General features: G+C 45.8%; 1 protein-coding gene across 1 annotated transcript; it reads right to left on the bottom strand.

Annotated features, from left to right (window-relative positions):
* Positions 1-10397: 10397 nt before the first annotated feature.
* On the bottom strand, positions 10398-77318 carry BLMH (bleomycin hydrolase). Its single transcript, XM_073670784.1, has 12 exons — positions 77159-77318; positions 74529-74726; positions 68949-69058; positions 66783-66924; positions 65967-66055; positions 61639-61731; positions 53179-53334; positions 45735-45893; positions 45003-45070; positions 32953-33070; positions 23801-23870; positions 10398-11650 (listed from the first exon to the last, which is right to left on the bottom strand). The coding sequence occupies exons 1-12, from the start codon at positions 77166-77168 to the stop codon at positions 11502-11504; spliced, it is 1362 nt and encodes a 453-aa protein (XP_073526885.1). The 5' UTR covers positions 77169-77318; the 3' UTR covers positions 10398-11501.
* Positions 77319-131656: the final 54338 nt, after the last annotated feature.

The raw sequence follows: 131656 nt of genomic DNA, 5'->3' as shown, positions 1-131656 counted from the left end.
TTCGAACACTTCCGCCAGGTGTTTCAGGTGGTCCTCATACGTCTTGGAATATACGATGACATCGTCCAGGTACAACAGGACCGTCTCGAAGTTTCTGTGGCCCAGACAACACTCCATTAGTCGTTGGAAGGTTCCTGGTGCGTTGCAGAGTCCGAACGGCATGCAGGTGAACTCGCTAAGTCCCATCGGGGTGGTGAATGCGGTCTTCTCCCGGTCCGCCTCTGCTACAGGAACCTGCCAGTACCCGCTAGTGAGATCCAAGGTAGAGAAGAAGTTAGCAGATCTTAAAGCAGCCAATGACTCCTCTATCCTTGGTAAGGGGTACGCATCCTTGTGTGTGATATGGTTGATTTTCCGGTAATCTACACACATTCTCATGGTGTTGTCTTTTTTTCTGACTAAGACTAGTGGAGCTGCCCAGGGGCTACAGCTATCCCTGATCACCCCAGCCTCCTTCATGTCTCTAAGCATCCCCTTGGCGTGTTGGTAGTGGGCAGGGGGTACGGGTCGATACCTCTCTTTTATAGGAGGATGGTCTCCCGTGGGAATGTGGTGTTCTACCCCCTTGACTCGCCCGAAGTCTAACGGGTGTTTACTGAACACTCTCTCGTACTCTTGAACCACCCGATAGACTCCTTGTTTCTGGTGTGCGGGAGTGGAGTCAGTACCCAGATGTAGTTGCTGACACCAGTCCTCCATGTTTTTCTTAGAGCCGTTACCTTCCTCCGGGTGAGATGGAGGCAAGGGTTCCACAGATTGTATAGAATTTTGGTTAATGGTATATAATTTGGCTAGCGTGGCATACCGGGGCAGGTACACTTCCCTCTCCCCGATATTTATTATGCGAACGGGCACCCTCCCATGGCGTACATCAACCACCCCCCGTGCTGTCAAAATGGTGGGCCTACTGTCCGAGTAAACTGGTTCTACCATTGCCTGGTAATCCCTACCTCTCAGACCAATAGCTGCCCGGCACCAAATCATCATTTCACTTTTTGGGGGCATGGCAATAGGAAAAGGGTCACACATTCTTACGCTACCAATCTCACCGCCGGAGAGTTCCACCTGTTGCCGTCGCATCAGCGCCCGGATCTCTTTCTGGAGCACCCGCTGCTCGCCGGAGCTGGCGTTCTTGGCAACCTGCTGTAAAAGGAAAATCACCTCTGCAAGACAATTTTCAATTACATTAGTTCCTAGAGTTATTTTTGGGTGACTCTCATGTTTGTCAATATCTACAATGATCAGTCCCTGTGCTGCCAGTTCGACTCTACCGATTTTGATGGTCACCTCTTTAAATCCGATCTGTGGCACGGGCTGGCCATTGCTGGCGATGATACTCAAGTCGTCGTCAGGGTAGCGGGTAATATCCGAGTCATTCCAGTACTGCTTAAAGAGCACGTACGGGATAGTGGTGACCTGTGACCCGGTGTCCAGTAGGGCACTCATGGGAATGCCATCCAGTACCACAGGCAAGACTGGACATCCTCCCACATATCTGTCGCGCCAGTTCGATGGGCCTGGTGATCTTTTTCCTGGGGGTTGGCCCTCTACCCCAGGTTGTGCCCGTTTAAAGAACAGTACCTTGCCATATGTCCGGGTTGATTGCAGCGGCGGCAGATGGGTCGTCCGTCCTCGCTGTATCGGTCACTGGGTCTTCCTCTGGCCGGTGGGGTCCTCCTTGGTCGACGCCACGGGATGTCCTCCGGTCCGGATGCCAGCTGGATCTTCCCTGGGGTGGAAGCCTGTAAAGACTGCACAGTTCGGGTTAGCGCAGCAACGCTCTTAGCTAGCTCTTGGACCTGATGGTGTAGGTCTGGAGCCGGGTCATTGTCCAAAGCCTGCGCATCAGCTCCCACAGGCCCTGCCGACAAAGGCGCCGCCTCCTGGTGGTAAGTGATAGCAGGGCGCCTGTGGGTCACAACGCCACCCGGTGCCGGTTCTCGGAGCACCCGGATGGCTCTGTCCTTGAACTGTGCAAAGCCCAGATGGGGATCCTGTAAGGCCATTGCCCGCAACTGGGTTCGGTGGGTATTACAATATAGTCCCTCTATAAACTGTTCGGTCAACAGCCTGTCCTCGTTTCCCACTCCATCAGGGTCGGTCTGCTTAATGGCCCTCAGGGCCTCTTGTAGGTTTAGTGCATAGTCCCTTATACTCTCATGCGCTCGCTGCTTGCACCCGTAGAATCTAAGCTTAATCTCGGCTGAGGTGCGGGTATCAAAGGTGTCCTTCAGCCGGGTTAGTATCCCTGCGACAGTCTTCCTCCCAGGTGGCCAGGATTTTACTTCCCTTTTGGCTGCCCCGGTTAGTTGGGCCACCAGGATGCTCACTTTTTGCTCTTCTGTGAGGGGGTACACCTGGAAGAGGCAATCCAGCTTTTCTCTAAAGTCATGCAGGGTATGTGACTCCCCTGAGTACTGGGGTAGCCAAGCTGCTCCCGGGATATAGGGCATGGTGAAGGGCATAACTGCAGCAGCGGTAGCGCTGGCGGGGGTTGAGGCAGTGAAGCTCTCCTCCGTATCCGACATCTTCCTCCCCCCTAGTGGACCGTGGCCTACCTTGCGATGATCCTCTTCCGTAGGCCGCGGCTCCGCAGTGGATGGTTGAGGACCTTCCGTCGCGCTCCTGTGACGTCGGTGTCTGCTGGGCTCCTTCCAGGACCTTACGCAACGTTCGGACGTGAGGCGGGGCTTCGGTTCTCGCGCGCTTTCGGAGTCCACGCCCCTCTTCTTCCCGCGCGGCGTCCTCAAGATGGCGTCCAATGGCGGGAAAACTCCACGGATGGCGGGAAGAAGGCAGAAGATGGCGCCGGATGGCGGGAAACTTTACCGATGGCGGGAAGAAGGCTGAAGATGGCGCCGGATGGCGGGAATCTTCACCACAGGTAAGTTTGAAAAGTCTCTTTTTCAGGCACGCAGTACCCGGTGGTTGCGGGCACGAAATCCTGCCGACTACGCCAAAGTTGACGCGCCCCTGGGCCTGCTGTGTCGCGCAGCGTCTCGCGCACGGGGGCTTACCCGGAACCGGATCAGATGAGGGTTGTAGTCTCCGAGTGGCGGGGACCCGGTCCGTGCCCAGGGAGTCAACTCAGTGTGTGGCAGTCTTGATAGATGTTATTTGAGTGTCGACTACGCCACCCGTTGATTTGCAGCTATGGAGCTGCCGCTGCAGGGCAGACCGCTGAGGCCGGTGTAGAATTGTGCAGCGTGATAGTATAACCCCCAACGGGAGGGGTATGGCCTCAGGGCAGCCGACGTGGAAGATGAGGGTAGCAGGAACCACTCAGAGACGGTGCGGTGTAATTCAGGGTCTTTACTGGTAACAACGATAGACCCTCCCGGAGTACTTGCTAGCGAACGGGGCCTGGTCAGTCCTTGAGCAGATGGGATCTCCCCTGGCCAGGCGGAGTTGTAGGCCTCCCAAACTGGCTGTACTCTTCTGGCTACCTTGCTAGAAGCGGGTATAAGTAGCCCACGTCCCTGAGTGTACCGTGTGGTGCTCACCCGTATGGCCGGTGACTCGGGGCCTTCTAATGGCTTCCGCTCCACGATGGCGGCGCTGGTCCCACGCGTGTGACCGTGCCTTCGGGTTTCTGGGCCTGAGGACCTGAAATCCCCTGCCGGTCGGCTTCTGCTGCAGGGTAAGAGTTAGTCCCCACAGCCTCGGACGCCGGGCCCGGTAAGAAAGCTTCTCAGTCAGGGCGAGCTCTGCAGCTGCCAGCCCCTGACTTGTAGTAGTATTGCTCCCACTGAGCTTCTGCTGTTTCTTCCTGTGACTGTTTCTTGTCTCTACTCTCCTTGACTGACTGACCCTGCTTCAGCCCCGGGTTTATATAGGGGAAGGTCTTCCCCTCCCAAGACTGGGCAGGAGGTGTGGCATGCACAGGATCCCTGGCCAAGAGACCTCCCACCTGCTCTCAGACATAACATTGCTTGTTACTGTGGAAACCAGACCCCTGGGGTGCCACACATGTGTCTGCACAAACGGTTAGAAACCGACTCCATGAGGGTGGTATGAGGACCCGATGTCCACAGATGGGGGTTGTGCTCACAGCCCAACACCGTGCAGGACGCTTGGCATTTGCCACAGAACACCAGGATTGGCAAAGTTGCCACTGGCGCCCTGTGCTCTTCACAGATGAAAGCAGGTTCACACTGAGCACATGTGACAGATGTGACAGAGTCTGGAGACGGCGTGGAGAGCAATCTGCTGCCTACAACATCCTTCAGCATGACCGGTTTGGCAGTGGGTCAGTAATGGTGTGGGGTGGCATTTCTTTGGAGGGCTGCACAGCCCTCCATGTGCTCGCCAGAGGTAGCCTGACTGCCATTAGGTACCGAGATGAGATCCTCAGACCCCTTGTGAGACCATATGCTGGTGCGGTTGGCCCTGGGTTCCTCCTAATGCAGGACAATGCCAGACCTCATGTGGCTGGAGTGTGTCAGCAGTTCCTGCAAGATGAAGGCATTGAAGCTATGGACTGGCCCGCCCGTTCCCCAGACCTGAATCCGATTGAGCACATCTGGGACATCATGTCTCGCTCCATCCACCAACGTCACGTTGCACCACAGACTGTCCAGGAGTTAGCGGATGCTTTAGTCCAGGTCTGGGAGGAGATCCCACAGGAGACCATCCGCAACCTCATCAGGAGCATGCCCAGGCGTTGTAGGGAGGTCATACAGGCACGTGGAGGCCACACACAATACTGAGCCTCATTTTGACTTGTTTTAAGGACATTACATCAAAGTTGGATCAGCCTGTAGGGTGTTTTTCCACTTTAATTTTGGGGGTGACTCCAAATCCAGGCCTTCATTGGTTAATAAATTTGATTTCCATTGATGATTTTTGTGTGATTTTGTTGTCAGCACATTCAACTTTGTACAGAACAAAGTATTCAATGAGAATATTTCATTCATTCAGATCTAGGATGAATTATTTGAGTGTTCCCTTTATTTTTTTGAGCAGTGTATTTCCGCAAGTGTGGAAGGTAGGTAACTGTCCGTTTCGGTAGCTTCCTAGCTATATGACATATGTGATTCTTGTGCCAAATAATTTTTTTTTTCATAGTACATAAGTAGATGTTTAAATTTTGTTGATTACTAAAAATGGTATAATATTGTTTAACTAAGAGGTTCTACCTTAAGTTCCTAAATAAAGAAAAAATTCTTCTTTAAAGGGAACTGCGCATGATCAGAAGTGAAGAAGACTGAAAGACTCTCTGAAATAGATATGCGTACACCCGGCTTCAGAGGATCAATGCATTGAGGGAAAGAAGCCGCGTGCATGCGCGAGGTATAGCACTGGCATTGATGCCAGCTCTTGTAAGTCATGTTATCACGCCCACAGGGGTGTGAAAACATGCTAAGTGGGCCGACGAGTCTGGGGACACTTACGCCCCATTGACTAGTAGTCAAAGGCCTCATTTACATATCATAAATGGACATTAAAAATACTTTTTTTCTAAAGATCTGTTTATGTGTGTAATGTAATAAAGGGACTGTTAGCAAGGTGTTTATATATGTAGACCCAACTGCTGGTGATATGGAGGACCTGACAGGTTCCCTTTAATTTAGATTTATTTTTCTATATGAAAACTGGGGAACCCACGCGACTAATAATGTATTTTGGTGCAACTAACTGAAGTTAATGATGTGACACCCAAGCCCTTCATAGTTCTGGTAATACTGAGCCCAACTTACAGCAATATAGGGATCCGACTGTCTAACGAAACCCAGTTTGTTTGTATGATTTTTTAGAGGGGTGAAGACACCTGTATCACCGTAGTTAGTCTAAAAGGCATTTTGGTTGTGACAGATGCTCCTAAACCAGTACAGGTGATGCTAAAAGTGGTTTTCATCGGCGGCTATATAAAATTGTCACCGTCGTATAATGTTGAGGAACACCATCTGAAAAATCTCATGGTCTTGATATAAAATTCAATTCTCTGTTTCAGGTCAGGCATTTTTGGGGATAAGTTTCATTTCATTCAATGCTTAATGTGACAAGATGCCTTACAATGGATCCAAACTTCTGACCGCGATCAGATCCAGTAGCCAATTGTAAAACACCACAAGCGCCTTCTGGATTTCCCTCCTTAATTCTTGCACAACAGACACTCGGCATGGCTTCAAGTGAAGAGATTTGAGTATACGTTGACTTGATGTTCTGCTGACGTACATCTAATGTGTAATATTTGTGTAGCTTTCCTTTGGTTTCTCTTTGATGTCTCCAATGACGATGGGAGACAAAACGTGGTTATCTATTGCATTGGTGGCCACAGATCCTGCGTCACTTCCACATCAAACCACATATAATGCTTTTTGTTTGAACAAGATCGGGAAACTGAGCAGAACAGTCGTGAATTTCTGTGAATGAGCCACAGGCCTCCATATTATACAGAACAAACCACATAAAGGGATAAAAAAAAAAGTTGCGTTACAGCTCCAGAAAATTTTTTTGGGCAGTTTTTCATATGAAAAGTTAGTTTACTTGACAAATGCTAAAAACAGCATTGAACTAGGCATAAATTCAAGGAGAAAAAGCAACACTCAAACTAAGACCGCAGTGTGCGGCTGAAACGCGTCGCTTTTTCTCCTTGAAATTATGCCTAGTGCCATGCTGTTTTCAGCATTTGTCAAATAAACTAACTTTTTATATGAAAAACTGCCCAAATTTTTTTTTCTGGAGCTGGAATGCAACTACTAACTGATTCTGACAGGTGAGCTGACTTTTTCTTATATTCCACATAAAGGGATGTTTCTTGCATTCACGGCAGGGCTGGGTCTGTTGGTGCAGCACCCATCTGGTCTGATGCCACATGTAGGTCACGCTACGTGGTGAACACTTTATGGTCTTCGATAATGAAAGTGTAAATGGTGAAACTTGCTGCACTTCTCCACGTAAAGTATATCGTAATCATTTTCAAGTGAAAATTGTCATTTATGTTTCTAATCTGGTTATGAGATGGTAATTCTATATCTGTTATATAGTCCAACCAGTTAAAACCAGACTTGCTTTTAATTAGAGGAACATATGGTTTTTCTGTGTATGATACATTATCATGGTGTCTGCTATCTAGCAGCAGATGTCGAGTCTCAGATTGCATAGCACTGATCTGGAGTTAGAGAGTGAGGCCCCATTATAAGATGATGGACACATTACTAGGTGGTTAATGGAAACTAAACAATGAATCTGTTAACCCCTAGGCAACATCTGTGAATATACAATGTTATAGCCAAGAAGTAAGCACGGTTTGTTTGCTGAATATGGAAGGGAGTTGAGATCCACCTGCTTTGTGCCATCCTCAGTGCTGCGCTTGCAAGCTGTATAGCCGAGAGCTTGCAAATGCTGCACTCCTTGCCTAGGAGACCAGCTTTCCAGACACACTGCGGAGGTGGCCAGCAACCTAATCAACAAGTAGTAAATGCTAAAATTCTAATCTCTTGTTTCTTGAGAACGTACATGACTTTTAATGAAAATTTATTTTTTTTCTTTTACAAGCCCTTTGCAGGGATGAGACACCCCTTTAAAAAGTATCATTTTAGAGGGTCTGTATTTTTTTTTCTTTTTTTTTTAATTCATGTACAGACTTTGCTAGGAGAAAAATGTGGAATGCAAACTAACAAAGCATTGGATTTGCAAAACTGTTCCTTACTGAAGTGAAGGCAAGATATATTTTGCTGGAGAGTATCAAACTTTACATTTCTCACCTGTCCCAAATCTGACTATGTCCTTTCCATCCTGTTGCAGTCAGTATAGTAGTTTGCCTATATTTGGCATGTGAGATAGGACTGCACATTTTAAGCAAGATTCTACGAATTGTAAAGCCCTCGTACCCCTTAGATGGATGGCATCGCCTGTTCTCAAACAGATCAAAATGATCATAACATCAAATAATCTGACTGCAGAGTTCTTAATCCTGGCGGTGTGGTGTGCACGGTCAGGATTCACAGGTATTGCTGGTGTGAGCAGACTGCTTGTACAGTCATGTGTTGGCACCCTTGAAATTGTTCCAGAAAATGAAGTATTTCTCCTGGAAAATTATTGCAATTAAACATGTGTATAACTAAATGTGTATTTACTTTGTGTGTATTGGAACATCACAAAAAAACTGAGGGAAAAAAAGGCAAATTGGACATAGTTTCACACAAAACCCCAGAAATGGGCCGGGCAAAATTGTTGGCACTCTCAACTTAATATTTTGTTGTAGACCCTTTGGAATGAATAACTGTAATCAATCGCTTCCTATAATCATCAACAAGCTTCTTACACCTCTCAACTGGAATTTTGGACCACCCTTCTTTTGCAAACTGCTCCAGTTCTCTCATATTTGAAGGCGCCTTCTCCCAACAGTAATTTTAAGATCTCTCCACAGATGTTCAATGGGATTTAGATCCAGACTCATTGCTGGCCACTTCAGAACTCTCTACCGCTTTGTTTCCCTCTATTTCTAGGTGGTACTTGAAGTATTTTTGGTGCCATTGTCCTGCTGGAAGATTCATGGCCTAAGACACAAACCCAGCTTTCTGACACTGGGCACTACATTGCGACCCAAAATTCTTTGGTAATCTTCAGATTTCATGATGCCTTGCAACAGTCAAGCAAAAGGTAATCAAAGGTTGATCATTGTGGTTTGGTTCTGATGAAGAGGTTTGAAAACCTTGAAACGCGTTGACACAAATCGCATTTATGCTTCACCTTTGTGTGTGATTGTACCTTTGAACCTCGGGCAGCGTGGATTCTGAACCACTGTATTCCTTATTCATTGCATTGCACACAGTCAAGGCACCCAGTGCCAGAGGCAGCATAACAACTCCAAAACATCTTTGAATCTCCACCATATTTGACTGTCGGTACTGTGTTCTTTTCTTTGTAGGCCTTATTCTGTTTTCAGTAAACAGTAGAATGATGTGCTTTACCAAAAAGCTCTATCTTGGTTTCATCTGTCCACAAGGCTGCTTCTCAGAAGGATTTTGACACACGTACATTTTGGGAAACTGCAGTCTATCTTTTTTATATCTCTATGTCAGTATTGGGGTCCTCCAGGGTCTCCTGCTGTACCATTTAATTTCATTCAAATGTCGATGGCTGGTTTGCTCTGACACTGATGCACCCAGAGCCTGCAGGACCGCTTGAATTTCTTTGGAACTTGATTGGAGCTGCTTATCCACCATCCGAACTATCCTGCGTTGCAACTTTTCATCAATTGTTCTCTGCCATTCACATCCAGGGAAATTAGCTACGGTGCCATGGGTTGTAAATTTCTTGATTATGTTGTGCACCGTGGACAAAGGAACATCAAGATCTCTGGAGATGGGCTTATAACCTTAAGATTGTTGATATTTTTCAACAATTTTGGTTCTCAAGTCTATAGATAGTTTTCCGCTCCTCTTTCTGTTCTCCATGGTTAGTGTGGCACACACAGACACACAATGCAAAGATTGAGTTATCTTTTATCCTTTTTATCTGGTTTCAGGTGTGATTTTCATATTGCCTACACTTGTTACTTGCCACAGGTGAGTTTGAATGAGTATCACATGCTTGAAACAAAGATGTTTACCCACAATTTTGGAAAAATGCCAACAATTTTGACTGGCTTATTTTTGGGGTTTTGTGTGAAATTATGTCCAATTTACTTTTTTTTCTTTGTGTTGTTCCAATACACACAAAAAAAATAAAAGTGTATAACAAAACATGTGTAATTTCAATAATTTTCTCGGAGAAATACTTTATTTTCTGGAACAATTTCAAGGGTGGCAACACTTTTGGCCATGACTGCATGTGATTTCCATACTTCCGCTTACATTGTGACTAGACGTGCTTGTCCTCTCATAGGTACTTTTATTATGGCAATACTTGCGTTCACTTAACCACCTGATCCCATCACCAATACCAGAGAATCCTAGCATTGTGCACACTGCACATACTTTAATTACCGCAGAATTTCATCGTAAGCTTGAACAACCCCTTTGACGCCTCCGACAATCGATTGTCAGGGGCTCCTATATATATTAGTCTGTTGGACCGAACCTGTCATTAGCATTGGATTCGGACAAGACTAGTCTAAAATTCTTGCTTCAAAGGATTCTAGATGCCGAATTCCATTGTGTAATCTAAGGTGTCGAGATAATAACTGATTATCAGAACAGATTATGGAAATTAGCCTCTGTTGAAGTGGAGGAAAGTTGGTGTAATCTGGTGCCACGGACTAGAGGTGGCTACCCTTTCTTTTTCCTAGAGGAGAGGTAATTTGCATTCCTGTTTCTTACAGAGTGCTGCTTGGCTGTAAGTCTTCTTCAGTTGGCGCTCTGTAGAAGGAGTAACAGTAGCACCACCTACACCTACACAACAACATATCTTGACAGGTTGCATTATTGAGACACGGCTAGTAGCAGAACTAAATCATTATACAAAATTTATTAAAAATCAACAACAAAAAATGGCTGGTCTGGGTTTCATGGTATTTATTAAAAAAGCACCATCTAAAATCAGAGAGAAAAAGATAAAAAAAAGAAAGAAAAAGTATTTTAAAAATCCACAAATGCTTTAGAGCTCCTGCTTGTCTGCCTGTACATCAATGTTATACACTTTAATGGACATATTAACCTTTTATCGACTAGCGGTGTACATTGTTTGGATGATCCGAGTCCTCCAGAATGAGACCCATTCTTGGTTACTGCTTCCTGCTCTGGGTAACAGATGTAGGTCCCAAAAAAAAAAAGTTTTCTATTTCCCAGACTAGATGCTATATTTAATGAATCTGCTCAATCCTGCACTAAAGTTGTAAAACGGATTTTATTTCATACAGAGAAACCGCTCGGTGCTGAATGCGGCACCTCTAAAATAAAAATCTTAACTAAAACATAAGAAAAATGATTACACAAGACATTTCACAACATGAGCGAGGACCATTAAGTCATTGCTGAACCGCAAACTCGAATCCACACAATTGGATGAATCCATGGCACAAACATATGTATAAAAGGCTTTCCATGGGCCACATGTATTAATTTACGATTGATTTATAATCCATTTGTGATCGATTCCTGCCGATTTATCTACACAGTTTCCAATAGTCACGGAGCTCTAGTTGTCTTCTACACATTTGTGTACCTGGTCAGACTGCCACCCTATATTCTTATATAACTGTTCTGGAAGGAAAAAGTTTAAAATATTAATTTTCAGCATTTCTGATGTCCACAGTATTTGTCACCAACAATTACAGAAGATTTTGATTGTAACAATCTTTAGGATTTGCTGAAAGAATAGAAAACTAAAAGGAGAAGTTGATATAGCAATGAGTGAGCTAAAAAGAGGTGTTCTTCCTGAGCGGTGGGTTTGATTGAGGTACAGCAGATTTGTTGCCTTTGATGCCTTTTCTTTTTTTGTTCTTGGTTAATCATGCAATGTTTGGTTGAATGTGGTGGTCCAGTGCTAAACAGAGGATATTTTGTCTTAATAGTGAAAGGAAATCAATAGGAATAGTTGGAATCCCTTCTTCTTTATGCCAAAGCACCCATAGGGTCCCAGGCTGGTAGAACCACTGGGTCCTGTTTCAGCACCTCCAAAACTTCCTCAGATACATGTTTCTTGTCCACAACAACTTCGTAGATATACTCCGAGAACCACTCATCAGTCATGATGAGGTAACCTAGGCAAGAGCAGAAGAATCTTAATTATTAATCAGTTATAAGTCGCCCAAGACCCAGCTGGAACTTATTTTATGTATATTCTGATGTACAATACAAAATTATATTCTGGTACCGTGTTAGCCAGAAAAATCGATGTAAATACTTTTACGTCCAAAAATGACACAAGTATTCTCGGAGTGATACCTTTATTGGCCAACGAGAAAAAATATATATACAGTACAGACCAAAAGTTTGGACACACCTTCTCATTTAAAGATTTTTCTGTATTTTCTTGACTATGAAAATTGTACATTCACACTGAAGGCATCAAAACTATGAATTAACACATGTGGAATTATATACTTAACAAAAAAGTGAGAAACAACTGAAAATGTCTTATATTCTAGGTTCTTCAAAGTAGCCACCTTTCGCTTTGATTACTGCTTTGCACACTCTTGGCATTCTCTTGATGAGCTTCAAGAGGTAGTCACCGGAAATGGTTTTCACTTCACAGGTGTGCCTTGTCAGGTTTAATAAGTGGGATTTCTTGCCTTATAAATGTGGTTGGGACCATCAGTTGTGTTGTGCAGAAGTCTGGTGGATACACAGCTGATAGTCCTACTGAATAGACTTCGAATTTGTATTATGGCAAGAAAAAAGCAGCTAAGTAAAGAAAAACGAGTGGCCATCATTAATTTAAGAAATGAAGGTCAGTCAGTCCGAAAAATTTTGAAAACTTTGAATGTGTCCCCAAGTGCAGTTGCAAAAAACATCAAGCGCTACAAAGAAACTGTCTCACATGAGGACCGCCCCAGGAAAGGAAGACCAAGAGTCACCTCTGCTTCTGAGGATAAGTTTATCCGAGTCACCAGCCTCAGAAATCGCAGGTTAACAGCACCTCAGATTAGAGACCAGGTCAATGCCACACAGTGTTCTAGCAGCAGACACATCTCTTCAACAACTGTTAAGAGGAGACTTTGTGCAGCAGGCCTTCATGGTAAAATAGCTGCTAGGAAACCACTGCTAATGACAGGCAACAAGCAGAAGAGACTTGTTTGGGCTAAAGAACACAAGGAATGGACATTAGACCAGTGGAAATCTGTGCTTTGGTCTGATGAGTCCAAATTTGAGATCTTTGGATCCAACCACCGTGTCTTTGGGTGACGCAGAAAAGGTGAACGGATGGACTCTACATGCCTGGTTCCCACCGTGAAGCATGAAGGAGGAGGTGTGATGGTGTGGGGGTGCTTTGCTGGTGACACTGTTGGGGATTTATTCAAAATTGAAGGCATACTGAACCAGCATGGCTACCACAGCATATTGCAGCGGCATACTATTCCATCCGGTTTGCGTTTAGTTGGACCATCATTTATTTTTCAACAGGACAATGACCCCAAACACACCTCCAGGCTGTGTAAGGGGTATTTGACCAAGGAGGAGAGTGATGGGGTGCTATGCCAGATGACCTGGCCTCCACAGTCACCAGACCTGAACCCAATTGAGATGGTTTGGGGTGAGCTGGACCGCAGAGTGAAGGCAAAAGGGCCAACAAGTGCTAAGCATCTCTGGGAACTCCTTCAAGATTGTTGGAAGACCATTTCCGGTGACTACCTCTTGAAGCTCATCAAGAGAATGCCAAGAGTGTGCAAAGCAGTCATCAAAGCAAAAGGTGGCTACTTTGAAGAACCTAGAATATAAGACATATTTTCAGTTGTTTCACACTTTTTTGTTAAGTATATAATTCCACATGTGTTAATTCATAGTTTTGATGCCTTCAGTGTGAATGTACAATTTTCATCGTCAAGAAAATACAGAAAAATCTTTAAATGAGAAGGTGTGTCCAAACTTTTTGTCTGTACTGTATATATATGCAAGCTTTCAGAGCACAGAGGCTCCTTCTTCAGGCAATATTACAAATGAATTGATAAGACAAAAGGCACAACATTTAAGAGATGTTACAGGAAGAGATTTGTTCATTAGGTGTAAGGGGTGATGCATTTTGGACATAAAAGTATTTAGATCGATGCTATATTCTAAAATTGTATACACATTATGTAATTTTACTTACAAGACCTGTCATTTGCTAAAAATTGAGGTATATGCCTTGAAAAAATTCTTGAGCTTCCCCGATTCTTTTTTTTTTCCAACTTCAACTGCATCACTCCATAGCAGAGATATTCACATTTGTTTCGTCTAGAGCGCAGTATGTGAGATCTCTGTTATGCCGTCCAACAGGGTGTTTCTTCAGTCTTGTGGGGCTGCCAATCACAGCTCGGCAGCTGATCTAAACAGTCTCAGATGCAGCCAGGCAAGGGTTGGCAGCATCTGGGAGGAAGTAGTGATAGTTCACTTCTCCATAGAAGACAAAAGAAACACCCAATGGGATTGCAAAGGAAAGATTTCTCATAGTGCGTGCCAGAAGAAACTAAAAAGTGAATATCTCTGCAATGGAATGACGCAGTGCAAAATGGAAAAAAGTGAAAGAATCAGGGGAGCTCAGATTTTTACAAGGTATTTAATTCCATTTTGTTTTTAACAAGTGATGGGTTCTCTTTTTAAAGGGTTGTTTTCATATATCCTTTTCAGGAGCACACCACTCCCCAGCTTTCTGCCTGCCAGGAGTATGTAAGGGAAAGCAGTGTTGACCTAAATGACTAACATACTTTGAATGAGTAGCATTGTCCCGCCGCTGGCCTACACTGTGCACTCTGCCATGCAGCATGGAAAAAGCACAAAGGACACTGAAGCTGACCAGCTTCTGAGCAGTGCTTGCAAACTCCATAGCAAAGAGCTTGCAAGTACACACTATTGGCCTAGGGAACCAGCCACCACTAATAATCTGGAGAGATGGGCAATAACTTAGGAAATGAGTAGTAATTTTTTGTTTTTACAAGCACTTTGCAATTTTACTCATATCGGATTATGAGAACCTCTTTAAAATGTATATATACATATACACACACACATACACACACATACATACACTGCTCAAAAAAATAAAGGGAACACTCAAATAACACATCCTAGATCTGAATGAATGAAATATTCTCATTGAATACGTTGTTCTGTACAAAGTTGAATGTGCTGACAACAAAAATCACACAAAAATCATCAATGGAAATCAAATTTATTAACCAATGGAGGCCTGGACTTGGAGGGGGCCGTAGGAGGGCAACAACCCAGCAGCAGGACCGTTACCTTCTCCTTTGTGCAAGGAGGAACAGGAGAAGCACTGCCAGAGCCCTGCAAAATGACCTCCAGCAGGCCACAAATGTGTATATGTCTGCACAAACGGTTGGAAACAGACTCCATGAGGGTGGTATAAGGGTCCGACGTCCACAGATGGGGGTTGTGCTCACAGCCCAACACTGTGCAGGACGCTTGGTATTTGCCACAGAACACCAGGATTGGCAAAGTCGCCACTGGCGCCCTGTGCTCTTCACAGATGAAAGCAGGTTCACACTGAGCACATGTGACAGACGTGACAGAGTCTGGAGACGCCGTGGAGAGCGATCTGCTGCCTGCAACATCCTTCAGCATGATCGGTTTGGCAGTGGGTCAGTAATGGTGTGGGGTGGCATTTCTTTGGAGGGCTGCACAGCCCTCCATGTGCTCGCCAGAGGTAGTCTGACTGCCATTAGGTACCGAGATGAGATCCTCAGACACCTTGTGAGACCATATGCTGGTGTGGTTGGCCCTGGGTTCCTCCTAATGCAGGACAATGCCAGACCTCATGTGGCTGGAGAGTGTCAGCAGTTCCTGCAAGATGAAGGCATTGAAGCTATGGACTGGCTGCCCGTTCCCCAGACCTGAATCCGATTGAGCACATCTGGGACATCATGCCTCACTCCATCCACCAACGTCACGTTGCACCACAGACTGTCCAGGAGTTGGCGGATGCTTTAGTCCAGGTCTGGGAGGAGATCCCACAGGAGACCACACACACACACACACACACACACACACACACACACACACACCTTAAGCATCCATGGTTACGGCCACTGATATAGTAACAGTTAATTAGCTAACTGCTAGTGGCCATAACCATGGATACCTAAGGTCCTGCAATGCCTGCGCATGAGGAAAGAGACATAGCAAAACTGAAAAAACTATATTACATTTCTAATTGGTGGTATTTTCTAATATTATTATTACTATTATTATTACACCTACTACATATTGGGATAGGATCTTGGAGATGGGAATACCCCTTTAAGCCTTGAACCCATCTGTGGTGGTACTGGGACCTTGATCTGGGGACTATACACTATAGCAGAGATTTAATTATTTAAACACATGGGTTTCTGGAGATCTAAACACTCTTGAACTTACAAGTCATGCAGGATCAGAGAAATGTGACATCAATTTTCTGCAGTTACAAAGTAAAATAAGTTCTTCAAGGTCTGCCACAATCAGAAGGGATACGTTTCTCTGATAATCAGAATACAAGTAATTAAGCTTAGCTGAATTTGTAGCTTACACTTCCTTTCAAATCCCACCCAAATTCCTGCAATTATGCAGAAAGCAAAATGTTTGGAATGTGACCGCCTTCCAGGGATTGTTAAAGGATTAAAGATTACAACCACTGTTGACTACTCAATGCTTAACCAGTTTTGTGGTCACTTTATTCTAATTGACCACTTGTACCAGTGGCCCTACAGCTGTTGAAAATGAAATTTCCCATCTCATCCCAACAAGGTTATGCCTAGAGTTGTAGTATTGTACACATCTGGAAAACTAATTTACAGAAACATAATTAATTACCCTAATTCGGTGAGTGTAGAAACCCAACCCAATTCAGAAAAGTTCAATAGTGCCTGTACTGAACAATCAGCGTTCCTAGGTACATCACAACAATCAATAATGGTGGCCACCGCTATATACAACAGAAATGTTATTTCACGACAACTTTATGAAAGTGAAATGCAATACAGGGATGTTTGGAATTGTCAAATGTTCTTCGTATAAACTGGGGTGTCTCTCATTTGCGTATTCACCCAAACTGATTCCCATATTGCCCGTGTTTATACGAGGACAGATGATATACACTGCTCAAAAAAATAAAGAGAACACTCAAATAACACATCCTAGATCTGAATGAATGAAATATTCTCATTGAATACTCTGTTCTGTACAAAGTTGAATGTGCTGACAACAAAATCACACAAAAATCAATGGAAATCAAATTTATTAACCAATGGAGGCCTGGATTTGGAGTCACCCCCAAAATTAAAGTGGAAAAAGACCCTACAGGCTGATCCAACTTTGATGTAATATCCTTAAAACAAGTCAAAATGAGGCTCAGTATTGTGTGTGGCGTCCACATGCCTGTATGACCTCCCTACAACGCCTGGGCATGCTCCTGATGAGGTTGCGGATGGTCAACTGTGGGATCTCCTTGATTGGATTCAGGTCTGGGGAACAGGCGGGCCAGTCCATAGCTTCAATACCTTCATCTTGCAGGAACTGCTGACACACTCCAGCCACATGAGGTCTGGCATTGTCCTGCATTAGGAGGAACCCAGGGCCAACCGCACCAGCATATGGTCTCACAAGGGGTCTGAGGATCTCATCTTGGTACCTAATGGCAGTCAGGCTACCTGTGGCGAGCACATGGAGGGCTGTGCGGCCCTCCAAAGAAATGCCACCCCACACCATTACTGACCCACTGCCAAACCGGTCATACTGAAGGATGTTGCAGGCAGCTGATCGCTCTCCACGGCGCCTCCAGACTCTGTCACGTCTGTCACACGTGCTCAGTGTGAACCTGCTTTCATCTGTGAAGAGCACAGGGCGCCAGTGGCGACTTTGCCAATTCTGGTGTTCTGTGGCTAATGCCAAGCGTCCTGCACGGTGTTGGGCTGTAAGCAAAACCCCCATCTGTGGACGTCGGGCCCTCATACCACCCTCATGGAGTCGGTTTCTAACCGTTTGTGCAGACACATGCACATTTGTGGCCTGCTGGAGGTCATTTTGCAGGGCTCTGGCAGTGCTCCTCCTGTTCCTCCTTGCACAAAGGCGGAGGTAGCGGTCCTGCCGCTGGGTTGTTGTCCTCCTATGGCCCCCTCCACGTCTCCTGGTGTACTGGCCTGTCTCCTGGTAGTGCCTCCAGCCTCTGGATACTACTCTGCCAATAATTTCCATCTATTGTCTATTCCATTTGCACAACAGCATGTGAAATTGATTGTCAATCAGTGTTGCTTCCTAAGTGGACAGTTTGATTTCACAGAAGTTTGATTTACTTGGAGTTATATTCTGTTTAAGTGTTCCCTTTATATTTTTTTGAGCAGTGTATATTAGTAGAATTACTGACATCGCTTGGGTCTATTTGGTTTAACTGTTTGTGTGTGGTTAAAATATGAAGCCAACATATCAGAGTTGTCATGCGCAGAAACTTTAAAGTCTCTAGTGGCGCTCTGAAAAGATCTCAATTTTTGCTTTTGTAATCACTCAAATAAGTTGATAATGGTAAGGCCTATAGAGCTGAAACATGGTGTAAAACCTTCCGAAGCACTTGATTTACCCATGTGCCAAATTTGGTGCACCTGTTTGATTGACACCCCTTCTTTCTGTATTTCCTTTCTATTACCTTTTTATTAGAAAACCAATAAAAATGTATTTGATTAGAAAAAGAATAGTTCAACAGTTCCGATAAAAGAAACAGATCAGTACATTTTTATATGTGAAATTTGTGGAATGGCTTTATAAATGCTGGTCACACAATAAAAAATATCCTTTTTTTATACTCATCTGATGAGTCATGAGAAATCTAGAGTAGTAGCCATATGCAAAATAGGGCTGTAAGTGCTTTGAAGGCATGTTAATGCACTTGGCTTACTTCTGGGCCCTCCTCCAATGCACCTCAGTCTGATTTGCACATGGCTTGTACACTCGATTTCTCATGACCGGAACATCGGATCTCTAAAAATAAGGCACCATATTTATTAGGGTACATGCGCTTATGTCAAGAAGTGGCAAGGGACAATGGGCACCCGATCCCTCGAACTAGGTGCACCCTAGACTATCCCTGTCCTCCAGATGGTGGAGACGCCAGGGTCTCGTAACTTGCTATACTCCTATTTTAACCCTTATAATGTTCCCGCCCCCACCCAGGGAGGTGTGGGACCAAAGTGTATTGGAAAACACTAACCAGACAGACAGGGGTAAACAGACAGGGATAAAAGAAAACTACAATCATGCAAATACACTCACAAAACAACAGAGTAGGAATCAGGGGAGGAATAGGAGGGAGAAACTAAATAGGAGAAGATAAGGATTAACACGGAAACAAACTCCACGCAGATATCTCCTGGAAAACTCTCCAACCGCCTACTCCAAACACTGAACTTTCTCCTTCAACTCCAAACCAGAAAGTGGAAAAACTGGCAATTCCCAAGTGTCAGTGGCAAGCATATACACTGACGAGCAAAAGGGTAACAATGTTTTGAACTTTTGACTTTCAGGCTCCATATCTCACTATCCACTCCTGCTTCTAAAGTGAGACTATCATCATTTTATAGACAATCATCTTGACTATCTCATACATAAATTTGGCTTGCAACTATTTTGCATATGATTAGTTGTGCAGATTCTTGTCATATCACTGCATGGTTACTGTTTTGCTCCTAAAAATCTAAATTTACATTTTTATTATTTTGTTAGTATTTTGTAAATCTACCTTTGGCTTTCAATACTGCTGAATCCTTCTGGGCATGTTCTTGATCAGATTCAAGCATGTCTCGACCAAACTCTGATCCCAGGTCTCTTCTACATTTCCCAAAGTTGGTTCATACTGGTCGACTCACTTGGGTATGTATACAGTTTTTTTTTCAACTCTACCCACAAGTGTTCGATTGGGTTGAGGTCTGGGGACTGTGGGAGCCAATCCAACACCTCTACTTCATTGTCATTGAACAATTTCTTCGGCAATCTCGATGAGTGCTTCAGATCGTTGTCTTTCTGGAATACTATGTCGTCCTTTTCATACCCATAGCAATTGAGTGTACAAAAGTAACTCGTCTTGTAGGATACTCACATATAGCTCCGCATTGAGACCACCATCGATCCTGGTCAAGTATCCGATGCCTTTGGCTATGAATCAACCCCATATCATCAGTCTTCCTCCACCAAACTTGACAGTTCCTTCAATTTCTCAATCCGTTAGCCCCTTTTCCCCCTGGTTTCTTCCAGACCCATTTGCACCCATCAGAGTTTAGTCTATTGACTTTTGTCTCATCGCTGCAAATCACCAGTTTCCAATCTTCTATTGTCCACTTTTCATATTTGTTTGTAAATTCAAGTTGATGCCTCTTATGATGATATTGAAGTCGAGGCTCTTTCAACTTTTTTCGGGCCACAATTCCAGACTTGTGTAATATGTGTCACACGGTGATTGCATGGACGTCTGTGATCTCACTATTACGAATTATATGAGACACCTCCATTGCTGTGTTTGTTGCACCAGAGCTGATAGACCTTGTGATAAGCTGACTTGTTGACTCCGATTTTTTGACTGGACGTCCACCTTTTTGCTTTTGAATGGGTGGATGTACTTCATTTTGTCTTATTCCAACTGTCATGGCGCTCACATGATACAGTTTGGCAATTTTCTTGGCTGAGAGACTGCTTTTGATGAGCTGGATGATGAGGTTTCTTTTTCTTGGAAAATATTCTTCATGGCTGCTCCTTGATTCGAACCACTGACCTTTCAGTTGGGAAATAACCTAATAACACACTGAGATATTAGAGAATGTGAGAGTAGGTTGTAATTTGTAGTATACAGGAAGAAAAAGATTTTTCCACCACCAGGAGCAAAACAGTAACAAAGAAGTGACCTGACAAGAATCTGCATAACTAATCCTATGCAAAATAGTTGCAAGTCAAATTTATTTATGAGATAACCAAAATGATTGTCTATAAAATGATGGTAGTCTCATGTTCGAAGCAGTAGTGGATGGTGAGATATGGAGCCTGAAAGTCAAAAGTTCAAAACGTTGTTACACTTTTGCTCCTCATTGTATACCAGAGGGGAGTGGCCAACAGAGAACAGCTGAGGCAATTCAGGATGGAGAGCTCCAGGAGATAAACAGAGTTGATTAATCACAGCACAATGAGGCTGCGTGCACACGATGCGTTTTTCATGCGTTTATGCTGCGGAATTTCCACAGCGGAAAAGCATCAAAACCGCATGGTAATCCGCACCCCATGGTCCCCAATAGCATTCCGCAATGTCAATGCACATGCTGCAGATTTTTCCGCAGCGTTTCTGCAGCGCTCATAAATCCGCAGCATGTTCATTAATTTTGCGGAAGCGCAGCGGAAGCGCCGCCATTAACTTGCATTGAGACGCATAGAATCCGTGTCTGTACATTTGTACAAGCGGATAATATGTGTTTCAATGTGCGGATGATACCCAAGTCTGGAGGAGAGGAGACTCTCATCCAGACCTGGGTACCATTGTACCTGTAAAAAAAAAGAGTAAAATAAAAAATAAAGTTTATATTCACCTGTCCGGCGGCCCCTGCAGCGCTTACCTTCCAGGACCTGAGATGACGTCGCGGTCATGTGACCGCAGGCTGTCTCGCGAGATGCCGGCAAGCCAAGATGGAACCAGGAAGGAGCACGACAGCATCGGAGGTTAAGTATAGCTTTATTTTTTTTTATTTTTACGGTCACACTGTATAAATCCATGCCGTTTGCATGGATTTATACAGTGTGACCTAGTTGTCAAGCACTTTCCAAGTGATGCTATGGCCTGGAAAGTGCTTGTCAGTCCGCATGCGGAAACAAATGCGTTAACGCATGTGAATCCGCATGTATTCTGCAGGAAAAACGCATGCACAATCAGCATGCGTTTTTTCTGCCAGAGAGATGCAGAAATGCTGCAGAAATTTTCTGCTTCATTTCTGCATCGTGGGCACATAGTCTGACAGTGCAAGGAAAACCTGCACTGTTATTAGAACTGCTTCACCTTCCTATTCAGAGCAAGAGTTTGTGTAACCAGAGGCCGCAATCTTCTGGCCCCTCTCTGTCGCGGCATCCCCGTGACAGCATATAAAGCCATACCATATTTAAAAATTGTGCTGACATGTTCTCTTCAAAGGAATATGGTCACCATGAAAATGAAATCCAATCTACAGAGAGCAAAAGGAGCAGAGTTGATTGAAATGTAGTTTTGTGAGAAAAAGTATAACCTGTGTTTTAATCATTTAAATTTCTGGGATTTTCCAGTTGGTGGTCCTATCTGCATTTTCATTGTGACAGGTTCCATTTAAAGTAATATCGAAAAGTGAGAGCTGGTGCCTGATTTAAAGGGGTTTAAAATGCAGAGAGTAAGAATTAGAAAGTAAGTTTGTTTTCTTTTTAGAACTTTCAATATAACTTGAAAATCACATTTTAAATAAATGCTGCATGAACTTATTGTAACATACCCTGAAACACTTTCTAGTTATCAGCATTACCATTGCTGTTTACAAGGAGGTCTATTTTGAGTTGGGATTTCCTCCAATTCCCTTATCTTGTTTCTGTAAGAGGGGCTGCTTGCAAAAACATGGTCACCCAACTGAACAAAACTTCCGCAAGTTGATAGCCTCCCATTTCCAGGTGGAGATTTCCAGAAATCACTACATTTTTCCTCCGATATGAAACTACACAGCAAGTTAATTCTCTAATCCATTGTTGCTCTACCAGAAATGTGTTTTATAAACTTGATTAATAGTTTCTGCTTACACTGACTTTGGAGGAAAGGAACTAAGGCTAGATCAGACCATGGTGCAGACATTTGTTATCATAAATGAGAAGGTAGCAGGTACACACTAAATGGACATGAGCCAGCTAGCAAATTGCTATTGCTGCTACTACCAATGTATAAGGCAGAGACCATGTATTGAAGGTATAATGAATCTAGCTGGAAAATGAAGGTTTCCTTTACAACAAATGTCCTTCAATAAGTGACTATTTCAAGCAGAGGTAAATTTATAATCTTGCAATGTCACACTGGCCACAAGGACTATTTTAGATGATTTCCTACCGGAAGAGTTTTCAGCAGGCTCTTTATCATCAGAGGCAGGATTAAAATGACAGGTAACAGCCTCTACCCAGTTCTACACAAAATCCACCAATCAAAGTTCATTTTAATTTAATGCAATAGTGACAATTATAGAGAGACTTCCCTTGTCTTGTAGACCTAAAGCAGGAATAAGTTGTTATCTAATATATAGCATTTGCTGGCAATGCTACAGAGAAACCTTTGGCTCTGTATGGGAGTATCCAATAATAAGCTATGGAATCTTTTAATCTCTGTGGCGCTTTACAAAGGTCCATTCCAGACAGTCTGTGCTGCAACCCCGGAACCTTTACTAATTAATAATGTCGTTTGCCATTGCAAGGATTTGGGGATTTAGCTGTGATTAAAACTTATCCAGGCGGTTCTTAAGTAAAAAAAAATCTACACGCAGTTTCAATTTACTCTTTCTCCCCAGACACAAGTTTTGTCTCCATGATCTGCTATTCATTACATACCTATCAGGATCCTGGGTATGTAAAAATACATCAGATCTAGCAGAATGTACAGGCAGCCAAAATGTCAAAGCAATCATATTTCATACATATATACTTTTACATAAGGGACAGAATGAAAATAAACATAGGCTATCACACACTGTTAGACTAAATAACCACAAGAGGAGAACCGGTGGCACTCGTCTAGATGTGTATAAACAAAGCTTGACCCCTTTTGTCATCCAGGAGTTTGGTTAACCTTTCATGTACTTTCCACTACTTTTGGGCCAATTTTTGACCCACTTGATGTCCGGGTGTTTATACTAAAATTTGTAAAGTGATGGTTAAAATGTAATATGTGGCTGCGCTACGCGGTTTGCATAGACGTGCAATGATGCCCAAGTAGCCAGCTATGGCAGTAAGACGTTTGCTACATCTGTAAATCTTGTACAGGTACTTGACCTAATAATAAAGTGCAAATAACCAACAAAGGCTCGGTTTCCCTCTCCAAAAGTCTAAAACTAGATGTAAGGTCTGCCTCACTGTTATGTAAACCCTTGCTATCATCATTCTCTGCTGAGTACGTAAGGTCCCATACAATGCATCAAAATATCCTCATAACACGGCTAAACCTACCCATTATAACAGCAGATCAAGGCCAGACTTACCTTTATTTCCACGATCATCTCCCCAGGAGTTTTCGACTCGCCATTTTTCAAATTCTCCTTCTTGACCATCCTGGAGATATTAAAAGCATTGTTCAATGTTAATGAGGTAGCTGGAAATAATATAAGAAAAGGGCAAATCTTCGAAAAACTCTATACTTGATCAAAAGCAACCAAGAGTTTTGGATACTAAAGCAATTGCACTAGATTTTTTTGTTACGGACATGTGTCACATACATTAAGTGTTCATCACTACTTTAAACCAAATCAAATTTTTCAATTGTGTTGGAAATTGGCCTACATCTTTTCCGGCAGATGATGGCCGTGTCATTCAGCTATCATCCTATCATCTGCCTCTTAACCGGAAGTGGAGAGGACCTCTGTCCGAGTTGTTAGCCTGTTAAATGCTGTTGTCAATCTGACTGCAGCACTTAGTGTGCACTGGTCTAACCGCCCATCAATGTCTTCACGATCGCCAATGAATTGCCTGTCAGGGCTGGCATTCATACGAGACTATGATTTTTCCTGTATACAGTAATTCTGTGGTATTGCTGTTTAAAGTTCAAGCAATCAGCTGAATGCAGGTTCAAGTCCCCTAAGTGAAAATAAAGGTTCAAATCGCCACTAGGGATGAGCGGACCCATGGATGTTCGGGTCCGTCTGGTCCGATCGATCTTTAGTCCAAAGTTTGGTTTGGGTACCAGAACTTTAACAGAGCTTGAACCAGAACCGGAACCCCATAGAAGTCAATGGGGCGGTGCTGTAAAACGGTCTATATCTTGGAACTCCAGGAGAAGTCAGTGTTCGAAGTTCAGAGCCGGACATTGGATGCCTGGTATGAACTCCGAACTTTACAGTTTCGGTTCGCTCATCTCTAATAACCCCCTTTCCCTCCATTAAAATTAACGAAATAAAAAAAAATACACTCCATGTCAGTAAAAGTCTTATCTATCAAACTTTAAAATGAATTAATAGGATCGTAAACGCTGTAATGAGAAAATCAAAAGGCCAGAATTGTAGATTTTTTTTGGCCACTGCAAAAAAAAAAAACAGCAAACAATACATTGTATGTAACCCAAAATGGTATATTAATAAGAAAAAAAATGTTGGCTTAAGGCGCAGAAACTAAGATCTCACACAGCTCCGTCGACTGAGAATTGAAAATGTTATGGATTTCACATTTGGCGACGAGGACATTTTTTTAAATTTTTTTATGAATTTCCAATTTTTATTTTTCATTTAAAATAAAAAAAAAATACATGTTTGGCATTGCTGTAATTTTTATGCTGAAAAAACAAACAAAACCCAACTGCGGAATAGTCCCCCCCCCCCCCCCCCCGTAATTTTGCTGCACTTGGATTTTTTTTTTCCGTTTTCCATTACATCACATTAGAAAAGTGGATGATGTCATTCAAAAGTACGACAAAAAGAAGCCCTCGTGGCTAAATCGACAGAAAAATAAGAAGGTTATGGTTCTTGAGAGAAGAGGAGAAAAAAAAAAATATTGAAAATCACCCAGTCAAGAAGGGGTTAAAGCCAGTAATGCTTTGTAACATCGATCTTATTAAAGAGAAACACTAAACATTTAAAATGCTTTAGAAGGCTAGGATCCATGTACCCAACACTAGCACTAGTGCACAAGGTATGGGAAGGAATTAAAAAAATTAGGGGGGGTGGGGGTGGAATATCTAACAACTTATTCCCCCATTTGGCAAAATGATACACTGCCTGTATTTGATAAAATGGGCGAGTTTAAAAATTGGAGGGGAATGGGAATTCAATATGTTTACCAGCTGCTGGAGCAAAATGTCTTTAGAACATCTGAGAATATGCGGACGGTATATGCGATGCCCAACGTATGTAGCTTCCAACATAGACAGATCAAACATGCGCATGTTAAACGGAGTAAATCAGTTAATATGACAGTTCAGAGAGATATACATTTGTGGGGAGGGAGGAACCAAAGGGGTGGTCTCAGAGGTCTATAGAGACCTAATGCATACATATCTAAATAAATACCCTATTAAGGCCAAATCAAAATGGGAGGAAAACATAGGGAGCATAGAGGAGGAGAAATGGGATTCAATTTTGGAATGTGTACCGCAGCTATACCTAAGTGACCCGGGAAGACTTTCACAGCTCTTTGAGATACCCACTGTGTATAAAACCCCCCTGATATTGTATAAGTCAGGGTTAAGACCGACCTCAAGGTGTCCAAGGTGCCAGGTGGAACAAGCAGGACTCCTTCATATGTTGTGGCTTTGTCCTAGGTTGGCCTCCTACTGGTCGTCGGTCCCCCATACCATAGAGGGGGCGTATGGATGTCTAATAGACAGGGATCCCTTGATATGTGTCCTGAGGTATGTGGAGGAGGTCCGAGTTAATAATGTGTTCAAGATTGCTATTGCTAGATTACCGTATATTGCACGGAAAGTCATTGCGAGGCATTGGATACAGGACGAGCCTCCAACACGACAAGAGTTTGTTCATTTTCGTTCAATAATAAGGGTTTGATTAAGGTATGGTGGGAAGGTAGTGGGGGGGCGGTTAAAGATGGTTATTGGTTATAAGAAAATAAGAGATGTTCAATATAGGTTTTTTTTTTTCTTGAATAAAAATCTGATTTAAAAAAAACAAAACATTTAAAATGCACAAAAAAAATCCTCCCTTATTTGCTCATTGCTCTTTGATCCTTTTTGTCCCACAATATTTTAACTGATAAATGGTTAAAGAAAGCTTCTTTATGTCTCAGGAGCGCAGCCATGTTCATCTCCTCCTCTTCACTGTACTATGTCTGGCTGTAAGGGTATGTGCCCACGATCAGGCTATAGCAGCGCTTTGGATGCAGCGTATTTTTGCTGCGTCCAAAGCGCTGCATCCGATCATGAAGGTAAATCCTCATGTGTTTATTGAACTCATGCGGAGTTACCGCACTCTATACATTCTATTGGGGAAATTTCTGTTGTGGAGACCAGCGTCTCCGCAACAGAAATGGACATGCTGCGGCTTGTAAACCCGCGCCGCCGGTGAGTTTAAGCGGTGTCAGATAGAAGCACAGTGTGCATGGGATTTCTATAAATCCATCCACTGTGCTTCTACTGTACAATGCAGCATTTTGGACGCAGCGCAGGTGAGCTGCGTCCAAAGCACTGCTATTAAGGATCGTGGGCACGCAGCCTAAGACGACTAACTGCAGCAGGAGCCTCCCCCACTTTCCAGTCTGCAGCCTTGATAAAGAGATAGAGCTTCAGTCGGTCACCAGCTGAACATAGAACTAATCTGCTGCAGAATTTCTATAGGGCTTTATTCACACATCAGTATCTGTATGCCAAAATTAGGAGTGTCTTAAAAACACAGAACAGATGTCAATATTTCAATTAGAATTTTCTCTGTACATTCCACTCCTGGTTTTGGCATACAAACACTGATGCAAAATACTGACCAAATACTGACGTGTGAATGAGGCCCAGTAGAGATTGTTTCAGGATCAAGTAAAAAATGCTGCAGACCAAGGTCTCACTTACACATCCAATGTTTCCACATAAGAGACAACAGACTGATTCTTTTGGATCACACTTTGATCAGAGTTTGATATGAGTGTCATCAGTTTTTCTCGAATGTGGAGGAAAAATAAAAAAACGCTTCTCCACCATCTCCTTTCTGACAATCCGTAAAAATCGGACCACAATCAGATGTCATCAGAGTGCGGTCCAATTTTTCCACAGACTTGCATTACTGATTTGGATCCAAAATCTGACATGCCTCTGCGATTTTCCGCGGAAAGAACAGTCCGCGAAGAATCACAGACATTTGAATGCCCTATAGACTGTGACAGATAAGAGTGCTGTCCCTGAAAGCCACAGATAGCACCGGTATGCATGTTAATGAGGTCTAACAAACATTGAGGATACTTATATTTTCAAGTTTAATGAAAACAAACAATGTTAGATTTAGTGCCTCTTTAACTGGTTTGGCACACAGTGTGATGCAATCATGCCAAAACACCTTGTTCTTTTTTTTTTTTTTTTTAAAGCGTACCAGTCAACAGAATTGTGCTCAGTGTAATGGCGCCCACCTGACAGAGTATGTGGTTTACTGAGTAAAATGATACCTTTGTTGATGAAATCCGTCCAGTGATTCTTTTATAATCTTCATTTTCATTTCTGCCATTTTGATATGCATGTACTCTGATTACGTATTCATGCATTTCTATCTGTGCCTTCTGACAGGTCGCTGTTCTTTCAGTGATCTGCCTACTATTTTACATACTGATTTTATAATTTGTGTCACATTGAAATTTACATTCCCAAAATGGCCAACGCATGGGCAGTAGCACCTCTCGTTTGCTGAGAGATGCTATTGCGCACGTGCGGGCGCCATTTTGCTTTTGGAAAAAGAATTTGGGTGGAGCATCATGGCGCTGTGCATGCGCAGTAGCATCTCTCGGCAACTGAGCAATGCCACTGCGCAAGCGCGGGCGGCAGGGGCCCTATTGCTGCAGGTAAATATCTTTTTCCTCCAGCAACATGGCCGGCACTTAGCTACTGCGCACGCGCGGATGACATTTTGGTAGTGGAAAGAGAAATTTTCCGGCAGCAATATGGCACCCGCCGCCCGCTGAGTGATGCTACTGCGCATGCGCGGCACCATATTGCAGCATCCAAATTCTTTTTCCAAAAGCAAAATGGTGCCCGCGCAGTAGCATCTTTCGGCAAACAAGAGGTGCTACTGAGCATGCGCTGGCGGCCATTTTGGAGATGTAAATTTCAATGTGACACAGAAATTACAAAATCAGTATGTAAAATAGTAGGCAGATCACTGAAAGCACAGTGACCTGTCAGAGGCACAGATAGGAATACATAAATACATAATGAGAGCACCAGAGCACATGCATATCATTATGGCAGAACTGAAAATAAAGATTACACAAGAACCACTGGACGGATTTCATCAACAAAGGTATCATTTTACTCAGTGTAATCTCGCCCACCTGACAGTGTATGTAGTTTACTGAGCACAATCCTGCTGACAGGTGCGCTTTAAACTAAAAAAGGAAAACAAAAATAAAACTTTAGTTTAATAGTTTTTACCTAAAAAATGTAACCTTTTCAAAGAACAAACAAAGCTGGGGAGAACGGATTGCCCCATCACACTGGAGCGGCAGCTTATCTGATGCCTTTGATGCTATTAGGTGAAGTCCAAGAGTTAACAAGGCAGAGTCACAAGCTAATCTCATACCAGCAATAAGAACAAGGTTTTAATGTTTTTTTTTCAAATATAATTGTGGATTTAACTTTTCTCATTCCTTTACCAAACTTATTGGGCAACACAAATTCCCAGCAAGACTTTCTTTCTTTCGTCTTCATGAGATAATCCAGATAAGAAGCAGAGAAGTACAGCATTCTGTAACCATCAGAGAGGGAGGAATAACAAGCCAGGGGGTCGGTGTACAAATTAATGAATCTCCTCCCAGGGGGGGGTTCTCAGCGTAAAACATTCATTAGGTCAAAGTCATTACATAACACAAGTGGTCTAATTTTCTTCTCTACGTGTTCTACAGTTATGAGAGTGGGGAGAGGTACGTTTCAAATAAAGGGTTTCTTAAAGGGTTACTCCCATCTTCATAGATGGATATTGGCGGACAGTGCTTGTAAAAACTTTTGAAACTTAAATTTGGAACCGTTCTTAAGATTAATACTTTTACTTTTCTTGACAACTTGTTGAATAGAAAACCGACCACTGCTGCCGTCTCACATTTAAGCACTGAACTGAAGTTAGCTGGGATTAGGAGGTAACAGCACGCCACAGAGATCCTGGCAGCTGCAAAACAGTGCTTACAAGCTCACAAAAAAAGCTTGCAAGCACTGCGCATGTTCTGCTGTCTAGCAGGGATCGTCTCCAATGCAACCAGGAGGTTTTTATTAATTTATTTTACTCACTTATATAGCACCATTAATTCCACAACATTTTACAGCCATCATCATCACAGTCCCCATTGGGGCTCACAATCTACATCCCCTATCAGTATGTCTTTGGAGTGTGGGAGGAAACCGGAGAACCCGGAGGAAACCCACACAAACACGGGGAGAACATACAAACTCCTTGCAGATGTTGTCCTTGGTGGTGTTGGAACACAGGATCTCAGCGCTGCAAGGCTGCAATGCTAACCACTGAGCCACCATGAGGTTATCTTTATTTTATTTTTGGAGGTTATCTATTGTATTTTAAGACAAAAATAATAGCCAGATTTTTTTGGGGGAAAAGGGGTGCTTTTCCGCAACATTTTTTAATGGTGTGTGTTTTTTTTACCAAGCTATGTTCTTTTGTTATATAATTAAAAAAAAAAAACCCTTCTGTGGCCAGATGAGGTCAATGGGAATATATAAACGACTACAGAACAATGCTTTCTTTTTATTGAGTTTTACTTGTTTATGTGTTTTTTTCGATCAGTGTGGCTTATTTTTTATTTTTTGCATATTCCAATAAGCTTCTTTATTGGAAAGGCAGGAATAAAAGTATCTGGGGAAAAAAATCACTGCAAAAAAAAACAAACACTTCATGAAAGAGGGCAAAAGTAAAAACGTAAGTATATTATATAGTATAGTAGTTTCACACATTGGTATTTTAGAAAAAAATATATGCTTTTTGGCATTTTTTTTTTTCTTTATGGGATTCGTTTCCACCTGGCTGTGGCCAGATATTACCAGAAAGTTAATAGTGAAATTGACAATTCTGGGTCCATGTGTTTTTTTTCTTCAATATGCAGCAATTTTTCAGGTGAATTCCCATGGTCATCTCCATATGATTTGTTAAAAAAAAACCTGAACTAACACTTCTAACAATGTATGAATGGAAAGAAGAAACATCCTGGAAAAAAAATCCATAAAAAAAGTTTTGCACAAGCCAAAAAAAGTCAATCTCACTATTTTTCACTCATAAATTCCTTCAGATGTGCGCCCCGCCACGCAGAAGGAAGTTGAAGTCGGTGACCATAGAAGGGTAGAATACTGCACAGAAGCGAGGACTGTGGCGCTCTGCACAGAAGCGAGGACTGTGGCCCTCTGCACAGAAGCGAGGACTGTGGCCCTCTGCACAGAAGCGAGGACTGTGGCCCTCTGCACAGAAGCGAGGACTGTGGCCCTCTGCACAGAAGCGAGGACTGTGGCCCTCTGCACAGAAGCGAGGACTGTGGCCCTCTGCACAGAAGCGAGGACTGTGGCCCTCTGCACAGAAGCGAGGACTGTGGCCCTCTGCACAGAAGCGAGGACTGTGGCCCTCTGCACAGAAGCGAGGACTGTGGCGCTCTGCACAGAAGCGAGGACTGTGGCGCTCTGCACAGAAGCGAGGACTGTGACGCTCTGCACAGAAGCGAGGACTGTGGCCCTCTGCACAGAAGCGAGGACTGTGGCCCTCTGCACAGAAGCGAGGACTGTGGCCCTCTGCACAGAAGCGAGGACTGTGGCCCTCTGCACAGAAGCGAGGACTGTGGCCCTCTGCACAGAAGCGAGGACTGTGGCCCTCTGCACAGAAGCGAGGACTGTGGCGCTCTGCACAGAAGAGAGGACTGTGGCGCTCTGCACAGAAGAGAGAACTGTGGCGCTCTGCACAGAAGAGAGAACTGTGGCGCTCTGCACAGAAGAGAGAACTGTGGCGCTCTGCACAGAAGCGAGGACTGTGGCGCTCTGCACAGAAGCGAGGACTGTGGCCCTCTGCACAGAAGCGAGGACTGTGGCGCTCTGCACAGAAGCGAGGACTGTGGCGCTCTGCACAGAAGCGAGGACTGTGGCGCTCTGCACAGAAGCGAGGACTGTGGCGCTCTGCACAGAAGCGAGGACTGTGGCGCTCTGCACAGAAGCGAGGACTGTGGCGCTCTGCACAGAAGCGAGGACTGTGGCGCTCTGCACAGAAGCGAGGACTGTGGCGCTCTGCACAGAAGCGAGGACTGTGGCGCTCTGCACAGAAGCGAGGACTGTGGCGCTCTGCACAGAAGCGAGGACTGTGGCCCTCTGCACACACCAGAGATTTCATAAATGGAATCTGACATCACACATGCGGCGAGGCGATCAATTCTGCATACAGGGCTGTCGCTAAACATTAAAATAGGCTCCGGAGGCAGACTCAAGAGAAGATATATTTGTCCTGCCCAGAGATCTTAAAGCCTAATTTACATATTAAAAAACACTTATACATTAATATCTGTGATCAGATGACTTATTATAAGTTTATTCAACCTTCTATGACCTATTTAGTTGGCTTAAGAGGGCTTATCCTTCTAATAGATTCCCTTTAGGACTTGTGCAGAGGACCGTATTTTCAGTCCAAAACATTGTATTGTACTCACACCAATGTTGGTCTATGGGGCTGTGCACACGTCCATATTTTTTGCTTGGGACCGAGTCTGTCCGCGGAAAAAAAAAACAACAAAAAAACGCAGCATGCACGATTTGCATCCGTAAATAGCAACGTAGTCACTCATGCAAGTCAATGAGTTCATCAAAAAAAAAAATCGGACCACACTCGGATGACATCAGAGTGCAGTCTGATTTTCACGGACTGACAGAATACAGAATGGAGACATTTTTTTTTCTCATCTTCTCCACATCTGAGAAAATCAGGTCACACTATGATCAGAGTGTGATCAGCATAATCAGAGAGAAAATACAGTTGTGTGACCATAGCCTTAAGGTGGTTGTTCAAGTACAAAAAAACATAGCCCCAGTGACTGAATTTGTAAAAAAAAAAAAAAAAAAAAAAAAAAAAATCCACCGATTAATACTCACTCACCAACAACCAGCGCAGGTGACACCGTGGTCTACACCGGTAAAGTGGAGATGTCACCATTGGAGGTCACTATTCTGACAGCAGACATGTCTATGCAGCTTTCCACATTTACTATTCAATTGTCTCTCACTTCTCAGATGCTTTTCAGACAAGAGTTTTTTAAGAAGTTTATAAAAGTAGACTCATACTGGAATTCTTTAATTTTTAAGGATTATGGTATCATTTAAAAATTGGTATTCCAATAATTCCAAATAATTTAGAAAGTGGTATATGGTACCACTGTGTAGACGCATATGGACTAAAATATTGCTAATGTGACCAAGGAGGCCTTCTGTGATGAATCAGTACAGTAACATTTTGGCTTCATACTATACCTTCTCGGTGACAGCAGTCAGAGCCATGGCGTGAGTCATCAGCGAGTCTCCAAATATCAGTCGTTCTGCCTTGTTCATGTTCTTGACAGAAAGACCAAACACCAACTCATGATCAAAACTGTAAGAAAGTAGCAGAAAGGTTTCTAAATCACTGAAGCTAAATCCCATGAAAAGAAAAAAGTGAAATAATCTTGTGATTACTCTATGTTTAACCCCTTAATGATGTATTTAATGATGTTTTTATTTCTGCATTTTCTATTTTCTTTGAAGAGCCAAAACGTTTTTGTTGCCATAGGCATATGAGGGCTTGTTTTTTTTTTGCAGGACAAGTTGAGTTTATACTATTTATTTTGCCATATAATAGAGTGAAATATGGGAAAAAAATTCAAAGTGAGGTGAAATGTTGGAGAGAAAAAAAAAAAAAAGCAAATATTTTTTGGGTTTTGTTCTGATAAATGACGTCATCGCAGGTCCTGCCAGTACACCGCGGAACGCCGAGGAGAGAGGACCCCGCCGGGAGGAGACTGGAGAGGTGAGTATACAGGTTTTTTTTATTTTTAACTTTTTAATTCTTTTTTTTTTTTTTTTTACTATAGATGCCGCATTTAAAGCATCTAAGTTGGTCACACAATATAAATCCATGCCGGTTGCATGGATTTATATTGTGTGACCAACTTGTTAAGCACTTTCCAAGTGATGCGCAAAATCGCTTGGAAAAGTGCTTGAAAAAACGTATGCGAAAACGCTAAAAAAACGCTTCTCTCTGGCAGAAAAAAAGCATGTAAATCTGCATGCGTTTTTTTCTGCCAAAACGCTCTGCATCAAATCTGCTACATGGGCACATAGCCTTAAAGTGAGAAAATGACCTAGCCATGATTCTTCAAGTCAGTATGATTATGGCGATAGCAAACTTGCGTAGCTTTTTTTATTTTTTTATTTTAGCAGCTTAAAAAAATCCAAAGTTTATAAACAAAAAAAAATTGATTTGTCGCCATTTTCCAAGACTCTTAAGATCTTATTATTTTTCTGTTAAAGGGACTTTAAAAATGGCTTGCTTTTGTGTGCCAAGCTGTAGGTTTTAATGGTATCATTTTGTGATAAATACAATGTTTTGATAGCTTTTTATTGCGTATTTTGAGGGGGTATTGCGGGGACAAAATAAAGTCAATTTTTTTTTTTTTTTTTTTTTTAGTATACAACGTTTACCGATGGGGGTTAAATTTCATATTTTTGATAGTGTGGACGTTTATGTATATGGAAATGCCAAAAATGGTTGCATATATTTTTTTTCCATTATTTTTAAATAATGGGAAGAGAAAGGAGGGGGGGGGTTATATTTTAACTTTATTTTGTTTTTACACTTTTTACTGTCATTTTTAGTGCCCAGAGGGAAGCTGAACCTGGGATTGTATGATCGCTTGCACTATATATTTCAATACTATAGTGTTGAACTATATGGTGAAATCTGTCCTTCATGAATACAGCGCTGGAACAGATTCCCTACCAGGATTGCCTCACTTCAATGCAGCGGTTAAGAGATTGACCGTGATAAAATAGCAGCAATAGGTAGCATGGGGCCTGGTGGTTAGCACTGTTGCTTTGCAACACTGGGGTCCTGGGTACAAATCAAGAGAGTTTGTATGTTCTCCCCGTGTTTGTGTGGGTTTCCTCTGGGTTCTCCAATTTTCTTCCACACTCCAAAGATATACTGATAGGGAAATTACCGTAGACGTGAGCCCCAATGGGAACAGCAATGACTAGATCTGTAAAGTGTTGTGGAAATTATGTGGCGCTATACAATTGAGCAAAATAATTACATTTAAGCGGTTAAACAGCAGTGATCGGAGATGGCTATGATCGCTGCGGTTAATGGTAGAAGCCAGCTGTAAAATACAGCCTGTACCTGTAATGTGTGGAATGTGCTCACCTCCTGAGCCCGCTCCATACTCCTTCACTCATTCCAAGACATAAGAGTATGTCATGGTTAGTGTTGAGCGATACCTTCCGATATCAGGAAATATCGTATCGGATTGGATCGGGCCGATACCCAAAAAGTATCGGATATCGCCGATTCCGATACCGGAAACCAATGCAAGTCAATGGGACACAAATATCGGAATGAAAATAAACCCTTTCTTTCCTTGTAGGTTAATTCTACATGAAGTAAAACAACTAAGAATAATGTAGAATGACATGAAAAGCCGGCAATTCATCAGCGGCATTCACCGGTACCCGACAATTTACAACAGAAAGAATAGAGCTTCACACATAGATTAGATAGATAGAAACATGTCAGTCACATATATATGAAGTACAGTGACAGTGTTGCTTACTGTACTTGTCATTTAGTGTAAAGGATTTATTAAAAAAAATATTAGTGTTTTCGTGCACCGTCTCTTTAAAAAAGCCGGCCGGCAATTCAGCATCTGTACCCGACAATTTATAACAGACAGAATAGAGCTTCACACATAGATTAGATAGATAGAAACATGTCAGTCACATATATAAGAAGTACAGTGACAGTGTTGCTTACAGAACTTGTCATTTAGTGTAAAGGATTTATTTAAAAAAATAATAGTGTTTTCATGCACCGTCTCTTTAAGAAAGCCGGCCGGCAATTCAGCATCTGTACCCGACAATTTAGAATAGAAGGAATAGAGAATCACACATAGATTAGATAGATAGAAACATGTCAGTCACATATATATGAAGTACAGTGACAGTGTTGATTACTGTACTTGTCATTTAGTGTTAAAATAAAGGATTTATTTAAAAAAAAATTGGCGTGGGGTTCCCCTTAATTTTAGGCTCTAGCGGAGGTTAAGCAGACAGCTGGGGCAAATGTTTGAAGCCTGGGAAGGGGGTAATACCCACGGAGCTTCCCAGGCTACTAATATCAGCCCCCAGCTGAATACCTAGCCTTTACTAGCTATTAAAATGGGGGACCCCCCCCAAAAAAATGACGTGGGGTCCCCCCTAATTTAATAGCTAGCACAGGCTAGGCAGACAGCTGGGGGCTGATATTAATAGCCCAGGAAGGGTGCCATGAATATTGGCCCCCTCCCAGGCTAGAAACACCAGCCGTCAGCCGCCCCAGAAATGGCGCATCCATAGGATGCGCCAATTCTGGCACTTAGCCTCGCTCTTCCACGCTGCCCTGGTGCGGTGGCAGGGGGTAATAGGGTTGGGGTTGATGTCAGCTTATAATGCCAGCTGACATCAAGCCCAGGTTAGTAATGGAGAGGCGTCTATAAGACACCCCCATTACTAACCCCATAGTCAAAGTTAAAAGAAAACACAAACACCCAGAGTAAAGTCCTTTAATTGAAATAAAGACACAATTCTTTATTGTTCTAAATTAAACCATACTTACCATCACGCCCATTCCAGCTGAAGCCAACGATCTCCTGCAATAAAAGAAAAATAATAAAGCAACCTCATCCTTACCTTTCGATGGTTCCCAGGACAGCTCCAGCTCTGCTACATCGAGATGACAGGCTGGACCGCAGCAGAAAGCTGCCATCCAGCCTGTCATCCCGCAGACACTGAGAAGCGCAGGCATGCTTGCGCTCCTCAGTGTCTCTCTGTGACGTCATCCAGATGAGCCGAGTTCATGTCCAATGAACTCAGCTCACCTCATGCACGTCACTGACAGCGTGGGAAAATTCTCCTGCACTCAGCGCTTCAGCGTGAGAATTCTCCCACGCTGTCAGTGACATACATGAGGTGAGGTCATGTCCAATGAACTCAGCTCACCTCATGCACGTCACTGACAGCGTGGGAAAATTCTCACGCTGAAGTGCTGAGTGCAGGAGAATTTTCCCACGCTGTCAGTGACGTACATGAAGTGAGCGGAGTTCATTGGACATGACCTCGGCTCATCTGGATGCCGTCACAGCCAGACACTGAGGAGTGGAAGTATGCCTGCGCTTCTCAGTGTCTGCGGGATGACAGGATGGATGGCAGCGTTCTGCTGCGGTCCAGCCTGTCATCTCGATGTAGCAGAGCTGAAGCTGTCATGGGAACCATGGAAAGGTAAGGATGAGGTTGCTTTATTATTTTACTTTTATTGCAGGAGATCGTTGGCTTCAGCTGGAATGGGCGTGGTGGTAAGTATGGTTTAATTTAGAACAATAAAGAATTGTGTCTTTATTTCAATTAAAGGACTTTTTTCTGGGTGTTGTGTTTTTTTAAATACTTTACTAGAAATTCATGGTGGTCATGTCTAATATTGGCGTGACCCCATGAATTTTGGGCTTAGGGCCAGCTGATAATGCCAAGCTGGCCTTAACCCCTTTATTACCCAGTGAGCCACCGCACCAGGGCCCTGGATGAGTTGGGTACAGCGCCAGAAGATGGCGCTTCTATGAACGCGCCATTTTCTGGGGCGGCTGCGGACTGCAATTTGCAGCGGGGGTGGCCCAGAAAGCTTGGGTCTCCCTGCGCTGCGGATTCCAGCCCCCAGCTGCCTAGTTGTATCTGGCTGGGCACAAAAATAGGGCGAAGCCCCACGCATTTTTTTTTAAAATTATTTCATGAAATTCATGGAATAATTAAGAAAAAAAGGGCTTCCCTATATTGTTGTGTCCAACCAGGTACAAATAGGCAGCTGGTGGTTGGGGGCAGCCCATTCCTGCCTGCTGTACCTGGCTGGACACAAATATAGTGCGAAGCCCCACGTCAATTTTTTTTTAATTATTTCATGAAATAATTTTTTTAAAAAAGGGCTTCCCTATATTGTTGTGTCCGGCCAGGTACAAATAGGCAGCTGGTGGTTGGGGGCAGCCTGTTCCTGCCTGCTGTACCTGGCTGGACACAAATATAGGGCGAAGCCCCACGTCAATTTTTTTTAAAATAAGTCCTTTATTTTAACACTAAATGACATTTGAGGAGTTAATAAAGATGCAGTCCCTAAATTATTATTTATTTTTTAATTAATTTTTCCCAAAACTTTTGACGTGGGCTTCGCCATATTTTTGTATGCCAGCCAGGTACAGCATCCAGCTTCTATGAACGCGCCATTTTCCGGGGTGGCTGCGCACTGCAATTTTCAGCGGGGGGAGGGGGGGGGGCAGAAAGCTTGGGCCTCCCTGCGCTGCGGATTCCAGCCCCCAGCTGCCTAGTTGTACCTGGCTGGACACAAAAATAGGGAGAAGCTTCACGTATTTTTTTTTTTTAATTATTTCATGAAATTCATGAAATAATTAAGAAAAAAAGGGCTTCCCTATATTGTTGTGTCCAACCAGGTACAAATAGGCAGCTGGTGGTTGGGGGCAGCCCGTTCCTGCCTGCTGTACCTGACTGTACACAAATATAGGGCGAAGCCCCACGTCAATTTTTTTTAAATCATTTCAGGAAATTCATGAAATAATTTAAAAAAATTGATGTGGGGCTTCGCCCTATATTTGTGTCCAGTCAGGTACAGCAGGCAGGAACGGGCTGCCCCCAACCACCAGCAGCCTATTTGTACCTAGCCGGACACAACAATATAGGGAAGCCCTTTTTTTCTGAATTATTCCATGAATTTCATGAATTTAAAAAAAAAAAAACGTGGAGCTTCGCCCTATTTTTGTGTCCAGCCAGGTACAACTAGGCAGCTGGGGGCTGGAATCTGCAGCGCAGGGAGGCCCAAGCTTTCTGGGCCCCACCCGCTGCAAATTGCAGTCCGCAGCCGCCCCGGAAAATGGCGCGTTCATAGAAGCGCCATCTTCTGGCGCTGTACCCAACTCATCCAGGGCCCTGATGCGGTGGCTCACTGGGTAATAAAGGGGTTAAGGCCAGCTTGGCATTATCAGCTGGCCCTAAGCCCGAAATTCATGGGGTCACGCCAATATTAGACATGACCACCATGAATTTCTAGTAAAGTATTTAAAAAAAACACAAACACCCAGAAAAAAGTCCTTTAATTGAAATAAACACACAATTCTTTATTGTTCTAAATTAAACCATACTTACCATCACGCCCATTCCAGCTGAAGCCAACGATCTCCTGCAATAAAAGAAAAATAATAAAGCAACCTCATCCTTACCTTTCCATGGCTCCCACGACGGCTCCAGCTCTGCTACATCGAGATGACAGGCTGGACCGCAGCAGAACGCTGCCATCCAGCCTGTCATCCCGCAGACACTGAGAAGCGCAGGCATACTTCCACTCCTCAGTGTCTGGCTGTGACGGCATCCAGATGAGCCGACAATGAACTCGGCTCACCTCATGTACGTCACTGACAGCGTGGGAGAATTCTCCTGCACTCAGCGCTTCAGCGTGAGAATTTTCCCACGCTGTCAGTGACGTGCATGAGGTGAGGTCATGTCCCATGAACTCGGCGCACCTCATGCACGTCACTGACAGCGTGGGAGAATTCTCACGCTGAAGCGCTGAGTGCAGGAGAATTTTCCCACGCTGTCAGTGACGTGCATGAGGTGAGCTGAGTTCATTGGACATGACCTCGGCTCATCTGGATGACGTCACAGAAAGACACTGAGGAGCGCAAGCATGCCTGCGCTTCTCAGTGTCCGCGGGATGACAGGCTGGATGGCAGCGTTCTGCTGCGGTCCAGCCTGTCATCTCGATGTAGCAGAGCTGAAGCTGTCCTGGGAACCATGGAAAGGTAAGGATGAGGTTGCTTTATTATTTTACTTTTATTGCAGGAGATCGTTGGCTTCAGCTGGAATGGGTGTGGCGGTAAGTATGGTTTAATTTAGAACAATAAAGAATTGTGTCTTTATTTCAATTAAAGGACTTTTTTCTGGGTGTTTGTGTTTTTTTTAAATACTTTACTAGAAATTCATGGCGGTCATGTCTAATATTGGCGTGACCCCATGAATTTCGGGCTTAGGGCCAGCTGATAATGCCAAGCTGGCCTTAACCCCTTTATTACCCAGTGAGCCACCGCACCAGGGCCCTGGATGAGTTGGGTACAGCGCCAGAAGATGGCGCTTCTATGAACGCGCCATTTTCCGGGGCGGCTGCGGACTGCAATTTGCAGCGGGTGGGACCCAGAAAGCTTGGGTCTCCCTGCGCTGCAGATTCCAGCCCCCAGCTGCCTAGTTGTACCTGGCTGGACACAAAAATAGGGCGAAGCGCCACACATTTTTTTTTTTAATTATTTCATGAAATTCATGGAATAATTAAGAAAAAAAGGGCTTCCCTATATTGTTGTGTCCGGCTAGGTACAAATAGGCAGCTGGTGGTTGGGGGCAGCCCGTTCCTGCCTGCTGTACCTGGCTGGACACAATTATAGGGCGAAGCCCCACATAATTTTTTTTTAATTATTTCATGAATTTCCTGAAATAATTAAAAAAAAATTGACGTGGGGCTTCACACTATATTTGTGTCCAGCCAGGTACAGCAGGCAGGAACGGGCTGCCCCCAACCACCAGCTGCCTATTTGTACCTAGCCGGACACAACAATATAGGGAAGCCCTTTTTTTCTTAATTATTCCATGAATTTCATGAAATAATTAAAAAAAAAAAAACGTGGAGCTTCTCCCTATTTTTGTGTCCAGCCAGGTACAACTAGGCAGCTGGGGGATGGAATCTGCAGCGCAGGGAGGCCCAAGCTTTTTGCCCTCCCCCCCCCCCGCTGAAAATTGCAGTCCGCGGCCGCCCCGGAAAATGGCGCGTTCATAGAAGCTGGATGCTGTACCTGGCTGGCATACAAAAATATGGCGAAGCCCACGTCAAAAGTTTTGGGAAAAATTTATTAAAAAATAAATAATAATTTAGGGACTGCATCTTTATTAAGTCCTCACATGTCATTTAGTGTTAAAATAAAGGATTTATTTAAAAAAAAAATGGCGTGGGATCCCCCATAATTTTAGTCTCTAGCGGAGGTTAAGCAGACGGCTGGGGCAGATGTTTGAAGCCTGGGAAGGGGGTAAAACCCACGGAGCTTCCCAGGCTACTAATATCAGCCCCCAGCTGAATACCTAGCCTTTACTAGCTATTAAAATGGGGGACCCCCCAAAAAAAAATGACGTGGGGTCCCCTCTATTTTAATAGCTAGCAAAGGCTAGGCAGACAGCTGGGGGCTGATATTAATAGCTCAGGAAGGGTGCCATGAATATTGGCCCCCTCCCAGGCTAGAAACACCAGCCGTCAGCCGCCCCAGAAATGGCGCATCCATAGGATGCGCCAATTCTGGCACTTAGCCTCGCTCTTCCACGCTGCCCTGGTGCGGTGGCAGGGGGTAATAGTGGTGGGGTTCATGTCAGCGCCAGCTGCCATGAAGCCCAGGTTAGTAATGATGGCCGTCTATATGACACCCCCATTACTAACCTACAAAGTGTTAAAAAGAAAAAACACACTACACCCAGAAAAAAATAATTTATTTGAAATAAAACACCATTTTATTTAATTCTTAGTTTACTAAAAAAAAAATAGTTACCTGTCCACGTTCCTGCGCTGATCTCCCATGCACAGCTGTCACATCTGGAGATGGTGACAGCTGTGCATGGCTGCTGTAAGCTCACGCTGCCGGGAACACGTCCGCTCCCGGCAGCGGGAGCCACTGACTGAGGTCACCGGAGTGCATTCAGGCAGCGCAGCTCCGGAGACCTCCTTTACGGCAGTGCTGTACCGTGGGAATTTCTCACGATACAGCAGTGCCGTAAAGGAGCTAACCGGAGCAGCGCTGCCTGAACTCCGGTGAACCCTTACGGCCCCGTCATTCTAGCGGCGGCAGCGGTTCAGAGCGGTCACATTCTATGTGGCTGCTCTGAACTGGAGATCTTCGTGGGACACTCGTGGACTACTACGGAGGGGTAAGGATAAGGTTGTGGTTTATTATTTTATATTTTATTACAGGAGATCGATGGCTTCGGGGAATTAGGTGTCTTGGTGAGTATAGGTGTAGTTTTTTATTTTTTACTTTATTTTAGGTGGCGATCGGCGGGGACAGGTAATGTATGAACTAATTTCTTTTAGGTAACCACTGGCCACCAATGACATGTATTTAACATTTATTGGGGACACAGTAGGGCAATTTAAATAGCAGGATCAGGCTGATGGGAACTACTGCTCCCATCGAGCTGATCCTGCTGGCAGGAGTGGACGGGGGACAGACATAGGCCGATGGGAGTAGTAGTGTCACATCGGCCTATGTCTGCCCGCACACACACCCGCACACACACCCGCACACACACACCCCGCACACACACCCGCACACACACCCCGCACACACACACACCCCGCACACACTAATCATGACGGGTCCGGGAGGTGAGGCTGACCTGTGCGGCCGTGGGAAAGTTCATGTGAGTTCATGCAGTGAAGCATGAACTCACATGAACCCTCTAAGGGCACCGCGGCTACTTCAAATGAACAGCTGATCGGCATCACCTGATACCTCAGCTGTTCATTTGAAATAACCGGCGGGAAAGCGCAGCACAGAACGGGAAAGCCGGCGGTGAAGTCTTTTCACTGCCGGCTTCCCCGCCCGGGTCCTTCGCTCCTTGGTGCTGCGCTCCCCGCCCGGTCCTAATTTACGATCGGGATGGGAGGTGGCGAGGGGAGCGGAGGATCGGGGTGGGAGGCTGCGGGGAAGCAGTATGGGGCTGCGTGATTGTTTAAAAGCCGGCGGCTTTTTACCGCGCGCCGGCTTTTAAACAATCAGGAGAATTCTCCCACGCTGGGATGGCATTCTGATGACAAGCTGGATCGCAGCTGAGCTCTGCCATCCTGCTTGTCATCCTTCAGAGACACTGCAGAGCGCAGGCATTATGGGAACTTCCGATTCCGGTATTCGATATTATAAAAGTATCGGAATTAAGTATCGGAATTCCGATACAGTGAATATCGGCCGATACCCGATATTTCAGTATCGGAATGCTCAACACTAGTCATGGTGCAAAAAGAGGTTTAGGGAGTTTTCAATACATTGAGACCCGCACTAATCTGGTAAACAAGAGTCTTCTGCCATAACTCATGCTACCCATGAAAATTAAAGTGTTTTTCTTGAGCTACTCACTTATTCATTGAGAGGTGAGCGGCACCAGTGACTACAGGTTTACATGATGATAATGTAGGCGTCCTGGCATGATGTCTCCTGATTGAACTTGCCTTCTAGGATATGTCAGGAAAGACCCCAGCGACACTCCCCATCAGATGTGGAAGTGAGTGGTGCCTGAATAACCATTACGCCACGGCCCCACTATCAGTATTTGTTCAGTATTCGGTCAGTATTTTTTCTAAGGAGTGGGAGCCAAAACCAGGTGAGGAACAATCAGAGAAAAGGTATAATAGAAACAAGCCACCAATTCTGCATTTATCACCCACTCCTGGGAAAAAATACTGACCGAATACTGACCAAATACTGATAGTGGGGCCGTGGCCTTAAATGTGAAGATGCTTATATGACCAGATAAAAGGGCTAAAACTCTCATAATCTCAGGTCATAGAACCCTCGTCTGACACAAGGTGAAGTTTTAATACTTAGAAGACCGTCCCGGTTGGGTACACCTTGGCGCTGGTGGGATGGCGTTTGCAGGGCTGCGGAGTCTGAGTCGTAGATCGGTGTCCATTTTGGTGGAGTCGAAGTCGGTATAAAATGGACCAACTCCAACTCCTAAAATATATAATAAATTGGGTACAGTCGTTCAATGCAGTTTGTGGGGAATATTTTTTTCATAAGAATTTGGGAAAGTTATGAAATGTCCTGTAAATGTCTGTCCTATTCCTGATCTAAGGGTCTAGATTTAGCTGAGATGAATCTGTGCTACAGTAAATGCATCACTTAAACATGAGCCATGTATGAGGGAGTCGGCGTCGTGGAGTCATGGAAATTGAGTCGGAGGTTTGGCTTACCGACTCCACAGCCCTGGGCGTTTGCGCTTTTTTGATAAAAACAGTATTTACTAAGTACCCTATGTTATTTATATGTACTGTTACCATTTACTTACAGCAGGGTATATGCTCATTTTGTTTCTACCTTAGGTTTTTTCCATAAAACCCTTATATAAGCAAGCCATATTGTCCATCATGTTTTCAGCTATTTTTTATTTTTATTTTTGGGTGGTGGGGGAAGGTGAATACAGTGCTATTACCTAATAGATTCTGAAAAGTATTTATTATTAGGAAAATGGTTTAATATATACTAAAATGAGCATGAAACCTAGAAGCACTATTTATGTATTCAGCAGCTTGAGACAGGAAATAAGATGAATTACATTTCTGGGCAGAGACTGATTAAATATTTCACTTATCTGCCCTGTAATCAGTGTATATTTCATGGCTGGAGGGAAGAAGACAGATAAGGGCGCAGAGCAGAATAATCCCCGAATGCTCAGGTCGCTCTGAACCGCTCTTGTTTATACAACTCCTATGCAGACCTTTGCATCGCCATGGTTACGGACTACAAATGGCTGACAAAAACTTTAAATATAGTTTGTTTTTCTAAATTTTAAAGACCTTTAATACTCACGGAACTGAGTAGGTAATAGGACCGCATCTTCTCAAACATAGCTTTATTACACAAAGGGGAGCGACAAACCATAGTGAAACCTGCACTAAAGACTTCTTCGGGTCCGTTTAACCCGACAATTGGGAAATAAGCGTCTGTAGTAACGCTCTTTTCCGACAACTGGTCCATCTAAAACAGGCCAACAAACACCCAATAATTTGCAAAATGGTCGTACAACAGAAGTAATTATTTTTATGCACTTCGTCGCCCGGTGTAAACTGGGGATGTGCTGTCGATAACATTATGTATGGGGACAGAACAATACTATTAAAAATCATTCTGTGCCCGACTATACGCATAGATTTAAGTGACCCCCCCCAAGATGGACAACCCCTTTAAATGACCGCCGATCAGTGGTCGTTTACTGCCCACAACTGTGTAGTTTAACAGCGGCCCAACATGTGTCTCTCGACATGTCAGAAGATAAGACAAAGGTTTACATTTACTTTGAGTAAAATGATAATCTCTTTTTTTGCCACTTGTTAATATCTAACCACATTTTATTTCACAGCCAGATACTTTGTACACGTTACAATTTCCCATATATTCTCAGCACCACTTAGGATTTTTTTCACTTGGAATTCAACTTACATGTTCAAGTCATTGATTCCTAATTTTCCTTGAAAGTGCTTTCCAACATCACATCCAAACCACACAGCCTATAATAAAAGAATTAAATTCTAGTAAGGAGTCATAAGCTAATGCAAAACATACAAACACCACTGTTAAAAAGTCGGACCCCACAAAGACTTTTTTTTCCCCTTAAAAGAGGGTTATATCCAACTTGCTGACTACCGGGGGCTATGTCAACTGGGACTTCCTTCAATCTACCCAAAAAATGAGGCTTTGAAGTGCCCATTTAGAATAAAAACGTAGTTGCGCATACACGCCACTGCTCCATTTACTACTTATGGGACTACCACAGTCGGCATTGTAAAAAGGATTTGGCCATCTCCGGCAGTCCCATAGAGAATGAACGCAACGGCTAGATTCTATGGGACATTTCAGTGTCCAGTTCTCTGGATCGTTGGGAGTCCCAGCTGTTGGTCTCACAACAGTCCTGTACCCTGTGGATTGGTGCTAACTTGCCAAGTTGGGGAAAAACCCTTTCATATCTGATTGTGGATTGTGTAAAACTCAAGCACATATCCAAGTAATAAATGAGCAGAACCAACGATGGGTAACCATTATATTGATCATGGAGTGTCGACCGTGCAGTTCAGCAGAAGGTAGAGTCTTGGAACCCCACAACCCCATTGTCTGTGCTTGGTAATTCTAAATTAATGCTATGCTGGGAAAGAAAACCCAAAGTACTGTACCCACCTCCCCATCCTTTATTGAGGCCGCTGCCAGCTTTTTTAATACTTCAATAGACTGGTTATTATATAGTGTTCTCTTGCCTTCCACCATGTTCCCAAGGAACTGTACAGTATATAGTTTCCCAAAAGGGTTTTGTGGTCGAGGATCATTTACAAGGCAGATCTGCAGAAAGAAACAGATAAAAACAAGCAAAAAAAATATTTAAAATTTTACTAATACAACACAGTACTCAAAGCAACAAAACAATTCTCTAAGTAACCATCATTTTAGATAGAAGATATCTCAAAGAAATTTGCTTATTTCTCCTCCTGGACTGATCTCATTCACTCTTAATTCATGGGTAAAATCTGTGTTCAGTGAAGACATATATTCACATTGCTCAGGTAGGAGATGAGTTGGTGCTTTTCAAATTCTATGGAGGGGGAGGAGCTAGAGGCAGACGCTATTTTCCTGAAACACTTACCATAGAACTTTATGAGCACCAACTGTCACCTCCCATCTCACTAAAGGAAAAATCTATATTAATTAAAGACAGATTTTACACGTGAATCGAGAATTTTGAGAATGAATGATCAGCTTGGGGGGGGGGGAGCAAAATTCTCTCAAAGATACTGTGTGTGTGTGTGTGTGTGTGTGTGAATACATATACACACTGCTCAGAAAAATAAAGGGAACACTCAAATAACACATCCTAGATCTGATTGAATGAAATATTCTCATTGAATACTCTGTTCTGTACAAAGTTGAATGTGCTGACAACAAAATCACACAAAAATCATCAATGGAAATCAAATTTATTAACCTATGGAGGCCTGGATTTGGAGTCACCCCCAAAATTAAAATGGAAAAACACACTACAGGCTGATCCAACTTTGATGTAATGTCCTTAAAACAAGTCAAAATGAGGCTCAGTATTGTGTGTGGCCTCCACATGCCTGTATGACCTCCCTACAGCGCCTGGGCATGCTCCTGATGAGGTTGCGGATGGTCTCCTGTGGGATCTCCTCTCAGACCAGGACTAAAGCATCCGCCAACTCCTGGACAGTCTGTGGTGCAACGTGACGTTGGTGGATGGAGCGAGACATGATGTCCCAGATGTGCTCGATTGGATTCAGGTCTGGGGAACGGGCAGGCCAGTCCATAGCTTCAATGCCTTCATCTTGCAGGAACTGCTGACACACTCCAGCCACATGAGGTCTGGCATTGTCCTGCATTAGGAGGAACCCAGGGCCAACCGCACCAGCATATGGTCTCACAAGGGGTCTGAGGATCTCATCTCGGTACCTAATGGCAGTCAGGCTACCTCTGCCGAGCACATGGAGGGCTGTGCGGCCCTCCAAAGAAATGCTACCCCACACCATTACTGACCCACTGACAAACCGGTCATGCTGAAGGATGTTGCAGGCAGCAGATCGCTCTCCACAGCGTCTCCAGACTCTGTCACATGTGCTCAGTGTGAACCTGCTTTCATCTGTGAAGAGCGCAGGGCACCAGTGGCGACTTTGCCAATCCTGGTGTTCTGTGGCAAATGCCAAGCGTCCTGCACGGTATTGGGCTGTGAGCACAACCCCCATCTGTGGACAATTGGGCCCTCACACTACGCTGACAGACACAGCAAACCTTCTTGCCACAGATCGCATTGATGTGCCATCCTGGATGAGCTGGACTACCTGAGCGACTTCTGTGGGTTGTGGAGTCCGTCTCATGCTACCACGAGTGTGAAAGCACAACCAACATTCAAAAGTGACCAAAACATCAGCCAGAAAGCATTGGTACTGAGATGTGGTCTGTGGTCTCCACCTGCAGAACCACTCCATATATATACACACACTGCTCAAAAAAATAAAGGGAACACTTAAACAACACAATGTAACTCCAAGTCAATAACACTTCTGTGAAATCTACCTGTCCAGTTATGAAGCAACACTGATTGTGAATCAATTTCTCCTGCTGTTGTGCAAATGGAACAGACAACTGGTAGAAATGATAGGCAATTAGCAAGATACTCCCTATAAAGGAGTGGTTCTGCAGGTGGTGACCACAGACCATTTCTCTGTTCTCATCCTTTCTGGCTGTTGTTTTGGTCACTTTTTCATTTTGCCATTGCTCTCACCCCTAGAGGTACAGTAGCATGAGGTGGTGTCTACAGTACAAACCAAGAAGTTGCTCAGGTAGTGCAGTTCATTCAGGATGGCACATCAGTGCGAGCTGTGGCAAGAAGGGTAGCTGTGTCTGTCAGCACAGTGTCCAGAGCATGGAGCAGATACCAGGAGATGTGGAGGGAGCCATAGGAGGGCAACAACCCAGCAGCAGGAGAGTTACCTCCTCCTTTGTGCAAGGAGGAACAGGAGGAGCACTGCCACAGACTGTCCAGGAGTTGGCGGATGCTTTAGTCCAGGTCTGGGAGGAGATCCCACAGGAGACCATCCGCAACCTCATCTGGAGCATGCCCAGGCGTTGTAGGGAGGTCATACAGGCACGTGGAGGCCACACACAATACTGAGCCTCATTTCGACTTGTTTTAAGGACATTACATCAAAGTTGGATCAGCCTGTACTGTGTTTTTCCACTTTAATTTTGGGGGTGACTCCAAATCCAGGCCTCCATTGGTTAATAAATTTGATTTCCATTGATGATTTTTGTGTGATTTTGTTGTCAGCACATTCAACTTTGTACAGAACAAAGTATTCAATGAGAATATTTCATTCATTCAGATCTAGGATGTGTTATTTCAGTGTTCCCTTTATTTTTTGAGCAGTATTTTTATATATACAGTATATTATATATATTGTGTGTGTATGATGGTCACTTACTCTTTGTGTATTGTGTATGCTGTACATTCTCAGTCTCACTATCTATTAGACTTTTCTAAGAAAATGTTATTACGTATGCAGGAAAAAAAATTGTGCTCAATTTAAAGAGATCAAATAAAAGCTCTTGTATTTTTATCAACTAAAACCAGACTTTTTTATTGCCTGTATTTTTTTTATAATATATATATATATATATATATATATATATATATATATATATATATATATATATATATATATATATATATATATATAAATAAATACTACAATACCGCAGTATTGCAATACATAGTACACGTGTAAGCTCATCCATAGGCGGAGTTTCATAGGAGACCTCAATTTTCATTAAGATGGCAGTGATGGGGGTTGTGTGGGGGGCTTCTGCAGCTCCCTGCTGCCATTGTAAACAATCAGTGCCCAACGATTGCATCTCGAGAGGCCGATAGGTGCTGGTGTGCACCTATACGCAAGCAATCGCAAATAGCACCATTTAAATACTGCGATCAGAGTTTGACAACAGCATTTAAATGGGTTAACAATAGCTCTGCTTGTCGCACATTTAAAATAATATAGAATAAACATAGTTATATGTATATTATATGAGGACATTTACTGTTTTAAGTTTGCAATGAGTCTTACTTTGTTGTTAGTCACTATTATTTTATTAGCTTCACGATAATTGTGGAATATGTCTGAGATGTTTCGTGACAAACCAGTATCCCAGTATGTGGATATGAGTGATGGCTGAGTGATATGCTGCAGAACAAACAACATAATGGGAAGTGGATGAGAGGGAGGGCTGTTATCATAGTCTTAGTGCCAGGAAGAGCTGATAAAACAAGCGACAGCCAAATTCTCTCAAGTCTGGATGCAGTTTTCTCGAATTGCTCCATCCAGCACATGTGTTTTGTTTTTTCAGGGCAGAATACACAGTATAGTCTTACAGAAACATATTCCAAGAAATATTAGAAACATGAAATGTAAGAAAACGTCCACAGTATAATTATTAAATTAGCTAAAAAGTTGGTGACTTGCTGTTTGTATTTTTGATTAAAGCAAAATCAAATCTAAAGTGATCCACATGGATTACAATTATTAAATCCAAATATAATGGATTGCATAGAATTCGACTCAACCAACTGACTATTTTGGAGACACGTTTGGAAAATATTAAAGACTTGCAGGGGTTTTTCACTTTAAAAAGTGGACCCCCAAACACTTTCATATAGATAATATAACAAATAGTTATGTTGATGAGAATGTTTGAGGGCGCTGATAAGAAGCTATAGGGCGTTGCTGCTATCACTCACCCTGCTCCTATCACCGCCCCCTGATGACATCTCGTTTCAGGGAAATAAGCGGTGGGGAGAGAAGCAGGGACTGTGGCGGTGGCCACTGAAGTGGCGGTGGCCACTGAAGCTGCGATCACATCTCCATCACCCCATTCTGAAAAAGGACATAATGAGGGAACACCAGTTAGAGTCGCTGTGGTAAGCGACTGCAGCACCGCCCTCTGATAAAGCTGTAGAGAAGTGAGTGCACCGCCATCCTCCTGAGAAGTCACGTTTGACACTCCCCTCTAACGAAATGTCACATGAAGTAAAGTAAAGAAGCATATATAGGGAATAACTGGATAGAGAGAAGTGAGGAGAATTTTATAATAAAGCAAATTACAAAAGTGGTTAGGGGTTAATGATAGCCATTTATAAAACACATTATTAGGTATCAGACCACCCCTTTTAAGTTTTACATCACCCACAATTGCTCTGTCTGATGTATCTTGTCCTCTCACCTTCCCTTCTGTCCCTCCCCACTTTCAAGTTTTCCTTTATAATTTGTTTTATTTTGGAATTTTATCTGTATTGTTATTGCAATTCCATTGTTCTTTCATGTTACCTTTTGTCCATGTAAAACATAATAAAAACTGTTGTGAAAATAAAAATACCACATTTTTTCAGACTATAATTAGCACCGGACCATAAGACGCACCTAGGTTTTAGAGGAGAAAAATCGAAAAAAAATGTAAGCAAAAAATGTGGTCACAATGCCCGGTTAAGGGGTTAAGGGGGAGGGGGTCTGCTGTTGAAACTGTTATAGGGGTAATGTCCCCCAAGTCTGTTAATATCCCCGATCCTGGTATTTATGGCCTCCTCCTTCCTGTTATACGTGGCCCTCATCCCCATCCTGATATGCATGGCACCCCTCATCCCCATCCTGGTATGTATGGCACCCTTCATCCCTCACCTTGGTATGTATAGCACCCCTCATCCTGGTATGTATGGCACCCCTCATCCACATCCTGGTATGTATAGAACCTCTCATCCCCATCCTGGTATGTATGGCACCCTTCATCCCCATCCTGGTATGTATGGCACCCTTCATCCCTCTTCCTTGTATGTATGGCACCCCTCATCCTGGTATGTATGGCACCCTCTTACCTCTTCCTGGTATGTATGGCACCCCTCATCCTTCTTCCTGGTATGTATGGTTCCCTTCATCCCGGTATGTATAGTACCCTTCATCCCTCTTCCTGGTATGCTTGGCACCCCTTATCCTGGTATGTATGGCACCCCTCATCCCTCTTCCTGGTATGCTTGGCACCCCCTGATCCCCATCACGCTGCACACAAAAAAATAAAAGAATTATGCTCACCTCCTCTCTCCTCCAGCGCTGAGTCACGCTCTGCTGCCAACAGGGATCTCACTGTGTGAGTCGTGCATGTAATAACTGAGCAACTGAGATGCTGTGCTGGAATAGTCACAGCTCCCCACGCCGGGACTGTGTTGTGCAGTGACCATTCACTCACGTTAAAAGCGTGCACACTGTACCCGCAGCGTGTCTCCTGCTGCGGCCGGCGGTCATGTGTGCCTGCTATTATAGACCATGAATATTCACTACAACCCATGGGAGTGGATTGTAGTGAATATTCATGGTCTTTAATAGCAGGCACACAGATCGCAGAGCTGCTGCGGCTACAGTGTGCAAACTATTAAGGTGAGTGAATGGTCACTGCTCCCCACGCACACAGTCCCTGCATGGGGAGCAGTGACTATTCCGGCACAGCATCTCATAGGGTGAGGGTGCATGGCAGTAACGACATGCGCGGCTCACACAGTGAGATCCGTGTCGGCAGCAGAGCAGGACGCAGCGCTGGAGGAGAGAGGAGGTGAGTATAAGTCTTTATTTATTGTGTGCAGCGTGATGGGGATCAGGGGGTGCCAAGCATGCTAGGATGGAGGGGTGCCAAGGATACCAGGAAGAGGGATGAGGGGGGCTATACATACCAGGAAGAGGGATGAGGGGTGTCATACATACCAGGATGATAGTCCGAAAAATAAGGTAACACAGGTAACTCAGAAACCTTATTTATACAAGAGGTCATTTTCTGATGGCTTCCCATGTAACAGAAAATGGGCCACAAGTGTAAATCTAATGTACAGCATATAACCACATAGGACACATATGAAGAATGCAAATATTCCACAATCTTTATTAGGCCACGTTCACACGTTCAGTATTTGGTCAGTATTTTACATCAGTATTTGTAAACCACAACCAGGAGTGGATGAAAAATACAGAAGTGGTGACGTGTTTCTATTATACTTTTTCTTTGATGGTTTCACTCCTGATTTTGGCTTACAAACACTGAGGTAAAATACTGACTAAATACTGATAGTGTGAACGTGGCCTTATAATGAGGTCTTTATTGACTTGACTGCTCCATTCCGGATATTATCGCTGCTGATTGTCATTCCTTTGCAGATTTAGAACTTTTTTTGCTTTAAATTAAAATGGCTTTCCTGAATAATACAAAATTGCACTTAAAAGTAGTTTATAAAGTAAAGAAATCACCATTACTGCCTCCTTCTCCTCGCCACTCCTTTGTCACTGTTTCAGTGCTTCTCGCCAGGACAGGAAAAAAAACAATGTTCCCTGACTGCTGCAGACAATCACTAGCTTCAGTAATGATGCTTGCATGTACAGCACCTGATGGCGGAGGCCAGTAATCGGCTGCAGCAGACAAGTGACTAATTGGATGCGGCACAGTAATGGGTAAGTAAGGGAATTGTTTTTCCTTTATTTGATAACATTTCTCACCTTAAAGTAGGGATGTCAAACTCAAACACACAGAGCGCCAAAATGAAAAATTTGGACAAAGTCGCGGGCCAACCAGTATACAGAACAATGGGCCTCAGATAGTCCTCCATACAGAATAATGGGCTCCACATAGTCCTCCATACAGAATAATGGGCTCCACATAGGGGTGGTGGTTCTGGTGTCGCGGGCCGAATTTTATCACCTTGCGGGCCAGATTTGGCCCATGGGCTAGAGCTTGACATGTATGCCTTAGAGCCAAGTTTGCAAGCACCTGGAAAAGCCATTTCGGTCTTCCTGTACCCAGTTCTCTTGTACACTGCATTAAGAATTTTCCGCAATGAAAGCTGTAAGCACCAATTTATCCTAATTTTATGGGTACATAAACTTTTTTTTTGTGTTACAAAATTAAGGTTGTGAGCCCCATTAGGGACAATGACTGATGTGAATTATAATTTCTGTACAGCGCTGCTGACTATGTTGGTGCTGAACAAGCAATAGAAATGAATAAATCTTACACATCCTTTTTAGATGCTCACCTTGTCTTCCACATTGTACAGCGGTTTTACATGCTCGCTATAAAAATCCTGGGGTGTCACAGGTCCAATCTTGTGATAAGTCTTCTCTTTGTCCCTGAATTCCCATGTGAAGGTCTCGGGTGGGCTCCCTACACATATACTCACCACCCGGTATACCTGAAAAATAAATACAAAAAAAAAATAAAATGATTTATATTCAGCAGTTAAAAAAAAAGATAATGCATAATGCTTATTTAGCATTTTATGGAAGCAGATCAGAATTCTTGTGACCATCATTCATTATAGAGAAGCGATTGCAGAAGGTGTTGACTTGGCCTTCAAATTCCCCAGGTCTCAATTGGTAGGGTGTGCTGGAAAACTTCTAGGACTTACAATATCTGCTTCTAAAGTCTTGGGCGGGGTGATTCATCAAATCTTTTACAACAGAATATTTGCCACCAAATTTTTGAGCAACACCAGTTTTAAAGCAGCTCCGCCAAAATGAGTGGACCTGGGGCGGGATGAGGCGTCGTTTACGTCCTCCTATCATGTTCAACAAAAGTGTTGCATTTTTTTTTTTTTATTTTACACCAGAAATGCTACTCCAGTCCCTAACCGGAGTAGGATTTCTGGCAAGCCACACGCCACTGAGAAGATGCGTTGAATTCATGGCGTGCACTTTTTAATGAATTTGTCGCATTCTCCTCTGGAGAGTCCTAATAAATCGGCCCCTTAGGTTTTTTTGGAGTCCATGCCTTGACGGATCAACGTGGATTCGGCAGCAACAAGAGGGACTTGCACAATATTTGGTTTTAATTTTATGGATGATTGATGTGCATGGGGAAACACCCAGGACAAGTAGATTTGGCACACGCCATGCACGTACTGTGGGAACTTGGGTCTGAATTCATGAAACCACAATGGTCCCACATGATGTAATGATCTGCTCAGAAGAGATTTGGGTGTGACACCCCCTAGTTGGCATACTACAGGCAATCGCAGAGGAAATTTCACAGAATAGATATCTAGATATGGAGGAATGCCCGAGCTTTACTGAAGGGCCACAGAACAGGATGCTGGAGGGCTGAGATTACGGCACACAAACCTTGTGCTAACAAGGGCATATAGCTTGTTATGACATGATGGGAGGGCAGAAAGGGGGCACTAAAACCTCGACTACTCCTACAAGGCACCGGTCTCAATGAGCTGTCAACAGTGTGCCAACCATAGAGATATGCAGGGTGTACACTACTTATGAAAGGAAGAGAAAGGAAAAAGGAAATGCCTAATTGTTAAACAATTCATTTGGCAACTTTGCGTAATGATGGAAGATATGAAAAATTATCTACACATCCAACAAATGTTATGAGCCGGTGCCAGAGGCAAATCATGGGTTGTCAGCATCGGGGGGGCAATGCAAGTATTGTGCCTCCTAGCACAGTAAAATGCCCCCTGAGTTCCACGCCTAAAGAAATAATGCCACCTCATTCAAAAAAAAAAAAGTTTATACTCGATTAATCCAATCTAACGAGTCCACTTCTTCCCTACACAGCTAACCCAATGCAGCGAGGACATGGCGCAGCCTGTGCAGAGATGCCTACATCTTGTACAGCAGTTAACGTCTCCCTGCTCTACCACAGGGTCCAACCATATCGGCATCATGTTAATATTCGGGGCATGTGCACATGCCCAAATCATTGGCACTAGCAAAGTCACTACTTAAAGACAAAGTTAAAAAAAAAAAAGTAGGGGGGGGGGGGCGCGCAATTTTTGGAGACACAACATTTTGAAATAGGGTAAAAACATAATATTATTTTTCAATATAGAAATTGTGTGCTCTTCTCACCCACACTATACAATTGGCCAGTGCTTCAGCTGCTATGAGCCTCCAAGGTCAGTTTCTGTATACAATGGTCAATTTTAGTAGAAATCTAATGCATTGTGGCATAGTGTAAGTCCTCCTTCACACATCTGTGAAAAGCGGTACTGGTGCTACCAGTGTTTTCCATCAGTGTGTCCGTTTTTACTATCAGTGTGTAAGGTACGTGGTAGTGGAACCACTGTGCCGTGGACTGAGGAGAGCCTGGAGGGGCGTGACTAGGCGAACACCAGACTCTTTGCTAGAGCCCCTGATGGTGGGGTTAGACTTGGCTACAGATGGACGCCAGGTGCTACTCCAGAACAGACCTAAGACACACAGCAGCTGACCCTCAAAGGGGCAGAAAGCTGGAACGGCCAGGAATGGGAAGGCTCAGCTGGTACAGGCAGGCACGGTAGATGCAGGCAGGTACAGACTGGTACACTAGAACAGGGGACCTAAGAACTAGTATTCATGAAAACAAGCAGAGTGAACACGTTGCTCAGACACCTCTCAATAGGTGGAGGTGCCTTAAATAATAAATGTCTCCCAGCTCCATTGGCTGGGGACACTTTAGGATGATGCGCGCTTTCTCTTTAAGAGACCGCAAGCTCACAAGGAAGCACAGGCCGAGGAGCTCAATAAACCAGCGTTCCTGCCGGGGGAGAGGAGGATGGAAATCACACAGACGCCAGTGCTACACAGTGTATCAGTGTTTTTCTGGTATGGATAAAGAATTAAATTACAAAGTTTCTCCTATACTTTGCAATGTTAACCCCTTCACGACATATGACGTATAGATACATCATATGCCGTGTCTCCCCCTTTGGTGCGGGCTCTGGCGCTGAGCCCGCATCGTTTGCAGCACACATGACAGCTGATTTGATCAGCTGCCATGTGCCCCTAACAGCCGCAGGTAGAATCGCGATCCACCTGCGGCTGTTAACATGTTAAATACCGCTGTCAAACTACAATGCGGCATTTAACATGGTCGCGCCGGAAGCATGATCGTGGTGCGTCGATGGGTTGGCATGACAACTCAGGGTCTGGTTGTCATTGCTGATCTGCTATGAGCGCCGCCCCGTGGCCAACGTTCATAGCAGGTGATCAATTTTGCTACACATAACAGGGTGTGTAGCACAAGCGATCGCAGCTTCAAGTCTCCTAAGAAAACTATTGAAGCAAGTAAAAAAAAAAGTTTTTAAAAATATTAAAAAAATAAAAGTTCAAATCACCCCCCTTTCCCCCTTCATTCAAAATAAAACAATATAAAAAAATGCACATTTGGCATCGCCGCGTTCAGAAACGCCGATATATCAAAATATAAAAATAATTAATCCGATCAATAAACGGCGTAACGAGAAAAAAATTCAAAATGCTAGAATCACGTTTTTTTGGTTTCTGCAACATTGCAATAAAATGCATAAACGGGCGATCAACACATCGTAATTGCAGGTCAGTTTTAGCATTTAGTGAACGTGGTAAAAAGGAAACCCGAAAAACAATTGTGGATTTTTTTTCCCGTTTTCCAGTACACTATATGGTAAAAATCAATGGTGTCTTTCAAAAGTACAGTTCGCTCCGCGAAAAACAAGCCCTCATACGGCCATATTGACGGAAAAAAAAAAAAAGTTATGGCTCTGGGAGGAATGGGAGTGAAAAACTAAAAAAGCAAAATGGCCCAGGGGTGAAGGGGTTAAACACGGATGGAGCCTCCCTCAGCAGTTGTCAGATTTGATGGGAAGAAGCACGGAGAACTACTTTACCATTCAAAATAACAGACCCCACTGTAAGTCAATGGGGTCCTCCGTGCACCAGTGCCCATTTTATCACATTGTCAGATTATGATCTGGAGCCATTATGTCAGTTTAGAACAAATCACGTCGACTGTATTGTGAATACAATCTAAGTACCTGCACGCTATGGAGCAGGACTGCTTGCTGCACATTTTTCTTCAAGTTTCCCAAAAATAGGCAAAAAATAAAAAATAAACTTAAATTTAAACGTGAATCTAACAAGGAGCATTATTAATAAGCCAGAAAACCTATCACCATCAGATTCTTTAAAAAATTTATTAAAGGGGTTCTCCACTGCTATTACAATAAATCTAAATGGGTGTTTTAAGAAAAACTCTCCGGAGCGGTGCTGGGTCTCTGTAATCCATACTGTGCCTCCTCCAATCTTTCTTTACGCAGGAGGCATCAAGAGGCCGAGAAGTGCTGCTCCGGAGGGAGAGTGGAGTTGTTATTTTTTCTCTTAGAACACCAGGAGCCCACAAAGATTTATTGTAATAGTAGAGCAGAGCCCCTCTATATACTGTTATTTATGTCTTGCCAGAAAATGTGAACTATGACATCAACTTCCTTAGAAGTAGAGCAATGACCTACAAGACAGAGGAAGAACAAAGACTATTTCTGAAAGCTTGAAACTGATAATACGGTGGGGGGGGACAATGCTCAGTTATATCTCAATTGCATAAAGTCAGCTAAAATGTCAACTTCAAAAAGGCTTTCCTTACAAGCATAATAATAAATGAAGTACAACGTAAACCTATGGGCTGTCTGGAAATTAAGTTTAATGGCTGTGGAAAATTGTAATATTCAAGAGAAACAGAACCTATATTACTATTTCACAAAACAAACGGAACCTTTAAAACAGAAATGGAACCATCAACGGAACACGTACCTGCACGGTGATCAGCGGACAGCGTGGTAGAGAGAACAAGTTGAACAAAAAAAATATATAGGTTTGTTGAAAAATTTTCAGTAAAACTTAATTCACTGAAGTCCCTGGTGTTTATATGTAGGAGTCTGGTGGGCAGTCCTACTAGTGACTGACAGATGAAAGATGAATGCAGCATGTTATCATAATACTGGAGGCAAATTTGCACTCATCAGCCCGGAAGCTGCGCATGGGACGTACTTTGACGTTCCAACATGACAACGACCCAAAACACAAGGCCAAGTCGACCTGTCATTGACTACAGCAGAACATCTGGAGTGGCCATCTCAGTCTCATGACCTCAATATCATTGAGCCACTCTGGGGAGATCTCAAGAGCGCAGTTCATGCTAGAAAGCCCAGAAATTTACAGGAACTGGAGGCTTTTTGCCAAGAAGAATGGGCAGCTTTACCATCTGAGAAATTAAAGAACCTCATTCACAACTACTGCAAAAGACTTCAAGCTGTCATTGATGCTAGAGGGGGCAATACACGGTATTAAGAACTGGGGTATGTGAATTTTTGATCAGGGTCATTTGGATGTTTTTGGTTGTCATTAAAATTTAACAAGAGAAAGCACAGTAGTTTGTCTATAAATGGCTTCACCCAACCAATAACCATCATATTCTCTGAAACAAGGCCAAGAAAGGAAAAATTCTGCCGGGGTATGTAAACTTTTGAACACAACTGTATACACAAACACACTTTTTTTTTTCTTTGCAACTAGAGCAATTTTTGATTTTGGTATCCTTTGTAAATGAAGGTCTTTGACTTGACGGTATTGATACAATATATACTAATAATACACTTCAGGAAAATGTATGATCTTCTAATTTTAAAGTCTTGGGATAAAAGGGACGTAACGTGAGTACAACAGTTAATAGGTTTTTGATGTGACTACAAGCATTTCCAATGTCTTATCTGTGATTCCATCAGAGATTCAAAAAGGAAGAATCCTAAAAACTAAAGTATTTTGCCGTTTCTTGACATGTTTTCTGCTGTACTGCCCTCTTGTGGTTATCATTATGTTTTTATGAACTATGACAAGAAAAATGTATAAATCACTTTTATAATATACGGCCAATGCACTTAATATTGAGACCTACTACATATATTTACCATGTTTATTTCGATCTGGAGCCCTAAACCCCTATTCGCCCTATGTCTGATATATTGAGATTAGAAACATTTTACAGCTTGCGATGAATTCAGGACTTTGAGCAATTTATCAGAAAAAAAGGAGCTCCTGCTGCCCTCTTGTGGTAGCAATAGTTTCTGAACACATACAATTTAGGAAGGTACCAATGGTTGAATATGATATCACCTACACAAAGGGTATATGCACACATTAATCAAGACTGGCAATTTTCTAGCCGTTCTTGATGAGGAGTTAGACATTCCTGATTAAGAGAATAATGTCTCATAATTAATCAGAAGCGTCCCAAAAGTCAGAGACTAGAGTAAGACTTCTGCTGTAGGGAAAGCCACAGCTTGTCATGAAATAGACAAGTTTTCATGACATGACAAGAAAAAAAAAGTCAATATTTTGCACAAAACAAAGTTTATTTTTTAAATGACAGAAAACTGATGCACGTCGCTTAATAATTCTCGCCATAGTATTAAAATCATATATATTCATATTGTGTATATATATATATATATATATATATATATATATATATATATATATATATATATATATATATATATATATATACACACACACACACACACTGTGTTCCAAATTATTATGCAAATAATATTTTCTCAGATTTTCCCAAATTACCTATATGAATTGCAGTCATTGTAATTTTCCAGTCAAATAACTATTCGAGTACAATTGAAAGGTTTTTGTACAAACTGCCTATGATAACAGTATATTTTTAAAAAAATAAAAAACTCAAACTGCACTCAAAATGCATGTTCCAAATTATTATGCACAGCAGAGTTTTCAACCTTTTCATTTTAATAAAGAACAAAAAAAAATGGTCATTTTTGAAATTCTAAGCATTAGCAGGTTATTACAAACTGAAATCAAACAGTTTTCAACTCAAAACTTTATTGTAGGTGATGTAACATTTGCACATAGGACCGCTTGTTCGAAAGGAGCTTCTGAACTCTCTCGTCCATTGAATTTGTCAGGTTTTGGATGGTTTCTGCTTCAATTGTTTTGCATGAGGACAGAATACCCTCCCAGAGCTGTTGCTTAGATGTGAACTGCCTCCCGCCATCATAGACACTCCTTTTGATGATGCTCCAGAGATTCTCAATGGGGTTGAGGTCAGGGGAGCATGGGTGCAAGACCATAAGTTTGTCCCCTTTTATGCCCATAGCAGCCAGAGATGCAGATGTGTTATGTGCAGCATGAGACGGTGCATTATCATGCATGAAATGATTTCGATGGTCCAGATGGATGGAGTGGAGGATGGCTGGTTGATGGACACCCCATGCAAACACGGCTAAGGCGCTAACAAGGAGGAGGTGGAGTAATGTTTTGGGCTGGAATCATGGGGAGAGAGATTGTCGGCCCTTTTAGGATCCCTGAAGGGGTAAAGATGAACTCCATAATGTATGTTGAGTTTCTCAAACAGCACTTCCTTCCATGGTTCAAGAAGAAGAACCGTGCATTCCGCAGCAAGATCATTTTCATGCATGATAATGCCCCGTCTCATGCTGCACATAACACATCTGCATCTCTGGCTGCTATGGGCATAAAAGGGGACCAACTTATGGTGTGGCACCCATGCTCCCCTGACCTCAACCCCATTGAGAACCTCTGGAGCATCATCAAAAGGATTGTCTATGATGGCGGGAGGCAGTTCACATCTAAGCAACAGCTCTGGGAGGGTGTTCTGTCCTCATGCAAAACAATTGAAGCAGAAACCATCCAAAACCTGACAAATTCAATGGACGAGAGAGTTCAGAAGCTCCTTTCGAACAAGGGGTCCTATGTGCAAATGTAACATCACCTAGAATAAAGTTTTGAGTTGAAAACTGTTTGATTTCAGTTTGTAATAACCTGCTAATGCTTATAATTTCAAAAATGACCATTTTTTTGTTCTTTATTAAAATGAAAAGGTTGAAAACTCTGCTGTGCATAATAATTTGGAACATGCATTTTGAGTGCAGTTTGAGTTTTTTATTTTTTTAAAAATATACTGTTATCATAGGCAGTTTGTACAAAAACCTTTCAATTGTACTCGAATAGTTATTTGACTGGAAAATTACAATGACTGCAATTCATATAGGTAATTTGGGAAAATCTGAGAAAATATTATTTGCATAATAATTTGGAACACAGTATATATATATATATATATATATATATATATATATATATATATATATATATATATATATATATATATATATATATATATATAGTACAGACCAAAAGTTTGGAGACACCTTCTCATTTAAAGATTTTTCTGTATTTTCATGGCTATGAAAATTGTACATTCACACTGAAGGCATCAAAACTATGAATTAACACATGTGGAATTATATACTTAACAAAAAAGTGAGAAACAACTGAAAATATGTCTTATATTCTAGGTTCTTCAAAGTAGCCACCTTTTGCTTTGATGACTGCTTTGCACTCTCTTGGCATTCTCTTGATGAGCTTCAAGAGGTAGTCACCGGAAATGGTTTTCACTTCACAGGTGTGCCCTGTCAGGTTTAATAAGTGGGATTTCTTGCCTTATAAATGGGGTTGGGACCATCAGTTGTGTTGTGCAGAAGTCAGGTGGATAAACAGCTGATAGTCCTACTGAATAGAGAAGGTGTGTCCAAACTTTTGGTGTGTACTAATATATATATATATATATATATATATATATATATATATATATATATATATATATATATATATATATATATATATACACATGACATAGCACTCACCTCCTCAATCATAGTGTCCAAAGCTGCAGAGATTTCTTCCTTGGTGCAGCCACTGGATACCATGTTTCTCAGTCTTAGACAGTATTCCCTCATCTTCAAAAACACAGAAATCAAAGATTGCAAATGAAGAAAAATTGTTCTAATTTCAGAGCTCACATACACATAAGTTTATCAATGTGTTACTATTTTACTCGTTAATATGGTGCAACTCTACACAATCCAACATTGTTAGTACTGACTTACTGGACAGTGACACGGTGACCCTATTAACAGGGGGAATGTTAAAAGGACTCTGTCACAAGCTTTTTGCTATGTAGTCTAAGAGTATGATGTAGAGACAGAGACCCTTATTGCAATGATGTGTCACTTACTGGGCCGCTTGCTGCCATTTTGATAATCAGTTTTCTCTGCTGCAGATCTAGCAGTGCACAGAATGCTGAGCTCTGTATAACCCCACTGTTACGCTCGCGCCCGGACTGACTGGCGTGAGCATGATTAGTGATCCCACTGTACCATGAACCGAGGACTGCCTGGAGGGGTGTAACTAAGTATCAACCCGATCCAACCAAGGTCGCACAGCGGCTTAGTCGACTCCGTGGACCAAGGAGGAACTGAGCAGAGGGACCAGGTGCAACTCCAGGTCAGACCCCGGTCACAGTTGTTGACCCACACCGGGGAATGCAGGAACAGGCAGGTTAGACTGGCATACAGGCAGGTGGGTATTGGCAAGTACGGCTGGTATGCAGACAAGTGGGTACTGGCAAGTACGGCTGGTATGCAGACAGGTGGGCACTGGCAAGCACGGCTGGTATGCAGACAGGTGGGCACTGGCAAGCACGGCTGGAGTGCAGACAGGTGGGCACTGGCAAGCACGGCTGGAGTGCAGACAGGGAGGTACTAGCAGGTTGGAGAGCAGGCTGGATAGGGTCCAGTACAGACTGGGAGACAGGTACAGAGCCGCAGATGCGGTAGACAAGCAGAGTGAAGCGAAACCGCCGGAGAGGAGGACAAGGCAGAGCAGAGAGGAACCGCCGGTGCGGTGAGCAAGCAGAGCGGAGCTAAAACCGCAGGTGCGGTGGGCAAGGCAGAGCAGAGCGGAACCGCCGGAGCGGTGGACAAGGCAGAGCAGAGAGAAACCGCAGGTGCGGTGGACAAGGCAGAGCAGTGCGGAACCGCCGGAGGTGTGGGCAAGGCAGAGCAGAGAATAGCCGCCAGAGGGGTGGACAAGGCAGAGCAGAGAGAAGCCGCCAGAGCGGTGAGCAAGGCAGAGCAGAGAGAAGCCGCCGGAGCGGTGGGCAAGTCAGAGCAGAGAGAAGTCGCCGGAGCGGTGGGTAAGGCAGAGCAGAGAGAAGCCGCCGGAGCGGTGGGCAAATCAGAGCAGAGAGAAACCGCCGGAGCGGTGCGCAAGTCAGAGCAGAGAGAAACCGCCGGAGCGGTGGGCAAGACAGAGAGGAGCGAAACCGCAGGTGTGGTGCACAAGGCAGGGAGGACAGGGCTCTGTTCACATGGAACAGACTGGAAAATACAGGAAGAAGATACGGAGGAAGGGAAAAGGGACAAGCAGAACCAGATACACACAAGGCACTTCCTATGAAGTAGCGAGTGGACACAAAACTCACAAACAGAAGTACAGAGACAACGAGTTGGAGTTAGGTGCAGGTTCAGATACTGCAGGAAAAGGGAAGGTACGGACATAGAGACAAACAGGTAACAGGCTAGGATACAGTTCAGACAGGAACTGCTACTGCAATGAGATACAAGAACGAGCCTGGGTATACAGCCCCCAGAGTGGCGGAAACAAGACTAGAAGTCTCAGGTAACAGGCCTGGGTTTACAGCCCCCAGAGTGGCGGAAACAGACTAGAAACAGGACAGGACCTGGCAATTCAGTAGCAAAGACTAACTGAGTGAAGGTGTTGCTCAGGCACCTCCTTCTTGGTGGAGGGGGTTTAAATATCCAGTGACTCACAGCAATAGGCTGGAGACGCATTAGGGGTGCGCCCACAGCAGCTATAAGAATCAGGAAGTAACCGGGCCACCGCCCTAAGCAGTCAGTCAAGAGACATGCACATAGCATGAACTGGAGCAAGGTTTGTAGGCTGGACTGACAGGTAAGATTGCGGTCTTGCATAGTGGGAGGTGGTGCACTATGCAAGCACACCGCCAGGGATGTTACACCCACCCACACCTGATTGGCAGATTTGTATAGGCAAAAAGCTGCTAATCAGTGGTGGGGGCGGGGTTACACAGAGCAGTTGACTAAGAAGCACAAGACACCTAGTCCTCTGGTGATAATCTCCTGCTGATAAAATACTGATTTTATTAAAACAACACACAGCAAAGTAAGTAACACATCGCTGGAATCAGGTTCTCTACCCTTACATCATGCTGCTCTCAGATTGCGCAGCAAAACCTTCCTGATAGATCCACTTTAGTGCCTAATTGTTAAATGTGTGAGTAAATTAACGGATGAACAGCACAATGTGGAGTTTTAAAAAAAATGAGGAATACAAATTTTGACTAAACAGAGTATGAACAGTTTCTCGTATAAGAGCGTATGGTTCCACAAAAGTAAATTTACCAAATTGTGTTGTACACTAAAGACAAAATTAACAATCCTGGTCTGTAAGATGAACTTATGAGGTCTATTTTTACTAATTCTAAACATTTGTATGGGGTTTAAATATGTTTAAAAATGAAGGTACTTAGAGCACAAATTAACTAATTCATGGGAGCCCATCAGCCCACTTGTGTGCAGATCCACGACGGAGTGAAACCATAAGAATTCCCTTGATGACAGGAACCAAGCAGTAGATGAATAGATCAATGTTGGTACGAAGTATCGATAAGCACAATAACTCCTCAGTACAGGATCAATGCTGCGCTGTCTGTAGTTTTCGCAGCGTTCTGGACGGTCATGCTTCCCAGGTCAAAAAAGATTATCCTACGTGTTTCAGAGGTAACGTTCTCCTTCCTCAGGGATTACGGCTCCAGAGCAGATGACAGTCTTAAACAGGTAAGCACTGATATTAGTAGATCAATTTTCAATTAATATCTATAGATGTCTGAATAAATTGCTTGTCTCCAAATGCGAACAATTCTATCTCGCTATTTAAACCTGCCGTTTAATTGGAATATCCACTGGCTTTCTGCTTTCGATAATTAGTGTATATAATTGCTTCCTCTCCAATGTTTTTCTATGCCCCCAAAGAACTACCCTTTATTTTACCATTGTGTGCTAATTTGTAATGTTTGGACAGTGGATATCCTACAAATTGCTGCTTAATGTTGTATGTGTGTTTTTTCATCCTAACCCGTAATTCCCGTTTGGTTCTCCCCACATATAGTTTTTGACAAGGGCATTTAATGCCATAATTTATGCCTTTGCTGTGACCAGTTATATGATTTCTGATGATAAATATTCCCACTGTAGTTCTAAAAGTATATAGTGAACTGTAAATTAAAATCAATATTAATATTATTTAAAAACTATTAATGAATCTTCTCCTCCGGACCATAATGTCATCAGAAAAACATTTTTCAGAGGACCAGATTCGCACCAGTCGGTGGAAGCGTCTCTCGTTCCCACCAGCCGACAAAAAAAAAAAAATAAATTTGCTAAACTTGGTGCAAGTCTGGTCCCCATCGCCGTGCCCCACGACTGTAGCTAAAAATTAATCTTCATATTTAAAATAGTTATGTGTTAAAATAAACATAATAGTTTTTTAATAAAATTTAGCTGTTCTAACGGGATCTCTAAATTACCGACACCCATTTTGAGAGAGGCATATTAGCTTAGGTCCCATCGAAAAAAGGTCGCTTTGCCGTAGTTGATGGGCTCTCATGAATTGGCCAATTCGTGCACTAAGTACCTTCATTTTTTAATGTATTTTGTATAGTTGCAATGCAGTTCCCATTTCATATATTCAATGCTTGAGTATTGTAGCATTTACAGAGTGAAACTGTATTTTCTTGCTTGTATATTGAATTAAGATTTCTGGTGTAGTGTACAGAGCGGAGACGTACGCGACTCGCCAGAGACTCAAGACTGAGGTGCTTCTGAGTCCACCAGGCCCCTTTATCAAGACCAGAGAGAAAATTGCCAGTCTTGATGAATCGGGCCTGAAAGTTATCATTGGGATCTGAACCAATCCAGAGAACACGCCCTATCCAAATGGAGCAGCGACTGCACATGCACACCACCACTCTAGTCATTTTCTATCAGACTGATGTAGATAGCCGATTGCAACTATAGATAGGTGAGAACGTTCAATGTTGAGAAGAATGAACGAAAATTTTTTAAAAAATTAAAGTTTTTTTTTCTTTTACCTTGTGATTCAATATGTCGTTCATTCTACGCGTGGCCTCCGATGTGTGGGATTCTGGGAAACATTTCTTTGGAATGACACCATATTTTTCTATCGGAGAAAATAAAAATAGAGACTTGTAATAGTGAATAGAAGAAAGAGGATCCATATGGCATTTTTTTTTTTTAAATTCTGATATTTATTCCATTTGATTTAAAAGCGATGATATCCAAACTGCGTCACAGTCTATGACCAAGGGCTTCGGCCAGAAACGAGTCAGAATGGGCACGGTTTTTTAACTGTTTGGATATCCTCGCTTTTTATTCATATGGAATAAAGATCAGAATTTAAGAAAAAAAAATGCTTAATGGATCCTCTTTTTTTCTATTTTCCATGAATTTCTGGTGGTCAACGGATTCGGATTCAGGCAATACCATTAAGGAGCAACCAAACTATACACCACACGGTGAGGCTTTTCCTTTGTTTTTTTTCTTAGAGACTTGTAATAGTTTATTAGTTGTGTTTGTCAAAAAGTCAGCTTTTCCCCAATCAGATACACACACTTCTGTTCTGTAGGCTCACTAGGCCTGTGCCTATAGATGACCATAGTGGAGCGGGTGTCTGCTGAAGTTATGTACATATGTACCCACATGGTAAATTATTATTTTATAATAAATAATAATTATATTATTAATTTATGTGTTAATTATGTGATCGCAGTGTTGTGTAGCTCATAGAGGAAATCAAGGGAGGAACAAGGGGAAGGCTGTGGACGTGACTAAAATCTGGCACCATACCAAATGTTAACTACCTCGTCCCCCCTTCTGTAAATCCTTACCGATCAGGTTAACAAGCATGTCCCACTGGCCTCCATCATTGCTGGGGTTCGAAAGAAGGAACTGCATAAGTCTCCCATCGATTGGCTCATCTTTGTGTGCGGTTTCAACAAAAGCATTTAGGAAATAATTGCAGCGTTCTACCTGTGGACGGAGAAGATTGTTAATAGAGTCTTAATGGTGAACCATAGGGGAATAAGAGGGATTCTCAGAACATACACATATGGACCACGTCAGAAGAAAAGTTTGGCACAGTGTTACTCAGAAAAAAAGATTACTATTCTCAGCAGTGATGACAAGGCAAGTTGGCACTGTTTCGCCCAGGTATTGGCTGCAGTGGTCATCACATCCTTGCTGCAGCCTGTCAGCAGAGACCGGGGGCAGCGGTAAAGAGGCAGCGCTGGATCTGCACAGGGTGACTATAGAAGCATTTATTTTTTATGTCTGCAAGGTTATTGGAAAAAAAAAGGATAATTTCTTGGAAAATCACTTTAGTTTATGTACAAACGGCATATTGTTCAGGTGAATTCTGTCTGGAACCCACCTGAAAAAGCGCTCAATAAACATTAAAAATAATGAACAGCCATGTCAAAACTACATCTTTTTTACCTGTGAAGCAGCTTAATCACCCGACCATTCTTCAGGTGGTTTACGCTTGGAAGCTGCCACTATTTTGTATTCCAAAAAAATAAATATACACCCCCAAGGGACATCAAATTTTTTAATGTGAAATTTTTAAATGTAACTGTATTAAAGCGACACTCATCGTGATCGGCAGGTCCAACAGAAGCTGTGAAATTACAGATTTTTCTGCTACACGGCTGAACACAGGTAACTTTTTCAAGAGATGAAGAGGAACATTGTGGCTGGCACTTTACTGAACCAGCTCAGTGTATTATAGGGAACAACCTCATACTATAAGAATATCAGAATTATTGTATTAAAAAAAAAAGCACTCAGCAAGTTATGGGACTCATCAGTGATGTTGAACACTCTTATTTTAAGTCCATGATCACATGTTGCGTTTTTTTGCAGATTTTTTTTATGAAAATTTTAAGCTGCTTACAAAAAGCAGGTTTTGCTACGTTTTTAATGCGTTTTTGTCAGGGTACACTTATCTCTTGTGCACTGATAAAGTTTAGTGCATAAAAAAAAATCTGATTCAACTTCATCAGGTTTAGGCACCAAAAAAAGCAGTAAAACCTGATACCTGCATTGAAAGAAGTGACTTGCTGCATTTTGCAAAAAAGCAGCAGTTTTCCAATACAGTCAGGAAAAAAACAAGGTGTGTGCATGAGATTTCTGAAATACTTTCTGGTACTGTGAAACTCAGCTGAAAATTTGCATAAAAAAAGCTTAAAAAAATACCACTGCACAAACGCAACATGTGAACATAGGTTTCTGGTTTTGGAAAACCCATGTCTTCTTCCCCTCCCCATCCAAAAAAAAGTTACTTTTCTCACCCTCCTCAGGTCCAGCACAGAGTCTCTACCTCTGCTTATGGTGCAGCCAATAACTGAGCTCAGCAGTTCTACCAGGGTTGACAGCACAAGCTCACTTGATTGGCTGCAGCTCTGTTGATGTGACGTCAGCGCTGTAGACAATAACAGACACTGGAAGCAGCAACAGAGACAAGTCCTGGACCTGTAGAGGGGAGTAAAGTACAGTTTTGGTTTTTTAAATAAACTGCAGTTGGGGACAGTTTTTCAAAACCAGAAAATCCATTAAAGGCTCCATTCACATCTGTGATAGAAACCACAGTCATATATACTGTCAAAAAGATCAAACAAAGAAGGTCCAAAAACGGCGACCTCCATGACAGGAACCCCTTAATAGTCCGTTATGATCTAATGGTGTCTGTTTTGTGATGGATCCAACACGGCTGCCGTTTAGCCCTTTTAATTTCTGATTCCTTGTGAAACTTTGAAAAATCTTTCAGGAGAGCAGTGCTTCTGTTATTACAATACTGGGGATAATTTTTGGACATGAGCCTCGTCGAACCTGCAGCTAGATTTTTCAGACACTTTGATATAGAACTTCTTTAGTAATATAACAAAGACTTATGTAATGTCAGCAAATTAGACACAGCAAATAAATCTGCCTCCTTATGCAGATCAACTTTATATGGATATAATAGAAAACATGATGGTAAGAACCAGATAAATTACCTTATCCCAGAAAAATAGATATGACTGGCTAAACTCAAATTCTTCAATATTGAACTTCTTTATAAAAGGTAATCTCATCACGTTCAGACAGGAAAATATCCAGCACCTTCCTGAAAGATGGAGAGAAGACGACAATCTGTAATATACGGTGTAACGGCCAAAAATGCCAACCAGACGGCAGACTGGCACATTTCATTATATTCCCTCCCAATTATACAATGTACATAGATTGAGTCGTTAAAAGCTTGAGCAGCCGCCAACATTTTCCTAATTAGGTTTATTTTTCTTACAGTTACTGGCTTCTTTTCAGCAAAATGTTTGCAAAAGTTGCATCAGAAAATTGCTTTAATATCTGATACATGAAAAAGTTTTCTGTGGGATCTGCTCACACGTCTGTTTCAGTGAATTCCTACATTCCCGATGGTATAACCATCCTGGAGCATCTTTTCTTAGATCTCTATGTTGCGACTTCCTTTGGAAATGAATGAATAAATTGACAACTGTATGTGACCAATCTCTTTATCAATGTGGTGGCTCCTACCCAAAGTGTACGGCCCCTCAACGGGTAACACCCAGTTGTCAATTTATTCTTAAATTTCTAGTAGGAATAACAGAGGAATGTAGAGTTCTAAAAAAAAAGATAGACCAGGAATGTTATAGGCAATACAGTTATTTATTAAAACAGATAAGTTGGGGAAGTCAGCAGGCTCTCTTTATGTATCCTATCAATCATATGTATATTTGCAGATTAAACTGGTAGCCCCATCTTATAGAAGTACACATTGCTCGGATATGCTACAACATTATGATCAGTGAAGGTCCAACCTGAGAACTGTCACTATATGAGTGGTCGTAACCATGGATACCTAAGCTACTGCAATGCCCTGCACATAGGGTAAGCAATATAGTGAATCAGAAGAACTATACTACATTTCTAATTGGAGGTATTTGCTAATATTATTATTATTACACCTACTACATACTGGGAAAGGATCTTGGAAATCTGAATACCCCCTTAACCAGTTATTTTGCCATAGAGGGGTATTCTGACTTCACTCATTTCCGTATGGACGGGTGAGCAGGTTTGGTGACGACAGGTTTACTGATACCTGCCTGGATGCATGCGTGATTGGCTAATCTAATGCACCTGTCCAGCTTATTAGTATTTATTAGAACAGGATAAGTGCACAATACCGGCAGATTTATCACTCGTCCCGACAGATATCAGACGGGACATCACCAGTTGGGCTCATCGCCCGATGCAGAGGTGAGCACAGCCCACATATCCCATCACATCAATTCCAAGGATACAGGATGTAGGGAATCACTTTTTAAGCTGGGAAACCCAATTTTAAAAAGTACCCAATAAATACTCCTATCACAAAGCAGGTCATCTTGAAAGAATAGCACATTTGCATTTATTTTTATTCCTCCTTATAAAAATGTCATTCTCTACTATTCTATTTTATACAGGTAAAAAAAAAAACACAAACAATCTACCATGCACCAGAAGGACTCCCTACATTCAGTGTATCCACCAGGTCAGAGGTTAATGCGACGCACAAAGCCTCAGGCTAGGCTCCCATAAGGTGTTATGAATTATGTTTTTGCTCTGTACTAGGAACAGAAAGTTAGTTTTTGCAGGGACAAGACTGACACGTGAAAAACCATTGGCGCCAGACTTGAGGTGTGTTCACACTGAGTTTTTGCAGGAGTTTTTACAGTGGGAAAGCTAAACAAATCCACAGAAACTGTGGATTTGCCATAGAAATGAATTGAAGGTGAGTTTTCCAAGAGTTTTTAAAGCAGTAATTTTGGATAGTTTACACTCCAAAAACTCCTGAAAAAAGTCAGTTTGAACATAGCCTTATAACAGGGTCCATCAGGTTTTAGTCATGATGTTGGCGGTTTTACCAGAAAAAAAATAGTGCAGCGTGCTGCGCAATGTGAAAATGTCAGGGGCTCCAGCGCTGTGACCCTCACCTTAGATGTTTGCCTGTAACTTATATTAGGGCCGCGCCATTTATCTTACTGTACAATATACAAAATGTACAAGTAATCCCTTTAAAAAGGATCTTTGCACCTTATTTCATTTATTATGGGACTGAAACCTAATGCAGTGACTGTAACACGGCACAGAAATAGTTTTGCATTTAGTTATTTTTTTCAGTCATGGAATGTGAACTGTCGACATTTCAGCCAGCGGCATGTGTAATGGAGGTGCAGCACAAAAAAAAAAAACCCTGTCACTTATAAACATCAGTTTCAGTCCACAGGAATACAGCAGAATATGAGCACTTACATATGCCGGCAGTGGCCATTAAACCACCGCCGATCGGTTATCTACAAGTTATTTGGTGGCAATTTAGACTAACTGACTACACTTCTCTGTGCACTGAAATAGTCATTCAATCATTTCGTGAGGATAGAACATCCTATTATCAGCAGCACATGTCCCCATTACACCAGATGATGTGCTGACGAGAACGATGCTTCTTAAAGCGCACGAACCTGTCAGCAGGATTGTGCGCAGTAAACCACATACACTGTCAGGTGGGCGACATTACACTGAGTAAAATGATACTTTAGTTGATGAAATCCGTCCTGTGGTTCTTGTGTAATCTTTTGCTTTCAGTTTGGAGATAATGATATGCTAGTGCTTCGGGGCGGCCTGTGAGGGGCGCTCTATCTGGTGCTCTGCTTACATATTCATCTGTATGCTCTTATGACAGATCACTGTGTCTTCACTGACCTGCCTCCTATTTTATCTAGCCCCGCACAACTAGCTGTATTATGAACCAAAGGACGGATTTCATCAACCAAGGTATCATTTTAATCAGTGTAATGTCGCCCACCTGACAGTGTATGTAGTTTACTCAGCACAATCCTGCTGACAGGTGCATTTTAAGCAAGCTTAAAAATCAATGCATATGATGAATAATTCAGCACTCAGAAGAATATGAACTTTGTTTCTCCCAGGAGCCGCCGGCTTTCAGTCATACAAGCATGTCCGGAGTAATTACAGTCACCGCTCCCAGCGCGGAGAGCGACGTCTTAAGCGCGCCCCTGCACTGACCGCCAGCTCGCGGTGCTATGCATCAGAGCTGGCTGTCCGTCAGTGCTTACAGCTCACACTCTCAGTGTTGGGAGCAGTGACTGAATTGTTCTTGGCACGCCTCTATGACTGAAAGCCGGCAGCTCCCGGGAGAAAAAAAGTTTATTTTCTCCCGGGTGCCGCACTTTTAGAACTGCAGAAGAGAAGGAACGGCTCTGTCAACGTGACGCAAGAGCCTGAGAATCAACAGCAGGAGAGGTCTGTGACCGCTCTGTGCCAGAAGTGATCAGTACTGGGCAGCACAGGAAGCTAATTAACAACTACCTGCCGATAAGTGCTTAGCCACTAAGGAAAATAAAGGAGTTGTGACGGACTTTTTTTTAACTGTAAATAAACTAGTAAGCAACTTGCAAGCAGAAGTGGTCAGACAAATGGTCAGGTCACTTGTTTTAGCCACTGTACGGCTTTCAACACCTGAAGCAGTTCATAGGATGTAGGAAAAAAAATTGCATTTTTTTTTTTTAAGTATTTGGACAGGACAGTCATGGCCTTACTTTAAATGCATGGGTCCTGATTAATTAGGCCTGGTGTTTTGTACACTAATCTTAAGGAGGGAGGAGGGGTGTACAGGAAAAAAATGCGCCAAACTCATTAAAAGGCGCCTCTATGCACCTCCCCAGAAATGTTACTTTCATGGACTGGAGTAACATTTCTGGTGTAAGAAATGCCGCCACTTTTCAGGAATTTGACTGACAGGCATAGCCACACCCCCCATCCCAGCTCTTCCCCAGCCCCACAAAGCTGCTCGAAAAATGCCAAGTCACAAAACTTAGACCAACTTTGTGTTGCCCAAAAATTTTGCAACTTTTCAAAGTGTTTTATGCCACTTTTCTAAACATTTTCAATATGGGCCTATGGGTTTTTGTACGGGTTACATTGATAAATGGGGGCTACAGTCTCCACAATGCTTTACAAAGTGTTTACACCAGAAAACTGGCATAAAACACTTTGAAGCGACACGCAGACGCCTTAAGATTTTATGACTTTTGGCGTATTTAAGACGCCAGTCTAGGGCAACTCCACCAAAATGGATGAAGCTGGAGAGGGGACGGGGCATTGCTAGGTCTGCCCGTCAAATTCATCAATAATTAAGGAGTTTTTTAAGCTAGAAATATTACACCAGCGCCTTACTTAAAGAAGTTGTCTATCTTTGGGGACAATTTTTTTTCTTACTTTAAATGCATGCAATTGGGGATAAGAATCATTGAAAATTTTACACCATTTACCTCCTATAGCTGCTGCATTACACGGTCTATTACTGCAGAATGAGGTAACAGGGTCAGACACATTTTTTATATGATTATCAGATGTGTTGGGGACATGACTTTATGGCACTTCCTATTATACAGGTATGACAGGTTCTCCTCCTGCTCTGGTTAGTGCAGCTTTCCCCACAGACTGCTCAGCTCTGCTGTTCATACAATGGCCGCTGGTGGAGGAGCAGTGACCAGACCTGTCCATACAATGGCCGCTGGTGGAGGAGCAGTGACCAGACCTGTCCATACAATGGCCGCTGGTGAAGGAGCAGTGACCAGACCTGTCCATACAATGGCCGCTGGTGGAGGAGCAGTGACCAGACCTGTCCATACAATGGCCGCTGGTAGAGGAGCAGTGACCAGACCTGTCCATACAATGGCCGCTGGTGGAGGAGCAGTGACCAGACCTGTCCATACAATGGCCGCTGGTGGAGGAGCAGTGACCAGACCTGTCCATACAATGGCCGCTGGTGGAGGAGCAGTGACCAGACCTGTCCATACAATGGCCGCTGGTGGAGGAGCAGTGACCAGACCTGTCCATACAATGGCCGCTGGTGGAGGAGCAGTGACCAGACCTGTCCATACAATGGCCGCTGGTGGAGGAGCAGTGACCAGACCTGTCCATACAATGGCCGCTGGTGGAGGAGCAGTGACCAGACCTGTCCATACAATGGCCGCTGGTGGAGGAGCAGTGACCAGACCTGTCCATACAATGGCCGCTGGTGGAGGAGCAGTGACCAGACCTGTCCATACAATGGAAGCTGGTGGAGGAGCAGTGACCAGACCTGTCCATACAATGGAAGCTGGTGGAGGAGCAGTGACCAGACCTGTCCATACAATGGCCACTGGTGGAGGAGCAGTGACCAGACCTGTCCATACAATGGAAGCTGGTGGAGGAGCAGTGACCAGACCTGTCCATACAATGGCCGCTGGTGGAGGAGCAGTGACCAGACCTGTCCATACAATGGCTGCTGGTGGAGGAGCAGTGACCAGACCTGTCCATACAATGGCTGCTGGTGGAGGAGCAGTGACCAGACCTGTCCATACAATGGCTGCTGGTGGAGGAGCAGTGACCAGACCTGTCCATACAATGGCCGCTGGTGGAAGAGCAGTGACCAGACCTGTCTATCTGCTATGGATCAGCTATGACAATACAGATTATGGCTCCATCACTTATAACCAAGCAGATCTCTGAACAAATCTTCATACCTGAGTTTTTCTGGTTGGTGACCGGTTTGCCCTCAGCGGGGATGGTGTGCTGGAAGACATGGACACTGTCCTGGACTGTCTGCCTCTGTAAGCACACCTCCAGCGGGTCACTGCACGTCGCCACATTCTGAGCCAGCACAAAGCGAGGCTCAGCCTTCAGCTTCTTCCTAAAAGCCGCTGTTTTATCCAAGCTCAAACCTGGATACACAGGAGACAAATAATAGCAATTTACACGTTATACAAAATATCACAACCCGGGGACACAAAGGAAGTGATGGGGCAAGAAACCATTGTTACACTTTTCTATGGGCAGTGATCAATCGGCCTCATTGATGATTGTCTACTGATCAAAAAATGTATGCGGAAATAATCTTTTGCTTCTAGCCGGCTTTTATTTTATGTTCCCTTCTTAATGATTATGGTGACAGCTGTTCTTGTCTGAGCTTTGAGTAGCAGATTTGGAGTTTCTGGCTGCGGTACAGCGCTGGCACTACATGCACCAGCCTGCTCTCTACCCGCACCACATGCACCAGCCTGCTCTCTACCCGCACCACATGCACCAGCCTGCTCTCTACCCGCACCACATGCACCAGCCTGCTCTCTACCCGCACCATCCTGCTCTCTACCCGCACCACATGCACCAGCCTGCTCTCTACCTGCATCATCCTGCTCTCTACCCGCACCACATGCACCAGCCTGCTCTCTACCCGCACCACATGCACCAGCCTGCTCTCTACCCGCACCATCCTGCTCTCTACCCGCACCACATGCACCAGCCTGCTCTCTACCCGCACCAGCCTGCTCTCTACCCGCACCACACGCACCAGCCTGCTCTCTACCCGCACCACACGCACCAGCCTGCTCTCTACCCACACCACATGCACCAGCCTGCTCTCTACCCGCACCACACGCACCAGCCTGCTCTCTACCAGCACCACACGCACCAGCCTGCTCTCTACCCGCACAAGCACCAGCCTGCTCTCTACCCGCACCAGCCTGCTCTCTACCCGCACCACACGCACCAGCCTGCTCTCTACCCGCACCACACGCACCAGCCTGCTCTCTAACCGCACCACACGCACCAGCCTGCTCTCTAACCGCACCACACGCACCAGCCTGCTCTCTACCCGCACCACACGCACCAGCCTGCTCTCTACCCGCACCAGCCTGCTCTCTACCCGCACCAGCCTGCTCTCTACCCGCACCACACGCACCAGCCTGCTCTCTACCCGCACCAGCCTGCTCTCTACCCGCACCACCCGCACCAGCCTGCTCTCTACCCGCACCACCCGCACAAGCCTGCTCTCTACCCGCACCACATGCACCAGCCTGCTCTCTACCCGCACCAGCCTGCTCTCTACCTGCACTTTACTGGCTACCTGTACTTTTATATTTTGCACTGCAGGCACTATCTTGCATGCTCTGCATTACATGTTCTGCACTGCATTATGTGTTGTGCACTAATCCCTCCGTGATACATGTACTGTACGGCCTTTCATGTGTGTCAGGATGAGCTGCTCCTTTGGACACCATGTAATCACAGCTCCATGTCCCTGTAAACTGTAGTGCAGAGAGTCCTGAAGCACTAATGTCCCAGCGTGCGGCAGCTATTACGGACTTTATATGTAAGTGCATATTTTATCTGTCTTACCGTCCTTAGCTCTTCATGTGTTTCAATTTTGGAGGCTGTTGATGAAATTTCAAGTTTCCCCCCAGAGTTACATACAGTCTTCAAGCTACAATGGTGTTTATATATATATATGTATGTATATATGTATGTATGTAAAAGTTAAAATTTCTGACCTTTTCCCTAAATTTAATGTAAACAATAAACATATTTGGGGTTGACCCATGTGTGATTACCGAAACTAATAAAATACTAAAGTGTTTATTCTATAAGGTGAGAAAATAAAAAAAATAATAAAATAAAAACTCTAGAATAAAGTCAGGGGTCTCAGACAGTCAGATAACGGTGTCAGAGTGAAAATTATTATTTTATTTATTTATTTATTTTTTTTTACAAAGTTCTGATAATTTTTACCATTTTTCAGCATGCTGTCTGGTAACATGAACAGTCTTAAAACAACAACTAGTCTTGGAAAAAAAGTAAATAAAAGTTGTACAAACCCCCCCAAAAAAATATCTGGCTCTTGGAAAAAGAGAAGAAAGACGAAAGTGCAGAAAAATGAAAACTCTTCTGCGTCTTCTGGGGTTAACCCCTTTCACATCCCCTTTAGCCTAAGCAGGCCCCTCCTCAGTCAGCTGGAGACCCCTGACACAGAATAGAAAGCCGTGTGAGAAGTTAGGTGCTAGTGCACACTAAGAGGCGCAGGCGGCCTGGCACCCGTGCAGACACACAGCGATTATGCTGATCCACACACAGCAGTCAGATAAAAAATTGCTGGGACTTTTGGTTCTACAACACGTAACTAACTGGTCACCAACCTGCTACAGTCAGGAAAACCACGCCCACCCCAAACCCCGCCCAGTATAAAACCTACAGTCAATGCCCCGCCCATGACTCAGCACCACCAGCGTCTATGGCCCTAAAGAGAGAAAAGAGCAGGTCACCTGACCGCGTCCGATGCGCAGCACCGCGGGGTTATATAGTCTGTCTCCCCCCGTGTTACCTGTGCTCATGGTATCTTCCTGTGCTTATATAACGGCGGCGCTGTGTAAAGAGTCTCCTGTACCGAGCCGGCAAGTCTCGTTGTCTCCGCGCGGCTTCCGGGGCTGGAGCAGGAAGTGGCGGACAGACTTGCTGTGTGTAGAATGAATCAGGCTCTATGGGGCGGGGTCTGGGGGCGGTATTGGAAGGGGATTTTTTTTTTTTTTTTTTTTTTTTTTTTAGACATGTGATATACCATAACTGAAAGGGAAAGTGAATGGGAGAGGAAGTGACCGCTGGAGGCGCTGTGCTGCCTGGCTCCTGCTCTCACTGTATGCATGGGCTGTTAAAGGGATTCTCAACATGCTAAATCTGCACTTACTCACTAATAATCTGCACTGTTCTCAAGAATGGAGGGATTTTTATAGTGCTTGTCACCTAGGTTACTGGCCATCTCTGCAGTCTTTCAGAGGTGGCCGCTCTCCTAGTCAATGACTGCACATTTGTAACCCCTGATCTGTAAGCAGCACTCCAACAGGTTTTTTTTTCAGTGCTGGAGTGGTGCGTCTAATCTAACGTCTCTGCCCCTAGTTTTATACTTACCATCTGCCTCCTTCATTTTCTCTCAGCGCTCTCCGGTCCCGTGGCGCCATCTTGTGACCGCAACTTCTGACTGGCTGGAAGTCAGAGGTAACAACAATCACAAGCTCTCAATGTAACTATGCGAGCCAGAACGAGGCTCTCATAGACTTACATTGAAAAGTGACCTCCAGCAAACACCAAGGATCCAGCAGGTCACAGTCTGTTGGAGACCTATGGGAGCCATGGCGGTGGAAGAAGGTGAAGATGGCGGATGGTAAGTATAAGACTAGGGGCAGGGACCTTAGATTAGATGCACCACTCCAGCACTGCAATATAAAAAAATGCACTTGTTGTCCGTGCGCTCTTCTAAAGCTGAGTCTGACTGTGCAGGTATATGGTCTGATCATACCACACCTCCTGTGCAGGGGGGGGGAGCAAAAGAGTTTACAGACAGGACAGTATAGTGCTTTCTGTGAGGTAAAACAGGCAGTGACATGTTTTACCTCACAGAAAGAATCATCTACGATCCCATGCTGTCCTGTCTGTATACTCTCTTGTTTCCTCCCCTGCCCAGGAGCTGTGGTATGATCAGACCGTGTTCCTGCACGGTCAGACACAGCCATTGCACAATATAGAAACAGGAGAACAAAATGAGTAATTTGACATAATGAGTAAAGTTTTATTAGTAGATAAATTCCAAATATTAAAATATACAAAGTCACAAAAAATGGGGGAGTAAAGTGCAAGGTGCCGGAGAGTGGGGAGTTCCTGGGAGGGCAAGACAATCGCAGTTGTTGAATGTATAAATACATGACCAAGGGTAGGTATACATCAATAAATAGAAAGTGAGAATATAAATGGGACAAAAAGAGAGCTCAACCCCTCATGAAACAACAGGAGCCTCATAATAAATATCAAATAGAAAATATGTACAAATCACAAGTAATGCCTAGTGTCTCATGTTTTACAGAAATGTAACCACAAAATACATATCAGAAAAATGAGGGATGAGTTTCAATAATGTCCCAATGAGTTCCCAAAGTCCTAAACAATTCCACTCACCCAGAATGGTCAGAAAAGAGGAGCACACGATTCCCAGAGGACCCCAGGATGGCACAGATGGGAAGGAACGTGCCCCGACGCGCGTTTCGCCGGTCTTTCTCAGGAGGCGCATAGTTAGAGCGCCACCAGGACCTGTAATTATACGACCCGGATCAATCACGTGATCCAAGGGTCGAGGGAGCTGATTGGAGGATGTCGGCGCGTGTGCCCGGAGCCACGCCCCACCGTCGCGCATACCACAGCCGTCAAGTCACAGGCGCGCGGAGACGCGCCAGGGACATGGAGACAGCCGGGCACGAGCGCGGGTGGGCAAGGGACCACCACACATGCGCACTACTCCCGCAGCTACGAGGAATCCCCACTAAAAAAGCGGAGGAAGATCAGTAATACGTAAATGAGAGTGGGAAGAAGTAAGTGTGGAAAGTCTGTCCATGACCTTACGGCCCAGTTGGGCAGCAGAGACACACCACCAGGGGTGTGTCTACCTATCAGCCCCACCATCCAAAGGTTAATACCAGCTTCCCATGTACAAGGACACATACAGTATAACTATATAACAAAAACGTATAATACAAGATAAATATAAATTGAGTATATCACAAAGGTGACAAAAATATCTCCAGGGGCATGTCTCATCCATGTTGAATGTGAGGTGTCTCTCATTAGAATTTGGTCCATAAAGATGGCGTACACTGCTTGTCTAAGGTAGCAATCGCTAAATCTGAAAAGTGGGAAGAGAAATCAGAAGTTAAAAACAAGAATTTAAAAACAAGCTAAAAACCATCGGTGCCAACTATAGGATCAAAAGAGGAAATGAAGGCTAAGGGAGAGCATCAAAACACAGGGAAAACCGTCATAAAAAAGCTGAGAAATCCAGATTTTCATTTAGGCCATGCGGGGCCAGGGTATCAAGAGTGATTATCCATCTGGCCTCTTTCTGCGCGAGACAGAGCTTAGAATTGCCCCCCTGAGAGCCCAAATGCACTACGTCAATACCACGCACCATAAGGGTGCGTGGATCGCAGTCATGGACTGCTTTAAAGTGTCCCGCACATGCTCCCATACTCAAATCCTCATCTCTCTAGTGGTAAGTCCCACATAAATCTTTTGACAACCACATGTGGCGTAATACACCACATGGGTTGTACTGCAAGAGGTGTATTTAGAAATTCAAAAAGTGCGGGAGCCGTCAGATGACGTAAATGATGAACAGCGGAGGACATTGGCGCAGGCCACACAGTGGCCACATGGAAAGGAACCTACCCTGGGCCCATGTGACCCAAAGGGGTTGACTGCCGGTGGGATATAATGGCTACAGGTAAGGAGATCACCCAAATTCTTAGCGCGCCTAGCCGTCATGAGTGGGTAATTCCCCACCACATCCCTCAGGGAGGGCTCCGCGTTGAGAATATTCCAGTGAAAGGACCCGCCTCATAGCCCCCCACTCGTGATTGAAGGTGGAAATGAAGCGGGTCCTTTCGGGAATCTCGGAATGGGGTCGCTGAGCGGGGTATAGAAGACGACTGCGTGCCCTACCATAACCACGGCTGATGCATCTATTACTGTAGCCTCATTGCCTGAACCCTTCAGTCAGATCTGCAGCCTGTCTTTCAAATTTAGTCTCAGTGGAACAGATACGTCTCGCCCTCAGGAACTGTCCGACCGGGACGGCCCTTATTGTAGACGGAATATGTGCCGAGGCAGCATGGACCAGTGAATTCACCGCTGTGGGCTTCCTGAAGACGTCAGTCTGGATGAAGGAGTGTGAGTCCACCTTCAGAGTGACGTGCAGGAAGTCCATACGTTGTTGGTGATAGGCATACGTCAGTTTGATGCCCCACGTATTGGTATTAAGTTGCCTCATGAAATTGTCGAGCTCCTCCACCGACCCTCGCCAAAAGAATAAAATATCATCGATGCACCTCAGCCAGGTCACGACCTGGTCAGCGCCCCGCGCGCCCTCGTCCCCAAATAGTTCCCTCTCCCACGCACCGAGGAAGAGGTTTGCATACGAAGGCGCGCAGGCCGCGCCACGCTGCTGCAGGTACACCGCATCTTTAAATAGAAAATAATTATGGCAGAGGATGAAGTGGAGGAGCTTGAGAAAAAATTCCCATGACGGGCCGTCCAGGTCAGAGGTCCCGAGGAAAAGACGAACTGCTGAAAGGCCCAGATCGTGACTGATACAGGTGTACAGACTCTCTACATCGGCCGTGACCATGATAGTACCTGGCTCCAAAAGGACGCCGTCAACCCTAGTGAGGACGTCCGTCGTGTCCTTTGTATAGGAAGGAAGGGACTCCACCAATGGTCTCAGATGGCTGTCCACATATTGACAAATTGGACCACAGAGACCCCCCCAACCCGGACACGATCGGACGTCCCGGTGTGTTGGCGGTGTCCTTATGAATCTTAGGGAGCAGGTAGAAGGTAGCTGTTTTGGAGAAACGTACGGTAAGAGCCTCCACAGTCCTCTTATCTATAGCCATTACACAGTACACAGCAGGGGCACATTTATAAGATTATCTCAGCACTGGAACATTTTATTTCAACACATCCAGTTGAAATTTGGCAAACTGGAAAAATCAATTAAGTCCCTTAAAAAAATAAAATATGACAGATGTTTGGCATTGTAAAGCTAATGTTGCTTACGCATGGAGGAAACACGATCATTTGCTGCAACCAAATCTATATTGAAAATACCCCCTGGATCACATAAGTGTGAATAGAGGAGGTCACGCGTTAGTAGCCGGGGCGTACATAGAAATCATGAGGCCCCATAACAGAAGTTCTACTTGCCCCCCACCCTCAAAAAACAAAAATGAAATAACTGTCGGGGTCACAGAAGAGCAGATCTCACAACTTTCTGACCTTTACATAGCAATTTTCTTCCTCCTGAAGTCCTAGATTCCTCTTTCATTGCCCCCATAAAGTATGATGCCAATAAAAGGGCCCTCCAAACACAGTATGATACCCCCATGGTGAATTCCTTCACATGCACAGTATAATGACCTTACTGTACCCACCTCAACTCCCAAGGCAAAGTATGGTGACCCCAGCACAGTATGATCCTCCAACTGTGATCCCCACACAGTATAATGGGCCTACATACAGTATCATAGCCCCACATTATATAATAGCCCACACTATCCCTCCAAACAGTAAGATGGACCCCACACAAACCTTCACATTGTGTAATTGGTTGCATACAGTATAATGGCTCCACATAGCCTTCTATATAGTATTTTGCGCCCCCCATGGGCCTCCACACAATATAATGTGCACCCATGGGCCTCCACAGAATATTACGCCCCCCCCAGGGTTCTCCACGCAATATAAATGCGCCCCCATGGTAATCCATGCAATACAATACACCCCCAATGGCCATCCATGCAATATAATGCAGCCCCCATGGTTCTCCATGCAGTATAGTGCGGCCCCCATAGGGCCTAGTGCAGCCACAGTCCTCCAGTGTTATGAGCACCACATACTCACTGATTAAAAAAAATAAATAAATACAATACTCACCGGTCCTCGTTCCCTCGCTGCTTCGGTCTCTGCAGAGTGTCTCAGCTCCACTGCCTGACCCAGCGTGGCACGATGAAGTGACGTCATCGAGCCCGCTGCGTCAGACGTTTGAGGGGGAATGATGGAAGAGGGAGTGTCACATGACGCTCCCTCCTCCATCATTGCTTTCAACTCTATCGGCATCTGCCGATACAGTTGAATGCGGGTCGGTGGGGCGGCGCTGGCTGTCTGGAGGGGGACCTCAATGCGGTTGGGGAGCGATGCGGTGGAGGCCCGATGCGGGCGCTGACACCGGGCCCCCCCCCAGCTCACAGGCCCCATAGCAGTCAAATGGCCTACCGCCATTGCCAGTACGCCAGTGTTAGTAGCTCTTCTGAATTGGTTATCTCAGTCACAGCAACTGATTAATCTGATCAGGATAGTTCTGATAATCCATCAACATCTTATCATACCCCCAAAAAAATCAAACAAGCACTTACAGTGGTGTGAAAACGTGTTTGCCCCCCTTCCTGATTTTTTATTCTTTTGCATGTTTGTGACACTTAAATGTTTCAGATCACAAAACAAATTTAAATATTTGACAAACATAACACAAGTAAACACAAAATGCAGTTTTTAAATTAAGGTCTTTATTATTAAAGGAAAAAGAAATCCAAACCTTCAGGGCCCAGTGTGAAAAAGTGATTGTCCCCCCCTTAAAACAAATTACCTGTGGTTTATCACATCTTTGGGAAGCGGAGTTCAATTTCTCTAACCACACACAGGCCTGATTACTGCCACATCTGTTCTCAATCAATAAATCACTTAAACAGGACCTGCCAGACAAAATTAAGTAGATTAAAAGATCCTCAAAAGCTAGACATAATGCTGCGATCCAAAGAAAAAAAAAAATTTCAGGTTCCAAGTTTTTTTGAAAGAATTTAGGGTTTTTTGAGGGTGCTGAATTAAACAAAATCCACTGCTTTTGCTGAATTGGTTCTAGTTTTTGAGATAATTCATCTCTAAAAATAATGGATTCCCCTAATTCGACTTGTTTGTGATAAAAAAATGACTCTTTAACCGTGTCTTAGGTAATGAAATATCCCATATACCATATTTTTCAGACTATAAGACGCACCCCCCTCAAATTTTGAAGTAAAATGGGGGGTGCGACTTATAGTTCAAATGCTGGCTTACCGGGGGGGGGGTGCAGCGGTGGTGGAGCAGGGTACCTTCTTCAGGAAGCCGGTAGCAGAAATGTGGCAGTGCTGCGGGCCCGGTATTGGTGGTGAGCAGAGTGGAGTGCCTCATTGATTTCCCGGTGGCCATTGACCTGAAGCCATGGACCGCGGGAGGCGGCATGTACGCAAATTTCCCTGAAGCCCATGGCTGAGCTGAGATCCTAATCTGCGCACGCGCCGCCTCCGATGACCATTTTCCGGCGGAGCATGGCTTCAGGAAAATGGCCGCCAGGAAAGCTATAATGCACTCCACTCACCACTGATAACGGGCCCGCAGCATCGCCACACTTCTGCCGCCGCGGGCTTCCTCAGCAAGGGACCATGCTCCATTCAACGTACTCTGCTCTGCCTCACCGCCAACACCGGGCCCACAGCATTGTACCATTGGGACACCCCCTCCTCCCACCCAGGGCCCGCAACATTGCCCCGCTTCTGCCACTGCCGGCTTCCTGAGGAAGGGACTATGCCTCATGTGACCCTGCTCCACCGCCACCTCCCCCCCAGATAATATACCTTAAATTCGGACTATAAGACGGACCCCCATCTTGTAAAAAAAAATTTTTCCTTATTTTCCACCGCTTACGTCTTATGGTCCGAAAAATACTGTAATTATTTTGTATTTTAATTTGTTGGCTTACAATGCTATAAAAGTGACTTTTTCCCACTACAATTCTACAGATCTCTCCAAAAATAAAAGCCCAATACAGGTTTTCCTAAACTGACTTGGTGAAATAACCTGACCCAGTCCACACTTACTTTTATTTTGCATGGTAACCACAGCTGTGGCTGTGATTACAATTCACTCCAGCGGTTCAGTATGCTTCTAAGCACATTCTGGGGGATACGGATACAGATTCCCCTCACTGTCTCACAGTATATATAATATGTGTGCAAGTGTATACAGTATGTGTATGTGCCTGTGTGTATATCTGCAACAATCTTTCATACATCTATGATCTTTTCATTACTAACAAACTTTCCTTCTGCGGGATCACCGATACCTGGCTCACCCTCTCTGACACAGTCTCTCCAGCTGCACTTTCTTATGGTGGATTCCACATTTCTCAAACCCCCACACCCCCACCCCAGCAGCAAGCATGGTGGAGGAGTTGTTTTTCTCTTGTCAGATATCTGCTCCTTCATCCAATTTCCACTGCCACCCTCCGTTACTCTCCATTTTTTTTAGGTATACTCTGTGCACATCTTCCCCATCCAACCTCCAGCTGGCTGTCATTTACTACCCCACGGGCCTGCCACCACCTTTTTTGACCACTTCACCATCTGGCTACTTCATTTCCTTTCCGCTGACATTCCCACTATCATCATAGGTGACTTCAACATCCCCATTGACACTTCCCACTCAGCTGTCTCTAAGCTTCTAACCCTCACTTCCTCCTTTGGCCTTAGACAATGGTCTTCCACAGTCACTCACAAAGCTGCCCACACACTGTACCTCATTTTCACCCGCCTCTGTTCTTTATGTAACCTCTCTAACTCACCTCTCCCTCTGTCTGACTTCAACATACTCACATTTCCCTTTCATCTTCCAGTGCACAATCCCTGCTCCAAAAACTTGCACACCTTCGCAGAAATGTCAAACACTTTGAATTACATTCACTTTCTGAGTCCCTTCTCCCTCTTGCAGACATAGGTTCCTTATACGACGCTGATTCTACTGCCGCTTTATATAACACCACAACAGCTACAGCTCCCGAATTGGTCACCACCCTCATATATACCAAAGCTTGCACAATCAACAGGCAACCCTGGAACACCAGCCTGACTAAAGAGCTGCGGCGGGTTTCCAGGGTTGCTGAGCGGAGATGGAAAAGATCATATTCAACCAGTCTCTCACCACTTTCAAGTCGACACTTCCTGCAGCAAAACAAGCCTACTTCTTATCTCTCATAGCCTCCCTGTCACACAGCAATAAACAGCTATTCAACGCTTTCAATTCTCTCCTCCGTCCCCCAGCACCTCCTCCTCTCATCTCAGCTGAAGACTTTGCCTCATTCTTCAAGCAGAAGATTGATATCATCAGAGAAAGCTTTGGCCTACAGTCCCTACAGCCCCTCCTTATAACTACTCAGTCCTCCTCCTCCAAAACCAGCTTCTCCACCATCACAGAAGACCAACTTTCCTCTCTACGCTCCAGATGACATCTCACCACATGTGCACCTGACCCGATCCAGTGCCACCTCATCCCAAACCTCACCACAGTCTTCATCCCAACCCTAACAACTGGTGTCTTCCCCTTATGCTTCAAACATGCCTCGATTACACCCATCCTCCCTTGACCCCTGCTTTGTATCTAGCTATCAGCCCATATCACTTCTCCCCTATGCCTCAAAACTACTGGAACAACACGTCCATCTTGAACTGTCCTCCCACATCTCCTTCTCCCTTTTTAACCGCTTACAATCTGGCTTCCAACTGCATCATTCCACTGAAACTGCCCTGACTAAAGGCACCAATGACATACTAACCGCCAAATCCAAGCGATACTACTCTGTCCTCCTCCTCCTGGACCTGTGTTCTGCCTTCGATACAGTGGACCATTTCCTCTTACTACAGATTCTCTCATCTCTTGGCATCATAGACTTGGCCCTATCTTGAATCTCTTCATACCTAACAGGCTGGACTTCAGCGTCTCCCACTCACACACCATGTCCTCATCTCGCTCTCAATCTGTCGGTGTCCTCCAAGGTTCAGTTCTAGGAACCCTGCTCTTCTCCTTCTACACCTTCGGCCTGGGCCAGCTCATAGAGTTCCACGGCTTTCAGTATCATCTCTATGCTGATGACACACAGATCTACCTCTCTGGACCCGATATCACCTTCTTACTAACCAGAATCTCACAACATTTGTCCGCTATTTCATTCTTGCTTCTGTGAGAGTGTGAAATGTGATAACAGCAGGAGAGCACTAGGACCCTGTGACTTTTGCCTGGCTGGGCTCAGAGGAGGGGCAGTGCTAGAAACTGTGTGTATTCTAGGAGTAGGAGCGTCTGATGTGTAAGTCTAGACAGGAAGTCTGTGAAAAGGAGCTGCAAGAAGACGCTGTCTTTACACTCTTCTGTGTGGAGTTTGTTTACCCCTATCTCTGTTTAAGGACAAGTGCTGAGCTGGGGAAGCTGTGTGGCTCTGTGGAGTTTTGTGGAAGTCCATGCTGAGTGGATTATAGACTTTGTGCTGGAGGAGTCACGTGTCGAGTGATGAAGGGACTGAGGAATCCATTTCTGTGACTGAGCATGCGGTTGGTGTACTGGATAACAGTGAGAGACTTCGGGAGGAAAGAAGGTTTCTGGTGCCATTTCCACTGAGAGGATATTGACAAGACTTTGTGAAGAGATCTTCCCAGACCTTAATCTGAGGCTACAGGACTAAAGTCCCCGGCGTGTGGGCTCGGCATCGGCCGACAAGACATGGAATTTTTGCTGTTTTGTGAACTTTGTTTTTGTTTTGGCGCCAAAGTTTTCCGGGACTAGCTGAAGCCACCGTGATTCACAGGCCTGTGATAGACTGCATCTGAGGTTAACGGTACCATAACTTTAAGATATCCGGATATCCTGATAATAAGGGTATAAGAGCAATTGATATAGTTTCATGCATTATTATTGTTCATAGTGGTAGGATTGTATGCAGTGTGCCATCTCAGGGGGTCCCCATAGACCGCCCTCACTAGACTGACACAGTGTTTAGGTAAAATTGTTCCAGATCTCTAGAATAATTCACACAAGCTGGAAACCTTGAGATTGGCACATTGATTTCAGCTTTTGCTGATTGTGTGTATTTAGTAGGGATAGTGTCCCAGGCAGAACCTGAGACTGATTCATTCAATACTGAATTTTAGTCTAATCCCTGTTTTAGTAAAGAAAGTGTTGTTTATTTCTGTCTCTGACTCAATTTGTGACTCACTGGATCTCTCTTGGACCTCCGGTCATTACATTTTTGGCGTAGTCGGCAGGATCCAGTGCTTGTCATGGACGGAGACGAGGGAAGAAATGACTCTGCCGCACCAGCAGCCCCCCCGCTGGTAGCGGAACCCCTGGCAGCCGCGACGACTGTGGGAGGATATGTGCCGGTAGGAGCTTTACTCCAGCACACGCCGAAATACGACGGGCGTAACATGCCGTTGCAGGATTGGGCTGAGAGGGTTCGGAGTGTGCTGCGGATGTGTAATCTGGCCCCCGCATTACGGGCAGAGTTGGCATTAAATGCACTAGAGGGCGACGCTAGGCGGATGGTGGTGGTACGTCCAGAGTCAGAGAGGAGCACGTTAGAGAAAATCTTGGAGCTGTTAGAGGGGAGTTCAGGAGGCCGGGCTCGTGTGGCCCAGCTTCGTTCCTTGTTTTTCAATCGGCCCCAAAGGGAATGTGAGACTTTGATGCAGTACTCGAACACTTGACAGGAAACGTTGAATGAGGTGCAGCGACTAGACCCAGGGGCCATGGGGGCATTCCGAGAGGTAGACCGCCTACTCCGGGATCAATTCATAACGGGGTTAGCCAATAGACTCCTTCGAGACAAACTGATGGAGATGTCCCGAGCTACCCCGGAATTATCGTTCTGGCAGATTTATCGGGCCGCGGTGGAAAGGGAGGAGGAGTCTACTCTGGTGGCCGAGGGGGCAGTGGACAGTGCACAGCTGGAGGGAGGTCTGGCGCCAGTTTCAGGAGTGGGTGGACTGGTAAACGTTGTACAGGCTCTGCGTGCCGAACTGAAGGAGTTAAAGCTGGAGGTGTCTAAACTCAGAGCTGGGCCGGTCCCTACTCCTACGGAAGGGCCAACCGCCCCACCCTCTGGAATGGTGGTTCCACAGTCTGGCAGGTCGCTCCCCTCGAATGATCCAAGTTCTCGTCCACGAGGAGCAGTCACCTGCTGGAGGTGTGGGCGTCGGGGACACATCTCCTGGTACTGCCGGATGTCTGCAGCCCCGGTGCCTCCTTCGCCGGCGTTAAACTCCCAGCCGCTGCCATGAGAGGGCGAGCAGCAGCGGCCCACCCCCCACAAAGCCCTCGACGGGAAGAACAAGATTTGTTCGCATGCAGTCCAGTGCTGGAAGCAGAGTTTGAAGGGCGGAAGATGAGATGCTTGGTCGACACAGGATCCGAATGTACCATAATGCCCTTAGAGGTGTACGAAAGGTACTTCAGTCAACTCATGGTTCCTGAGGAAGGCCGAGTGATAAGGCTTACAGCCGTTAACAATGGCCAACTGACGGTGAAGGGGATCGTGTGGATGCAACTGAAAATGTTTGGTCAAGAGCTGCGTCAGAAAGAGATAGTGCTAGAGGACCACCCTCCCAGAAGAGGGATGGAGGTGACGCTCGGAATGAACGTTCTGCGAGATTTAAATCATCAGATGTATGCCAGGGAGGGACCCCGATACTGGGCAAGTGCTACCCACCATCGACCCACCCAGAGAATGTTACACCGTCTAGTGCTGAGTTGCGATCTCCTGAAGAGTGCGGTCCCAGGGGGTCGGGTGGGCCTGGTCCAAGTGCCATCGCGGACCACGATCTCGCTAGCGCCCCGGCATGAAGAACTCTTAATGTTACCGGTGGGGGCTGCGCCGAGACTAAATGGGCTTGAAGTACTCATCGAGCCAGCCCCAGAGAAGTCCTTGTTTGCCAAGGCGCATGTGGCCCGGTCTCTGGCGATTGTGAAGAATGGACGGGTGCCAGTCAGATGTATCAACATTTTAGATCAGGCTGTTACAATTCCAGCTGGGACCATTCTGGCTGAACTGTTCGTGCCAACAGGGAAGGTGCCTGATAAGACAGTGTTTGAGCTTCGTTCAGATGAACAGTCTTCCTAGACATTCGCGGTTGAAGTAGGCCAGACTGAATCTCCTACTGAAGAATGGAATGGCCATGTGATCATGGACCAGATGGGAGTGGATCGGGAGAAACTGACCCCCGTGCAATTGGAGCAGCTGGAGAAGGTCTTGTGGGAACATCAAGAGACCTTTTCGCGACATGCGGAGGATTTCAGTTGTTCCCGGACGATTGAGCATGAGATTCCCACAGGAGATACTCCTCCTATTAGGGAACGTTATCGTCAAATCCCCCCAACACTCTATCAAGAGGTGAAGCGCATGGTGGCCAGTATGCTTGACAACCAAGTGATCCGAGAAAGCCAAAGCCCCTGGGCGGCCCCTGTGGTCTTGGTGCGGAAGAAGGATGGGACCCTTCGGTTTTGTGTGGACTATCGCAAATTGAATGCTCACACGGTGAGGGACGCATATCCATTACCTCGCATAGAAGAGTCTCTGTCGGCATTGGGTCGGGCCAAATATTTCTCGACGTTGGATTTAGCAAGTGGCTATTGGCAGGTACCAATGGCCGAAAAAGATCGAGCCAAGACGGCGTTTGTCCTACCAATGGGGCTCTTTGAATTCAACCGGTTGCCCTTCGGGCTCACTAACGCCCCGGGAACTTTTCAGCGCCTGATGGAACATTGCTTAGGTGATCTGAATTTTGAATCAGTCCTGATATACCTAGATGACATTGTGGTGTTCGGGGCCTCATTTGAATACCATCTTGAGAAGTTACGTCAAGTTCTCCGGCGGCTCAGTTGTTATGGCCTAAAAATAAAACCAAAGAAGTGCCAACTGTTACAGAGTCAGATTGAGTATCTAGGTCACGTGGTGACTCCGGACGGGGTTCTGCCCGCGACCAGTAAGGTCATGGTTGTGCAGGAGTGGCCACCCCCCGTACCCTGCGAGAGGTTCGGGCCTTCTTAGGTTTAGCGGGGTACTATCGGCGATTTGTACCTAAGTTTTCACAAGTAGTGAGTCCCCTGAATGAGCTCTTAAGAGGGACGGCACAAGGCCCCCAAAATCGCCCCATCCAATGGGGACCCCAGCAACGAAAGGCATTTGAGGAGGTGAAGGCCGCCCTAACGAGTGTTCCGTTGTTAGCATATGCCCGGTTCGATTCCCCTTTCCTGTTATATACTGATGGCAGTCTGCATGGGCTGGGGGCGGTACTAGCACAAGTGCAGGATGGTCAGGAGCGAGTAATCGCCTATGGCAGCAGGTCTTTGAGAGACACTGAACGCAACCCAGTTAACTACAGTTCATTTCACCTAGAGCTACTGGCCCTGGTGTGGGCGATGACGGAACGCTTTTCCGAGTATTTAACGGGAGCTGAGGTGCTGGTCATGACTGATAATAACCCTCTGGCTCATCTAGAAAACGCAAAGCTGGGAGCGTTGGAGCAGCGGTGGGTCGCTCGCCTTGCTAAGTTTAACTATCGAAATAAGTTTCGATCTGGGCTGGAAAACAGAAATGCGGATGCACTCTAAAGGGTGCCCCTTGTGTCCTCGGGGGAAAATGTTGATGACCAGCTGGAGGACACTGAAACCCCTGACTTGGGGCAGGTACCTATCTTCCGAAGTGTGGTACATTCAAGTGGGGTGGCGTCAGGGATGCCGTGTGTTCTGGGGAAAACACCCTCGGATTGGGCGAAGGACCAGAACGATTGCTCTGACATTGCACTAGTGCGCAGTTGGATACAAAAAGGGGTCTGGCCACGTGCAGAGGAAAAGGCCCAGCTGTCCATGGAAGGAGTGAAACTACTGCGACAGTGGGATAAGTTGTGCGTGGAACAGGGCCTCTTGTACAGTAAAGTGTACCTGCCATCTGAGCTGCAGCACCGGTACCAGCTAGTAATTCCTATGGGGATGGGTCCGGTAGTCGCTCGCGAGGCGCATGAGAAGGGGACCCACTTTGGGAGTGAAAAGACACTCCAGTGGCTACAGCGAGTCCTCTATTGTCCTGAATTGGGGGAGATGGTGACAGAGGCGTGTCGGCAGTGTCGGGTCTGTGGTCTCAGTAAGAGCCCTGAGCAGCAGGCGCCCACGCAATCTATTAAGACTTCCGCTCCTTTAGAGCTGCTCATGATTGACTATGTCCTGATAGGATACTCAACGTCTGGGTAATGCTTGGTAATGACAGATCACTTCACCAAGTATGCTGTAGCAGTGCCGACAAGAGATCAGACGGCGGAGTCGGCGGCTGAAGCCGTGTGTCGATATTTCATTCAGGTGTTTGGGTGTCCGCAAAGAATACACTCGGATCAAGGGGCATGTTTTCAGGGGGCATTGATGAAGGAGCTGTACCAGCTGTATGGTGTCGCACAGTCGAGAACGACACCTTACCATCCCCAAGGTAATGGAGCTTGTGAGCGCTTTAATCGGACTCTGTTGCAGATGTTGAGGACGTTGGAGGGTAAACAACAGGTACGCTGGCCTGAGTATCTTCCTGAATTGATGTGGGCCTACAATAATAGAGTGCACAGCACTACTGGCTACTCACCACACATGTTGATGTTCGGGAGGCCAGGGCAGGACATTGAGGATTTGAGCATGCCAGATCCCTCCTCCAATCCCCCTTGGACCGCATCAGAATGGGTTCGGGAACACCGGCGGCAATTGAGGGTGGTGTGTCATGTGGTGGGTGATCGACTCAGTCAGGTGACCCATAGGGACACGCGCCCCATGCAAACCGAGCCTTTCTCCCCGGGGGATAGAGTGTTGGTGAGAATCAAATGACGGTTCGGAAAGCTGAGTGAACGGTGGGAGGCGACTCCGTGCCTGGTAAAAAAATGACTGAGCCCTGAGATTCCAGTCTACGAGGTTGAACCGGTGGGGACAGGGGGACCATCCCGTAATCTTCATCGTAACATGCTATAACGGTGCTGGTTTAAAGATGCCGTCCCCTTTTCCCCGGAACCACAGGCCGTGTCCCGAGGGGTGGGCATCCCTAATACTCTCGAATTTGATGGTGGGTCTGTCTCCGCCCCTGCTTACTTGCCCCCTGCGACCGATCTGTCCCCGTGTGGAGAGAGTATTGAGAATGTGGTATGTCCTTCGGAGAACGGGGAATCAGGTCAGTTACCTGATCGGTATGATGTGGCACCGAGCGCCACACCTCAGGAGGGAGCAGCCTCATTGGCTCCCGTTGAAGAGACTTCTGCTCCCTCGGGAGCCGAGCCTGTTGTGGGGTGGCATGTGAGAGTGTGAAATGTGATAACAGCAGGAGAGCACTAGGACCCTGTGACTTTTGCCTGGCTGGGCTCAGAGGAGGGGCAGTGCTAGAAACTGTGTGTATTCTAGGAGCGTCTGATGTGTAAGTCTAGACAGGATGTCTGTGAAAAGGAGCTGCAAGAAGACGCTGTCTTTACACTCTTCTGTGTGGAGTTTGTTTACCCCTATCTCTGTTTAAGGACAAGTGCTGAGCTGGGGAAGCTGTGTGGCTCTGTGGAGTTTTGTGGAAGTCCATGCTGAGTGGATTATAGACTTTGTGCTGGAGGAGTCACGTGTCGAGTCATGAAGGGACTGAGGAATCCATTTCTGTGACTGAGCATGCGGTTGGTGTACTGGATAACAGTGAGAGACTTCGGGAGGAAAGAAGGTTTCTGGTGCCATTTCCACTGAGAGGATATTGACAAGACTTTGTGAAGAGATCTTCCCAGACCTTAATCTGAGGCTACAGGACTAAAGTCCCCGGCGTGTGGGCTCGGCATCGGCCGACAAGACAAGGAATTTTTGCTGTTTTGTGAACTTTGTTTTTGTTTTGGCGCCAAAGTTTTCCGGGACTAGCGGCAGCCACCGTGATTCACAGGCCTGTGATAGACTGCATCTGAGGTTAACGGTACCATAACTTTAAGATATCCGGATATCCTGATAATAAGGGTATAAGAGCAATTGATATAGTTTCATGCATTATTATTGTTCATAGTGGTAGGATTGTATGCAGTGTGCCATCTCAGTGGGTCCCCATAGACCGCCCTTACTAGACTGACACAGTGTTTAGGTAAAATTGTTCCAGATCTCTAGAATAATTCACACAAGCTGGAAACCTTGAGATTGGCACATTGATTTCAGCTTTTGCTGATTGTGTGTATTTAGTAGGGATAGTGTCCCAGGCAGAACCTGAGACTGATTCATTCAATACTGAAATTTAGTCTAATCCCTGTTTTAGTAAAGAAAGTGTTGTTTATTTCTGTCTCTGTCTCAATTTGTGACTCACTGGATCTCTCTCGGACCTCCGGTCATTACACTTCTCTGCTAGATTTCTAAAATTGAACATGGACAAAGCAGAATTGGTCATCTTTCCCCATCTCACTCAACCCCCCAACAGAAGTATCCATCAAAGTCAATGACTGCTCACTCTCCCCAGTCCTGCAACTTTGTGGTAACCCTTGACACTGATCTATCCTTCAAACCACATGTCCAAACCCTTTCCACTTCTTCCGACTCCAAATCAAAAATATTTCCCTGATCCGTACTTAAGATTCTTGAGTCTTGATCTTAATCAAGAATCTGCAAAAACACTAGTGCATGGCCTCATCATTTCTCACCTCGACTACCGCCACCTCCTGCTCTGTGGCCTCCCTTCTAACACTCTTGCACACCTCTAATCTATCCTAAACTCTGCTGCCCGACTAATCCACCTGTCACCCCTCTATTCACAAATCCACCTCTCTGTCATTCCCTTCACTGGCTCCTCATTGCCTAGAGATTCCAGTTACCCTAACCATGGCATACAAAACTATCCACAACCTGTTTCTTCCATACATCTGTGACCTAGTCTCCAGGTACTTACCTGCATGCAACCTCCGATCCTCACAAGATCTCCTTCTCTACTCTTATCTCCTCTTCGCATAATCGTATACAAGATTTTTTCCGTGTGTCCCCCTACTTTGGAGCTCTCTACCCCAACAAATCAGATTCTCGCCTACCGTGGAAACCTTCAAAAGGAACCTGAAGACCCACATCTTCGGACAAGCTAACAGCATGCAGTAACCCTCACTCCACCATACCACTGCATGACCAGCTCTACCCTCACCTACTGTATCCTCACCCATCCCTTGTAGATTGTGAGCCCTCGTAGGCAGGGTCCTCTCTCCTCCTATACCAGTCGCTGGCTCGTTTTGTTCAAGATTATTGTACTTGTTTTTATTATGTATACTTCTTTTTACATGTAAAGTGCCATGGAATAAATGGCGCTATAATAATAAATAATATATAATATGGGTACCTATATATGTGCCTGTGTGTATATATACAAAGAGAATGATAAATTCCGCTCACCTATAAACTCCTTCCCGGTGTTTCCTCCTTTCTGCTCGGATAGCAGCAGGCTGCTGCATTGAACACAACTTCAGACCAAAATCCACCGAGTGAGGAGGCTCCAGCGATGTGGTGTAATTAAAATTTCCATTTATTTGAAGGATGATATTTCCATAAAAAATGCACTTACAAAAAGAGCCAATTCACACCATATGGGCAAACAGAGTAAAAAAAACAAACAAACAAAAAAAAACCCGCTACCCGTTTCAGCTTAGAAAAGCCTTAATCATGGTACATACATTGGAATACAGGCATAAATACAAAAGAACAGCAAACGGACAAAGGAATTCCAATCAGTTAACTAATTAATTCTTGTGACGTTCAGGTGTTATATCTTCGTTTCCAAGTTGGAGACAGGCTTTTTTCTTTTTGTGGTTATTTAATGTTACAGATGTTATAATAAAAGTCCTGACATTGAAGTTTCTGGCAAGAGAATTGAAACAAATTAGCTGAACAGTATAGATTCTGCATGATGGAAACAGTAATAAGTATACGAAGCACAATGTATACCAATGAAATATATGTATGTATAGCTGAATAAAAAATCTCCCACAGTGGGAGGTGACCCGTTTAGTTTGTCTGGTTTATTCCAGCTTTTATCTAGATAGTCAGGGGCGGAACTACCGCCCGTGCAGCCGGTTCATTGAACGGGGGCCCCGAGGGAGAGGGGGCCCCTCCAGCCTCCAGCAGGGCCGCCATCAGGGCATGACTGCCCTGACTCCAGTATGGGGCCCGGCCGGTAGGGGCCCCCTCGGGGGCCCCCCTCTTGTGCGTCTCTCTCCTCATGGGGCCCCCGGCCCCATGCTATGCGCCGGGTCCGGGACATTTCAGCGCTGAGCTGCGCTGTTGCAGCAGCGCCTTCATGATTCCCCTGACTTCCGGTCATGTGACGGTGCCGTCACATGGCCGGAAGTCAGGAGAACCTGCTGTCAGCGATTTGGACGAGCGCCAGGATTCTGCAGGGATCGCATGGGGGTAAGTATAACAAGTTTTTTTTTTTTTAAAATACAATTAACTAGGAGTGGAGAGATGGGAGATGCACATGTGTGTGTGTGTGTGGGGGAGATGGGAGATGCACATGTGTGTGTGTGTGTGTGTGGGGGGGGAGATGGGAGATGCACATGTGTGTGTGTGGGGGGGGAGATGGGAGATGCACATGTGTGTGGGGGGGGAGATGGGAGATGCACATGTGTGTGTGGGGGGGGGATGGGAGATGCACATGTGTGTGTGGGGGGGGATGGGAGATGCACATGTGTGTGTGGGGGGGGAGATGGGAGATGCACATGTGTGTGGGGGGGAGATGGGAGATGCACATGTGTGTGTGGGGGGAGATGGGAGATGCACATGTGTGTGTGGGGGGAGATGGGAGATGCACATGTGTGTGTGGGGGGAGATGGGAGATGCACATGTGTGTGTGGGGGGAGATGGGAGATGCACATGTGTGTGTGGGGGGAGATGGGAGATGCACATGTGTGGGGGGGGAGATGGGAGATGCACATGTGTGGGGGGGGAGATGGGAGATGCACATGTGTGGGGGGGGAGATGGGAGATGCACATGTGTGGAGGGGGGATGGGAGATGCACATGTGGTGGGGGGGAGATGGGAGATGCACATGTGTGGGGGGGATGAGAGAGGTGCACATGTGGTGGAGGGGGATGAGAGAGGTGCACATGTGGTGGAGGGGGATGAGAGAGGGGCACATGTGGGGGAGGGGGATGAGAGAGGGGCACATGTGGGGGAGGGGGACGAGAGGGGCACATGTGGGGGAGGGGGTGAGAGATGTGCACATGGGGGGGATGAGAGCTGCACATGGGGAGGTTTGAGAGCTGCACATGGGGGAATTGGTAGTAGGGGGATAATGAGCTGCACATAACGAATGTGGGGTGGGGGAGAGTAAATGATAAATGATGATGGGGTGGGGAGAGCACGGACATGATATAATGAATTGGGGCAGGGGGTGCATGTAAATATTGAATGCGGGGAGCAGGAAGTATAGAGTAGGGGGCGTTGCGGATGCAGGAGTGTGACTGGTAACAAATTGGCGGAAAGAGTAGAGGTTCTAATTAAACTATATATTAAGTGCCTATTTACAGTTAATGGGGGCACAGTGGTGGATTACAATTTATATTTGGAATGGTAGGTTGCATAATAACTAACCATATATTGATGGTGGATGCACGTCTGTATTCAGCTGCGTAATGTAGAAGTTGGGGAATGTGCTCTAGATAACTGTGTTATTTTATGCAGAGACGAGTCCTGGCTGGAAGACGTGATGGCGGTCTGTGCTGGATGAAGGAGAAAAGCGAAGATGAAGGACTTCACCTAGAGACGTCACCGGTGAGTCAGTCTATTACATGTACACTGTGTATAATGTCACTGGTGATCACTGTATTACCTGTACACTGACACTATATACAGAGCTCCTGTGTATAATGTCACTGGTGATCACTGTATTACCTGTACACTGACACTATATACAGAGCTCCTGTGTATAATTTCACTGGTGATCACTGTATTACCTGTACACTGACACTATATACAGAGCTCCTGTGTATAATGTCACTGGTGATCCCTGTATTACCTGTACACTGACACTATATACAGAGCTCCTGTGTATAATGTCACTGATAATCACTGTATTACCTGTACACTATATACAGAGCTCCTGTGTATAATGTCACTGGTGATCACTGTATTACCTGTACACTGACACTATATACAGAGCTCCTGTGTATAATTTCACTGGTGATCACTAGATTACCTGGACACTTACGTTATACATACCATGTATAGAGCTCCTGTGTATAATGACACTTATGGTAATATTAGTAATGTGGTGGTAATATTAGTAATGTAGTGGTAATATGTGGTCTGGTCATGGTGTGGCAGTTTTTCTCCCTTTTGTGTGGTATTATTCGGTCACTATGTTGTGGTAATATGTGGTCTGGTCATGGTGTGGCGGTATTCCCTGTATGTGGTATTATTGGTCATTTAAAAAAAAAATGTATATGACACATTCCCTTAAAGAAAACTAAATAAAAATATATCTAAAAAGAGTATTGGATATTTTAAGAAAATTTTAATAGGTTAGAGTAGGGCCCGCCCAGAAGAGTCTACCTTATCGTGGTGGCGGCTTTAAAAATCTTTTGGCCAAAACAAAAGCTGATGGCTATGTATGTGGCGCCGTCACATGGCCGAACGTCAGGAGAACCTGGTGGCAGCGACGTGGACGAGCGCCAGGATTCTGCAGGGATTGCATGGGGGTAAGTATAACAAGTTTTATTTTTTTTAAATACAATTAATTAACTAGGAGTGGGGGGAATCAGAGATGCACGGGGGGATGAGAGATGCACATGGGGGGGTGAGAGATGCACATGGGGGGGTGAGAGATGCACATGGGGGGGTGAGAGATGCACATGGGGGGTGAGAGATGCACATGGGGGGGTGAGAGATGCACATGGGGGGGTGAGAGATGCACATGGGGGGGTGAGAGATGCACATGGGGGGGATGAGAGATGCACATGGGGGGATGAGCGATGCACATGGGGGGATGAGAGATGCACGGGGGGTGAGAGCTGCACATGGGTGGGATGAGAGCTGCACATGGGGGGGTGAGAGATGCAAATGGGGGGTTATGTTTACATAACTTTGTTGCCTTATGAAGGGCAGGGGGGGCCCCCAAAATTTCTTGCACAGGGGCCCACTACAGTCTGTGTCCGCCCCTGTAGATAGTCATATATATCTTACTACTGTATATAATAAAACTATTATTTTCAATTATCCTTTGCTGTATACAAAAGATATGTTGGCATTATTTACTAGTATATATTGAACGAAAAATTACTTACAGTTTGCTGTCAAAAAAGAAATTGATAACTTTTTGTTCACAATGACCTGTTATTAATGTGTTATTATTATTTGTATTAATCTCTCCTTCACTTATTTCTCTATAACAGAAAAATAAAGAAAAAATATATACATATTTTTTTTTTTTGCTTAATTATTCGTTGTTTCAAACTCTTGTTCACACTCGTTTGGTTTCACATCCACTTTCCACTTTACGGCTGTGTGCCCACTATGCGTTTTTTAAGCGTTTTTGACTGCAAACGCTTGCAAAACACTTGGTAATCCGTGCCCCATGATCCCCAATGAAAATCTGCATGTTCTGTGCCCATGTTGCGGAATTTTCCGCAGCGGATTTTCCTTGCTGAAAAATCTGCAGCATGTCCAATATTTGTGCGTTTCTGCATGCAGATTTGAGGTCCCAATGCACTTGAAAAACGCAAGTCAAATGCGCATGTAAAAACGCTTAAAAAACGCATGTAAAAGCGTTTTTGACTGCCAAGAACATGCAGAAACGCTGCCGAGATTTTCTGCTTCATTTCTGCATCGTGGGCACATACCCTGACTTCTAAAAATGGTTAAATTGACCATATGTTCCACAATCTGAATATTTATTGCACGTTAATGTGTGAGAGAGAGAAATGCACATCGGAGATTCATTTAATTTTTTGGGGTTTCTTTCCTCTCCCATGTATCCTTTATTTATTTAACAGAGATAGCACTGGATGATAACATGATCTTAATAATATTGTAAAACAAGATCCCTTCTAACATTCGAGCCGAGAGGCGTTCTTGTATCCAGCTTGAACCTCCAGTAGCTTTCCCTGTTCAAAATTTTCCTCCTGAAATCACCGCCCCGTGCAGATCGTCTTACTCTTTCTATACCACAGAACTTCAGCTTGGTTGTATCACCCCCATGACAAGTGGCAAAATGCCTGGATACTGCTGAAATTCCCACCTTTAAGTCTCCAACTGCATCAGACATATGACTTCTAATGCGTCTTTTTAAAGGGCCAATTGTACACCCTACATATTGGAGTTTACACTCGATGCACTCCACCAAGTAAACCACTCCTGTGGTGTCACAATTTATAAAATCCTGTATGGGGTATGTGATACCTGTACTAACGGAGGAAAGTCCTTGCATTTAATGATATGTTTGCAGCTGATGCATATGTAGTGCCCCGAGGGTTCGGTTGCTACAGGGGTATTGCACCTCAACCAGAGGTGTGATATTCCATTCCCAGGTAAGGATGGAGTGTGGACCAGGGCTCAGTAGCTGCATACACACACTCACCCCATTTCCGGGGGACAGCTCGACGGTGCTCCCATTTATTGCAGGCACAGCTGACCATGTCCCTGGCTGGAGTGGGGAGGGGGGAGAGAACCCAGTGATGTAGGAGCAGAGGGGACGGTTTCTGGAGCATAGGAAGGAGCTCATTGGGTGCAGGTCACCTGGGCTCAGACACAGAGGCAGATAAAAGGTGGGAGCCATCTTTAGTCAGGGTTCAGTTCAGAGAAGTAGTCAGCCAGAGAGAGCTGACAGCGAACTGAGGCTCAGCCTGAGCTCAGCTCCACGAGGCAGGCCTAGAGAAGAGGCTGGGGCCAGAGAGGAGAAGTGAAGGAGAAGGAAGGAAAGAGGAGATACAGAGGAGTAGAAAGGCTCCAGAAACAAGAAGGCAGAAGGAGCCCTTAGAGAGAGCAGAACGGACAGCAACCGTTGCAAACCCGCGTTATATCGGGTGAAGGGTCAGGTCGTGGAAGGGTACCGGATTCCCAAGTTGGTGGAGGTAAATCATCCCTCAGCCAAAAACCGGAGGTCGTGGTCATCTATTGGTGCGACCCCCACCAAACCTGCTAGGAAGGCACCATATAGGATAGCGGGAAACGGGGGCCAACGTTTGCCCGCTAAGATCCGCGGCAGCTGGACAGAAGTTTGGTCACTGGTGGGGCACGAGAGGCCAGAGAAAGGACAGAAGGGGGTCCTGTGCCATACTCCTGAATTGCCTGGGGGTTGACCGAGTCCCTCACCTGGTGGACGCAGCACGGCTTGGGCAGTGACATGGATAACAACTGTGAGTAAAAACCCTGGACTGCATCATTGGACCCTGTGTTATTTATGCTGCGCCTGCACAATCGCCACCAGCATCCTATTACACTGCCCTGAGGCTATACTCTTCTCGTGGGGAGTTGTCCTATCCCTCTGCTGTGCACCAACACCAGCCTCAGTGGTCTGCCTTGCAGCGGCGGTCATCCCTGACCGCAATCCACGGGTGGCGTAGTCGGACATTCATAGCTCTAAAAATAGACTGCCACAGCATTTGGTCTGACCACCCTGAGCCACAGGATCGGGTTGCCACTACTACCCCCATCAGCACCGTACACAAGAAGGCCCGGTTCCGGGTACCCCACGGCCCAGGGGGCGAGTCAGCTTTGGCGTAGTCGTCAGGATTGTGACCAACCCGCCACAAACGGGTATTGCGTGCCTGAAAAGAGACTGTTTCACTGTATTGAAAAATGGCGCCCGCCCCGGCAGAACGGACGCCATAATGTGCGCGCCAAAAGACAACAGGAAGCCGCCTCCCATCGTGGGCCAGGTCCCAGAATGGCGCCAAAGAAGGAGCCCATCCCCAACAGCCATGAGTGCGGCTGTAGAGATTTCCATCAAGATGGGGGGGCTGTCCCTGAGAGTGATTGTCACCAGATTGCCCCAGGACCACCCCCAACAGGAGCGGAAAGAGAAGAAAACCGAGGGGCAGGGTGTGGTTTGGATCAGTCTCGCCAGACCGCACCCAGAGATGGAAAGGAGCGTCAACTCCAGCACTCTGGCAAGCGGCCTGCTGCAGGCCGAGGCGGCCCCGTACAGCCTCACTGAGCTGATGGCTCAGCTCCCCGCAGAAGACCCTGAGTTCCTGCGGACTGCGCTGGAGGAGCTGGACCGGAGGATGGTCCGAGCGCAGAGGGACGTCGTCGCCGGGTGGAGAGAGGAAATGGCCCGGCGGGTCGCGGCCCGGTAGCGAGAGACACTGCCAGCACCCGGCAGTGCGCCTGCCCCCGAGGACGGAGAGAGGAGATCGGAGGCCGAGGACGATGCTGCAGAAGAGGCAAGTAAGGCGGACGCCCCTGCCCCGGGTCCTGACCCCGTAGCCTTACCCCAGGATCCCGCCGCAGAGCCAGAAGTCCCGGGAGCTGCTGCGGCTTCCACGCTCCCGCCGCAAACACCTGGGCCGCAAGTCGCGAAGACCGCCGCTGAACCACGCCCCCCGTCGTGCCCTCTGACCCCGGGCGCGGTAGGAAGCGGCCCGCTCCAGGCCCGGTCGCAAGGCCTGACCACCCCAGGCGCCTCCCAACCGCGTGCGTCCCCGGTCTCGAAACCGCCACCCCTGGGCGCGAACCTGTATGCCCAACTGTCCGGTCTGGATGGAGAGCCAGTCCCCGTACCAGAGGGATGGGTGCACCCCAATCTACGGAAAAGCCTGCCCGCGGAGGCTGGAGCTCCTCTGCTTCCACTCCCGCCTGACCGACGGCCGGTTGAAGTTTCCCAGCTCCCGGTCGAGGAGGTCCAATATGAGTGGGACCCGACAGGAGAGGACCTCATGGGGTTCTCGCAGGAGACACGGGCGGCCGCAGCCCGCAGACGGGAGTTCTGTCACCGACAGGTGGTGCAGTTCGAGCGGGAGAGGCGGACACGACGAGAGAGGCAGGAACAGCTGCAGGCCCGGAGCGCAGAGCAGAAGATGCGCGTCCGGCGAGACCCCCAGGCTGAGCGAGGTCCCAGAATCATCGGGACCGTAGTCAAGTTCCAGCAGGAGCAGGGATGGGGTTTCATCCGAGACTCGACCACGGATGTGTTCGTTACCCGGAGAGATGTGGAGAGCCACCTGCCAGAAGGCCACCCGGAACAGGATCTGTTTCCAGGAGACTTGGTGTCCTGCACCCGACACCGAGGCCTAAAGGGATGGTATGCCCTTCATGTCCAGAGGATAAAAGAGGAGCAGCACCCCGGACCAGAACCCGAGTATCAAGAGGACCCGGACGGGTCTGAAGATCAGTATGAGGAGGAAGAAGGAGCGTCAGGAGGATACCGTTACTGATGAGCAAGTGTGTACAAGGAACTGTTTTTGTTGCCCCGTTGGGACTGTTGCCGGTTCAAAATTAACCCCCATGTCACCTGGCTGAGGACTGAGAGCAGCCATCCCTCTTTCCCACCTGGCTGAGGAATGAGAGCAGACATTCCCTTTTCCTATCCGGCCGAGGACTGGGAGCGGCCAATCCCTGTAAATAGTTGCGCTTCTTAAAGCGCCCCCTATTGGTTTTATAAAAGTACAGCAACGTCTACCTCTGGACAAAGCGTCCCTCATGTTTGAAAGTTTGCTGAAGTGTTGCACCTTGTTGAAAGAATGGACACCTGGTCGCAAGTTGCACAGTGGCCAGTGAAGAAGAGAATTTACTAAAATGTTTTATATGAAGAGTTTCATATATAGAATTGGTATATATGCTGCTAAAAGAGTTCGGGTAATATTAAAAATGCAGTATAATGTCTAGTAAAGAGAAAGTGTTTCCCATAAAGGGAAGTTGAATAATGCCGGCCGTTTTCTAATGTAAAAAGTTTTGAAAAAGTTTTGCATGTCTTGTAAATAAAATGGTTTTGCTCTTTTCCAGCCCGAGGATGTGCTGTGGTTTACCAGGGGGGAATGTAGCGCCCCGAGGGTTCGGTTGCTACAGGGGTATTGCACCTCAACCAGAGGTGTGATATTCCACTCCCAGGTAAGGATGAAGTGTGGACCAGGGCTCAGTAGCTGCATACACACACTCACTCCATTTCTGGGGGACAGCTCGACGGTGCTCCCATTTATTGCAGGCACAACTGACCATGTCCCTGGCTGGAGTGGGGAGGGGGAGAGAACCCAGTGATGTAGGAGCAGAGGGGACGGTTTCTGGAGCATAGGAAGGAGCTCATTGGGTGCAGGTCACCTGGGCTCAGACACAGAGGCAGATAAAAGGTGGGAGCCATCTTTAGTCAGGGTTCAGTTCAGAGAAGTAGTCAGCCAGAGAGAGCTGACAGGGAGCTGAGGCTCAGCCTGAGCTCAGCTCCACAAGGCAGGCCTAGAGAAGAGGCCGGGGCCAGAGAGGAGAAGTGAAGGAGAAGGAAGGAAAGAGGAGAGACAGAGGAGTAGAAAGGCTCCAGAAACAAGAAGGCAGAAGGGACCCTAAGAGAGAGCAGAACGGACAGCAACCGTTGCAAACCTGCGTTATATCGGGTGAAGGGTCAGGTCGTGGAAGGGTACCGGATTCCCAAGTTGGTGGAGGTAAATTATCCCTCAGCCAAAAACCGGAGGTCGTGATCATCTATTGGTGCGACCCCCCACCAAACCTGCTAGGAAGGCACCATATAGGATAGAGGGAAACGGGGGCCAACGTTTGCCCGCAAAGATCCGCGGCAGCTGGACAGAAGTTTGGTCACTGGTGGGGCACGAGAGGCCAGAGAAAGAACAGAAGGGGGTCCTGTGCCATACTCCTGAATTGCCTGGGGGTTGACCGAGCCCCTCACCTGGTGGACGCAGCACGGCTTGGGCAGTGACATGGATAACAACTGTGAGTAAAAACCCTGGACTGCATCATTGGACCCTGTGTTATTTATGCTGCGCCTGCACAATCGCCACCAGCATCCTATTACACTGCCCTGAGGCTATACTCTTCCAGTGGGGAGTTGTCCTATCCCTCTGCTGCACACTAACACCAGCCTCAGCGGTCTGCCTTGCAGCGGCGGTCATCCCTGACCGCAATCCACGGGTGGCGTAGTCGGACATTCATAGCTCTAAAAATAGACTGCCACAGCATTTGGTCTGACCACCCTGAGCCACGGGATCGGGTTGCCACTACTACCCCCATCAGCACCGTACACAAGAAGACCCGGTTCCGGGTACCCCACGGCCCAGGGGGCGAGTCACATATATTTTTGCCACAACCATAAAAACCTGTGGTTTTTAGCCAGTTCCCGTCAGTAGTTGATTTATTTTCAATAAATAAGCTGGGTGACACCAAAGATCCAGTTGGAGGGACTTTTTTTGGCTGAGAAACGGATTTGGTTGTTTTCTAGCACTTTTTTTTACTTTCCTATCTTGGTACTGCATTGGTAAAAAAAAATTAATAACATTAATAATTTTATTATAGTCCCTGCTGTGGTGAAATAAATGACATTATCCGTAGGTAATTTTTTCACGTTATCTTTTATGAGAAAATCCCTGTTGATTCTACTCACTTTTTTTTTCAGCTTGTTTTAATGTTTTATGAGAATAGCCGCTAAGTTCAAGTTTTTCGCACTCCTTTTTCATTTCACCACTGACTAACTTAGGGTCAGAGCAGTTCTTTTTTACTCTTAATAGTTCTCAGTATGGGATATTATTCACCACGTGTCGAGGGTGGCATGAATTGGGTTTCAAAATGCTGTTAACATCAGTTTCTTTATTGTAGGGAAGAACCACAACTTGCGATGACCCCCTGTTGGTGCGGAGCATGACGTCCAAAAAATTAATTTTGGTTTCCTGATAATTATAAGTAAATTTAAGATTGAAATTATTATTATTCAAAAAGATAATAAATTCTTTTGCATCATTACCATCGCCATTCCACACCAACAGGAGGTCATCAATATATCTACCTATCCATATAATCCTCTCCAAAAATGGATTGGTATCTGCAAAGAGAACTGTTTCCTCCCAATATCCCATCGTGATGTTTGCTAAAGAAGGGGAAAATTTCCCACCCATGCTCACTCCTCGTTTTTGGAGATAATAAACTCCACAAAAACTGAAAAAGTTACATTTTAATGGGAACTTCACTGAATTTACCAAAAATAATTTAGTTGGACAATCATAATTGCTGTACCTATCAAGAAAATATTTCAGTGCTGGTACAGCTACTTCAAACTCTATTGAGGGGTACAGGGCTACAACATCAGCTGTCAACCAGCTGTAATTGCTTTCCCATACAAATTTGTCAAATACTCATAGTATCGTTGATGGTACAGATCAGAGTCCAGGATAATGATGGCACCCCCCTTATCAGCCTTACGGACTATGATATTAGTGTTGTTTTTTAGATCCTTCAATACTAGTTTTTCTTTTCTTGTAAGATTACTATAGGTCAATGTTTCTCTTTGATTAAATAAAAAATGCATATATCCCTATCCTGAGGGTTTCACGGAGGAGTGAAATTCAGCTTTATCTCACTGCTCCATGAATCTGATGAAAATTATTATTAAATATGAAGAAAAAGAACTCAAGAAAATACAGGGAGAAATAAATGACATTGCATTTAAACTTAACAAAAGTGTGAAACCAAATAATTATAAGGATCTACTGAAAAAAATGGGTATGCATATAGACACCTTAGAGAATGATGTCATTGAAACAAAAAAAACGAAAATTCGAAAGAGACAGCCAAGATTATGATACAGAAATTTTCTCCTTCTTTAGCAAACATCACGATGGGATATTGGGAGGAAACAGTTCTCTTTGCAGATACCAATTCATTTTTGGAGAGGATTATTTGGATAGGTAGATATATTGATGACCTCCTGTTGGTGTGGAATAGCGATGATAATGATGCAAAATAATTTATTATCTTTTTGAATAATAATAATTTCAATCTTAAATTTACTTATAATTATCAGGAGACCGAAATTAATTTTTTGGATGTCATGCTCCGCACCAACAGGGGGTCATTGCAAGTTGTGGTTCTTCCCTACAATAAAGAAACTGATGTTAACAGCATTTTGAAACCCAATTCATGCCACCCTCGACACGTGGTGAATAATATCCCATACGGAGAACTGTTAAGAGTAAAAAGGAACTGCTCTGACCATAAGTTAGTCAGTAGTGAAATAAAAAAGAAGTGCCAAAAATTTGAACTTAGCGGCTATTCTCATAAAACATTAAAACAAGCTGAAAAAAAGTGAGTAAAATCAACAGGGATTTTCTCATAAAAGATAACGTGAAAAAATTACCTACAGATAATGTCATTTACTTCACCACTCAATACAGCAGGGACTATAATAAAATTATTAATGTTATTAAAAAATTTTTACCAATGCAGTACCAAGATAGAAAAGTAAAAAAAGTTCTAGAAGACAACCAAATCCGTTTCTCAGCCAAAAAAAACCCTCCAATCGGATCTTTGGTGTCACCCAGCTTATTTATTGAAAATAAATCAAATACTGACGGGAACTGGCTAAAAACCACAGGTTTTTATGGTTGTGGCAAAAATATATGCATCAGCTGCAAACATATTAAATGCAAGGATTTTTCCTCTGTTAGTACTGGTATCACATACCCTATACAGGATTTTATAAATTGTGACACCACAGGAGTGGTTTACTTGGTGGAGTGCATCGAGTGTAAACTCCAATATGTAGGGTGTACAATTGGCCCTTTAAAAAGACGCATTAGAAGTCATATGTCTGATGCAGTTGGAGACTTAAAGGTGGGAATTTCAGCAGTATCCAGGCATTTTGCCACTTGTCATGGGGGTGATACAACCAAGCTGAAGTTCTGTGGTATAGAAAGAGTAAGACGATCTGCACGGGGCGGTGATTTCAGGAGGAAAATTTTGAACAGGGAAAGCTACTGGAGGTTCAAGCTGGATAGAAGAACGCCTCTCGGCTTGAATGTTAGAAGGGATCTTGTTTTACAATATTATTAAGATCATGTTACCATCCATTGCTATCTCTGTTAAATAAATAAAGGATACATGGGAGAGGAAAGAAACCCCAAAAAATTAAATGAGTCTCTGATGTGCATTTCTCTCTCTCACACATTAACGTGCAATAAATATTCAGATTGTGGAACATATGGTCAATTTAACCATTTCTAGACGTTAAAGTGGAAAGTGGATGTGAAACCAAACGAGTGTGAACAAGCGTTTGACGCGACGAATAATTAAGCAAAAAAAAAAAAAATTTTCACAATGACATATATATTTTTTTGTTTTTCTGTTATAGAGAAATAAGTGGAGGAGAGATTATTATTAATAATAATAATAATAATAATAATAACACATTAATAACAGGTAATTGTGAACAAAAAGTTATCAATTTCTTTTTTGACAGCAAACTGTAAGTAATTTTTCGTTCAATATATACTAGTAAATAATGCCAACATATCTTTTGTATACAGCAATGGATAATTGAAAATAATAGTTTTATTATATACAGTAGTAAGATATATATGACTATCTAGATAAAAGCTGGAATAAACCAGACGAACTAAACGGGTCACCTCCCACTGTGGGAGATTTTTTATTCAGCTATACATACATATATTTCATTGGTATACATTGTGTTTCGCATTCTTATTACTGTTTCCATCATGCAGAATCTATACTGTTCAGCTAATTTGTTTCAATTCTCTTGCCAGAAACTTCAATGTCAGGACTTTTATTATAACGTCTGTAACATTAAATAACCACAAAAAGAAAAAAGCCTGTCTCCAACTTGGAAACGAAGATATAACACCTGAACGTCACAAGAATTAATTAGTTAACTGATTGGAATTCCTTTGTCAGTTTGCTGTTCTTTTGTATTTATATCTGTATTCCAATGTATGTACCATGATTAAGGCTTTTATAAGCTGAAACGCGTAGCGGGTTGTTTTTTTTACTGTTTGCCCATATGGTGTGAATGGGCTCTTCTTGCAAGTGCATTTTTTAGGGAAATATCATCCTTCAAATAAATGGAAATTTTAATTACACCACATCGCTGGAGTCTCCTCACTCGCTGGATTTTGGTCTGAAGTTGTGTGTATTTAGTATATGTGCCTGTGTATATGTGCCTGTGTGTATATATAATATGTGTGTCTGTGTATATGTGTATGTGCCTGTGTGTATATATAGTATATATATGTGCCTGTGTATAGTACATATGCCTGTGTATATACAGTATAGTATATTTGTGTATGTGACTGTATATATGGTATGTGTGTATATATACTGTATGTATGTGTCTGTCTATACTGTATATATGGTATGTGTGTATGTGCTTGTATATCTGGCATGTTTATGCCTGTATATATCGTGTGTGTATGTGCCTGTGACAAATATTCTTAGCAGTGTGACTGAGTTGTTTGTGATGTAGTTTGTGCAGTAATTATTGTGCACATGCTGTGCGTGTTTGTGCTTGTCTGATGTATGTGTTCATTGTGTGTCCTGCACTTGTGTGATGTGTGCGCTGTGCTCGTGTGATGTGTGTGCTACTCTTGTGTGATATGTGCAGAGAATTTGTGTGATGTGTGTGTTGCGCTTGTATGATGTGTGCAGTGCATTTGTGTGATGTGTGCTCTCCTATTTGGGGCCAGCAATTCCTCTTTGCTTCTGCACTTGTCTTTGATTTCAGGCTGTAGCCATGATGTCATCACTAAAACAAGTGAGCACTGCAGCTAATCACTGAGCTCAGCAGTCATGCCAAGGTAGACGGAACAAGCTGCTCAGCCATGTGATTGGCTAAAGTGGTCACGTGTGACATTACCACTGCAGCCTGTAAACATAGATGCTGCAGTAGCGGAGAGATATCACTGGACCAGGTGAAAATGAGTAACTTTAATTTTATTATTTTTTCCCTAGTGTAAAGTGACCGAGGGCGGTAGCCATGACCGAGCTGCTACTCTATTATGCCCTGGCACTTTACAGGAAAATTGTGTCCCAGTCCCAATGTGCTGTCCCGTGTGGGATGCATCACACTCACTTATAGGCCGCAAACCTTCCCTTCTTCCAGGCTTCCATCTTCAGGAGCCGCCACACATGACTCAGTGGACACAGTTCAACCAACAGACGTTTACCGGACAGTTCAAGGTCATCAGATTGTAACACACAGTATCTGGCACAACACTTCTCATTCCTGGTTTCCTTAACACAGTATGTTTTCAGCATTACTATCCGTTCCTCCTGGACTATCCCTCTGTTGGCTAGTCTTGTCAGCACTAGGGATTTCCTCTGCTGTCCTCATTGCACCCGGGATCCGCTATCTTACCTTCTTGCGATTCTGCATTGGTCATCCCTCGTACACCAGAGGATAAGGCACTCTCCATAGTACCTGAACTGAGCCTTGAGCTTCAGAAGTTGCAGGTATGTTTGCAAGGCATTCCAGTAAGGCGTTCAACTGCCATGAACCATAGCTCCATGCTGACGCTAGCAGCCAACTGTACTTGAACATGACCTTGGTTACTGTGCTTCCCTATCTATCAGGAAATAGTCTGCTTTTCACTATCACCCCCTCCCACTGTGGGCTAGTCCCAAACATTAACTGTATCGTATCCTATGTCTTCAGCTAACTACAGTTACTATCTTATGTTCTAAATACTACACTATACACTATGCCTATTATATTAATACATTACAATACCTTACATTAGCTCTACTAAGCATTGCTACACTTATCTTATATCTGTTGCTTGATAACAACACGTATCACATTTTTTACATTATACATTACCGTATCAATATATATACACTGCTCAAAAAAATAAAGGGAACACTTAAATAATACAATGTAACTCCAAGTCAATAACACTTCTGTGAAATCTACCTGTCCAGTTATGAAGCAACACTGATTGTGAATCAATTTCTCCTGCTGTTGTGCAAATGGAACAGACAACTGGTAGAAATGATAGGCAATTAGCAAGAGACCCCCTATAAAGGAGTGGTTTTGCAGGTGGTGACAACAAACCATTTCTCTGTTCTCATCCTTTTTGGCTGTTGTTTTGGTCACTTTTTCATTTAGCCATTGCTCTCACCCCTAGAAGTACAGTAGCATGAGGCGGTGTCTACAGTACAACCCACAGAAGTTGCTCAGGTAGTGCAGTTCATCCAGGATGGCACATCAGTGCGAGCTGCAGCAAGAAGGGTAGCTGTGTCTGTCAGCACAGTGTCCAGAGCATGGAGCAGATACCAGGAGATGTGGAGGGAGCCATAGGAGGGCAACAACCCAGCAGCAGGACCGTTACCTCCTCCTTTGTGCAAGGATGAACAGGAGGAGCACTGCGAGAGCCCTGCAAAATGACCTCCAGCAGGCCACAAATGTGCATGTGTCTGCACAAACCATTAGAAACCGACTCCATGAGGGTGGTATGAGGGCCCGACGTCCACAGATGGAGGTTGTGCTCACAGCCCAACACCGTGCAGGATGCTTGGCATTTGCCACAGAATACCAGGATTGGCAAAGTCGCCACTGGCGTCCTGTGCTCTTCACAGATGAAAGCAGGTTCACACATGTGACAGACGTGACAGAGTCTGGAGACGCCGTGGAGAACGATCTGTTGCCTGCAACATCCTACAGCATGACTGGTTTGGCAGTGGGTCAGTAATGGTGTGGGGTAGCATTTCTTTGGAGGGCCGCACAGCCCTCCATGTGCTCGCCAGAGGTAGCCTGACTGCCATTAGGTACCGAGATGAGATCCTCAGACCCCTTGTGAGACCATATGCTGGTGCGTTGGCCCTGGGTTCCTCCTAATGCAGTGTAACGACCGGAACGCAACCGGTCACAACGGGAATAGGGGGGTGGAGTACTACAGTGGACGCGGCAGCACCTTCTGCGCTACTGTCACCATTCATGGCGAGCACCGTATCCTGCCGACTACGCCAAGATATAACGACCGGAACGCCGGTCGAATGTGTATGAGGAATACGGCGCTGCATTGAATGACTCCGACCTTGTATAGTGGCAAATAACTTTCTTTATACTGGTCACAAAAATTGACAGGGTTAAACAATTCTACAAAATATGGGCCACAACAGTCACTAACACAAAATACAAGTTATGCAGCCCGAGAGAGCCCAAGTGCCAATCTCACGGGAATGAGCCAAACTACCCCTGGGCTATGCCGCTCCCATCCTTATTCAGTACAGGGCCTACCCAGGATGTTACCGCGGACGTGGCATGTGGTCCTCCCAGGAATATAACCTTATACCCCCCTCCCACACTAATACAATGGGATCTGGGTACCCTTGTTTTCCCCTTAGAGAACACTCATATATATTTAACCAACACGTTACCTATACAGTGTACAGTTTCTCTTCTCACAAGAGCAAAGAGAAATCTCTCAGACTTAATACATATACAAACAGTTAACAAACTAAACCTTTAATTAGACCCTGATCTCCGGCCACAGGGTTTGATCAGCTTCTCTTTCTCACCAAGCTCTCCAGCACATCCAGGTGTCAGCAGGAATTAGAATCAATCTCAGTCTCAAAGTGTAGTTCACAACAGGGCTCCTTAGTAGTATCCACGTGCACAGAGTCTTAGAGTACCAGATCCTTCACAATCTCTGGATCAAGCCTGATCAGTCCATCAGCAGTGATATACACCAGGCAGTTCTCAGCACTACTGGAATCACTAACTAGCTTTCCCTAACTGACTACACAGTTGGTGACCGGTCACATATCTCAGTTACTCACAAGGCACAGCTTCTTCTTGGACACACCGTCTGGCTGCAGTCTGTACAAGCTCTCCAATGTCACTCAGCATTCAGACGCATGTCGCCTTCTCAGAGAGCTTCCTGGATCTCTCTTTCCCAGGCTTTTTTACAGATCCCTGGGCTTTTTCTTTACTTGTTTCTTGCTGACCCCTAATTTCCGGACTAAGTCATTGCAGGAGAAATTTACACTGTCATAAATATGAGCTCATTGCTAGAAAGACATGTCAACATGTCAGGACAATACCAGACCTCATGTGGCTGGAGTGTGTCAGCAGTTCCTGCAAGATGAAGGCATTGAAGCTATGGACTGGCCCGCCCATTCCCCAGACCTGAATCGAATTGAGCACATCTGGGACATCATGTCTCACTCCAGGCACGTGGAGGCCACACACAATACTGAGCCTCATTTTGACTTGTTTTAAGGACATTACATCAAAGTTGGATCAGCCTGTAGTGTGTTTTTCCACTTTAATTTGGGGGGTGACTCCAAATCCAGGCCTCCATTGGTTAATAAATTTGATTTCCATTGATGATTTTTGTGTGATTTTGTTGTCAGCACATTCAACTTTATACAGAACAAAGTATTCAATGAGAATATTTCATTCATTCAGATCTAGGATGTGTTATTTGAGTGTTCCCTTTATTTTTTTGAGCAGTGTATATATATATATATATATATATATATATATATATATATATATATATATATATATATATATATATGAAAGACGCATAACATTGTTCACACTATAATATAACGCAATTGGTGACTTCAGGGACAGGAACGTGACAGTACAGTCCACCACTCTTACACTAGAGCAAGTCGATGAGCACACAAAAAATGAAAATGGAAGACCCCTTTAAGAGGGAGGGCCCATACACAGTTCTTACACAGGGGCCTCCCTTTGCCCTCAGTGCCCCCCCTGGGTTAATCTGCAGATTGATAGTGTTCTGAACCATGTCAGCACTTAGAGCCCTGCTGCCGTGAAAAAATGCACTTTATTCATCTGGGAAGCGTTAGGCTTCCAATCATAGACGTTACGCAGGGGCAGTTTCAGTCACCGCTCTGTACATAGAGAGCGGCGGCTGTAACTGCGATCCCGACACTAACAGAAGCTCAGCCGTTCGACCGGATTTCAGTCAGTGCCGGGGAGCGCTATCACAGTCTCCGCTCTCTATGCACAGAGAGCTGACTGAAACTGCGCCAGCGCTGCCCTTATGACTGGAAGCCAAATGCTTCCAGGATGAATAAAGTTCATTTTCTGCCAGCAGCGGGGCTCTAAATGCTGGCAGCGGGGCTCTAAGTGCCGGCAGCGGGGATCTAAGTGCCGGCACCGGGCAGGTTCAGAACGCTATTAACCTGCTGATTAACCCTGTTTTGTCATCTCACAGGTTCCTATTTTTTTCTTTCTACTCTTTTTAGTACCCCTAGGGGATCTGAACCTGCAAATATTCGATTACTTACGCTTTACTTACTGGCTGCCGTGGTAGCCCATCAGCTCCCTGTAATCTCCATTCAGTGATTAACAGAGGCATTTACATGGATAAACCTCAGAGATCAGAGCGAGCTCTGGTTGCTGCAGTTACAGGCAGTTTCTGGCTGTGTAGCACAGACGGCATCTGCCGCATATGAAGTGGGCTCTGCTACTGAGTCAGTTTCATAAAACCCTTAGAGACCTGCGACAAAACTACATAATAGGTTAAAGCAGGGGTGGGCAATTAATTTTCCCGAGGGGCCACATGAGAGACCGTGACTGTTGGGGAGGGCCGAACCAATAGGCTGAAATTAATTCTGCTCAATATTAATATTAACATGAGCATGAGCCCCACACAGCCTCCCCATGTCCAGCATGAGCCCCACAAAGCCCCCCATGTCCAGCATGAGCCCCACACAGCCCCCCCATGTCCAGCATGAGCCCCACACAGCCCCCCATGTCCAGCATGAGCCCCACACAGCCCCCAAGTCCAGCATGAGCCCCACACAGCCCCCCCCATGTCCAGTATGAGCCACACACAGTCCTCCCGTGTCCAGCATGAGCACCACACAGCTCTCCTGTGTCCACCATGAGCTCCACACAGCCCCCCATGTCCAGCATGAGCCCCACACAGCCCTCCGGTGTCCAGCATGAGCCATACACAGCCCCCCATGTCTAGCATCAGCCCCACACAGCCTCCCATGTCCAGCATGAGCCCCACACAGCCCTCCCATGTCCAGTATGTGCCCCACAGAGTCCTCCCGTGTCCAGCATGAGCACCACACAGCTCTCCTGTGTCCACCATGAGCCCCACACAGCCCCCTATGTCCAGCATGAGCCCCACACAGCCCTCCCGTGTCCAGCATGAGCCATACACAGCCCCCCATGTCCAGCATGAGCCCCACACAGCCCTCCCAAGTCCAGCATGTGCACCACCCACCCCCCCATGTCCAGTATGAGAGCTCGAGAGCCTCCTCATGTCCAGCATGACAGCCCTTCCAAGTGTCCAGCATGACAGCCCCCCAGTGTCCAGCATTAAAGCCCCCCAGTGTCTAGCATTAAAGCCCCCCATGTCCAGCATGAGAGCCCCCCCTGTGTCCAGCCTGACAGCCCTCCCTAGTGTCCAGCATGAGAGCACCCCCTGTGTCCAGCATGAGAGCCCCTCTGTGTCCAGCATGACAACCCTCCCTAGTGTCCAGCATGAGAGCCCCCCTATGTCCAGCATGAGAGCCCCCATGTGTCCAGCATGACAGCCCTCCCTAGTGTCCAGCATGAGAGCCCCCCCTGTGTCCAGCATGAGAGCCCCCCTGCGTCCAGCATGAGAGCCCCCCCTGTGTCCAGCATGAGACCCCCCCTGTGTCCAGCATGACAGCCCTCCCTGTGTCCAGCATGAGAGTCCCCCCTGTGTCCAGCATGAGACCCCCCTGTGTCCAGCATGAGACCCCCCTGTGTCCAGCATGAGAGCCCCCCCTGTGTCCAGCATGAGAGCCCCCTGTGTCCAGCATGAGAGCCCCCCCTGTGTCCAGCATGAGACCCCCCTGTGTCCAGCATGACAGCCCTCCCTGTGTCCAGCATGAGAGCCCCCCACTATGTCCAGCATGAGACCCCCCTGTGTCCAGCATGACAGCCCTCCCTGTGTCCAGCATGAGAGCCCCCCACTATGTCCAGCATGAGAGCCCCCTGTGTCCAGCATGACAGCCCTCCCTGTGTCCAGCATGAGAGCCCCCCACTATGTCCAGCATGAGAGCCCCACTATGTACAGCATGAGAGCCCCCCTGTGTCCAGCATGAGAGCCCCCCCTGTGTCCAGCATTAAAGCATCTCTTGTGTCCAGCATTAAAGCCCCCCTGTGTCCAGCATCAAAGCAAAGCCGTCCCTGTGTCCAGCATTAAAGCCCCCCCTGTGTCCAGCATATACTTACTTCACTCCCCGTTTCCCTACGCTCCTGTCTCTGATGCACTGACTCTCCGCAGTGTGCAGGCTGATGCCATTGTGTCAGCTGTTTCTAACGCTGATTGGTGGAAGAGGGAAGTGGCGGCCCCTCCTCTACCAATGCATTCACCGCGGATTGAGACCACGGATTGAGACAGCGGTGACGGTGTGCAGGCGGGCAGTGACGGCGAGCGGTGACGGCGTGCGGTGCAGTGCGGCCCGTGGGCCACTGTTATCAGCCCTTCGGCTGTCTCGGTCCGCGGGCCGGACTGGAACAGCCAGAGGGCCAGATGTGGCCCGCGGGCCGCACGTTGCCCAGATCTGGGTTAAAGAGAACCTGCCATGTAAAAAAACACTATTAACCTTCAGATATGGGGTTAATCTGCATGTTAATAGCGTTCTGGCACTGTGTGGTGTCTGCACTGAGAGCCCCGCAGCCAGGAGGAAATGAACTTTATTCCCCCGGCAGTCTTGCACTTTCAGTCACGGGGATGGCGCCAGCGCGGTTTCAATCACCGCTCTGTGTATAGAGAGCGGCAGCTGTAACCGCATCCTGGCACTGACTGACAGCCGACCCTAATGCTGAGATGATAGTGGCATTACAGGAGAGAAGGAAGCTCCAGTGTGTGTAGGAAAGTGGACAAAAGAAAACAGTTGAAGTTGATGTATAGCTGAGTAATTGCAAGCGAACACCGCCATCTGCTGGTGAAGGCGAAGTGAAAGTAAAGAAAGAATTACAGTAATATGAGCTTATAGGGGGAACTCATGTTCCTGCAGGAAGAGTTTACAAGATGTCACATCAGGTAAGGTGACACCTGTGTTGCAGTTACTAATTTTAAAAGGCTTGATGGGGCCAAGAAGAGGCAGTTGGTGCCAGAACCTGGACCTGGGCAGATTGTGTGGGGTTACAGTCACCATTGCCACAGAAGAGCCTGGCAGTGATCGGATACCAGAAAAGGCCTGAGCTGAGATGAAGATCTGTGTCCTGAACTAATAGGAAGATCCATGAGTGTAAGCAGCGGCAGTAGAAGATCCGCACCCCGCGCCAGTAGAAGATCCGTACCCCGCATCAGTAGAAGATCCGCACCCCTCGCCAGTAGAAGAACCGCACCCCGCGCCAGTAGAAGATCCGTACCCCGTGCCAGTAGAAGATCCATACCCCACACAGTAGAAGATCCGTACCACGCACCAGTAGAAGATCCGCACCCCGCGCCAGTAGAAGATCCGCACCCGCCGCCAGTAGAAGATCCGTACCCTGTGCCAGTAGAAGATCCGTACCCCACGCCAGAAGAAGATCCGCACCCCGCACCAGTAGAAGATCCCCACCAAGTGCCAGTAGAAGATCCGCATCCCGCGCCAGTAGAAGATCCGTACCGCGCACCAGTGGAAGATCCGCACCTCGCGCCAGTAGAAGATCCGTACCCCGCGCCAGTAGAAGATCCGTACCCCGCGCCAATAGAAGATCCATACCCCGCACAAGTAGAAGATCCACACCCCGCGTCAGTGGAAGATCCATACCCCGGGCCAGTAGAAGATCCGCACCCCACGCCAGTAGAAGATCCGCACCCCGCACCAGTAGAAGATCCGTACCCCGTGCCAGTAGAGGATCCGTACCCCGCATCAGTAGAAGATCCGTACCGTGCACCAGTAGAAGATCTGCACCTCGCGCCAGTAGAAGATCCGTACCCCGCGCCAGTAAAAGATCCGTAACCCGCACCAATAGAAGATCCATACCCCGCACAAGTAGAAGATCTGCACCCCGTGCCAGTGGAAGATCCATACCCCGCGCCAGTAGAAGATCCGCACCCCACGCCAGTAGAAGATCCGCACCCCGCGCCAGTAGAAGATCCGTACCCCGCGCCAGTAGAAGATCCGTACCCCGCACCAGTAGAAGGTCCGTACCCCACGCCAGTAGAAGATCCGCACCCCGCGCCAGTAGAAGATCCGCACCCCGTGCCAGTAGAAGATCCGTACCCTGCGCCAGTAGAAGATCCGTACCCCGCGCCAGTAGAAGATCCGTACCCTGCGCCAGAAGAAGATCCGTACCCCTCCCCAGTAGAAGATCCGTACCCCCGCCAGTAGAAGATTCGCACCCCGTGCCAGTAGAAGATCCGTACGCCATGCCAGAAGAAGGTCCGTGACCAGCGCCAATAGAAGTCTGTTACCAGATCCAAACCAGGCTAGGGAGACGATCCGGCTGTAGCAGAAGACCATTCCTGTGGGCCATTACTTCCAGCGCAGACGTACGGTACAGGGTGTGAGCTGGGGCTGTGCTTCAGGGAACGGAGACGGCCAGTGTGACAAGCACACTGTACACCCAGTGATTCATATCAAGGACTTGCGGCCTAGTGAGAAATACCTATGACCCCCGCTAGGGCCAGTGTAAAGGTGTTTATAGAGACTGCGATGGGGATGGGCCTAGTACTGAGAGTGACGCCTGTGAAGTTGAGACAACAAGGCATTGACAGTCATTTCACTGCTGACTGTAGTCAGTTGTATTGCTGTGTCATAATATACTGTATTGACCCTGGTACTGTAACCCGCCATATAGTGCTTACTTATATATATATATATATATATATATATATATATATATATATATATATATATATACAGTACAGACCAAAAGTTTGGACACACCTTTTGAAAGTGAAAACCATTTCCGGTGACTACCCCTTGAAGCTCATCAAGAGAATGTGTAGCGCCCCGAGGGCTCGGTTGCTACAGGGGTATTGCACCTCAACCAGAGGTGTGATATTCCACTCCCAGGTAAGGATGGAGTGTGGACCAGGGCTCAGTTAGCTGCACACACACACACTCCCCATTTCCGGGGGACAGCTCGACGGTGCTCCCAGCTGCGGGCACAACTGACCATGTCCCTGGCTGGAGTGGGAAGGGGGAAGAGAACCCAGTGGTGTAGGAGCAGAAAGGGGGCGGTTTCTGGGAGCACAGGAAGGAGCTCATTGGGTGCAGGTCACCTGAGCTCAGGCACAGAGAAGCAGATAAAAGGTGGGAGCCATCTTAAGTCATTGAGGAGTTCAGTCAGAGCAGAAGGGAGACAGCGCTGACAGGGAGCAGCGGCTCAGGCTGAGCTCAGCTCCACGAGGCAGGCCTAGAGAGAAGGCCTGGGCCAGAGAGGAGAAGAGGAGAAGGAGAAGGACGGAAGGAGAAGAGACAGAGGAGTGGAAGGGCTCCAGAAACAAGAAGGCAGAAGGGACCCTAAGAGTGCAGAACTGCCAGCAACCGTTGCAAGCCCACGTTATATCGGGTGGAAGGGTCAGGCTGTGGAAAGGTACCGGATCTCTAAGTTGGTGGAGGCGAATCTACCCTCAGCCAAGAACCGGAGGTTGTGACCATTTATTGGTGCGACCCCCCCGCTAAACCTGCTAGGAAGGCACCATATAGGATAGCGGGAAGTGAAGGCCAACGCTTACCCGACACGGTCCGCGGTAGCCGGACAGAAGTCAGGACACTGGTGGGGCACGAGAGGCCAGTGAAAGGACAGAAGGGGGTCCTGTGCCATACTCCTGAATTGCCTGGGGGTTGACCGAGCTCCTCACCTGGTGGACGCAGCACGGCTCGGGCAGTCCTTGCTGACAGAAGTGACTTGGATATCAACTGTGAGTAAAAGACCCTGGACTGCATCATTGGACTCTTTGTGATTTTTGCTGCGCCCCGTGCCTCCGCAGATCAGCTGTCTTCCTGCTCTGCGCTCCCTGTGACGTCTCAGGTCAGAGGGTGCGGTGACGTCTTTACACCGCGCCCTCCCCTGAGCCGTCACAGGGAACGCTGAGCGGGAAGACGGCAACAACGCTGGAGTTCGGACCCGAGCAGCGGGCAGCGGGCAGCAGGTAGCAGGTGAGGAGAAGGGAGGTGAGTATTTGATTTTTTTTTTAATGTATGGAGGCATGGGGCAGTATAAAGAGAAGGGGGGGGGGCATCCTTCATGGGGCATTATCAAGAGAAGGGGGGGGCATCCTGCATGGGGCATTATAAAGAGAAGGGGGGGCATCCTGCATGGGGCAGTATAAAGAGAAGGGGGGGCATCCTGCATGGGGCATTATAAAGAGAGGGGGGGACATCCTGCATGGGGCATTATAAAGAGAGGGGGGGACATCCTGCATGGGGCATTATAAAGAGGGGGGGGGACATCCTGCATGGGGCATTATAAAGAGAGGGGGGGACATCCTGCATGGGGCATTATAAGGTGGGGAACAGCCTGCATGGGGCATTATAAAGGGGGGGGGGGGCAGCCTGCATAGTGCATTATGTGGGGGGAACAGCCTGCATGGAGCATTATAAGGGGGGGGGCCTGTATGAGGCATTATGTGGGGGGTAACAGCCTGCATGGAGCATTATAAGGGGGGGACAGCCTGTATGGGGCATTATGTGGGGGGTAACAGCCTGCATGGAGCATTAAAAGGGGGGGGGCCTGTTTGGGGCATTATGTGGGGGGTAACAGCCTGCATGGAGCATTATAAGAGGGGGACAGCCTGTATGGGGCATTATGTGGGGGGTAACAGCCTGCATGCAGCATTATATGGGGGCCAGTATCCTGTATGGAGTGTTATAAGGGGACCGGTATCCTGTATGGAGCGTTATATGGGGGCCAGTATCCTGTATGGAGTTTTATAAGGGGACCAGTATCCTGTATGGAGTGTTATATGGGGGCCAGTATCCTGTATGGAGCTTTATAAGGGGACCAGTATCCTGTATGGAGCGTTATATGGGGGCCAGTATTCTGTATGGAGCCTTATATGGGGGCCAGTATTCCGTATGGAGCCTTATATGGAGGCCAGTATTCCGTATGGAGCCTTATATGGGGGCCAGTATTCCTTATGGGGCCTTATATGGGGGCCAGTATTCCGTATTGAGCCTTATATCGGGGCCAGTATTCTGTATGGAGCCTTGTATGGGGGCCAGTATTCCGTATGGAGCCTTATATGGGGGCCAGTATTCCGTATGGAGCCTTATATGGGGGCCAGTATTCCGTATGGAGCCTTATATGGGGGCCAGTATTCCGTATGGAGCCTTATATGGGGGCCAGTATTCCGCATGGAGCCTTATATTGGGGTCAGTATTCCGCATGGAGCCTTATATGGGGGCCAGTATTCCGTATGGGGCCTTATATGGGGGCCAGTATTCCTTATGGGGCCTTATATGGGGGCCAGTATTCCGTATGGGGCCTTATATGGGGGCCAGTATTCCGTATGAAGCGTTATATGGGGGCCAGTATTCCGTATGGAGCCTTATATGGGGGCCAGTATTCTGTGTGGAGCGATTCACCGGTTTCTGAGCTATTGTGGAATTTACAATAGATATCACTCATGTAATGTAAGAAGTGAAATCTTTGCATTGTACTATATATATATATTTCTCTGCGGTATCTCTGCATCATGAATCGTGGTATGTGTTAAAGGGGCCCACTGAGACTCTTTCGCCCGGGGCCCAGAAAAACCTGGAGCCGGCCCTGCAGAGTATATATATACATATATATATATATATATATATATATATATATATATATATATATATATATATAATGCATACTGTATATATACTTCTAATTAGATTTTCCATTTTGTGTTCCCTAAATAAATAGTGTTAGTTAAGTACCACTGTCTTGTCATTGTCTGCACTGTTGCATCCAAGTTACCTGCTTACATGTGAACAGCAGCCACAGATGGGAGAGGGCTGCACTTGTCTCCCCTCTCCTCAGGGCCGGCTTACTTGTTGTCCCCACAGCCTTAGCCCACCCACCTCCTTCTTCTACCTCCTCACGATGCTGTGCAGTCGCTCTGCGCATGAAGGAATAAATCCTTTTCTGTAGTTGGCACCGAAGAGGAGGACCAGGGTGCAGATGTAGGAGCTACAAGGTGATCGCACAGCCGCACCACGAGGGGCTATGTTAGGCAAACCCTACGTGTGTGTGTGTGTGTGTCTGTACAGATTATAAAGTTTATTCAAATTAATAAAACAAAGCTAACTAGAGATTTCAGGGTGCACTCATGATCCTGGCCCTGGATCTAAGAGCCTACCAACGCCCCTGGTGAGCGGCCCCTGTAACCGCGCCCCGGCACTGACTGACAGCCGGATCTGTACGGATGCACTGCTGAGCCGGCTGTCCGTCAGTGTCGGGGCGCGGTTACAGCTGCCGCTCATTGTAAGCTGAGCGGTGTCTGAAGTTGCGCTGGAACATGTAATGTTCTTGACCAGTTTAGAAAACCCAATATCCAAATGCCATTTTATGGGAATCTGAAGTAACAGAAGGGACCGCGTTCTGTATTTTCATCTATTAGTCAGAATAGAGATGACCAACAAACAGCGTCATCTGCTCTGGAGGACCCAACACTTCCATGATTTCCATGGATAGCCCAGTGATTACAGACGACCACGTGCAATACTTCATTTCTTCTTTGGAGGCGCTGTAGGGAAATTCAGCACTTGCTGCCGGGTACTCGCTTACTGCAGGAGGTTTGTGCAGAAGGGACCAATTTGGTCTTTATTCACAGCACATTGGGGCTTTACCTCTGACCCATATGGAGAAACCTCACATGAGACTGGACGACCCCATCAAGGTCCATAGTGCTGGAGAATAAGACTCAGGGGCTAAACCCACATTCACTACATGGACGACCGATGGAATAAAGGCAAGAACAACGATGTAGGGGCTAAAAGAGAGATTTTATTTATAAACTGGGGTTATTATATATTTTACTATTATGTATATGTGTAAATTATTTATCTATCAGAATAATCCTATTTATGGGCCGTGTTGATCCAGAGGAAGGCGAAAACCCCCTGTGAGGAACAGGCCAATTCTCCTCATATCAGGGGGAAAAATTCCTTCCTGACCCCAAATAAAACATGGCGGTCAGAATAAATCCCAGGATCAAGGGCTGGTACCGAACCTGTGGAATTAAATTCACTTCTAAAAATGTAATAAACTATTCATCTTTTTCTACTATGTATATTATGTGTGTGTCAGCTATAAATTATCTAAAAACCTGCCTATATTTTAAATTATTTTTTTTTTATATATTTATAATAAGCTATTATTGTGTGAATTACTTATACAACTATCAGGTAAATCTATTTAAGGCCGCGTTGATCCAGAGGAAGGTGAAAAATTCTTCCTGATCCTAAATATGGTGATCGGGATGAATCCCAGGATCAAGGGCTCATAGCTAATGTGTTATACATAAGTGTAATTTTCTTATTTAAATATTTAATTATTTTCTATTTTTGAACTACTTTATTTTTATATTTATGTTAACTAATTTTTTTTAAGCCAAAAAATACATTTTAGTTTTTTATTATAAATATGAGAACCTACTTATTTTATTTTACTAAACCTATTTATAGGCCGTGTTGATCCAGAGGAAGGCGAAAACCCCACGTGAGAAATGTGCCAATTGTTCTCGTGACGGGGGGAAAATTCCTTCCTGACACCAAATATGGCGATCGTGATGAATCCCAGGATCAAAGGATTGTAGCTAACCTGTAAGTAGTGGAAGTTAGATTTTTTCAAAATATTTGAATTCATTTTTATATTTAGACTAAAACATTTTTGTTTTGTGTAAAATAATCTATTTTTGAATTTTTTTTTTACATTTTTAAAACTTTTTTTTGTTGCACTATTTATGTGTGAATCTTCCTTATTGTTATATTACTAAATCTATTTAAGGCCGTGTAGATCCAGAGGAAGGCGAAAACCCCCCATGAGGAATGGGTCAATTGTCCTCATATTAGGGGGAAAAATTCCTTCCTGATCCCAAATATGGTGATCAGATTAAATCCCAGAATCAAAGCTGAAATCTCTATTTACGTGCTATATGTCTATGTCCTTGTGCCTATATCTATAGTGTAGTGTGGGGCCTATATCTATAGTGCAGTGTGTGGCCTATACCTATCATGTAGTGGGGGTCTATACCTATAGTGTAGTGTGCGGCCTATACCTATCATGTAGTGTGGGTGATGGGGATCTGATGGGTGTAATACTTACCCGGCCTGTGCTGAGTGAGTTCAGGAATGATGGCCTATATTACACTATTGTTCCTGAACTCACCAGATGGACACTAAGCACAGGCCGCTCCCTGGGACGCAGAAGATCTTCGGGCTGGTTTGATGTCAATCGCCAGCCCAGGATTGGAGGATGTGTAGCACCCTGAGGATTCGGCTGCTACAGGGGTATTGCACCTCAAGCCAGAGGTGTGATATTCCACTCCCGGGTAAGGATGGAGTGTGGAACTGAGCTCAGTAGGCTGCATGCACTACATACATCCCATTTCCGGGGGACAGATCAATGGTACTCCCACTAGGTATATGTGCAGGTACGACAGTGTCTGTCCCTGGCTGGAGTGGGAGGGGGGTGGAACATCCCAGTAGTGTAGGGGCAGATAGGGGGAGCAGTCTGGGTAATGCTAGGAGCTCATTGGGTGCTGGTCACCTGAGCTCACACATAGAGGGAGTATATAAGGTGGGAACCATCTTAGATCAGGGTCAGACAGGCAGACAGTTACCAGTCAGTCTTTTGTAGAGGGTCAAGCAGTCCTGAAAGAAGAGAGAGAGGAGAAGAGAAGGACCCAGAGGGGAAGAAGAGGGAACCCCAAGAGCCCAAATACAACCAGAAGGGTGAAGGGTTGGCACAAGGGTACCGGATCCCAAGCTGATGGAGGGCACTAATCCTCAGCCAGAGACCGGAGGTTGTGGGCAGGATCTGCTACGACCCCCCACTAAATCCACTGCGAAGGCACACCGAGTATAGGGTCAGGGAACCCAGAGACAAGGGTTTTACCAACAAGAGGCCCGAGGGAGCCGGACATAAGTGGATCCCTGGTGGGGAAGGCCAGAGAAAAGGAACGTCAGAAAGGGAGCTCAGGATCACGCTCCAGAATTACCTGGGGGTTGGCCGAGTCCAGGACCTGGTGGACGCAGCACGGCTCGGGCGGTCACTCAAGGCCGGAGTGACCAGCACAACAGCAGTAAGTAAAAACCCTGAACTGCACAGCCCGACTCTGAGTCTTATTACCATCCTCACTGCACCACCACAACCACCACCCTCTACAACTGACCCCCTGAGGCTATACCCCTCCCGTTGGGGGTTATACTACCAGAAGCTGCACACACACCACCAGCCTCAGCGGACCCTGCTGCAGCGGCGGCCGTATTGACCGCAAATCAACGGGTGGCGTAGTCGACACTAAAGAACATCCAGCAACATCTGTAGGACTGCCACACACTGAGCTTGACACCCTGGGCACGGACCGGGTCACCGCCACTCGGAGACTACAACCCCCATCTGATCCGGCTCCGGGTATCCCCCAAACAACACTGGCCCAGGGGGCGCGTCAGATGCCAAGTCAAGGTCCTGGTGCAGCGACATGATAGCAGTGGTCCGGCATGAAGATGTTATGGAGAGAGATGATATTTTAGGGCAGCCGAGGTGACAAACAGCAGCAGAGATATGAGGTACGGGTCAGGAGGCAAAGAGTTCTGGGCAGTTGGCAAGGGGTCATCCTGCAAAACATAAGAGGAAGACATTTCAACAACTTCTATCTCCTGGATCTCATTATAATGAACCATTCCCCTATGTACATCAGAGATAATGTACATATATAATGATCGGTGTCCTGTGAATACAGCAGTCACTCACCAGATTTTTATGGATTCTTTCACAGCCCAGATATTCTCATCCACCTAAGAATAAGAGAGACGCAGTCATTGTCAGAAAGAGTGGGAGAAGACAAGGACGGTGATAATGGCCACAAGGTGAGAAGAACATTTGATGGGATTTATCCTCAGAGAAGGATGATCTTACCGTGCCCAACTTGGTGACACGTAATTAAATCCGGGCACGGGGTTACAGGCTTTCTTTTCCTCCGGCCACTGCATAAGATGGTTCTCCAGAACTGGCCTGAATGGTTTGAATGGTGGCTGTGCTCTCCTTTTCTGCAGATCCTCCCAGCCGATGTTGGTAAATAATTGATGCAGTCTGATGTTCCCGCACACACCCAATCGCTTCTGAGGATTTTTGCACAGCAGCTTCTTGATAAGATCTTTCAAGTCAGCATCAAGCCAAAATGGAATTTCAGGCTTTCCTTTGGTTATAGCTCTGTACGCCATTTTGCTGACGGAGCCGGTGTAAAATGGGGAGCATCCTGTTGCCATCTCGGACACCACAATCCCCAGGCTCCACCAATCCACTGCTGTGCCATATTCTTTTTCGCGAAGCACCTCGGGAGCCATGAAATGGAAAGTGCCCATCATTCCAGAGATATTATTGGAGGAGGTGACGCCATCTTGGGCGAGCCCCAGGTTGATAATACGGATGTGGCCATCTGCATCCAACATGATGTTTTCCGGCTTAAGATCTCTGCAATGAAATAAGATAACAGAGTAAGGAAATCTGCCCCATGATACAGGAGATGGAGAATTGGTCACTGCAACAATAGGTAAATAGACAGATAGGAGCCCTGGGAAGTTGGCATCAATATTTCTAGCTTGTAAAGAGGACAGAGAGAAGGAGGAAAGTTCTGCTTACCGATGGACGATGTTGTGTCCATGGAGGAACTGGAGGCCACATACAATCTCTGCTGTGTAGAATCTGATGGAGAGAACAGAGTGTAGTATCAATGCCATCGCTGACACCTCCTTCCCACCTGGGCTACATTCCCTGTCAGCCCTCTTTCTGCTACATCCCATCTCTGCTTTTGACGCGCCCCCTGGGCCTGTGTTGTGAGGGGAACCCGGAACCGGGCCTGTTGTAGAATGCTGGGGGGTTGTAGTCTCCGTGTGGCGGTGACCCGTTCCGTGCCCAGCGTGGTCAAACCAGTGGCAGTCTTAATGTATAGCAAATGTCCGACTACGCCACCCGTGGATTGCGGTCAGTGGGGACCGCCGCTGCGCTGCCGACCGCTGAGGCTGATGTTGTTTGCGCAGCCGAGTATGGGATAACTCCCCACGGGAGAAGTATTGCCTCAGGGCAGCTAATGCGAGAGATGATGGGAGTGATGGTGTGAGGGTCCCAGTGCTAATGGTGCTGGTGCGACAAGGAATCACAGAGACGTGTGGTGCAGTTCAGGGTCTTTACTGATGGTACAAGGCAGACCCTCCCGGGAGTACTGGCTAGTATAAGGGGCCTGGTCAGTCTGCGAGCAAGCAGGAGTTCCCCTGGCCAGGTGGAGTTGTAGGCCTCCCCGTTTATCTGCACTCTTCCTGGCTACCTTGCTGTCAGCGGTTACAAGTAGCCCACGTCCCTGAGTATACCATGTGGTGCTCACCCGTATGGCTGGTGACTTGGGGCCTTCTGTTAGCCTCCGCTCCTGGATGGCGGCGCTGGTCCCTTCTTCGTGACTGAGCCTCCGGGCTTCTATGGCCAGAGGACCTGGAATCCCCTGCCGGTTGGTTTCTGCTGCTGGGTATATATCAGTCCCCACAGCCTCGGACTCCTGTGTCCGGTTTTAGTAACTTCAGCCAGGGCGAGCTATATCTCTGCTCACAGCCCCTGGCCTTCAGCTGCTGCTCCTACAGAGCTCCTGTTCTCACTTTCCCTCTCCAGGCTCTGACTGCTCTGCTTGTTCTGCAGGCTCTGTCTGACTTAATCCCGCCCCAGACCCAGTTTATAAGGGCAGATTCCTCCCCTCCCAGGTCTGGGTGGGCCGTGTTGCATGCTTAGGGCTCCTGACCAGAGAAACCTCCCACTTGCTCTCAGACATAATATCTCTATTACTGTGGCAACCAGACCCCTGGGGTGTCACATTCCCCCCTAGTAAATTTTAGTACTCCGGGACACAACACATTTTTAAAACATAAATACAGGGTATAACAATGACACAATAACATATTTACAAGAAGCTTTTGTTTTTTAAAGGTCACGGCGTGTCCGCAACCGGGTGTCCATATCACCCAAGGTGAAGCTTTAAGCGAAGTAGGGGACCTGTCCAAAGCAAACCCCTTGCGTTGTCCTTGGGCGTGGCTGCAAGGCTGGAGCTAGCTACTTTGGGCCGCAAGTAGGCCACGCCAGACAGGTTTTCTCTTCCGCGGCCGTCTTCTCAAGAGGCACCAAGGTGCAACTATCTACAAAACTGTTCCGGTTATCCAGCGTCCATAACCTGTTAGTCCATAAAAATCTGCAGGGTAACTGAGAAACATAATTAATAACAGGCAACAAACATAAACCATAAACAGTTAACAGTTAAATTCACAGTGCATTAGTTTAGATTCTCCAGCGAGCGGGCATCTGACCTCTAGTGACTCTAGTGGACCTACGGAGCTCAATAACTGGTTCTGCACTACAGGGTGTAGGAGGTGTTATGGGTAAGCTGGGCAGCTGTCTGCGCACTCTTTGGCTCACTAGGGGCACGGCAGGTTCACTACTAGCAGAGGGTTGATCCTCCTGTACTGCTGGTGTGGACTCTTCTGCCTCTTGGGCCGGCTGCTCTTCCAGCTCTACCGGTTCCTCTGTAGGCACTTGCGGGGCTGGTTGGAGAAAGGTGAGGACGGGTACCACGACAGCGCCGTTTACTTGTGTCCAAGACCGGGGGAAGTCTCCGAGTACGGTACTGATCATTTCTTCCCTTTCCTCTGCGGGTTGAGGGTTTCCTTGATCTTCTTCAGGGCTTTGCAGCTGCTCGGGACACTTCTTCAGGTGGTCTCTGGAGACAATGGCTGTGGTTTCTCCTCCATCCTTACTGATTACGCAGATTTTTGGGTTCTCATGGCTTGATGGCAGTACGGTGTACGGGTCCTTCTCCCACTGGTCGTCCAACTTGTGGAGCCGCCTCTTCCTCTTCAAGACCTGCTCTCCAGGTACCAGGGGAACAGCGGGAGCATACTGGTTATAAGCCTTCTCTTGACTTTCTCTAGCTTGAGACAGACTTCGCTCGACGCTCTCCTGTACTTTCCGATACTGCTGCTGCCGTTCTGTATCCCAGTCTGCCTCTGGCGAGGTGTCCTCAGGCGTCAGGACTCCCATATCCAGGTCAATAGGCAGCTTACCAGGTCTTGCTCTCATTAGGTAAGCCGGGGTACAGTTGGTGGAACCTACAGGGATGTGGTTATACAGGTCCACCAGATCGGGCAGTTTCTCAGGCCACAGACTGCGTTCTTCCAGGGGCAATGTTTTTAGCAGATCTATCACCACCTGGTTCATCTTCTCGCAGAGTCCATTGGTTTGAGGGTGATAGGGCGTTGTTCTTATCTTCTTGCAGCCATACAGGTTGCAGAACTCCTGGAAGACCTCCGCTTCGAAGGCTGGTCCTTGGTCTGTCAACACTTGGTCTGGGTACCCGTGTGGACGGCAGAAGTGCTGCTGGAAGGCTCTAGCTGCTGTTTGAGCCGTTAAGTCCTTGACCGGGACCACCACCAGGAACCGGGAGTAATGATCTACGATTGTAGACATACCCAGATCTGCTTGGAGCCAGTTTCACATGGTCCAGGGCTACCAGTTCCAGTGGCTGTCTGGTGATGATGGGCTGCAGGGGAGTCTTCTGGCTGGCTCGGTCTTTTCTTCTCAGGTGGCACGGGCCACAGTCTCTGCACCACCTCTCGATGGCTCCTCTCATGCCTACCCAGTAGAACCGTTCACGCAACAAGAACTCCAGCTTCTTCCATCCGAAATGCCCTGCTCCGTTGTGGTATGCCTCCAGAAACATAGCCGCGTCTCGTCTTGGGACCACTACCTGCCAGGTCAACTCATGTGTTCGAGAGTTAACCATTCTCCGGCACAGCTTCTCCCTGTAGAGGAACAGCTTACTTTTCTCCTTCCACAGTTGCTTGGTCTCCTCCGGAGCCTTTCGGTCAAGACGGGCATCGGCCTGGGTCAGCATTTCCTTCACCAAATGGACTGCGGGATCACTGTCTTGCGTCTCCGCCCAGTTGTAGTGGGGCAAGGGATTGAACGTCACGGAGCGCCTGTCCTTCACACGGTGGGAATACAGGGTAATCCCATGACGGTGGAATTCAGGGAGCTCAACTTCTTCCAGATCTTCTGGATCTTCCCCTACGTCCGGTAAGTTCGGCATTCTAGACAGGGCATCCGCGTTGGCATTTGAGCGTCCTGCCCGGTATTTGATGGTGAATTCAAAGTTGGACAGGCGGGCCATCCATCTCTGTTCCAGGGCACCGAGCCTTGCAGTGTCCAGGTGTGTCAACGGGTTGTTATCCGTGTACACGGTGAATTTGGAGGAGGCAAGGTAATGCTTGAAACGTTCGGTCACTGCCCACACTACTGCCAGGAACTCCAGCTTGAATGAGCTATAATTCTCAGGGTTCCTCTCCGTGGGCCGTAGCTTTCGGCTGGCGTAAGCGATTACCCGTTCTTTCCCTTGCTGGATCTGGGACAGTACGGCTCCTAGCCCGATGTTGCTTGCGTCCGTGTGGAGGATAAAGGGCTGGCTGTAGTCTGGATATGCCAGGATTTCATCCCCCGTGAGGGCCATCTTCATCTGGCAGAAGGACTCCTCTTCCAGCTTTTCCCACCTAAAGGGCGGCTTCTGGTTTTTGGCTTTCCGAGATTGACCTATCAGGAGGTCCTGCATAGGGGCTGCCATTTTGGTGAAACCGGGAATGAATCTTCGGTAGTAGCCTACCAACCCGAGGAACTGCCGCACTTCCTTTATGCTGGAGGGTCTTGGCCAGTCCTTAATCACGGTGATCTTATCAGGGTCGGGAGCCACTCCGTCAGCACTCACCACGTGTCCCAGGTACTGCACCTTTGGTTTCAGGAGGTGACACTTGGAGGGTTTCACCTTTAGGCCGTAGTTTGCCAGAGCTTCAAACACTTCTGCCAGGTGTTTCAGGTGGTCCTCGTAGGTCTTGGAATAGACGATGACATTGTCCAGGTATAACAGGACCGTCTCGAAGTTCCGGTGTCCCAGACAGCATTCCATCAACCGTTGGAAGGTTCCTGGTGCGTTGCAGACCCCGAACGGCATACAGTTAAATTTGCTGAGACCCATCGGGGTGGTGAATGCGGTCTTCTCCCGGTCCGCCTCTGCTACAGGAACCTGCCAGTACCCGCTAGTGAGATCCAAAGTAGAGAAGAAGTTAGCAGATTTTAATGCAGCCAAGGATCTTCTATCCTTGGTAACGGGTACGCATCTTTGTGTGTGATACGGTTGACCTTCCTGTAGTTTACACACATTCTCATGGTGTTGTCTTTCTTTTTCACTAAGACTAGTGGAGCTGCCCAGGGGCTACAGCTGTCCGTGATTACCCCAGCCTCCTTCATGTCTCTAAGCATCCCCTTGGCGTGTTGGTAGTGTGCCGGGGGTACGGGTCGGTATCTCTCCTTTATGGGAGGATGGTCTCCCGTGGGGATGTGGTGTTCTACCCCCTTTACTCGCCCGAAGTCTAGCGGGTGTTTACTAAACACTCTCTCGTACTCTCGAACCACCCGATAGACTCCCTGTTTCTGGTGTGAGGGAGTGGAGTCAGTACCCAAATGCAGTTGCTGACACCAGTCCTCCATTGGTTTCTTAGAGCCGTTACCTTCCTCTGGTTGAGATGGAGGCAAGGGTTCCACGGCCTGTACAGAATTCTGGTTTATGGTGAACAATTTGGCTAGCGTGGCATACCGGGGCAGGTATACTTCTCTCTCCCCGATATTTATGATGCGAACGGGCATCCTCCCATGGCATACATTGACCACCCCCCGTGCTGTCAAAATGGTGGGCCTACTGTCTGAGTAGACGGGTTCTACCATTGCTTGGTAGTCTCTACCTCTTAGACCAATAGCTGCCCGGCACCAAATCATCATCTCACTTTTTGGGGGCATGGCAATAGGGAACGGGTCACACATTCTCACGCTACCTATCTCACCACCAGATAGTTCCACCTGTTGCCGCTTCATCAGTGCCCGGATCTCTTTTTGGAGCACACGCTGCTGGCCGGAACTGGCGTTCTTGGCAACCTGCTGTAAAATGAGAATCACCTCTGCAAGACAATTTTCAATCACATTAGTTCCCAAGGTTATTCTAGGGTGACTCTCATGACGGTCTATGTCCACTATAATCAGTCCTTGTGCCGCCAGTTCGACTTTACCGATCTTAATGATCACCTCTTTGAATCCCACCTGCGGCACGGGCTGACCATTGCTGGCGATGATACTCAGGTCGTCATCTGGGTAGCGGGTTATGTCCGAGTCATTCCAGTGCTGTTTAAAGAGCACGTACGGGATGGTGGTCACCTGTGACCCAGTGTCTAGTAGGGCACTCATAGGAATGCCATCCAGTACCACAGGCAAGATTGGACGTCCCCCTACGTATTTATC

This window comes from Phyllobates terribilis, unplaced genomic scaffold, assembly GCF_046119375.1.
Source record: "Phyllobates terribilis strain yellow unplaced genomic scaffold, ASM4611937v1 Scaffold_2__4_contigs__length_985480577, whole genome shotgun sequence".
Lineage (NCBI taxonomy): Eukaryota > Metazoa > Chordata > Amphibia > Anura > Dendrobatidae > Phyllobates > Phyllobates terribilis.
This window is presented reverse-complemented; position numbering and strand designations above follow the sequence as displayed.

Excerpts from the sequence above, each read along its gene's own strand:
- BLMH (XM_073670784.1), bottom strand. Across the intron at positions 69,059-74,528 it reads CACCAACCAGAAAAACTCAG|GAAGGTGCTGGATATTTTCC; the intron begins GTATGAAGATTT and ends TCCATCTTTCAG. Across the intron at positions 45,071-45,734 it reads CCTCAATAAAGGATGGGGAG|GCTGTGTGGTTTGGATGTGA; the intron begins GTGGGTACAGTA and ends CTTTTATTATAG.